At 47.1% G+C, this 142,536-nt stretch overlaps 1 protein-coding gene across 2 annotated transcripts; it reads left to right on the top strand.

Moving 5' to 3' along the window:
* Window positions 1-3,150: 3,150 nt before the first annotated feature.
* Window positions 3,151-104,772, top strand: SKI (SKI proto-oncogene). 2 transcript variants are annotated; one of them, XM_063177183.1, is made up of 8 exons: window positions 3,151-4,016; window positions 4,126-5,047; window positions 92,887-93,012; window positions 93,493-93,608; window positions 95,097-95,368; window positions 95,746-96,047; window positions 97,806-98,036; window positions 100,013-104,772. In XM_063177183.1, the coding sequence occupies exons 2-8, from the start codon at window positions 4,136-4,138 to the stop codon at window positions 100,199-100,201; spliced, it is 2,148 nt and encodes a 715-aa protein (XP_063033253.1). In that variant the 5' UTR covers window positions 3,151-4,016; window positions 4,126-4,135; the 3' UTR covers window positions 100,202-104,772. The 2 variants fall into 2 exon arrangements, with proteins under 2 accessions (XP_063033253.1, XP_063033252.1); XM_063177182.1 differs by having other exon boundaries at window positions 3,151-5,047.
* Window positions 104,773-142,536: the final 37,764 nt, after the last annotated feature.

The following is a 142,536-nucleotide window of genomic DNA, read 5'->3' on the forward strand; positions in this document are numbered from 1 at the left end:
CGTCATGGCTTTCGGTTTGGAAGCTGCCACTCCAATTGCTCACTGTCTGAGTATTGCAGATACAGAAACTGAGGCACAGAGAGACTGAGCAATTTGCCCAAGGCAACAGGAAATCTGTGGGAGATCTGGAATAGACCCCAGATGTCCTGAGTTTTCTGTCTTAACCACAAGACCATCCTTCCTGTCTTTTTGGTAGTCCCCTCTGCTTCAGGAATTCCATTTACGAATTCCACCCAGAAACAATCTGCTGCATGATCCAGTGATTTACTTGCATTAAAAAGTCATTTGGAAGAGAAAATGGCACCTCTCTGAAAATGAACTGCAGCTACTGCTTGCTGTCCTTTCTTTCTAGGGGATAAAGGAGAGGGAGTGAAAAAAACAACCCAGCTTCCAGAGCTGAGAAGCTTTTCCATTGCTATCCAAACTTCCTGCAGGCATTAGTTTGGTTCTTTAAAAGAAGCAGGAACTCCATATGTGATGTTTGAGTTTATCTGGCCATTTATATTTTAGTGGATTATAAAAAGGCCTGAAACTGCACTAAATCCATGTAGGGAGTGATCCTGCTGCTGGTCCCCATTGTATCCGCGTGTCTCTGGTGACAGTCTGGTCAAGTGCCACAGCCCTGGGGGAATTCACTGTGTGTCTGCTGCTTCTCCCTTGTCACAGGCACAGCCAGAGCTTCTCTAGGAGGAGGCTGAATGCTGGGAGGGGTTTTCATTCTACCAAAGCACACCCTTCAGTTTGGAAACAATGCTGTGGATGGGTGTCCCTCATATTAACAAAAGGTACCATATTCCTCATGTACCTTCTGAGGAATATAATTTAAAAATTATTCTTAATTAAGACCTTTGATTATCCTGTTACTCAGTGAGGAATATGCCTAGCTCTGCTTTCTCTTAGCTTAAGGAATCAACAAGGACTGTATGGCCTAGATTGTTAAACCCCATCTTTAGACCTTGGTATTGTGATAATATCTGAAAATTCCACTCATGGATCAGCAAATCCTCCTGTGATGGATTGTATAGGCAGAAACTTCAAGGGTCCTTCTTGCCACCAGTGCCTTTCTATTAAAGCAATTTGGTGGAGATCCTCCAAGGGTCTTCTCTGAGCAGATGAAGACACAGCTGCTGACCTGGACCAATGTGTTTGGTTCCTGCCTCTTCTGAAGGCATTTAGCACTTTGAGGGTTGATGTCCAAGGTGTGTATGTGAGAGTGGGTTCCTCTCTGGGGAAATGCTGACTTAGGGGCAAGGTCAAAGCTCTTATACAACTCTTACACCTTTTCCCTTTATTCTGAATAGGATTTCAGAATACAAAATTACAAATAAAACACAAGAGCTTGGTGTGTGTCCTGCCCCATTACAATGAGTCTGAGTAAATCACAGCGGGTTTGTTTTCCAATTGCTCTTTTAAGCACTGTTTGGATATTTGTCTGTTTGCTCCTCCTCTTTTGTCCCAATGTGTTTTTTCTGCTGTTCCACTGCCGTGAACTCTTCCAGAGGAGACTGTCCAAAATTCAGTGTCTGTGTCCCTCAGTCACACTCTATGGATGAGCAGGGCTTAAAGGCCTTGTTGCATTACAAACACTATTAACAATTGTGCTGGTGTGAAAGTGCTCCCCAGCCCTTTTTGGCACACAGTTGACAGAGCTCTGACATAACAGTGGAAACCTTTTCAGCTTGTTCCTTAATGGTGATGCTAAGTGGTGATTGAAATGTTTGTTAGAATTCTGGGTGTGCAGTTCATGGAAAATGGGAGAAGACACAGGTTTTTTGCTTTGAAATTTGATATTAATAGAAAGTATGATCATCTCACTCCTGACCTGAATAATAAATCCATAATGGAGTTGGCAGTGCTGCTGGGCAGTGGGTGCCCATGACCTGGGCAGTGGCTGTCTGTGCCATGGTCGGTGATGTCCATGCCATGGTCAGTGACTGTCGATACCCTGGTCAGTGGTCAGTGATTCCCGTGCCCTGGTCAGTGGTGTCCGTGCCCTGGTCAGCAGTCAGTGATGCCCGTGTCCTGGTCAGTGGTCAGTGGTGTCCTGGTCAGTGATGCCCGTGTCCTGGTCAGTGGCCAGTGGTGTCCATGCCCTGGTCAGCGGTGTCCGTGCCCCGGCCGCGGTGGTGCGGGGCGGTCACGGTGATCTCTCATCGGTCGGTAGAGGGCGCCCGTCCCCGCCGTGCGGGGGGCGCTCCGTGCCCCGGACACTCCGGACAGCCCCGGACAGAAGGACAGCCCCGGACACACCGGACACACCGGACAGCCCCGGCCCGCGGGTGGGAGCCCAGGAGCCGACCCGCCTGTGTGCCAGCAGCGTGGCCTTAGAGCTGCCTCTGCCTTCCTGCTCCAGCGAGGGCTCGGACAGCCCCAGCCCCTGCCCCTGCCCACCCGCGCTGCGGTTGCCCCTCTCGCTCCTTCCACGCGTTGAGCGTCGCCTGTGGGTGGAAGGAACGTGTGACGTGTGCGGGAGCGGGGAACATGTGTGTGTAGGGAGAGGGGAGCACACGTGTAGCGCTCGGTGGGTTGGGGGCTCCGGTGTTCCGTGGCGCCCCGAGGATGCGCTCCCGTCCCGCGCGGTTGTCGCCCTCAGTTGCGCTCTCACGCCTGTGATTGCCGTCGGCGCGGGGCGTGTGCCCGCAGTTGACGCCAGGCAGGGCGCCGTGAGTGCTCGCACACGCTCCGTGCCCGTGCGAGCGCGACCAGCGCCGCTCCCCGCGCCTGTTCCATTTCAGCGCTGCCAGAAATCCAGCGGCGAGAGGGAAAAAGCCCTCGCCCTACCGCCCCTCCTTGGCGGCGCGGCGGTCCGTGAACCCAGCAGTTTATCCTCCCCCCGCTCCCTCCCTCCCTCCCTCGCCGGCGCTGCCGCCGGGGCCGCGCCGCGCGCCCGCCCGTGCAGCGGCTCGGCTCGGCTCGGTTCGGCCGAGCTCGGCACGGTTCGGCTTGGCTCGGTTCGGCACCGCTCAGCACAGCTCGGCTCGGTTCGGTTCGGCTCGGCTGGACTCAGCACATCCCAGCTCGGTTCGGCTCGGCGCGGCCGGGCTTGGATCAGCTCGGTTGTGCTCGGCGCGGCCGGGCTCGGTTGGACCGGCTCGGCTCAGCTCGGCTCGGCTGATCCCGACACATCCCGGCCGGTCTGGGCGCAGCGCGAAGGGGGAGGCGGGCGCTGTTCCTGGAAGAGCCCGGCCCGGGGAGTTGGTCACATTCTTGGCCGGGATTCAATGACTGAGGCAGACACCAACAAACAGAGGGGGGGAGGCGGAGGGCGGGAGGCTGAGCCCGCCTGCATTAGCTCAGCTCTCAGGCACTCTCAGTCACTGCTGGAAAGAGGAGCTGGGAGGATGTGCGCGCTCTCACCGCGGCTCCCCACGGCACAACGAGAGCACCGGCAGAAATAAGGGAAGGAAGGCGAACCGCGAGCCGAGGAGCCCTCCCAGGCCGAGCAGAGGGAGCCCGAGGGGCAGCGGAGCCGCTCTTTGCCCGTGCGGAGCCCCCGCGCCGCTTTGGCACTGCCGGAGATCTGGGCCTTTTCTCCTGCGTTGTTCCTTCCACAGAGCGAGCGTGCTGCCTCCTCCTGCTTTTTACTTTCCTCCCCCGCGCCTTCCCTCGGTGGATATGGACAGAAGGGGGATCACTGCAGAGAAGCAGCAGCCGCCAGAACATATTTGAGCCCCGGGTGCTCGGAGCGTGGCACAGACTTTTTGTGTTTCTGTGGGTGGTGTGTGTGTGTGTGTGTGTATGTGTGTGTGTGTGTGAGTGAGTGTGTGTGTGTGTGTGTGTTGGAGGTGTGGGAGGAGGGATTGGTTTGCCTGGGGGTTGGCTGAGGGGGTGAGTGCTCGGATGAAGACCTCTTTTTGCCGTGATTCTGTGCTCCATCGGGGCAGCTTGGAGACTTGGAGGGATTGAAATTGTAACGCGAAGCAAGAGGAAAGAAAGAAGAGAGAGACACGCATACAAAAGGATTTATTTCCTCTCCGTTAGTGGATTGCTGAGTGAGAAGGAGGAAAAACACAAGGGTGGGTTGTTTTATTTTGTTAATATTTTTTCCTTAAAAAAAATCCCTTAAGTGGATTTGCACCAGGGTGGAAGATAATTGGGGATTTTTGCTGTTTGTTTTGGGAATAGAAACTAAAAAATGGAGACTGTAAGTAGAAGCAGCTTCCAGCCTCATCCAGGACTGCAGAAGACCTTGGAACAGTTTCATCTGAGCTCTATGAGCTCCCTGGGTGGCCCTGCTGCTTTCTCAGCACGATGGGCACAGGAGATGTACAAGAAAGACAATGGCAAAGACCCAGCGGAACCTGTACTGCATCTGCCCCCGATCCAGCCTCCTCCGGTCATGCCTGGTCCCTTCTTCATGCCCTCGGACAGATCCACGGAGAGGTGCGAGACCATCCTGGAAGGGGAAACCATCTCCTGCTTCGTGGTGGGCGGAGAGAAGCGGCTTTGCTTGCCCCAGATCCTGAACTCGGTGCTCAGGGACTTCTCCCTGCAGCAGATTAATTCGGTGTGTGATGAGCTACATATTTACTGTTCCAGATGCACTGCTGACCAGCTGGAAATCCTCAAAGTCATGGGCATCCTGCCCTTCTCCGCTCCTTCCTGCGGGCTCATCACGAAAACTGATGCTGAGAGGCTTTGTAACGCCTTGCTTTATGGTGGCACCTATCCTCCCCACTGCAAGAAGGAATTCTCTAGCACAATTGAGCTGGAGCTCACGGAGAAGAGCTTCAAGGTGTATCATGAGTGCTTTGGGAAGTGTAAGGGACTCCTGGTGCCAGAGCTTTACAGTAACCCCAGCGCAGCCTGCATCCAGTGCTTGGACTGCAGGCTCATGTACCCGCCTCACAAATTTGTGGTCCACTCTCACAAATCGCTGGAAAACAGGACTTGCCACTGGGGCTTTGACTCTGCAAACTGGAGATCCTATATCCTCCTCAGCCAGGATTATACTGGGAAAGAGGAGAAAGCTAGACTGGGCCAGCTCTTAGATGAAATGAAAGAAAAATTTGACTATAACAACAAATACAAGAGGAAAGCCCCCCGGGTAAGTGGTGCCTGTAATTTTAAAGGGGGCGGGGGGAATTTCGGTAACGTTCATCGTTATACCCAAATTGTTACCAGCTGCTTTTCCTTGGAGTCATTTTGCAATTTTAATCGTGTTCTCCATTCTCCCCGCGTGTGTGGAGGAGCAGTGCTCGAGATGGCACCTCTGTTTCTCTGCTTGTGTTCTGACCGCGGTGGTTGGAGTTTGTTTAAATTACGTACGTGTATTTGTATATTTTACTATGTGTGGACCTTGATCTTTGAAGCCCATCACGCTGCCCCAGACTTTATCTGGCAGTGCCTGATTTCGGGTCTGTAAGGGCTTCTTCACTCTGGGGTCGAGGCAAGGAAGAAGGCAGAAAAAGGGAGCAGGTACCGATGGCTCCAGACACAAGTCCGTGCACTTTTCTGGTCGATGGAGTGTGGCCAGGGATGGACGTGCGGGCTGAGTGCTCTCGATGCTTGTATGGAAATAAAATGTGCCTGTTAAGAAAAAAAAAAATGTGCCGGTAGTGCAGGTTACTGATTTATAGATGAAGTGTTCAGAACGTGAATGGAGAAGTTCCTGCTTTTAAAGTATCCCTGCGGAGCCTAAATTTCCCCAGCAGACAGGCTTTTGTATATTGGATTATGTATACATCCAGCAAATGACTCTGTCTAGGGCCAGCTGCAGCAGCTCCTTGAGGTGTTCCGTGCCGTGCCGTGCTGAGCCAGACAGCTCAAGCACATTTTTTTTTTTTTTTAGGTGCCACTTGTTTTTCTTTCAGTCTGAGCTGCCTGTAGATCCCAGAATCCCCGGTGTGTGGGTGGGAGCTGCCTTGGCATCTGGCAGCGGTCCTGCTCCATGGGCAGCGGTGCCGCAGGGCCGCGGGGACTCACAGACACCGGCGTGTCTGTCTGGCTCCTGCCCCGCTGCCACTGGCTGGGGATGAGCAATTGTGCTTCCTGCTCCTTCCCCCGGTGCGAGGGCAAAACAAACTCCTGATCCCGAGTTCTCCCCTGCAGGTTTGTTATTCGGGCTCTGCCTCGCTGTCAGAGATTGCCAAACTTTGGGGGTTTGTGTCTGGAGTGCAAGGGCAATGCACAAGCCTGGAAAAGAGAAGATGTGTAAAGGCCACTGTGAAAATTTTGATTTAACTTACCAAATTCCTGTTTAAAGGGGTAGACACACGCTCTGACTAAGGTAGAGTTGTACTCTATCTTTTTTTTATTTATAAAAAACGTGCTACAAAAATATCCAAGCAAACCCCAGATTTTTTAAAAAATATGCTATGCAAACAGTACAATAATTCCACAACCAGTATAGGAGGCCTAGCAGCCCATCTGACCGGGCTGCACACTTCTGGATTAAGGAGCAGAGTCTGACTCTTCCAGTTTCTCTCCTGGCCCCCGGCTCAGTCCTTGTCCTCACCCCTCCTCTTCCTCCCCGGCGTGTCAGGACGCTGTGACAAAGCTGGGCTGTAATGAGGCACATTATCCCCGTGGTTGGAGGTGGATGTGTTTTTAATGGCTTGTCTATTCTCCGTCAGTCATGTGCCGAGATGGAATGGTGGGGTAGATCTACATGGATGTGAGAGGAGAATATGGCTCTCAAACTGGAGACATTTTCATGCTAGGAAAGGAATTGAATTTTCTAGGGCATGCTTCGTTTGGGAAGTAAAATGAAGAAATCTCCACGTTGTTGTTGTGGAAAGGTCCTGTTCACCTGACTTGGTCATTTCCAGAGTTTAAAATGAGTGTTAGTGGAGAAGTGCTTTCCTTTTCTTGCAAGGCTTTTTCAGTGTTCTCTTCAGCTGCATCCTTTATCCAACACCTCAGGCGAGGCTGCAGAAGGAGAACAAGCAAAGGTTACTAAACCTTGGCTGTGCCTCGTTTTTTTTGGGGACCCTTTCATAGGTCCTAGTTCAGAACATGAGAAACACTTCCCTCACCCTGCAAAATCTGCCTGGAATGCAAAGCGAATTGAAGATACCTAATAGTGAATGCCAAAAATTGTGTGAGGAAATGGTGGCCATCTATTTTCTGGAAAATTTTGCCAGAAATCCATCATGAAATGCTAAAGTCTCCTGTATAAATTCATTTGGAAGGTGGCAAGGAGTGAGGTGGGGAAGAATGGTGTGTGCTCAGACCATGGGGTAGGGAAAACAGAATGTTTTACCTCTTATTAAGTTCCAAGGCCTTCAGGACTGTTGGGTTAAAGCAGTGCAGTCCTGAGGAGACCCTGACGGTGCTGGCAGAGTTCTGTACTCTTATCCTTCCTTTTCCTGAAGTCTTTTTCCATTGGGCTCAGCCAACGGATATCATATGCTAAGGTCATTTGTGTTGTAGCAGTGTGTGTGGATAATTACGGAGAGATTTAATCAGGCTCTAAGATTGGTAGGCTGTGGCCAGGGGCAAGTAACATTGGAGTAAAGTTTAGATGCCTGGTGAGGAAGTGACAGGATGGTCCCATTCCGTGTCTGTCAGATCCTGTGTGGGTTTTGTGTGTCTGTGAGGCTCTGGCTGTCTGGGGATGAAAGGGTGAAGCACATGTGTCTTTGTGGTGGGCTTCCTTTTTGATGTAGATCTCAGCTTTGCTTTGTTCTGTTTCATACAGAGGTGTTCATGTGCCATAAGCTGCTGTGTCAGATATTGGGTTTTCTGCTTTCAGGAGTGACCTTTTTTGCAGTTTCTCAATTTATTTATTTCTCTGTGTGTGTACACACACATTGCTTTGTGTGGTGTGTTTCCCCTGGGGCTCTGGTAGTATGTTGGTAGCATGGGATGCATATGACCAATTTTATGGCTGTTTAGGCAGCAGTGAGTGTTTTGACCTTTTCATGTTTCTCCATGAGGTTTCTGTGATGAGGTCTGGAGATTTTTGCCAGCACAGCTCTGCCTTTTAAGGGTCTGACTTAAATGGAGGAGCTGGGTTGGCACAAGCCCCTGGTGCAGATTCAGCATAGTGGCAGAACTGCCTTTTTTTCTCTCTTTTTTTTTTTTTTCCTTTTCATTTTTTTCCTTGGCGTGGTTTTAAAGCTGTGCTAAAGGCGTAGCTTTTCCTAGATATTTCATTCCCAGTGCATATTTCTCTCTACATCAAGTATCTGTAGTGATATCCATCCTTCTGTAGGAGATGGATGTGTGGATGCTGAGATCTCCTCTCTCTGTCGGCCCTGTTGGTTGAACAAGACTCCAGTTGCCTGGTCTTGCCACTTGCAGAGGAACCCTTTGTCCAGACCTGTGTGAAGTCAGCAAAGGGTCCTAACCAAAAGCTGGAGGGAGTTGTGACAGCTGGGGCTCCCCACTAGAGGAGAGACCAAAAAGGCCTCAGTCACATTCCTTACTCTGTTCTAAAATTTTGGTTTTTATATCCTCTTGTTCATGCTTGGATGAGTAACTGACCTCCCATAGGGTCTGTCACCTTGATGCCACTTCCCAAAGCTCTTTCTTCTCTTGAGCTGTGTAACTTCTCCATTTTACTGACTTTGTGTCCTTCTCTGGGTGTTCCACCTTCCCATGCAGGGTTTGTTGTGCTTTGCTTTCTCTGCACCAGCACAGCGTTTCCCTGCCTGTCTAATCTCATCCACCATTACTGCTGTGGAGCACAACCAAGAGAAATTCTGGGGTATTTCTAGAAATTCAAAATGTGAATAACCTGATGGGGTTGCAAAACAGGGTCCTAGAAATCCAGCATGAGTGCCAAAGCCTTTTCTTGGGCTCAGCCCCTGGTGCGTGCTCTCCTGTGGCACCGAGGTGGCCTCGGTGTGTCTGTGGCACTGCTCTCCAGTCACTCTGTGTGACAGCCAGCTCCCTGCTTGCCTCACATAGGGATGCTGCACTCACACAGAATGAGTTCAGACGCAGCCCTGAAGGCTTTGTTGGTTGCTATTTCCAGAAGAGCAGGGTGGGTTCAGCTCTGTCTATTTTGAACCCTTTTTCTCCAATACTGAACCGAGCAACGTTTGAGGGCACTTTGAGATTCCCCACCCGTGTGCCAGACGTGCACCCTGGGCAGGAGTGGCTGTGAGCAGGGCCCAGGAGAGGCAGAGCTGTCCTTGCACACGTGTGAGCACACCCACACACCCAGCGCTGCCGTGTTCCCACGGTTCAAGTCCCAGCAGCACTTCTATGAAGTAGCTGGAAGCCAGGAGCAGCATTCTGGGTACTGACACACAAATGAGCACACGAGGCCTCCCACTTTATTTCACAATGCCTCCCAACCCAGCGCTGCCACAACATGCAGCTCGCTCAGCTGGAGGAAGGTTTAGCCAGGTCAAGTGTGCAGCAGAATCAAAGAACCCAAATTGCTGCGAGCGGGGCGGCCGCGGGTGGAGGGAGGACGTGGGCTTTTAGGTGCTGCCCAGGGCTTGCTGTGCTGTGCTTTATGGCCACCTGAAAGGCTGCAGGAGTGGAGCTGGAATTTGTGTCTTATCCTAAAGTCCTGCCTTCTGGCAGTAGGAACCTTTATTTGTTAGTGGGTTTGTCCTGTGGTGGGTGCAGCAGAGCGATTCTGAGTTGTGATGTTCAGACTGCAGGATGGATTTATTCCTCTTGGTAGAAACTGATGGGAAAAATACTGTTGCAAAATTTTGTCCTGACAACTGGGAGTTCAGTTGTTTGCCCATGGAATGTTGAAGTTGTGTGTAAAAACTTAGAAGTCTCTAAAACAAAAACATTGCTGTCTTAGGGCAGTAGTTTAGTTCAGAAGTCTTTCACAGCTTAAAAGTTGAACTTCAAAAGTGACACCAGCTTGAATGAAATCCCGTGTACCCAGGGAGAGGACGGTGTTTAGCAAACATCAGCAGTTTTTTCCCAGGCGTGCAAACAGTCTTACAGATGTTGTAGATCGAGAACAAAGCAGCAGGTACGTGCATGTGTGTTGGACAAAGAGTTTGCTGCCAGTGATCTCATGGTGTTGAGTCAACCACGGCTCTCTCTTGCTCCAGAAGAGTTCCTAAGTTCCTCAAGTCAGTTCTCTTGAATTAGGGTGGGAATTATATGCAATCTCTGCTTTTGAAAAAATATTTAAACCTCTGCCTCTCCCTCCATTGTCTGGGCTGTCTCACTTGCCTCTCCATTTCTGTGGTTTCAGGCTTGGGCGTGTGTCCTGCCCAAACAGTAGCACGCTTTGAAGATGCGTGTAAACACGGCTTCATTTTTGGATGTGCTGGGAGCCTGACACCTGGTCCCTGGCAGGCTGGGAGCCTGGTTATCGCTGGCTGGGGCTGCCTGACCCGGCAGGGTGTGTTTGCACTTGCTGAGAGGCGCCTTTGCATCGGTGTTGTAAAAGCATCTGGAGGCGGCTGCGCCAGGCTGCTCCCAGCGTGTCCGGGCAGCGCAGCAGGGCTGCAGCCTCTCCTTGCTTATCTGCACCCCAGGCACCAGCTCTGCCAGGGCAGGGGCTCCAGGGCACAGCCACGGCCTCTGGCTGTCTGCAGTGTCCAGTCTGACCAAAACTCACTTTGTGTTCATCTCCTGATTTCACACAAGTGAAGGGTTTGACTGGCCCCAGTGAAGGGCTGGCTCTCACTGGGGAGCACTGGTGATTGAACTCACATCGCTGGCTCAGCTGGCCAGACTGCTTTGCCATCACATGAGGAGCTGTGTCTCCATGTGTGCAGTACTAAGGCACAGATTATGTTTTTCATGTTTGGCTTGGTTTGGTTGTTTTGGTTTAATTTTAAAGCACACTTTGGACTTGACTCTAATTCTTGTTTAAGAGGGAACCGTCATGGAAGAGTTACACCAAATCCAATAGGGGATCTTGGGAAAAAAGTAGACAAAAATGACTTATACTGGATTGTTGAGAATCTATTGATAGAATCCCTCAATTACTAGGCTGCTGATCTGTTTTAGCTGAGTGGCCATTGAGCACTTAATTCAAATTGATCTTCACATACAGGAAGCTTTACTTTAAAATGTAGGAATATTGCATGTTTTTGTTTGAAATCTGTCAATTAGAGCATGTGTGTTAATGATACGTTTTATCAGATAATATCTACTTTGTGTATGTTTTGTGTATCTGGGTAATGTGTATTATGTATTAATGAATCAGCACCAATTTTTTAATGCTACTCCACTCTGTCTCTAATACAAGCAGTGTATATTCTTGGAAAATAATTTCAGAAAAAATGTTCAGTGGTCCCTTCCCTTCTTCTTTACACCCTGTGCATTCTTGTATGCCTTAAATTTCATTGTCAGCATAGAGAATCAGACTCAGATCATCCCTGAAATCACCTGCTCTGGATCTTGTGGAACAGAGCAGGTTAATCTGAAGGTTTGGGGCTTTGGGGCCGGTTCTGCAGCTCCCACTCAAGAAATCAGCCCACAGTAATTGGAACCAGTTCACCCACAAACCACAGCAGACTCGTGTGTATCAGGCTCCTTCCTGTGTGTTGGCTGGCAGAGAGCAGGGGCAGATCTGAACCAGAATGTCCCAGTGCTCAGGCACAGTGGCTGCACTAAGTTTAGCTGGATTTACAGGACTGTGCTGAGATCCTGTAGTTCTGCTATTGCAGTGTTTTCATTTTGCTCATTAATGAGGATTTGGTGTAGAAGACATTTGGTGCTCTGATCCTGGTGAATCTCCTGAATGGGGCAGCTGGGAGCTGGCTTCAGACTGAAGGAGTCCTGTCCTGTTGGTCACTACATGCAAGATCTGGTTTTAAGGTTGTGCTAGAGATCTACCATAGAGATCTTCTCTTCCTGTATTTAGGATTTGTCAGTTATTGTTTTTTATTTTATTTTTTATTAATGAAGAAATATATCTAAGGTTAGCATAAGGAGCAGCCTTTTCTGCTGGTGCAAATTCCAGGACCACGAGCTTGGCCTCAGAGTCACATCAGGAGCAGGGATTGAGTGTGCAGCTTTCCTTGGCTGTGGGGAGTCCTGCTGCCTGATAGAGGCTGGCCCCTCTGCACTGAGATAACGATTTTGCTTTGACTTTTGGTTGGATGAGGTGACGAAAACACTGATACTAATTTGAGCTCTGATCCTGTCAGTGTGTGATGGACAGAGCTCTTGTGGGAGCCAATGGGAATTCCCATGTGTGGAGCTGTTATCATCGCCTCCATCTATGGCTTGGTTGCTATCCTGTAAAATTAGGCTTCTCCAAGCACTGGCTGCATATTAACACAGCCTGATAAGCTGCACAGACATATGTTCTGGGAAATAAGGCAGGTCCTGCCATCCCAACTCAGGCAGCCTTGTTCTAACAGTCCTGTTTAAAGTGTCAGGGAAAACGTGCACGAGGCTGGAGATTCTGTGTGTGTGTGTAAAAATTGCAGCATCATTCTGTACGCTGGAGGTAAACAGCAAAGGAGCTAATCAATAACCTGGGCTCTGGCTTTGTTGTTTATTGATTTATGTACAGTTACCTTTGCACATGCTTTGTAGAAAATGGGACTTGTATGTTTGGGTTTCTGTAGTTTTTTCTTTAAAAAAACAATGGAAGCTGTTTGTGTTTTGGTATGAGAATCAGTGCCACTGGAAGCACAAGGGCTGCTCAGCCTTTAAGGGTTAAAAGACAGCAGCAATATCCGCAAGATAAGGTAGAGGCTGGTGCTTTTCTTTTCCTGGGGAGGACTGCAGTGATGGATTCAGGGGCTGTGGTGCCCTGTGCTTTGTTCCTCGCCCGCTGTTCACTCACTGGTATCGTTTTATAGAATAAGGTCATTGACTTGGATTGCTTCTTGGTTTCTCAACCCTTTTCACCAGCCAGTTTGTGTAATGTCTGTCTGAAGCATTGAGTAAGGGCATTGAAATAGCAGACAGGATATCAAGTGTTCGGAAGTCTGGGTTAAGTATAACAGACAGTTCTGGCTGCGAGAGGGGAGCAGCCCCTGGAGCTGCCTCACTCAGGCTCTGTGCAAACACCAGCACAGGGATCTGCAGCCCTGCTCCAGCTCTCCCCCTGCTCCCTCCACACCCATATCATTAATGCTGTGTGGGTGCTCCTCTTTTCTAGATATGCCTTCCTTGTTCCTTAGTGGCGCAGAATTGTATGTAATAATGTCTCTTTCTAAGGATTACATAAGTTGAAGATGATTTCTCCACTGGGAGAATTATGCAAGTTTAAACTGAAATGTATTTAGAAAGCTTTCATGTGTGTGTTTTCTGACTCGCAATGCAGAGGGTGATTTATTTGCATCCTTAATTGAACAACATCTGTTGGGCTTGGAAGAAAAACCATTTCATATCTTTTCACTGTCACATCCTGCATTTTTATGAAGCCCTCTACCCCCTCCACTTCTCACATTACCTGTGTTCCAGGTGCTGGTTTCCAGGTAGATCTCTCATGTGGTGTGGGATGTTCTGGGCTCTGCAGCATTCCTGATGCATGTCTGCTGCAGTGTTTGCTTTCACTTGTTGGATTTCAGACTCACACAATCACCGAGCCTGGAAAAAACCTCTGAGATCCTGAGTCCAGCCCCTGATCAGCACCTGAACGCTGTGTAATGCTGCTCTTGGTGTGCCCTGACCATTTAGTGAGGAAGTTCCTGCTGCCCTTGAGCAAAATCAAGGTTTGGTCCCAGGAGAAGAAATCACTGCAGTCAAGAGCATCTATTGAACTTGAAGAGAGGGAAACAGCTCCTTGATGAGTTTCTGTGTGAGGCTCTTGTGGCCCCTGTCCCCTGCCAGAGGGTGCCCAGGCCAGCAGAGCTGTTCCTGCAGCTCCAGTGCCTTTGGGAGAGGCACTTTGTGTCCCTCCCTGTGAGTTCTGGAGTGCTGCACTCCTGGTGCTGGGAGCTGCTGTTTCCAGGGTCACAACATTAATTCTGCTGAGTAATAAAACATACAAGTTGCACAGGAATCCTGCTGCTTACCCACACAGAGGTTGCAATAGTACCAATTAGAAGCGGTGAATTACGTTAAATAGTTAAAAAACTAAGTATTCAATTTTTCTAGGTTCTGTATTTTTTCACCCTACAAAAATTTTCAAGATTGTTCAGGTTTACCTGTTCATAGCAGTAAAATAAGTTTTATAGCTTTTACACAGAGTAGTGGGCTAAAAAAGGCAAAAAATACACAATATTAAGGATAAAATATGGTTTGATTTCAGTAACCATCACTGAGGTAATGAATTTCAGACTTACACTTTTGTTAGTGAGAATTATATGTTAAACAGGCTTTTCTGAAGCACCATCATTCCACAATTGGAAAAATCATCTAAGTTGAAAGATAACAGTGTCATCAAAAAAAAAAAAAAAAACCAACAAAAAAATTGCCATTTTTAACTCCCCACTGGCAGTTCCAGTTTATTCAGTGGATTATCTCACCTGTGCTGGTATAATTTAGAAATATTCCTTTGAAATAACTGTGTTTAGATGGTGCAGAGCTGCTGGGAGAAGTAAATCAACCTGAGAGCAGCCCAGACTGCAGCATCAGGTCCATCATTGATATTTCTTTGTGTCCATTCAGTCACTAATAAGAAACATGGCATGCAATGAGTCCTTGTCCTTAAATAGCCAAAGATTTCGTTTTATTTGGCTTTTTGCCCTTTTTTGCCACAACAGTGTAGTTTTTTGTAAAACCAGTGGAGCCAAATAACCTTTGGGCCATTTGCAGTGGCAAACAGTGATAGAAGTGGAGTAAAGTGCTCTATTTTACTATCAGTGAATATGCAGAGCTACTACTCAAAGGCCTTGGCCCTCACAGCCTGCAAATTAGGTGCTCTTGTGCTAAAACCTTAATTTCTAAAAACATTTCTGTGAAAATCTTTTTTTATAATGGATTCATTGATCATTCTTTTGCCCTGCTGATTCTAGAGCAAAGGTTATGTAGGGGACTACTGAGTTCTGAAGGAAAAAATTAATTATATTTTTATTATTGTGTAGTTTTATACTTTTATTATATAAATTTTTGATTACACAATGAAACGAAATCAGTTATTTAGGGGATAACATTTATTTTGAGGGGAAGAAGAGGTAGAGGGAGTTGTCAGTGCCTTAGCTACTATTTACATGTATTTGTTGTATGACTTGCTTCATTATTTATAGCATTAACTTATTATTGTGTCTTTTAAGTAAATTTGGTCTTTTTGCAGTTTTTGAGCAATTAACCTAGCTGTGATGGGGCTTGAAAGAATATCATCTGCACACCTGTTTAATGTTAAAGATGGGGCATTCAGTGCTTTGTGGCTTTAGCTTGAAATTCAAGTTGCTTTGAGTCATCCCTTTAGTCTTTTGTTTGGGTGGAAAAAAGGAGTGGCAGCAAAGGGCCTGCAGCTAAGAAATGAAAGAGTTGAATTAGGTTTTAGAAATGTTAGTCTTGGCATTTGGGCCATTTGCATTTGTAGAGATGCTTGCCTTTAGTTGGGCTTGAGCAGTTGGGGATGGAGAATGTTGCACATCTCAGTCCCTGTTCCTCCTCAGGGGCACTCGGAGGAGCTGGGGGCTCTGGGCTCACCTTTCCACCACCTTTCCACCACCTTTCCACCACCATCCTCCTGGGGATCATTGTTCCACCTGGATTTCCATGCTGAGCTGCTCAACTGCCTCGGTTTTTTCTAATTCTCAGAGAGCTCTGCACTCTTAAATCACCAACTGAGTCACAAACATGGGACAGAGCTGCTACCAGACAATCACAGCACTCTCTGTTTCCCTTATTTTGGGTTATTTTATTTGGGTCCTTTGGGAATGATGGGAATGACAGATAATTACACCTTTTCCTTGGCTGTGATTGATCTTAAAGAGTCAAAGTGTTTCCTTGTTGCTGCAGTCTGGAAGTTTGCTCAAACCTTCCATAAATTCACAGAGTTTAGTGGTGAAGAGGGACAGACATTGATATTTTTTCTCCTGTGGTTGTTGAAATGAAGGAATTGGGGTTTTCCAAGTAGAAATGGATTCTCTTGGAGGCAAACTCATTTTTTGTATAGATGAGCAGAGAGTGATGATGGGTTCAATAGGGGGATGGAACAGATCTAAAACATTTGCTGTACTTCTGAATATCACTACAGGAGTAGTGACTGAGTTCTGTGACTCAGTTCTGCACTGAGTAGTGCAGTGAGTTCTGTCCTCATGTTCCTCACAGATCTCTGGGAATTGTGTGAGCAGCCCGGGCTGCTGTGCCACCCCTGCACTGTTGGTCCATGCACTCACACTTGTGAGAGAAAAGAGAAAATTCTGAATGTCCCTTTGGTCCAGACCTTGAGGGTCTTTGCTCAGTTCTTTTTCTGAGATGCAGCCAGGATAATCTGTGTGATATCAGTGCTGTCAGGGAAACCCTGAAAGGGTCTGAAAGGGAAGAAATTGGAGCTTCCCTGCCCCAGGCCCTGCCATGGATTCCCCCCAGCCCCAGTGCCTCACTCCATCCTCTCTGGTTTGACTCCACTGAGGTCACTGCACTTATTCAGATTTATGAAAATGTAAAAATCACTCCCAAGTGTGCCCAGGTTTTCCTCACTGGCAATGATTTGAGGGCCACATTCTGCTGAGATGTTACAAGTGAAAATTTCACTAGAGCTCTTCCTTTCAGATGTCTATTTGAATTCTGCTCTTACAGATTTACATGCAAATTTATAATTGAGGTTTGTAAAAAATTTTATCAAATTTGCCCTTGTTAGCTGGACTAATTTATTGGTGCAGTTTTCTCGTATTATAACATCATTTGATTTCAGTAGAGTCACACATAACTCCATATATCCCTTTGTTTCTAAGAGGGATGCTCATTCATGTGCTTGTAAAAGAGCAGCTGGATCCCATCTTGGCAGATGTGACACCCTTACATTGAAATTGCTGTATTTTTTGTAGGTTTTTTCCCTTGAAAAAAAACTCTTATTAATTAGATCCCCCTCGCTTTTAAACTTTTTTGCTCCCTCAGCCAAAATCTGAATCTTCTGTGACATCAGAATTAACTGCTGCACACAATTGTGATGTCACAAATCTCAGGGAGGAGAAATGTGGAGACACACAGGTCCTGCTCAAACCAATTCCTTAACTAAGAAAAGATTGCTGGGTTTTTGTTTCATTTTTAAAGCCAGAAACAAATTTACCTTAGATTATCACAACAAAGTAACAATTGGATTGATCCAAATTCACTCTCAGCCATCGTGGAAAGGCTTCTCCAGGCTGTGATTCCAGCTTGGGCAGAGGGAACTGCAGCTCTGGGCTGGGTCACTGCAGGGCCAAAGCAGAATTGCAGCCCTGAAAGATTTGCTAAAGACCAGCAGGGCAGAGCCATGTCCCAAAGGAGGAGTTTGCAGAAGTAAATTCATAATTACCAGCTCTGTTGCTCCTCTTCCTGCTGCTCTGGACACACTTGGTAGCTCTTCTTTTTCTTTTTTTTATTTTTTTTTTTGGGGGAGTGTGCTGGTGTGTTTGTTGTTGGGTTTGTTGGTTTGGGTTTTTTCTCCAGGCTCTGTGCCCGAGTGCATCTCGGGATTTCCCTTCTGCTGAATGAGCTGCTTGTTCGAGAGGGAGGAAGTGAGGTCCCTTCTGGATTAGGAGGGAATGGGGGTGGAGGGTGGGGAAATGTCCTGTTTCATATGCAAAGCACACTGAACTGAAAAAACCCCACATGAAAACCTTTGAACAAAACCATCCATGTCACAGGCTGGCAGAGCAGCTGCTGGCTTTTTAGGGAGAATATTAATGTTTCAAAGACTTACAGAAGCTTTTAAAAAATGAGATAAAGATTTGATTTTATTTATTTTAAGATACAAGCTGAGGCAAAAAAAAAAATTTTCTTATCAATATCTGTGAATAGAATGTGCAATCAGCTGATGTGACACCAACTTCCACACAACGTGGTGAGATGTTATGATCCATACTCTTCTTTTGGAGGCTGGAATGGCCCTGATTCTCCAGGCGTAAGAGCTGTCACTTGGAAAGCAGATTATTGAAAGGAACTCCTAGAACTGTTTTTTACCATGTGGGGAAGTTGTGCTCCTGACTCTGAGTCTTTACCCACTGTGAAAAACATCATCTGACCTCCTTGGAGCAGGGATTCTGCCAGCCTGGGTTCATCCTGCACACTTTGGGAAGGATGGGAAAGACAGATAATTACACATTTTCCTTGGCTGTGATTGATCTTAAAGAGTCAAAGTGTTTCCTTGTTGCTCCAGTCTGGAAGTTTGCTCAGACCTTCCATAAATTCACACAGAGTTTAGTGGTAGGGAGGGACAGACATTGATATTTTTTCTCCTGTGGTTGTTGAAATGAAGGAATTGGGGTTTTCCAAGTAGAAATGGATTCTCTTGGAGGCAAACTCATTTTTTGTATGGATGAGCAGACAGTGATGATGGGTTCAATAGGGGGAATGGAACAGATCTAAAACATTTGCTGTACTTCTGAATATCACTACAGGAGTAGTGACTGATTGCAGTGAGTTCTGTCCTCATGTTCCTCACAAAACCATGTTGAAAATCTCTCCTGAAAATTTCTATTTCATTCAGAACTGGCATTGTTTTTGTCTTATAACTTAGTTTATGTTACTGAGCTGCCTTCCTGTACAAGGAAGTGCTTGTGTAATGCCCAAGCCATTCCCATTCCTCACTGAATGATATGCAAATCTAGTCAATTAAGCAGGGGGGATTTAATTAGCAGTTTAAGTTCATGTGTGAAGTGTCTTGCCTTAATTACTTAACAGTTTTGTTGCAAATTTGCTAAGGTTTTTTTTTTTTTTCCCACAGAACTATCAAAACTGTGATTATATTTATTTATTTATTTTATTTTTTTGGTAATATTTTCCAATCCTGAGCATTGTCCAGTGCCTTTAACCTTTGTGTGCATGTGTCCCCCTCCTTCTGCAGCTCTTTTCAAACCTGGGGGGACAAAGCAGAACTATGGTTATTGTCTCAGAGCAGAACAACACATACAGAAAATCCTCAGGAATTCTGGAGTGAAAAGCCATTTATTGGTTGGTTTTTTTGCAGCTAGGTGACACCATTCCAGTAGTATCAGTAGCAGCCTCATGTGGTTGTCATGATTCTGTTAAATGGTGGCTTTTATTCCATGTTCTGCCTGGCCAAGGTGCTTTTCTGCAGCCCTGCAGAGCCCAGGCTGTGGCTGGGTCAGGGGCTGCAGTGCTGCAGGTCACTCAGTACTGATACAAACAAGATTTTTGTGCTGATATCAGGCCTGGTGAGGTTTTATTTCACATATATTCCATCTATTGTATTTCACAGATATTCCTGTGGAGTACCTGGGTGGGAGAGGCTGGCTGGGGGATGTGCAGGTCCCTGCTCAGAAGCCCTGACACAGAGCCCAAAACACCTGTGGGTTTGTTATGACCCATGGAGCAAATTACCAACCTTCTATGAAGAACAAGCCACAACAGTTTAGGTGGAATAATAGTGAAGTTATCACAGGGTGAAAAAGTCAATTTTGGGGTTTTTAGAACGGGGGTTCAGGGGGCAAGATGGAGGAATCTGGGCATGTCCAACCTTTCTTCGTCTTTTTCTTGGCCTCCATCTTCTGGGTGATGTTGGCACTTTGGGATTGGTTTAGAGTAGAAGCTCACTGTCTGACACAGGTGATGGGTATTGGGAAGGAATTGTAAATATTGTACACATAGATTTTAGTATAAAAAGATAACACCAGAGTGCCTCTGTCTGACCTGCTGAATGGACCTTGGCAGGACAGGAGAAAGAATTTTATAGATAAGAAACAATAAACAACCTTGAGACTGAGAAATGAAGAGTTCTGGCTCCTCCTTCAAGTGCCAGGCTGGGAAAAGAGGCTTTATGATTCCTCATCAGTACCTTGTGAAATTTTGTTTTCCTCAATGCACAAGCTGCCTTTAACTCTGTGTTGTAGTAGTGACATCCTGGGTTTAGAACTTTCAGACTTGAAATGGGATTTCTACCAAGCAGGAGTTTGAGACTCACGGGTAGGAAAGTGCTGCATTAGTTCTAGTGACTAATTCTCACATCTGGGCATCGTGGAGAGAACAGATTTTAAATAATTCAGTGCACAGATTGAATTGTCTGCAGTAGGAGGGTTGTTAGAATCACTTCACTCAGCAGACATCCAGTCTGGGCAAAAGGCTGGGGTGCTCATGTTACTTTCAGGTCCTTGGGTTAAAGGATTCTGTTTAAAGATTTACTGTAGCACCCTATGATGGGAAATTCACCCTATTAATAATTCTCTTTATGGAGACAGGAGTCCTCATTTCATGTAACTGCTCTTTGTAAATTGTTCTGTGAAACAAAGCCATCAAAAAGAAGGAATGAAACCACTTCACTTCTTACAAGCAGAGACTGAATCCTGAGTTATCTCCACCAGCCCAACCCCCAACATTAGGAAATGTCAGAGAATCCTGTAATACAAAGCACTTCTCCCTCTCCACAGACTTGCAGCACATTTCAGATTGGCCTGTTCAGGTCTTCCTAAGCACAGCATAAGGGGCTCAAGAAAGCAAAAGTTACCAAAAAACATGGAGTGACCCAACCTATATGATTTCCAAACAGAGGTGTAAATGCTGTGATTCAGAGTTTTCATTTTGCTTTGAAATTTCATACCACTTCTAAAAATAGAATAATATAAAATACTCACTTTTAATTGCATCTGTTCATTCCTTGATTTTTTTCCTGTGCTTTCCCAAGCCACATTCTGGAGTCATTTTCTGCAAATTTATTATTATTACTAATCTTAGTAAGACCCTGCCTTGGTGCCAGGATATTTTTAAAGAAATTTCTTTCCAGTTCAGCCAGGGCAACCCCTTTGTTGAACCTTCCTTTGGATGGTGTTCCCATGTGCTGCAAAGGCGCTGACACATGACCTCGTTACACACAGAAAATCCTAAATGTCCTGCCCCTTGCCAAACCTATCACAAAACTACCCATCACCCCCTTTTCAGGATCCCAGATGGTAAATAGCAGCAGGAGGTGAAAGGGGAGCTTTGTCTCCATTCTGAGGCCTGTTTTAAGTATTCTGTGTCTGTCTGTATCCCTCTGCTTTTCCCACTCTGCCCATAAATTAGCAAGCCAGCTTTTCTGACGAGGGAAGACAAAATGTCCATAAGCTGCAGTAACATCACCTACCCAAGAGAATGTTTTTGAACAGTTCCATTTATTTGATTGTGATCTCTCTTGGTTTTGGTAGAACCTCTGCCTGCCCTCCTCACTGCAGCACTGAGGGAAAGGCTTTCCCCAAATACCAGGCTGCAGTTTATAATCTCTGTGCCACTTTGGGAGTTTACCTACAAAAACAAAAAACCCAAACCCAGAAAAGAAAAACCCTACAGAGATCTGCTTGTCTGGCTGCAGTGTTTTTCTAAAGCCAGAGTGGCAGGAGGAGCAGCAGTTCCTGCTGGATGGGGAGTGCTGGGAGCAGCTGGGGGCTGAGTTGGGAGGGGATTTCTGGGCAGGGGATTCAGCAGCAAATCTGGGACCATTTTGAGAAGCTGTGGGGATGCACCAAGCAGGATATTGTCTCTGCACACTTCCCATGGAGTTCCCCTCGCTGGCTACAATTTCCTGTCCTCAGTGCAGGAAAGATGATGTTGGCTTTTGTGCAGGGGATGGCGTGGTGAGAGCTGGGCTGGCCTTGGGGCAATAGCTGGGTGCCCACCTGGGTTTGGGCTGGCAGGGGTGAAGGATCTGTGGGGTTCACACTTTGAGCATCTCTCCAGCATCAAACTGACCTAAACACGCAGGGATAGGAGGCTCAGAGGTTTCTGTGCAGGTTTCACTCAGTGGCTCCTGCTCAGTAGCACTGATTTATGCTGCCCCAGCCCATGTCCTTGTTTGTTGGCACAGGTTGTTTGTTTTTCCTTAATTAAGATACTGCATTCTACTTATTCTCCCTTATAATTCCCCAAGCACCCTGCATTCATCTGAACCTGGAATCTGGCAGCTTTGTCAGGCTCAGATTAGTCTTTCCTCTGGCCTGGGCTGCAGCTGAAGTAATGACTTTCCAGTTTCAGCTGACTGGAAATCAGAGGCTGGTGAACTGAAATACTGAAGGCTTAATGAATTCCCTGGATTCCCTGGTGGTTTTTTGGTACATCTTTATTTTAAACTGTTGAATATTAATAAGGAAAGGGGAGTGGGAGTGCAAGGCCTGTTTACTGTCTAGTACTTGAAAGGGATATTCTTTTTTATTTGTTTGTTTCATTTTATGTTGCAAATATTGTTGTAGAAATGCTGTATGTTTGCCAAGTTCCTACCTAGCCTTTGGATGCCAAGTTGTTGTCAGCTGGGAAGCTGCTGGAAGGGATTTAAAGCAATATTCCCTCTTTTGCAAATGTGGCTCTCAAACCAAGAGTGAGTCCACCTTTGACCATTTTTAATGAGACTTCATTTTTAAGTTATGAGGAGAATTATGAAGAAGAGAGAGAAGAGCTCAGGTGTCATTTGCTCCTTTTTTCTGGGTAAGATTACTCTGCTTTCCACACTGAAGGTTGATTAGCAAAGTTTTTTTTTCCTCCTCTGAGATCTCCTATGTTTCTCCTGACCTGTAATTTTATGTATAGTCATCAAGTAAACTAGATCTGATGGGCTCAGTTCTGACATGTTGTGTTTTGACAGCACATTTTGTTCATACTGACTCAATACTTTTGAAGCTGTAGTTGCTTGGTCACTTTAATTTGACATATACTTAGCTGCTGCCAAAACTCCTTTTGGCTTCTCCCCTAACACCAGCCTACTGTTCCTGTCACCTTCTTTGACTGTCACTGGTGCTTTTATGGCTGCACAATGTGCAACAACTCACCAGGGAATCAATCTGCCTGAAAATTAGTTGTTATATAAGGGAGAGTCACAAAAATTAACTGAACAAATGTGCTGTTGAGTGCCCAGCAAAAGCACTTTGGGGTTGTGTGTTGCTGTTTGGGATTGCCAAAGGTGTCAGAGTTTCACTTAAAAGTGGGGTGTGTTCATGGTTTATCCTTTATCCTAAACCCCAAAAAGATAAATAACAGATGAACAATGGTGGGAGTGTGGGTTAGAATCAAACAGTGCTTCTGTAAGTAATCTGTAATTTGTTGAACTTCTGTGTAGTAGATATGGCTGCTAGAGCTTGGGTCAATGTCTTAAACACCTTATTAGGCTCTTGCTCTAAACCAGGAGCTTCTGGAAATGCATTTTTCAATTTTTTTAGAAAGGCTTTTGATGGATGAAGCTGTAAAATGAATAGAAATAGTGTCTCCCTCTTCCTTTTTCCTCCTACTCAACGCTCACACACAGTCAGCCCTGGGGTCTTTTCTTTCTGTGTGGTTGGCAGAATAGAGGAAAAGAGAGAGAGCAGGAGACTGTCTGGGCCCCTGGTGCTGTCAGGAGAAGAATAGCCGTGCTGTTAGTGCTAAATCCAAAGGGACAGCCTGGGAGCTGTGTGCTGCAGCAGCCAGGGGCTGAATTAGTGCCATTTAGGCACTGCTAAGAGGCTAATTGAGTCACTGGTACTTGCTGATTAAACCAGCAAATCCAATCATGTATGGATGTGCATGTTTGGGTTTGGTTCTGGGATCCCTGGAAAATAGGCAAGCTGGGTTTGTAACTCCTTTCACTTTGGGCAGGTTACTCAGGAGCTTAAGGAATATCGAAATTATTGTTTTGGGGAGAGCTGCCTGTATTCCATTCTTCTCCTCCTCCTCTTTGCAGTAGGATTGGATGAGAAGGCATTAAAACAGTTCCATTACCAATGGCTGAACTCCACCAGTTTGAAAAACACTGCCTTAAGTGAGCCCTGGGTTTAATGTGGGATAATCCAAACTGGGAGGTGACAGAAGGTAAAGAACTGAAGCCATCCTTGGTGGGTGATAGATCCGAGCCACGTGGGGATGACAAACAAAGCCTGTGTTGGAATTTTGGTTGGCAACCATCTCCAAGCACCCCACCTTCTCAGAGGTGTGTTAGTAATGCACAGGTGGTGCTGACACTGTGTAATAATGAGGATTAGAATGTGGGCAAAGAGAATTCTTGGTTTCAGTGGGTGAGAAGGGGAGTTCATCGAGAGTCTTTTAAGCTGACCTAAACTTTATTACACCCTTGCCATGTATTTTCTAATCCATTTTCACTCCTGAAATGTGCCCACAGGCAGGCCCTGCTTCACTTCTGCTCGCAGTGGTTGTTATAATGATTGTGGCTTGATTGACTTCAGCAGAATTATTCCTAATTTGCAGCACTCTGACTGGAGAGCAGAATTAGATTCTGGTGTTTTTCTTTGAAGTATGCAGAGCTCTCAGGGAGGCTGTTGTGCTGAGGGCATATTGCTTTCAGTGATTCTTTTTAATTTCGTTTTTAACATTTAAGAAGAATAAGACGCCTCTCAATCTAAACCAGAAGGACTTGTATGAAAAAATAGTGAGACTCAGAGGCGAATGGTGGGTTCAGAACCTTGTGAGTCACTGCGGGGAGATTGACAGTTTGGGAACATGAACGCGGAGGAGTGACGATGGGATGCTCAGGGGCTGATGAGATAAGGGAGTCTATGGAGTGGCAGCACAGGGGTCAGCAGCAGCGTGCATCTCATTCCAGAGTTAAACTCAGGCATTGGGAAATGGCATTCCTTGATGGCAAACACAATCTGACAGTTCTCAGCTAGCTACAGTATTCACCTCCTCCTCCTCCCCCCAGTGCGGAGCAGTGGGTGCCTGGGAGATCGTGTCTGTTCTTGCCTTCAAAGCAGCAACAAGAAAATATTTAAAGCCACAAGCACACCTTGGAGGCTGAGCAGGGTAAGTCAGGTTAGAGAGACATTTCTGCACTGTAAAAACTGTGTCCCTGTTGAGGCAGCTCTGTCCTTGGGGCAGTCAGTCTGGTTTAGCTCCTGCTCAGGGATTACGAACCCTTCACTTGATGTGGAGCACTTCACTTCTGTCTTTCTTCTTTGTCTTTCTTTCTTCTTTCTGTGTATGTGAAAGAATTTCCCTCTGTTCATGGGCAGGCCTGAACTGGATCAGCTCCTGGAATTAACTACATAGGAGTTCATTCATCCCTCCTCTGGAATTACTTGGTGTTTGCTAGGTATAACTTGTTCATGGGTGGTGTTATTGTTATTACCATAGGTGCAGGGAGGTAATGCTGCCTCAGTGGGTAGGGCAGAGCATTGAGGCAAGAGCAGGTTTTTATAGTCCCAGCTCCTGACACCACTTAACTGGGTGACCTTGGGCAAGTTACTTCCCTGGCAAGTCACCTCACCTCTCTGTGAGCAGGACTAACAATATTTACCTCCCTGCCCAACAAGGCTCTTAAGAGGAATTTTGTGAAGCGTTTTACATATAGACAGGAGTGTGTTAGTGCTGAGAGTTGTTGTTTCTTGATGAATATGTATGAAAGGTGCCAAGACGTTACCTCACCTTGGCCTTCACACGTTACTCATTACAGGCTTGTGGTTGCTCTGAATTTAGGCAGTGGCAGAGACAGGGAGTGTTGTCCTCAGAAGCTGGTGACGTACTCAGAAGAGAAAGTGCCAAACAATTTCTCCTCTAATTAGCACTGTGTTAAAAGAAAAATGTATTTATTGTGAATATGCAGTCCTTCTGGTGACATTTTAGGGATGGGGCCTAGGAAGGCTCCTGTCAAACTAAGTCTGTACTATTTTTCTGCAGAGCTTTTTATGAGATCCTACGATGGAACTCATACTGCTGAGGGAGGAGAAATAATGGTGAAACATTGTGCTGTAGTTTTATTTTTGATTCCTGACAACTGAGCTTTGACAGGGGAATCAAGAGCACAGCCCCACGAGGAGGTTGCACAAGCGCCGTCTCCAGGGTGTCACTCCCCTGGTGCCAAGGAAAACTTCCTCTTTTCATCAATTCTGCACTGCAGCTGCTCTGAAAGGGTGCTCAGGGCTGGGAGGGTTTCCAGTTTGTAAAGGAGAGACGTGATCCTCATCCCATTGGATCTTTTGGGCAGAGTGGGAAAAGGGCAGGAGCGCTGTGAGGGAGATCATCACAGATCGGGGATGGGGAGGAGAATGTTCTTAGGCAGAACTCAGGAACACGGCCTTGTGCAGGGCTGCTGCTGCCCATACAGCCAAACCCTGCTCATTTTATCATAAATGTGTGTTCCCAGATGTCACATGAAGAACTTGTGAATTCATTTTGAAGATTTTATGGATGTTATTCTTGAGCTCTGCCAGTGTTTCGTTCCGTTTCTCTTGTGCTGTCTATGAAAAAAAAAAAAAGGAAGGAAAAATTTTTGATGGTGTTGCCACAGGACTTCATGTTTGGGTTGCAGCTGTTGAAAGGCAGACAGACCTGAGTACCAAGTGCTTTGTAATAACATCCCAGCCCTGCAGTCCAGAGGTCTTCTCAGGTGATGTGACTCAGTGGTGTAATGACAGCTCTCAGATAACATCTGTCCCTGCTCAGAGCCAGCAATCAGCCTCAGTCTGCTGTGTTGGCAAGGCAGGTTCAGGTCAAAGAGAAACCTGTCAAAGCTCTGATCTGAATGGAGCACTGGGCTCCTCCTCTGCTGACATCTTTGGGTTCTGCTTTTGGCCAGGGCATTAACACTCATCTCTGGAAGCCCATGGTGTTCACTGCACATGGAGATAAAGAATTAAAAAGTGAATGTGTGACACAAAGAAATATGAAAGGCTGTAGAGTCAGCCAAGCATAGCTGTTGTTCTTAGCAGTCTGTAAGAAATTTCTGGAGTGCTACAGTCCACTCTTCACAAGTTCTGTCAAGCTGAATGGTTCAAGAGATGCAGTGGATTTTCACACATTTTAGGGGAGGTCTGTGATAAATTAATTGGGTTTATTCACTAGTAACACATTTGGTGGCCAGTTTTCCCCCAGAAGACTCCCCAGTCCTTCCATGGGTGGATTTCTGTGCTGGCTGAGAGCACACACAGCTCACTTTTGTGGGGTTCACACTTGCAGATGCAGCTTTTATAAGTATATGTGTGTTCTTATAAAATTCTGTATTGTTGGTTAAAATGAAAATACTTTACCTGCTAGTGAATGAACATGTAGGGTCAACTGTTTGTGAAGTGGAAAACATTCTAAATCATTATGTGCAGTTTTGACCCCATGTTCAGGTTATTGTTTGGAGTAAGAAAAGTTACTTTCAGTGGCAGAAGATGGAATGAAATTCAAACGTTTTGTTAAATGTTGGGTTTTGTTAATAGAGGACAGAACAAACCTTTCCCAGATTGCAAGCTGGGTGCTACAAAGTCTGGTTGATTTTCACTAGAGGCAGGAATTGCTGGCTGGATTCTGTTCATTTTAAGGTTTGGGAGGTTTTGTTGTTTGCCATGGTTCTTCTACCCCTGACACACCTCTGATCCTGGAGGGGCTTTGTGAGCACATTGGGGTGGCCTCTACTAAACAGCCAGGTGTTTTGGGACTGTTGGAAGGTTAAAAAAATTTGCTGTGACCTGTTCCTTTGTCCTCCCCCTCCTTCCATCCTGACTTGTTAATAGTTTGAAAATAATAGGTTTGAAAATTTTTATTTTTATCATTTTAAAATCACATTCTCAGTAGGTGTCAGGTAGAGGACCGATGTAAATCAGAACATTCCACAGTAGCAAAAAAGGTTCCCATAAAGAAATACTTTGTTTCGTGGTTTGAAACACGAGTGCACTGATTGGCACTTCCTCCCCGTGCTTGTGGCTGACTTCACCTTGTCACACTGGGGACATCTGTGACACTCAGCACCTGGCTCTGCTGTGCAAAGGTCAGGCAGCTTTCACAGATGATCTTTTTGGGATGTACCAGAGATACTTTCCAATTTGCTTACACTCATTTCAGGGCACCTGTGCATTCCCTTCTACTCAGCTGACAAAGGGAGTTGGGTGGAAGTGAGAAATAGTTTGTACATTTACTAGGAGTAGTATTGCCTGGAAAGCACCAGTGGAACAGTGCAGATGCTTACTGGAAAGGTCACCTGGTTTGAGGTTGGAATTCTTACCTCTGAAAGCAAGATGGGAATTTAAATGTGGGCAATTACTTTATATTAAATGTGCTTTCTTAATTTGTAAAATGCTTGAAGATGTACTGACACGAATGGCCTGTGAAAGGGTGAGTCCATGGCAATAAAAAAGGAATTTTGCAGAGTGCTGATTTGACTGGATTGGATTTGTTTAGTTGAAATGGTTCTTGTTTGAGAAAATTAGAAGGGCTTCATTCCTGTCATAACAGAATTGGGTCACTGTATTTAACTGGGTCATAGGAGTTTCCAGCATGGGAGGCCTCTCACCATGTTTGATGAGGGTAAAGTATTAAGCAGCCCAGTCCTGTTAACTCTTGGAAGGTGCTGAGTTTGCTGCCTAAAGTACTGAGGGAAACCACGTGCCCTGTGAAATGCCAGCTACTGCTTCAGCCCAGGTTTGGTGACTGAGCTGGGAGCTGGGGTTTGGCTTCTGCTGTGGCCTGAGGCTCTCCTGTATTTCACTGGGGGAGAGGGAAAATGCAAATGTAGGGAGCTGTGTGTGACCTGAGTGCTGTGGGCTCAGCTATTCCAAAGAACCCTGCTCTGAAATCACTGTTGTGAAGCACTGGGTGAGTGTGGGAAGGCTCTAGGAGCAAACCCCCTCTCATTAGGGAGACTCTCCCCGTTTGTCTGCGTGCTGTGAAAAGAGGCAGTGTCTGGAAACCCAAACAAAACCCCCGGAGCACAACAACTGGCCCTGTTCCATGGGCAGCCCTGCTCCCAGGCTGTCCCTGCTCCAGGAGCCAGCCCTGCTCCCAGCACAGGGCACGGGCTGCCAGGCAGGCCCAGCGTGCCCATCAAACCCTGGGATTTGTGCTGAGGCTCCTCGGGCTCGGCCTGGCTGGAACACAACGTTCAAGACTATGCTGTGGGATCCAGCTGGAGCTCCAGCGTTAGTGCAGCGTCAGCCAGATGGAAATGAGGTGGAGAGGGCTGCACAGCGCTGGGGGATGGGGAATCCCTTCCCTTTCCAGGGAGGGGAAAACAATAGTGACTCTGAAATCCATATTCACATGTGTCACAGAGTTCAGTGCGAGCTCCGATGGGCATGCTGGCAGCCAGCTCGTGCCAGAGATGTCACTTGTGCTTTGTGTGGGACTGAGGAAACAGGGCACAGAGGAGAGGCTGTGCCACTGCACCAGGGCTGGATGGGCACCACAGGACCAGGGCACGCTCTGCCCTTTGCTCTGAGCTCCAGCAGCCCCAGTGAGTTGGTGTGTGCAGCTGGACGTGCCCAGTGTTGAGCTCCTTTCCAAAAAGTCCCAGATGTGCACATTCTAAAATTGCCAGTATTGAAAGGTACAAGCACCTCTTTGGAAACTTTCATTTCTCAATGTGCCACACAGCTGGTAAGCGGCGATTGCCCAAATTTGTCCTTTCTGCCACTTTTATTTCTGCTGATGTGAAGGGATGTGCTGAAGGAGCACAGAGCAAGGTCCATCAAGACTTTCCTCCTCCATTCACAGCACTGCTTTGTGCTTTGCAGTGGCTGGGATGGGGTAAGGCATCATCTGTTTGGGTAAAATGATAGTGAAACAAAGCTCCCATCTCCTATTTGTGCACATCGATGGAGTTGAGGTTTTAGATCTCTCTTTACACTTGATGCCAAAATTTGATATGATGAAAGTAATTTCACATTAGTAGTTGCTTTGAAGAAAAATCTGTTCTGTTTCATCTCTCACTTGATGTACAAGATTGGAAATTGTGAGCTCTGCTGAGCCTCTGGAAAATCTGTGTGACTATGGAGAAACTGGGAGCGTTGGGTTCATGTTTTCATGGAGAAGACAAGGTAACTTTTTACTACTCCCTGTTCCTCAGTCACACCACCTTGTGCTGCTCTCCTGAGAGAAAACATGAAATTCTGCAACCTCCTGTTCTTCATATCTTGCTTCAAATGAACCAAAATCCATTGAGTTCACCTAAGGATGGTTGAAGGAGCTTGATAGGTGGCTTTCCACTGGAGCCATGGAAGTTCTTCACATGGTTTGTCTCTCCGTTTCCCATTTGAACTGAGCAAAAGCAGAGCTACCTGCATGCAGACTGAAAGAGCCACTTCTGTTTTTACAGAGATAGGAAGAAGGAAGGAAGGATTCCTCCTTTACAAGAAGGAACCTCTCCTCTCCCTCTTTCGTTGGTTCATTTTTCCTCTTCAAGGGTGGAGGTCAGCGGGTTCTAGTGAACTCTACTTGAAAAGATTGAGAAACAGCTCGTGGTGCATTCCTGTGAGCAGGCTTGGTTCAGCAATGACTCTTAGAACATCTCTGAAAGTGCCCTGAGGCTCTAAACCATGGTTCAGGGCCCTCCTGAGTAACACCAAGCATTAATTTAACATCACAGAGCCTGGATGGGCAGTGGGGCAGCCTGGATTTTGGTCCTTTGAGGGACATCTCTGGGGAGAAAACATCTCCTTCATGTAATAAAGGAAACACTTCAGGAGTAAGAAGAAGAACAAAGAGAGGAATCTCAGAGATGTTGCATTTATTGGCCTCAGCAGGCAGGAGGAGATGCATTCTCTGTCCTGGAATGTTCCTGGGTTGTTCTCCAAGGGGCTGAAGACTTGCAGTATCAGAGTTGGCTGCAGTCATGTGTTGGATGCTGAACTGTTAATTAAATTATCCACAGCACAGGTCCCTGGCTAAAGCCTTTAGAAGTGTTCAGCACTCTTTGATCTGTGCCCGGGTATCTTCTGGGAGCAGCTTGCAATTACAGTGAGATGCGGATGAGAGCTGGGCAGTGTTAGTGGTGGTGAAAAGGCAGCAAAGTCAGTGATTTACTGGTGCCAGGTCAGTGCTGGGAAAGCCCCTGCCCCTTCTTTAGAAGTCTCTTTTAAAGTTCTCCCAGACCTGCTGTTCCCAGGCTCCCATTCACGACTCGGAGAGTGAATTTGTCTCTCTCCTCCTCTGCTGTGTGTTCCTGTGGTCCTGCAATCATAAGTTGTGTTGCTGTGCTCCATTTTCCCCTGCCTGTGGCTTCTGGGCTTTTGTGTGACTTCTTTAGAATTTCACAAGTACATCACAAGATGCTATTTTGGGTCTCTACAGGATAAAGAGTGTTTAAGATCTTCAGGATGCCCTTTGCCACTCCCCATTAAGACTGTGGAGATACTCAGAAAATGAAATTAATAAACCAAAACTTCTGGTAAATCTTGGTTCAGCCTGTTCACTTCTCCTTGCATAGATAAGTTCAAAAGGTGTTACTTTTTAATTTTTTTTTCCCCCTGGGTTTATTTTGATCCTGGCACACAGTTTTCCAAATGCCTGAGTCAGAAGCATATGCTTAATGAGCCACAGAACTGGAGCGTGTCCCTCAGCCCCTCCAACACTTCTTACGCACTGTCCTTGCACAAAGGAGCAGGAACAAACACGCCTCAGGTATTTCTGTTCTGCCTGGGCCTTCTCACCCCTCACCTGAGGGACCCTGGGATGTGTCTGAGCACCCACCAGGCTGTATTTCCTTCAGGTGTAACTCAGCTCTCATACAGGAGAGGCTTCGCTTTTTCCATCCAATGTGTCCCTTCTTACATTTGTGGTGTTCCTGGGGACAGAGTGCCCTGTGGGTGCTGTGTTGGTGCCAAGGACAGAGTGCCTGCCCTGCAGGGGTGCTGGGGCAGCGCCCGCCTGGGATCAGCTGCAGGAGCCCCTCCTGTGCCGCGTTCCTGGCGGCTCCCCCTCGCCCTTATGTAACTGTCTCCGAGGCACGGAGGTCACTCCAGGTGCCTGTTTTGATCCAGCAGTGTCTCCTCTGCTGTCCTCTCCTCTCTAATGCTGTCTGGAAGGATTTGTTCGAGTCTGTTTTCAGCCGGAGAGGCCGGCCGTGCTCTTTGGCACACGCACACGGAGCCGCCGCGCTGGGATTTCAGGGCGAATGGAAGCCGGGGCTGTGACAGGAGGCGTGATTAGGAACACAATCCTTTCACAGCGCTCTGCTTTTGCATTTAAAGAGACCTGGGTGTGCTCAGCCTTCAGATGGCTGCCCCAGTGACACGGGACCCACTTCCAGCAGCACCCCCAGCAGTGCTTTCCTTCCCTGCTTTCCTTCCCTGCTCGGTTTGCTGGAGACTGTTGGAACATTTACACATGTTAAACAGCCATGGTGTGACCCCGTGACAAAGAGTTTTATTTTATCCGCTCCTCGAGGAGCGAGCTGAGATAGAGAACACCCCATGGCTTGTCTGTGGCCACACAAGAAGTTTCCTGGTGGACCTGCAGTTAGAACCCTCCTGCCCAGGCTCTGCTGTGTCCTGATGACCTGATGAGCTTTTCCTCCTGGCACGCAGCCTTTGCCTCCAGTGGGGATGTCCTGACCTCCCTGTTGTGTCTCCAGACCCGGATGAAAGCTGGGTGTCACAATTGCAGCCCTGTGGTCCATGAGGATGATGTCCTGGCAGCTCCCAGGGATCCCATCTAGCCTGGGATTAACTGAGGGGACACTGGGAGCTGCCCAATGGAGGAAATCCCTGTGCTGCCTTTAGCCTGGTGAGCTCTTGGAAACATTTATTGTTGCCCTTTGTACACAGAAAAAAACTAAGCAGGATCCTGTTTGGTAACATGGTGCCTCTTTGAAGAAGTAGAAAATCCAGAAACCAACCTCAGTGCTGGAAAGATGAAAGTTTGGATGAAAGTCAAAACGCCCTGAGCTGAATTCAAAGTAGAGTTTCTGAGGAGTGTAAATAACGGGGGGGGATTGCACAGCACCAGATTGACACATCTCAGTGTCCTTCCCATAAAATGCTGCCTTGTAAAATGGAAATCATGTTTAGCTCTGGTTTTCCCCTAAACTGTATTCCAATTTTCTGTGGGAAAAGTTTCTGGATGGCAGTGCATGTTGGGAGAGCTTTCTGCAGAAACATGCTGTCCAAACCAGCACTGAATTCAGTGAAAAGTGAGATGTTGCTGTATAGAGAAGATGCTGAAGGAGACACTGAACTATTTACCTAAACCTCTTAATGGGAACAAGAATTGACTGTAAATCAACTCAGACTTTACATATCTTGCTTTATAGTGAGCCCTGAATTCCTGTCCCTTTCCTCTGGTTCCGCTGTCCATAGTTGGACTGGCTCATGTCCCTTCTGGCTTGGGCTGCTTTTGGGATGACTTGTCCCTTTGCTAAAGAAAAATAAGGGTTATATGGGTAAATTCCTAATTTTTTAAGACTTCCAGTTGTATTCAGGTGCCACTATAAAAGGTATCCACATTCCACATTCCCCTTTCTCAAAATGTTTCCCAGCCTGAGTTAATTAATAAAAAAACTCTCTTTTTTTCCCCCTGGTGTTAACTCATTTATAGGCGAAGTGCATGTTAAATTCAGTAAATAACTTCCTGCATTTTTGTAAGAATTTTAAGAGTATCAGCCTCTCTGGCAGTGCTGGAAGGATTCATGTGGTCTGTATTTAGTGTTGGGATGTGAGTTACATGCATGCAGTAAAGAAGAAGGATGGATCAGCCCTTCTGCTGACCAGATGTTACATGAAAGGAAAAACAGAATACAAAATCCTAAACCAAAAATGGCAGAAAGAAAGGTGTGCAAAGAATTTACTTCTCAGTTTGGTGTAGGGGACTCAGTATGGCCAAAATAATTTATCCTTTGTCACAGGACTGAGTAAGGAAAATCCATTTTGGGAACAGAATTAGAAACCCTTCCATTGATCTGGAAGTAGGGAAAGGGGAAGAGTCAACAAGGATGAAGCTGAATTTCCCAAAGAAATTCTCCCTTCCAGAACAATGTGTACTTCTAAAATCAGAGATGAAGTAAATTCAGCCCCAAGTGGGACAGTTGGGAAACTGTGCTCATATTTTTAGGTTCTGTTCATTGTGGAATACTGGACTACACTGACCATTATATTAATTATTTTTGGGCCTCATTAGTGAGTTATTTACATTTTTAATTCTGTTGTATCAAATGTGTTTGAAGTTGTCTGGTGTAACATACACTGCACCTCTGTGGGTTGGGTTTTGCTCTGTGATGGGTTACCTGAGGATCCCTGCAAGCATTTGGCCTTGTTGTTTAGAAGGAGTCACAGAGGATCACAGGGAAAAGAAAAATAATGAGCATTGCAAATTCTTCTAGGTTTGTGTCTTTTCAGAAAATTTTATCAGAGCAGGATGAATCTGCACAAGAAAAATAATACTTAAGTGGTGACTGAGCCTGAACATTCCACATGTAAATAAGAAATTCTCCCTGAAACAACCTGAAGTCCTCATTTTGCATGTGTGACTGTGGCTTCCCCCCAGGACTGGTGATTCCGTGCTGCTGTGGTGAGATCCTGCTCTGAACCACACTAAAGACAACACCTAAGGGAGAAGAGGGAGCAGTAAAATCCAACTGAACTATGTGAGAGCAGAATCAATCCCCTAATTAAATCTAGGTGATAAAAATTAAGATACCTTTTGAGTTCCTGCCTGTGCATATTCTAGTAAAGTTCAGCAGAAGTTAAAGTTGTTTGTAATTGAGAAGCACAGAGTTGAGGCTTTCTCTGGGTTTGAAAGGCTGAATTCTTTTCTTTTTCACTTTCTTTCTTTCTTTCTCCCCCTTCTCTGCTCATTAAAAAGGTGCTATTTGTGGTCATTAGGAGGCACCCAGAGCAATTAGGTCCAAGTGACCTTCGTGATAGCTATTCAAGACAGAAGCTGAAGTGGGATTGAATTGTAAACAATCCCAGAAAGGGGCTCACACTAAACTTTATGGCTTGTTGGTATGTCGGGGGGAGATTAGAGGATGATGCAGTCACCATCCCTGTAAATCTTATTTATCACTGATGTGGGGGAGGATGCCATATCTGAGGGGAATCCTAGGACAGTGAGGTTGTGAACTTTGGGGTTTTAGCAGTTAAAATGGCAGAGGGAGGAATGGGAGGAGGGAATGAAAACAGAATAAGGCCAAGCGACTCAGCTCTGAGTGTGAACTGCTTGAGGGCTGGAGTTAGAAGGAAAAGAATGCTTTATCAGGAAAAAATGCTTTATCGGCTGTGTTGTGTGAGAGTGACCATCCTAGCCTATTGCCCTGACTTGGAAAGTGGGCAACAGTGGACAACTGAAAGAAGGGGACTAAGCTGAGCATGCAGAGATGCTTTTCCCAGTGCATATTCCCACCAGTCATGGGTGGCTTAAGGGTTTTGCTGGTTTGGGAAGTTGTGTTTAAGAGCCTTAAGGGACTTCCCTCCCCTGAGTTTGTCAGCTCTCCATTTTGCCAGTGCTGTCTCCAGTGAGAAGCTAATTCTGATTGAGTACTGGAAAAGGGAAGTTACAGGCAAGCAGTGCCTGGCATTTGATCAGCAGGTGGGTGTGCACACTCAGCCTGGGAGGATGGCATCCTAAAGCATATTTGCTTTTATGGCCCTCGTGGCATTTGCAGTGGGACAGCAGAGAGCCCAGTGCAGGTTCACTGGGGACAGGAGTGCCTTTAGCCTCATAATCCCATGAGGAGAACCTTTGGTGCCCAGATTATTTAAGCAATAAAAATCTTTGCAGCTGAGTGTAAAAGAAGGGGGTTTACACCAGCCCTTAAAGCAGACACTGCTGAGGTGAGGAAATGGCCAGAGGAACGTGGTTGGGGTGTATCAATAACCAGATTTGCTACCATGGAGTCTTGGGTGGATCCACTGCCTCCCCAGTGGCAATTCCTACTTCTTTGGAAGATGAATCCATGAGATTTATTTTAGGTTTTGGTGGGAGGTTTTCTGGTTTCTTTGGTGTCCACTTGGGAGAGATGAAAAGGGTCTTTGTAGTGCATTCACAAGTTGGATGGTTCTGGTAATGGGGTAGAGCAAGAGGGAAAAAGGATTCAGGGAAAAGAATCTGGACAGTTAAGGACAAACAGGAGAGAGCTGCCTGCAGTTGAAGTAGAAATGGGAACTGAATGGAATGGGAATGAAGTAGAAATGTTCCCTCCCTGCTCTGGGCTCTGTGGTGTTGCTCAGTCTTGGCCCAAGCAGGGGATGTTGGAAATCCAGATCTTGTCCATCTGGGGAAACTGAGGACAATGGGCAAAAAAATAAGAGGTCAGTCTTCCACAGCAGCTCCTTGCCTGGGATTCTGGTCTGTAATAAATGTTGACTGTATTCCATAGCTCTGTCTGCAAACTCCCTGGGCACTATGGCATAAAATGTCTTTGATTTGGAGCAGTGTATGCACACAGGCCATTCTGGAATAGGTATTGGGATATTTGTGTGATATTTTAACAAGCCAGTAATGTTAAAATAGAATTTCTGCTTTCCTTGTGTGTGATTGTATTCACTCATTGCACAGCAGTCAAGAGAAATGGTTGTGAAATGCTCATCCCTAAAACCACCTCTACCCCTTGGGTACGAGGTTTAAATCCCCTTCGAGGTTTAAATCCCCTTCTGGTGTTGCCCTCCTGTGCACTTTGGTGCAGTGTAATGTTTTAGGAATGGCTGACCTGCTGCTGGCTCTAAACCCGGGTGTGAATTCCTTACACAGAATTGGAAACAACGTCGGTACAAATGGGGTCGGCTTCTTTAAGGTTTGGAGGTCTCGGCATCCTCTGTGTGGGATGCTAGGGAAAGGCTTGGCCCCTTCCAGTTTTATGTGGGGTCAGGCAGTCACGGGGATGAAGAAGGCTCTCAGTAGAGTCCACCATCTGGCAATCATAAAACGAGTAATCAACATTTTTCTGAGGAGGATGGTGAGGAAACAAGCTGCAGACGATTGTCGTGAGCTGCCGGCCCTGCACAGACACCTTTATGGCTCTGCTCTGCTCTGGTTGGGTGTCTGCGCTGCAGGTCAAAAGTTCAGCCTGTCCTCTCCCCCTTCTTTTTTCTTCCAAAGATGGGAATTAGGCAGCGGGCTGGAATGCCGAGAGACTGTAAAATGGCCTGTCCCTGAGCCCCTCCTAGCCCTTTCTCCTGGTGCTGGGAGGAGGCTGGGCAGGGCAGGAGGCAAACTCAGCCTCAGCTGGGTCAGGGAATACTGGAGTTAAACACAGCCTGAACTGTGTCAGGGAATACAGGAATTAAACATGGCTTCAGCTATGTCAGGGAATACTGGAGTTAAACACAGCCTGAACTGTGTCAGGGAATACTGGAGTTAAACACAGCCTGAACTGTGTCAGGGAATACTGGAGTTAAACTCAGCCTGAACTGTGTCAGGGAATACTGGAGTTAAACTCAGCCTCGACTTGGTCAGGGAATACAGGAATTAAACATGGCTTCAGCTGTGTCAGGAATACAGGAATTAAACACAACTTAAATTTAGAGAATACAGGAATTAAACACAGCTTCAACCGTGTCAAGGAGTACAGGAATTAGACGCAGCTCGACTTGGTCAGGGAATACAGGAATTAAACACCCTCAGCTTTGTCAGGGAATGCAGGAATCAAACAACCTCAACTCTGCCAGGCTGTGCTCAGATGGAGCGGGCAGGCAGCTCCCAAACAATGAGCTGGCAAGGGCAGGCTGGCTCGTTACTCTCCCTTTTTTTTTCTTTTTTTTTTCTTTTTTTTTTTTTCCTGAACACAATTAGTAGCTTATAAAAGTTGTTCTGCTGCAGCAGCAGACCTTGGAGGAAAACATGAACACGAAGATTTTGGGGTTTGCTGTTCAGAACATGGCATGAAATCTTTCTCAAAGAGATGAGGTGTCTGTGGAGCAGTTCTGGGCAGTGCTGACCCAGGAGCACATGACATGAAGGGGGTCAACACCTCAGTGATTCAGCAGATCTGATACTTCTCTGAATTACACCAAAGAAAAGTAAAACTTGCAATAACTATATAAGGCTTCCTCTTTGCTGACTTGCACGCTGTGTACAGTCCCAGCTCCTCCCACCGAGCTCTGTGGCCATCCCTGTGGCAGGGTGGAAGTTCCAGCTGCCCAGATGTGACAGGAGTAACATCTGACAGAGGCACTCTGTGCATTGCCCAAATGCCACGGTGGTTTCATACTGGAACAGAGCAGGAGGCACTGCTGGGCTGCCAGCTCCATCCAGGGCAGGGCAGGAGGGGCTCAAGGTGTTCAAACAACTCCAGCACAAGTCAGAGAGCAGTGTCTGAAAGCAGCAGCAAGAATTAAATACAAGGAAGGTTCAGCTGTGAACATGGAATGTTTTTAAAGTGATGGATGATAAAAGACCCATCTCTTTTTTCTAAAGAAGAGAAGCTGATTAATTTCTGTTTCTGAATAGTAAAGAGCGTTTTAAAACAGCCATACCTGGTTAATATGAATCATTCTATAAACTGTTTTTTCCTCCCACACAGCACAGAACCTCCAGATTAACAAATATGCTGGAATGCAAGAGGCACATCTGGTCTGCATTACTGCAGGCCCGGCTGTAATCACATGAGAAAGCTACCTTGGGTTTTTATGTAGAAATGTTTGTATTATACAAACCCCTGTTGCCAAGCAATTTTTATTAAAACAGCCAGTTTATGCTCAATATAGTGTCCTGCTGAGGAGCTCGGAATGCCATGAAAATCTACTCCCAGCTTCACTCCCAGTGCTCGAGTTCCAGGGGCCGAGCGTCACCAGAGGAGGAGGTGATGGCTCTGAGCTTTGTCTGAAATTCCAATTTCCCTTTGGAATCTCCAATTGTTGCTGCCATCCCCACAGCCTTGCCTTGTCACAGTCACAGTGGATTGCTAAGAAAGGAATTGCAGCCACCATTTTGGCTGTAATGACATGGAAATTAAAATATCACTACCTAGACTAAGCTAGTACCACCATTTTTGCCTGGCTATAATGACATGGAAATTAAAATATCACTACCTAGGCTAAGCTAGTACTCCAGGTGGGCCTGGATTCCAAAAGTGGGGAATTAAACCAAACCAGATTGTAGCCAAGGGGAGCATGGCAGGGTTGGTTTTGAGGGCCTGAGGGTTTCTAATGATGCATGGAAGATTAGAAATGCTTACTTTGAAATCCCAATTCTCAGGACATAATTTTAGAAGTTGCTTAGGATAATTCTCTTAGGGACTTAAAATGATTAAGATTTACCATGTGCTTTAAAGATGCTTCACATTAGAATACTGATCTGACCTGACTAGCAATGCTTCCCAGAACTGGAGTCTAAAAGTGTAACTGTAAATCCAGAAGTTTGGCTGAGTGAAATTTAGGTAAATAAGTGTCTGTGAAACTTCTCACACTCAAGGCATGTTCATCTAGACATACTGGGGAGGTGTCTAGTAGTAGAAAGATGGAAATAAATGCTACAAAATTATTTTTCTCTTAATCCTGCAAGAGTTAGAACAGTTGGTACTTGTGGTAGATTAGGAAAACTTCCCCAGCATTTTTCAAGACCTGACACTTCTGAGTTAAGAATGTTTTTTTTTTTTTCTTTTTTTGCCTTTCCAACTCAGAATGTGCTTCAGCAATGGTTACACACAGCAAACCTGAACAAGTGGCACTAAAGGTCATGAGACAGGAAGGGGAAGAGGGAGGTTTTTTTGGTTGTGTCAGTCACAACTGTCTGCAGGAAACCACAGAAACCTGCCCCAGTCTGGGGGATGTCCAGTCACAACACACGTTGTTGGCCAAGTGGTTCCTTCCTGTCCTCCAATTCTGCATGTCCTCAAACTGGGAACTTTCCTTTCTTCCCCCCCTGGTCCAGGGAGAGAGCTGGGAGCTCTCACAGAGTGTGTGCAAGTTTATATCCTGCCCTGGCATGGACTGTCTGGCTTTAATTTGGTTTAAAATGCTGTTGATGAACAAGCAAAGAGGGGCTGCAGGTGCCCCATCCCCTTCCAGTGAGTGCCCTTTCCTGCATCCACAGCAGGGACACGGCTCTTCCTTAGAAATTGAACGTGCTCTTTCAAATAAATGTGACAATCCTCGATGGTTTCTGCCTCCACAAAGTGGTGAGCAGTTTGTAGAATGAGGCCCTAAGATTTTACACATCTGGGATCCACTACATGCTGCGTCCACATGGAAAATCTGCATAATATTTAACCTAATGGGTGAATTTCAACTCCTGCAGCTAAGTCAGAGCAGCTGTACTTGGAATGTGTGCAAACAGCTCTGATAAGAATGGTCTTTTTGTTTAGATTTGTCAGTTAGGAACATCTTAATTTTAAGTACAACACACAAAAAAATACGAGTCTGTTGCTGTTGACACCAGTTTAGTTAGAAACGGGTGCAGCTCTTCAGTGCAGGAATGATGTTGGTGCTCCTTTCCTCATGAACAGTTTAATTGCTCTCCTTTAAAGAGAAGTTTAAATCTCCAAGGGAGTGTGTGCCAGACTCCTGACACGCATGACAATTGAACTGTGTCTTTTCCTGCCTGCTATTTAACAACACTATTGGCATATAAAATCACTTAACTTGAATGACTTGGCCTAGCTGAAAGTGCTGGTAGGTGCAGAGATAAAACTGAGGTAATGAAGTAGTGTTGGTAACATAAAACTGAATTTTGCCTTGATGCTCTTACTACAGCAATGATTTAAAAAAACCCCAAACCACCCTGCCTGTCCTGTACAGAACTTGTACAGCTTAATAAATCCATATACAGTCATGCACTGAGGTGCCACTTTCCTTTATTTATACTGAACATGCTCATTATATTTAATTTTTGAGTGCAGGAGCCCTGTTAGAGCTATAGATGTACCACCTTTTTTGAACACATTTTCTTGGCACAAATTGGTGTGTTTTGTTGGTCTGTCACATCAAGCAATATCCTTGTCAGTGCCAACTAATTGCTATCAATCATCTGCTGAGCATGAAAGGCTGGTCTGAACGTTTATTAAAGCACGTTAGGAAGCACAGGACACACGATTCCTCCCCACAGAGGAGCCTGGGAGGGAGGCTCTGGAGGAAACAGGCTGACACATCCCCGAGCTGGGTGCTGGGTGGGTGGGTGGATGGAGCAGGCGTGAGTGATTTATGGAAGGATTCAGTGCCTGTCACTTGAGAGCGAGTGTGAAAGTGGTCAGGAGGAAACCATTCCCCCCTGATTGCTGCAGGGACCATCAGGGACCATCTGCCTGCTCACACCCGGCTGCCAGAGCTGCTGCTGCTGCTGCTGTGGGCTGGGGATGCAGGGCAGCAGCAGTGCAGGTGATGCTGCAGGAGCAGAAATAATCCACAGCATCCACTCTGGTCATTAGGGCATCATTGACTCGAGCCTGAAGTTCTCCCTCTTGTTAAATCATCTCTTTATTCAGTGTGTGCTGCCTCTTGGCATCCAACCTGATGTTTAAATTGTGTATAATTTATTAAGATAACAGTAGGTTATCCAGAGCTGTTCTTTTCCTGCCTCCCTTGTTCTGGGTCCAGCCCCAGGATCCTCCAAAGCTTTGCAAGGGGTTGAGGAGCTGTCCCTGCATTTCCAGGTGTGTTCACAAAGCTTTGCAAGGGGTGAGGAGCTGTCCCTGCATTACCCAGGTGTGCTCCAAAGCTTTGCAAGGGGTTGAGGAGCTGTCCCTGCATTTCCAGGTGTGTTCACAAAGCTTTGCAAAGGGTGAGGAGCTGTCCCTGCATTTCCAGGTGTGTTCCAGAGCTTTGCAAAGGGTGAGGAGCTGCTCCTGCATTGCCCAAGATCCTCCAAAGCTTTGCAAAGGGTGAGGAGCTGTCCCTGCATTTCCAGGTGTGTTCACAAAGCTTTACAAGGGGTGAGGAGCTGTCCCTGCATTTCCAGGTGTGCTCCAAAGCTTTACAAGGGGTGAGGAGCTGCTCCTGCATTTCCAGGTGTGCTCCAAAGCTTTGCAAAGGGTGAGGAGCTGTCCCTGCATTTCCAGGTGTGTTCCAAAGCTTTTCAAAGGGTGAGGAGCTGCCCCTGCATTTCCAGGTGTGTTCCAAAGCTTTGCAAAGGGTGAGGAGCTGTCCCTGCATTTCCCAGGTGTGCTCCCCGGGCACAGCCGTGTCCAGCAGCTCCATGTGCATCCAAGGCCCCAAAGGTCAGAGCTCTTGTGGCTGTGAGTGTTTATTACCTTCCCTTGGCTTCTCAGGAGTCCCATTTCAGTCCCATCATCAGTCCAGGTCAGGGCTGTTGTCTCTTTTTTTATGGCTCTTGATGTTTTTTTTAGGGGAAGCAGTCATTCCTTCTCTTTCTCACAAGCTCAACTGAAAGTTCTAGAAGTGGCTATCAAGGTTTGAAACATTTTTATTCTTTTAGAGAAGATGAGTGTTCACCTTAATTTTAAAACAAGACATAAACTTCAAAACCCAAAGCAATTGCAAGTCTTCCCAGCTGTCTGGAATAACAGCCTGAATGGAGGAAAACGAGCAGGGTTGGAAATAAGGGAGAAACAGCTGTGCCTCATTTTGGCCTCTCTTTCCTAACAGCAGGAACCCTTTTCCCACTGAAGGACTTGGAGGCTGCAGTTTACTGGTGCCCAGTACACTCATAAACCATTTTGAGGGCCCTTAGGAGTTTTTTTTTTTCTCTTGAAAATGTGAAACATAATTCTGGAAAATGTGACTTGCTATGACAGCAGGCACAAAAAAAAAAAAATCCCCCCAAAAACCCCACCTAAATTCTGAGGAGAAGAGAACAGGTTTGGGGAGAAGGAGGAAGAATCACACCCCTCCTCCCCCCCTTTTTAATCTGGTGGAGTTGGGTAAGTAACACACATTTTGTGTCTTGTAATTAAATTGTGGTGATGGGTTTGGAGAAATTTTCCCGGATAAAAAAATCTTGTTTTCTGACTGGAAGATGTGTTTTGTTCCTACAGTTCTATTCTGGAATTCTGTTACCTATCTTCTGTTGTTTCCCAAAGGATTCCTTGTGCTTTGGGAATTTATTATTTAGTAGTAGTTTAGTTCTCTCTCTCTCCCCTTATTTATTTAAAATAAACTAACAAAAAGTGGACAAATTATCATTAAAACACTTGAACACCAGAGCAATGTATTATTCCTTCTTGTTAGAAGTCATTTATCTTACCATTCATACTCATTGTCATTAAATTACATTTTAATTTCCTTGTGAATGCTATAGGAAAATATTTTCCAAATGGATTTCTCGAGAGCTTTGCTGATAACAGGCAGTAATGGGGCATTTTTGTGCAAAAGCACAGCAGAGCTGCTGTTCCATATCACAGAATTTGAATGTATCTTTGGAGAAATATCCAAGAGCCCTGATTGCTGTGCCCAGGTGGACTGTTAGAGGAGTGCACGTTCCCCAGCTGCAGATCAGCTTTCATCATTCACTGGGATCTCTCCTAATCCATCACAGGCGCCTCCAGAGAAAGCCCCAGAGAGGTCTGCAGGAGAGCTGGGCCTTTGTGGGGTAGCCTAAGTAACAGAACACAGTCAAAATATAGAAACAGGGCTTTCCATTTCCTATGCTGCTTTACAAACAGGCTAATGTTTCAGGATAGTGTTGTATTTTTGAGTTTTTTTCCCTTAAAATTAAGCAATACAAGGCCCAAAAAGAACCATTTGCTCATTAAAAATGAAGGCTGTGAACAGGTAAAAAAATGAAGATGTGTTTAATTAAGATAAGGATCTGCATAGGAAAAGAAGAGGGATTATAATGCACTTAAGGTCTTAATTTTTGTGTCCTCGTGCTTCCAGGGGAGCCTCAGTTGTCTTGACTGGGAGCCCTGGGTTTGTTGTCCAGTGGGGCTGGGCTTTGCAGTGGTGTTGGGCTGGAGGCTTTGCTGAGCTGCTCTGGGGAGAGGCTCAGCTGTGCCAGTGCAGGGGCACTGTGGAGTGCTTGGGTTTGGCTTTGGAACCCATTTCCTTTGCTGGGGTTTGCCAGGTGAAGCTTTGGTTGCTGCAAGCTTAAATTACATTTTCAAGACATTAATTCAGAAGTATTTGAAATATGCATTTTCCCCTTTCCCCCCCAGTTAAAATAAGATCAACCTGAATTTTGTCAGCTCTTGACTTCTCTCCTGAAGCCCAAGCTGGACCTGTCCTGGAAGTTCCCAGCTGCAGCTTGGTGGTGTTTCAGTGCAAGGAGTTGTTCACAATCAAAGTTCAGCACCTTGGCTTCTATTGAACTTTTCCCTTTTTGTCACAAAATATTGAAAGTGAGGAAGTGAGTGTTTGTTTTTGGTTGTCCAAACCAAAACCACCTCTAAAGGGTTCAGGTTCTGGGAAGCAGTGAGGCTTGTGTTGGTTTGCAGGTTTGTCATAGAGCGTTCCACAAAGTGTTATTCAGTCGCTGCCTGTATTTTTAGTCACAGTTTATTTGTGTTATGGTAGAAATCAGAGGTAATAAAAACACAATAGAGGTTCCCACTGCTGGGAAGTTCAGTACATAATCCCAGAGAAAACTGAAAAGTGGAGGAAGAAAACCCAACCCCGCAATGTGCATTGGTAGATGTGTCCTAAAACCAACCCCAAATCCTGCCAGCTTCCATTGGCTTGGTTATCAGGCCAGAGCAATTTCTGAACTGCAGAAAGCAGGAATGCCATTGTGTCCCAGGAAATAATGATCCTGCACCATTTACATCACACCAGATCTGCCTGTCACTGTTTGAATTGTGGGACAGATCTCATTCCCAGCTGCATTTCCAGAGGGAATCTGAAAAAGGCAGGGTCACAGGGAGGTGTCCCTGTTGGCTGTGGAACTGGTTACAAGAATATTTGCTTTTTTTCTGGTGTGTGCAGTGACAAGAGCCTGCTCTGTATTTGTACACAACTTGAAAGCAGGATGATTTGCATTGATGGCACAGACACAAGAACGGACATATGGATTGTTTAGAAGGAATTGAAAGTTGTTTTGTTTCTGCAAACTGGAGCAGTTAAAAATACATTGTCAAAAAAAATTTATAAACCCGCTTTTCCTTCAGGCAATTCAGTGAGAGCTTGTTTAGGGGTTAATATCGCATGCTTGAGTGACTTGAAGTTGTAAGAACCCTTGGAATGTGTAAAGAGGGGAAGGATTCTGGAGATAAGGCTGAACTCTGAACTCGGGGCACAATCCAGTTTACTGTTAATCTCCCCCATAAAAGCAGCATCAGCTGTCAGGCCCAGCCAGGACTGCACTCCTCCTCTTCATCCTGTCCAAACACAGAAAGGAGGCTATTGCACCTGAGAGCAGGGCAGGGAAGGTGCAGTCTGTGATTCCTGGGCTGTGAGGCACACGGAGCTGGAGTGGGAAAGAAGGAAAAGAAGGAAAAGAGAAAGTCTTGGTCTGAAGTGGTTCAGTCTCATGGAAACGGAGTCCTCTCACAGGGGAGTTGGTGTTTGTGGGTTCATTTGGTTGTTTTAATCCCAAACCCATTGCTCTGACTGCCCATGATCCCCCAAGCCCATTTCCATTCCTGGGTGTCATTGGGAGCTCTCAGGGACTGCATTGTGCAGCCCTAGAACAGCAAATTCAGAGTTACCTGTGAGTGTGCAAGCAGGGAACAGGGGGAGGAGAGACACCCACTGCAGCTGTGCTGGCATTCCCAAAGGTTTCAGTTTCAGAATGGTGAAATCTGGCATGGACATGACTCCAGGTCAAATTTTTCATCAGTAGAGGCCTGTTACTTAGTTTGCATCTCAATGTCCTTTCCTTTTTGGGATTGTTGTGGTTCCCTCCTAATTCCACAGTGAAGTTCAGAAGTAGTTGCCCATGTAGGAAAAGATGGGAGTGAGCAGATTTGTGTGAATCTTATTTTCTTACTTTGGTTCTGTGGCAATCAGTCCTGTTCATGTGTTTAATCTTAGGTATTTTATGGGAAGTTAAACCTCTTTGGGTTGATTCTAGAACACACAAAAACAGTTTGTGATTATAAACAGAAGTAGGACGAGATTAGTGTTGGATCATACCTGCATCTTGATGATAATGGTCAGCTTGAGGGTATTTGAAATGTGGACTTAGCAGCTGTTGGAAAATCTGCAAGGGGAAAAAAGCACATAAACTTTAAATCCAGGAATTTGCATTCTTTGGCAAAAGCTGATTGTGAATTTGCATTGACTGCCCAAGCAATGACTGGGCAGCTGGTGACAATTAGATCTCTTTATCTTGATTTTAGCACCTGATGTGCATTGACCTTCTCTCTTGCTCCTCCAGAAATGAAGGGATGTAAAATCATAATTTGTTTCCAAAATCTTAAACCACTCCCACAGGCAGAACAAACTCATATTTGCTCATCCTATCTGGAGCAACAATTTGTGACATTACTAAAACCAGGAGGATGCTGTGTCATCCTCACTTTCATTTCCTCAATATTTTCCCTTTTTACATCATTCCAGCTGATTTTCTGACCTAGGACATCATTAATTTTCTTACAATCAGGGTGTATGGGGGTATTAAGAACTGGGCATGGGTGTGAAGGTCAGGGAGTTGGTTTCTATTTTTGCTGCTGAGTGATGGGCTTGAAATCCTTGTCTCTGTTAACCTGCCTGCAAAAATGGAGATAATGCTGCTTATAGACTTATATGAAGCACTTAGAGGGTTATCTTTTTTGATAGGCTGCTTGTTAGGGAAGGATAAAACGGCTTGAGAGCTTGTGCCAAAACTAGACTGCACTGAACATTTGGAGAAATTGATTTTAATTTAAATTTTCACTCTCGCTGCTGGTGGAAGCCAGAAGGGAAGGAGCACTTCAAAAAGCAAGACTCACTGGCTTTTTTTTTTTTTCATTTTGGGCTCTTTTTGGAAGGTAGGAGTGAAGCAGCTCCCACAGAAGAGGTGCAACCCATGTTTTTAATGACTGAGGCTGGGGGATCACTGATGAGGCTGAGTTCTTATTTAAACCAAGTTTCAAACCCAGCCACTTGTGCTGAAGGACACAGTGCTGTGAGGTGCAAACAATGCCCTGTTCTGCCATTCCTTTTCAAACAGGGCCCTGCTAATGTGTGCAGAGGCTCTTGTTTAGGAGATTGCTAAGGAAAGGAAATTTGAAATAGAGACAATAGCAGAAAAAACACCCACAGGACTCTAAATGGGACCTCCAAAGTGTGCAGGGCTGGGATGGCAGAGCCTTGGGAAAGTCATTATTAACAGATCATTATTGGGAGTGCCAGCTTCTTTCCAGTGCCAGACTTGGTGGTGGGGTTAAGGATTCACTATTCCCAGTTTGAATTACATATTTGAGAGAAGCCTTCTGTGTCCCAGTGGGATTGCTGGGATTCCTGTGTCCCAATGGGATTGTAATTCCTGTGTGTGTCCCCCTGGGATTGCCAGGATTCCTGTGTCCCCCTGGGATTGCCATTCCTGTGTCCCTCTGGGATTGCCATTCCTGTATCCCACTGGGATTGCCATTCCTGTGTCCCCCTGGGATTGCCATTCCCGTGTCCCCCTGGGATTGCCATTCCTGTATCCCACTGGGATTGCCATTCCCGTGTCCCCCTGGGATTGCCATTCCCGTGTCCCCCTGGGATTGCCATTCCCATGTCCCCCTGGGATTGCCATTCCTGTGTCCCACTGGGATTGCCAGGATTCCTGTGTCCCACTGGGATTGCCATTCCTGTGTCCCACTGGAATTACAATTCCTGTGTCCCCCTGGGATTGCTGGTGTTCCAAGAGGCTCTTTGGCTCTTCCTGTGCCCTTTGGAGCTGCTGCAGCCACCTGGGCTTGGAGAGGGACACGGGAGGTGAGGGAGTGTCTGCCTGGCTGGCCCTTATCAGCCGCCACCACTTCTTCAAAGGTTGCTCAAGGTTTAAAGTTCTGGCTCTGAGTAATCGGCCCGGGAGGACCTTCCAGAGGGAAACAAAGGCTGAATACAGAGCTGTAAATGCTGTCACCAAGGAAGTGACTGGGTTTGTCTGAATTTACGGCCTTCTGAGAGAACCCAAAATGCTCTGCTTACATTCTGCCTTTGAAAGAAAAGTGTCCTTTTGGCTGTATTTTTCAGCCCACTTTCTCTCCCCCTCCCCCTTATTTTTTGAAGCCACCATTTTCTTCCTATGCTTGTTCTCTAGGGTTTTTTTTTTTTTTTTGTCATTATATCATGTTTCTCAGTGGAGATGCTTTTTTTTCTTAAAAAAAAAAAAAAGGAAAGAAAAGCAGCCTCTCATCAGAGGAATGTGCAAGCAGAGTACATTTAAGAGCCACATTCTGTGCTGCCATGGCAACCAGAGTTTTAAAAATGATACCGTCGGTGTTCCAAAATGATGCAACCTACAATGAACATCAGGAATAATTAAGAAAAGTCGTGTGTGCTCTATGCTCAGGAGAAGAAATGATGAGGGGACCATTTCTGTGTTGATTTTTCCCCCCTCCAAGTGACGTGTGCTGCTGTTTGGGGTGGGATTTTGCATCAGCAATACTCTCACAGGGGTCACTGGCAGGGTTGTGAGGAACCTCCTCGTTCTTTCCTGAGGGGTTTTCTAAGGTTTTTCCCCTGCTGAATTCCTGAAATTTATTGATTTCAGTAACTGCAGAGCTGGGGTGTAGCTTTGGGATATAGCTCCTGCTCCAGTTCCCCATATTTGCCTTTTCCAGGGATTTCCAGCCCTTGCTGGTATCCACAGCCAGGAATTCTTGTCCCAACACACAGCCTGTGGCATAATAGAAAAGGCCTGCATTTATTATTGTCCCTCCTTCAGCTTCATTTCCATCTCTGATTCTCCTGCCAGTGCTGGAGAGGGAGCAGTAAAACCTGCAGGTCCCAGGGGTGGATGCTGGTGCATGGGGGAGTCAGGAGGGCTTGGAAATGGCAAAGGTCACAGGTTAAGACCCTGCAGTGAGGAGCACAGGAGTCTGAACTTGTTAATGAAATGACTGGGATTTTTAGCTGGGTCGGGAAAGGGAGGAGGTTGGGAAGGAGGAGCAGCCCCAGCTTTTGGGAAGCCTCATGAGTTAATTGTGAATATTGCTGCTAATCCCATGAACTGGATACCTTCTCCTCCCTCATTTTTTTCTAAACAAAAATTAGCTTTTTTCCAAATTAACTGTTCAGTCTATTTAGGAGAATAAGACTGAATCCTGCTGTTTGCCAGACATCTAAGTAGAAATTATATCTGCTAATTAAATTAGTACAATCCAAATAGCCATGCAAGTTCCAAACAGGATTGCTGTGCTGGGGGAACTCAGTGCATTTCCAGTTGGAGGAGAAACATTTCTTTAGTGGACAGGGAAGTTTCTGCTCTTTTGCTGATTCCTCAGATCTTCCTTACCAGCCAAACAAAATATTTCAGACATAGGCTTGTGCATGAAGATAGTGTAAAACACCAAAATTGCTTCTGAACTCCACCTCCTGAAAAGCTGTTAAGTTTGTCTTTCCTTTTCCTGCTCTGCATGTGTGTGTTTTTTGTGCCCAAACACAGACAAGCCTCGAGAAACAGGTTCTGTGTCCCTTCAAGGCTGTTTCACGAGGACCTTAAACAACAAGGATAATAAAAGAGAAAACCCAAACCAATAGCCAGAGCAGCGAATGGTCCAAGGCCAGCTCACTGCCATCTGTTCCAGCAGGGTGAGATTGCACATCCCAGCAGTGTAATTGCCACCCACAGCTGCACCTCCACACCCCACGCTGCCTTCCCCTCCTCCCAGCATCCCCGCCCGGCCAGCGGCACACAAACAGCTCTGTGCCAACGTGGGGTTTCTTCTCCTTAATTGCTGAGGGTGAATCCGTGCAGGAACACGGAGTTCATGCCCCAACCACTTCCCTAGAGTCTGGTATTATAACAATCTGATTTCTTTCCTCTTTTGCTGATGAGACAGATTGAAAGTGTGTTTTACGGGCACACCCTTTCAGGTTTCTCTATCTCCTCTCTTGCATTAATTTTTAATCACTTCCTCCAGTTGACATGCAACAACACCTCTGAGGACTGGCTGGATTTATTCTCAGGCAGGCACTGCTCAGCCTTTATCAAAAAATCTGAGGTGACATGACCTTAAAGAAGGGATTCTAATTTCAGACAGGCTGGTGTGCATTGGCTTCAGGGGAGCAACACGAGGCTCCTGGAGATGGGAACCACAAAAACCCCCCTTGCACTGGAGAGCAAATTTCCTGGGCTATCACGTGTGCCTGCTAGCAGAGGATTCCTTGTGCAATTATGGAATTATGGAAGTGCTGCCCAGTTTTCAGGCCAGAGAGAAAGGTCCTGCTGGTTCATTAACCCTCTTGTTCTGAAGTTTTAAACTCAACAAGGGAAGTGAATACTTGGGATGTGAATGTCTGTGTATGGATATGCATTCAAAGGGTCTGTATGAAATACTCCATAGATGGTTAAAGATGCAGTTTCACTTCCCAGGTGATGTGCCAAATTCATTTCAATTAACTAGAAAACCAACATGGGGGGAGGAGGATTTATATATTTAGTGTGAGTAACCTTCTCATATTTTTAGAAGCGTCCAGCACTGCATCTATGGGACGCATTGTTCGTACTCAGTTCCCAGGCACTATTGGGGCAGATTTTAGTGCTGAACCCTTGCTGTCTGTCTGGCAGCCTTTGCTGCTCGTTCCTGGGCTGAGAATTCGGGTCAGAAACCCGCAAGGAGCCGCGGGTGTGTTCGGGGAGGAGCCCTGGCACCTGCGCAGCCCGCAGTGGAGCAGAGCAGCAGCTCAGCCCGTGCAGGTGCTGCTTTAAGCCCCTGCTCAGGGCCGCCTGTCCTGCAGGCACGGGAGGAAGTCATGCGGTGCTGCTGAATGGATTTGCCTTGGACACAGTCCCAGCCGGGGAAATTGTGTGACAATTTTAGGGCAAAGGTTCCCCTTGGGTGACATTCGACAGTATTTCAAATATCCCGTGTGCGTTCCCCGGCCCTGCCCTCCTCCGCCTCGAGACAAACCAGGCCACGGAGAATTAATGAGCTGCTGGCTGGGGCTGCCCCGCGCCTCCCGGGGCGACAAAGGGTGACAGAAGGTGACGGAGGGTGACAAAGCAGCGCTGGGTGCGGGCCGGGCCGGGCAGGCGGCTCTGCGGAACGGAGCCGAACGCTGGGACAGGCCGGGGCACATCCCCCAAGGGATGGCGTGAGGGAAACAGCCAGGGATGAAGGAGCGGGAGCTGGCAGGGAGACCGGGCTCCTCCAGGGCAGAGCCCAGGCTGCTCCGGCTCCTCCAGGGCTATAGAGGCCGGCAGGGAACCCAGGCTGCTCCGGCTTCTCCAGGGCTGCAGAGGCCGGCAGGGAACCCAGGCTCCTCCAGGGTTGCAGAGCCCGGGATGCAGAGCCCAGGTTCCCCCGGCTCCTCCAGGGCCGCAGAGGCCGGCAGGGAGCCCAGGCTGGCCCGGCTCCTCCCGGGATGCAGAGCCCGGGCTCCCCAGGCTGCCCCGGCTCCCCCAGGGATGCAGAGGCCGGGATGCAGAGCCCGGGCTCCCCAGGCTGCCCCGGCTCCCCCAGGGATGCAGAGGCCGGGATGCAGAGCCCGGGCTCCCCAGGCTGCCCCGGCTCCTCCAGGGATGCAGAGCCCGGGATGCAGAGCCCGGGCTCCCCAGGCTGCCCCGGCTCCCCCAGGGATGCAGAGCCCGGGCTCCCCGGGCTGCCCCGGCTCCTCCAGGGATGCAGAGCCCGGGCTCCCCAGGCTGCCCCGGCTCCTCCAGGGCTACAGAGGCCGGCAGGGAACCCAGGCTCCCCCAGGGATGCAGAGGCCGGGAGGCAGAGCCCGGGCTCCCCAGGCTGCCCCGGCTCCCCCAGGGATGCAGAGCCCGGGCTCCCCAGGCTGCCCCGGCTCCTCCAGGGATGCAGAGCCCGGGCTCCCCAGGCTGCCCCGGCTCCCCCAGGGATGCAGAGCCCGGGCTCCCCAGGCTGCCCCGGCTCCCCCAGGGATGCAGAGCCCGGGCTCCCCAGGCTGCCCCGGCTCCTCCAGGGATGCAGAGCCCGGGCTCCCCAGGCTGCCCCGGCTCCTCCCGGGATGCAGAGCCCGGGCTCCCCAGGCTGCCCCGGCTCCCCCAGGGATGCAGAGCCCGGGCTCCCCAGGCTGCCCCGGCTCCCCCAGGGATGCAGAGCCCGGGCTCCCCAGGCTGCCCCGGCTCCCCCAGGGATGCAGAGCCCGGGCTCCCCAGGCTGCCCCGGCTCCCCCAGGGATGCAGAGGCCGGGATGCAGAGCCCGGGCTCCCCAGGCTGCCCCGGCTCCCCCAGGGATGCCTGCGGGATGCGTCAGCGGCGGCAGCCGGGGCGGGCGGGCGCGGGGCGGAACAGCCGCAGTCTGGGCTCCAGCCTCCTGGCTAGACTGGAGAAACTTCTAATTGAGTTCCTGAGCCTGCCCTCCCCTCCCTGCAGCTCAGCTGAAAAACACCCTGGCTCCCAGCCATGCCCTTTCGCAGTGACCTTGCCTGCAAATAGCGCGCAGGAATTTTTACAGGCGCTGTGCACTTGGAAAAAGGGCTGGGGGGGGTAACAGCAGGGAGCTGGGGAGGGGGTGCTGGTCCCTCGGCTTTAAAAGCCAAATCCATCAGCTTCCCTTGTCAGCCTCCTCCCCCTTCCCCCCCCCCAAAAAAACCCACTGAGCCCATGAATTGCAAATTTCGATTCATTGTGCTTTCTCCTTTTTTACAATGCTATAGATTAATTTCTGTCTCTGATGGTATGACAAATTTTAAGACTCTAAAGATTGATGTAACTGATTGGTTTAAACAGAGTTGTTTTGTGTAGTGGCAGGATGATACACTCCTTGCACATAGATTTATCCTTCGACATATATGTAAAAAACATGTACTTAAAATGTAGGGAGAGTGTGTGTGTATGGACCTATAAAAATGTTCCTACATCCAGTAATGCATGAACATAATGTAAAACGATCCTGGTAATGGCCGTCTCCTTAGTGTATATACATAAAAAGCAGCAGCAACCACTGGCTAAAAATAACCCCAAATTCTTCTCTCAGATTACATCAATTAAACTTAGAACATTTGATGCAAAAAGTTGGGCTGGTAAATTCTGGTTAAGAATCCCTGGTTCTGGGATACTGGGATGTGGAAATCCCCGGGGCAGGGGACACAGGAGCCACCCGTGGCTGCGGCTGTGCCTCCTCCTGTCAGCAGCACTAAGTCAAATAATGAGCTTTTCTGGAGGGACGATATGACCCGTGTCAGCAGAGGTGTCAGAAGGGATATTCCTGCTGGAGCTGCGTGGTGCAGCCTCTTGGAGCTGGGGATGTTCAGCACTTTGCAGGATCCGACTGTTCACACGTTGCCACCTCGTTCCCAGGGCCCGAATCGCCTTGTGTAACGTGTCATTGGTATCACACTCCTCAGGCGTGTGTGTGTTCAAACTTCACGGTACAAAAGGGAAAATTGATAATCTAGAAGTGGCTTTAATTAAAACTTGTTTTTCTTGTTCCTTCTGCCGTGTTTGTCTGGGGCAGCCCCACTCCCTGCAGTCAGCAAGCTGCTTTTCCCTGCTCTCAGAAGTTCAACTGTTGCAATCAAAGGTAATTTTGTTTGTGCAAGATACTCATCTCCAAAGGAAGGGCCAAGAATAGGGGTGAAAGAGAGGACAGCAGGCTGATGACTTAAGTGTTCCTGTCAGGCCTTTCTGACAACCCCAATAATTCTTTAATGGCTTCCTAATAAAGGGTAACATCATTATGTCTGAGAGGTTTTTTGGATCGCTTTTCTACTCATTTGCTAAAGGGAATGAATAAGAAGTGGTCAAAACCAGCAGACTTCTGTGCCTCCATGCTGTGTTGAGAAGATGCTTCAACGGTGTCCAAGTTCTTTTTAGCTTTTATACAAAAAAAGGAGTAATAGACTAAATTTTGTTGCACGTAAATTCAACTGCAAGATTCACCAGTACACATTTTGCTCCTGGCACTTTTTGTGTAAGCACCCCAGAGTCTCCCCAGAGGGTTCTGATACCTGAGGGATCCAAAAGGGGAAAAAAAAAAATATATTCTTCTGTTACAAGATAGAATTTGCTTAGTGTGACTTTCTCTGAGACATATGGTGCAGCAGCACCTGTTTTGTAAGTATGATCTCAGTGCAGAGAGAGCAGATCCTCGAGAATAGAGGAAATTTCTGCTCTCCTTCCCATAATTCCACCTGGCTGCCACCTGCTCCCACATTTAATTGGCCTTAGTCCCTTGGCTTCCCACTCCGACCGCAGGGTAGGCAGGAGGAAGCGGAGACAGACAGTGAGTGTGCAAAGTGTTGTGGGGAAACAAAAGGGACTTGGAAAGAGCAGCTCAGGGAGAAGCTGGGCTGCTTTGTGTGAGCCTCACATCCCTGGGGACACAGCACAGCTTCTTGGCAACCTGGGCCAAAAAACCTCTGCACTTCTGCACCATCCACTGCTCCTGGTGCTTCTGGAGCTCCCACCTTTCAGGTTTGGAGCTAAGATAGTGGTGATAACAGCTGGGAGGATCCAAGTGGAGCTGGCAGTGATGGAGCCACACACCAGGGATAAACATCCTGACAAAATTGAAGTGTTTATTTGCATGTGGATGTCACTGCTTGGTAAATCCCAACACATCTGGTTGCCACCACTGAGATTTGCCAGTAAAAAGGAGGGTGTTTTGCCTCGTTTTTCCCAGAACAAAGTGAGCGTGGTTGCTCATGGAGAGGAGCTTTGAGAAGCTGATACGTAACAGATTTCATTCCTCCTTGGCCGTGTTCACCCCACCCCTGCGGAGCTCAACCACCTTTTTTCACTCACTTACTATGACCACAGATATTTAACCACGGATTCTTAACTCAGTCTAACCACACTGGTAGCCGTGGTGAAGACGAGCAGCTTCGGAAGGAAAAGGTGGTAGTGACACACAAACCTGTGGGGATCTGTCTGCAGAGCTGAGCACTGCTTGAAACCCTTCTTGTGTCTCTGTCTCTCTATGACATGTGTTCCCTGGACAGCAAGCTGGAGTTAGGGGCTCAGAGCACTTGAAATGAGCACTTTTGTATGAGGTGGGCCCTGAGTTACAGGCAGAGCTGGGATGGATCATCAGAGCAGTTCTTGGTAAAGCCAGGATTTCTATCAGTGTTGTGCTGTAAAGTCAGCGAGCTTTCCCATTCTTGGTGAGGCCTGCAGTTGCTTACAGTCTTACAGCACATTCTGAAGTGTTCTCCATCCATTTTCTGCTGCTGAAAATACTCAGGTCTGAACTATTCTGAGTTCCTGAAGCCCAGAATTTCACTGACACGTGTTAGGAGATGCTTCTCAAATAGCTCTGGGAAGCCTTTTTCCATCCTAAGGTTTTGCTTTTGCTGTGCAGTGGAGCTGGGGATTTCATTTCAGCACCTGGCTTGGGGGTCAGTGCATGGACAGCTTCTCCCTCCCTCTGAGCAGGCAGGAAGAGGGAGGAGAAGGACATCCGGAGGAACCAAGGGGCTTAGGAGGTGTCCAGACTGTCTGCAGAGTGTGCTGGATAATCTGGGGCCACGAGACACTCCCAGGCACTGTGAGGTGGCTCTTGCTGATCTGCAGCATTAATTTAAGGTTCTTTCTATGTTAGTGCACTTTCACTTCCTTTTCTAGAAAAACAGCAAACTGTAGCTGAACACTCCTGTTACTGTAGGGCCCTTGTGCAGCAGTGGGGAGAGTCTGTGGAGGGAGGAGATAAGAAAACCACCTCACTTGAATGAGAATTAATTGCTTTTGCCTTGGTTCTGGAACATTCCTAAGCATAAGACTGTAATGGTTACTTTAATATGTGGAGCAATATATGAAATTGTCTTTTTTTCTGCAGGAGCCTTTGAGTTTTCTTTAACTGCTGCCTACATGAGAGGTCAGCAAGTGCAGGAAGCAGAGCTGACTGAGCTTTCACTGCTTACATGGAGGAATATGTGCACTGTTCTTCTGTCCAGTGCCCAGTTTTCAGTGTTTGGGACACTGTTGGATTCAGCAGAGGAAGGAAGAGACCAGGATGACCCTTGTTTAGCTCTCCCTCAGTGATCTGGCTTATAGCTTTTGCCTCTCACCCCTCAGCTCTTAATGGATTTTAAAAGAGTTTAAATAGTTGGACAGTGATGGATGTGGGGGCTCACATGTCTGCACGTGTGGAGAAGTGGGCATCCACAGGCAGTGTCCATAGCAGACATTCCAAGGTGAGCTGTCTTTTTTTGGTCAATTAGAACTTGAGAACAGCCTCAGTCCTGCTCTGTCTCACAGTTCCTGGCTGTAGACGTGCTAGGGAGGCTGCAAACACACACACACACCATGCATTGTTACACCTGTGCTGGGGCTGAAACAGAACTTGCACCATTACAGAAACCATTTCTATAAAATCTGTTCTTACAGGGCATTTTGCTTTAGCTTGAGGCTGCTTTATGCTGCAGTAAAGAGAGCTTAGTGCAGTTCAGTCCATCCCCAGCCTCCAGGCACACAAATGGGAACATTCCCAGCTGTTTCCCAGTGAAGCTGATGTGCCCAGGCCCACCTCTGGCCCTGTCACAGAGCACAGAGGTGAGAGTGAAATGCAGTAGCAGAGCAGCAGGAGCTGCCCCTAAATCATCTGGCAGTCAGGCAGCAGAGCAGCGCCGGTGCCAAGTGCGCCTTATCGGCGGGGCTGATAAGGGAAGGTCAGTGCCCTCAGAGCTGTGTTTGCAGAGGTGTCTGCACAGTCAACACTGCATCTGCTTCTCTGCCTCTCCTTCAGATTTCAGGTAGAACATCTCTGGCTGCTCAGAGGAGCCAGGCAGTGCTGAGCATCTCAAGCTCCATGTGCTCCGTGGAATAGCGTAGTGAGGAGTCTCGCAGCCAGCTCCAGTGGAAGCTGAGACTAAGGATATGTAAATTTAATTCCTTTGCCACATAAATCCTCTGTAAGTATGATCTAAATCGTGTTAATCCAGATCTGCAAAAAGGGGCCTTTCTTTTCCTTTTCTTTGGGTTTAAACTCTTTGGAATAGGAATTGCTTGTAAATGCATGCGCTCGCCGCACTGTGCTCTTGTCACAGGTCTGTACAAACTTCTGCAGGGTCCCTGCTGAAAGAATGGGATCCATTGGAAGTTTTTGGAGAGAGTGCAAGGTCTTACTGAGCTGAGAATTCTTCCGTCTGCCAAGGAGGAAGCGAGGGCAGAGATAGCCTGGTGCTGTTTGATTGCAGAACAAAGAAGGAAGTCATTAGGCCACACCCTTTATGTGTTCCCTTCCCCTGCACGGATGTGAATTTCGGACTGAGACTTAAAGAATCCTAAAGGTAGGGGTGTGTTTGTGCCCTAGAAAAACCAGACTGGATGGTACAGAGTCCTCACGAGCTGCTGTGCACCCACTGAATCTGGGTTTGCTGCCAGCTGAAACAAGAAGTTACGTATGATTCTGTTTTTCTCCTTTCCATATTTCTTTTTTCCATTAGCTTTAGAGTCAGTTAATGTTTATACAGACTGAGTCACTCATCCCTACCCAGCCACCAAAGAATGCATTTAATTCACAGCTCAAGAAGCAAACTGAATGTTTAAATTGACTCAACCTTTGTGGAGGCTTTGATCCATTCTGGAGCAGAGTGACTAAGTGAAACCAGGGGAAGTCAGATTGCAGTACCCAGCTCACGACTGTTGCTGTGGGATCATTTTCACAAAGAACCCTGAATGTTACAGCACTTTGGGAGTGGCACTGGGGGTTCTGGGCTGGGACAATGGCTGCTTTCTGCAGGGCACCACAGTGCAAAATGACTGGGCAGCAGCCAGGTCCTGCAGACCTTTGGGGCTCTGCTTTTAGAAATGCCAGCCCCTTCCAGGGCTTGGATTTGGATACCTTGGAGGGATTTAATTTTCACAAAGTGCTGAACACACACGCTCTGAAAAACAGAGGTGCTGGAAACTTGTCCTGTGCAAAGCCTTGCTTGGTGCCTTTTTCAGAGTGTGCTGTTAAAAAAGTCAGTCAGATGTGGCCAAAGACCAAAGCATTAAAAGAAACCTTTTCTCTGTCGTCCCCATCTCATCTTCTGTCCTCAGTCCCTCTCCCCCATTATTCCTTCCACTTCTGGAGCACTGAAAGATTTGAATGCAGCTGGATTTGAGGTGTAAATAACCAAGCTGTGTGTGGCTGGCTGTGGGAAGTGTCAGGATCTCTCCTCCAGGGACTCTGCAGGATCTGGAACGTGTCCTGGCCAGGCTGCAGTGCTCCCGTCTCTGACCACCATTCCATACTGAACCAAGGGCTCCAGAGCCTTGCAGAAAGGGGGTAAATTGTCTCTTTTTGAGCCCTGCAATTCCTGTTGTACGTTTTCTGGGGAGCAGCCAGAAATCCCTGCACACTGCCTCTCTCTTCTCCCTCTTATGCACACTTTGTCTCTCTAGCTTTTCCCTTGCCTTTTGTGCCAAGAATGTGGTGGGGGAAGGGGAACCGCACAGGAAATGCCTCTTCTTTTCTCTAACGACATTTCCAGCTGCATTTGGATGGGAGAATTCGAGGAGGGGGAAAGCATCAAATCAGTGGAAAGTTGTTCAGCTGCCAAGTCAAACTGGTACATTTTAGCTCTGGAGACAGTAGAGCCTTTTCTCCTGAATTTTGGCCCATTTTTAAAGTTCCGTTTTTGGAAAAGCAGGGGGGAAAGAAGTTAGTGACATCAGTGCTCCTGGTTTTTATTTATATACGTATTTTTTTCAGCAAAAATGAAGCTAAATTGCAGCTTTACTTCTAAAGGTTGAAAGTGCAGTGGGCTTTAGGAAGGCTTGAGCAGGGTGATGCCTTTTTCTTTCATAGCAAGGAGTGCCTGCCTGCCTCTCCATCTTTTATCATCTTTTATTATCTTTTATTATCTTTTATCCATCCAGCCACCCACGTGCAGAGCCAGAACCTCCTGCTCTCATCTCCTCCTCGGTGTTGTTGTTGTTCAGTAACTCTCCTGTCACACCTGGGGCATGGGCTGAAGCAACAGCCTGCAATGCAGGCTCAGCCCTTTCCCAGAGCTGGGGATGGATCCTGCAGGGGTGGCCTGGCAATTCATGAGGTGCCAAGGACGCAGAGGGGGCAGCTGCAAAGTGGAGATGGAGATAGGACAGGAGATGAAAGGTGTTCCAGCCAGACAACAGCATTTCTTCTCTTCATCTCGGTCCAACGAGGAGGAGGAGTTCTCCCAGAGTTGTCTGAAGTGTTGCAGGAGATGGGCTTTGCCTGTGGCAGGCTAAATTTGGAGTTTATCTCTCTGCTTGGTTTGGTGCCCAGCATCCTGAAATCTTTTGTTCCACTCATGTTCAAACAATATTCTTTTTGTGGCCTGTGAGAGTAGAACTTGTGGTGGACCTGACTGAAGTGGCAGGCAAGCACCAGGATCATTCCAGTGGTGCCTGTTACAGCTTTAACAGCTCGAGTGCTGTGGATTTTGCAATTGTTTGCCATATAAACTCTGTTTCTTTGAGTAAGGTGCAGTGAGACATCAAAGCTCTGCAGCAGTTTTACCTTGTGAAAATAATATATGAAAGGAGGAGGAAAGAAAAAGGGGGGGAAAAAAGCAGCTTGTTATTAGCAGCCTGGTTGTCTGCATTTAGAAAACCTATTAAAAATGCATCATGCTGAGGAGACAGTCTGCACAGTGTGTAAAGAAGATGGGTTGCAATAATTCTGTCTCGGTGTTTTGAACCACAGCCTCAGACAACACACACAGGATGGGGAGGGGGGGTTGGGAATAGAATTCTAAGAAAAGTTGTTTATTGCAGTGCAGTCGTGTCCTGGCCTGGAACCAAATGCGTGACTGTGCCAGGGTCAGGAGGAGCTGCAGCAGGGGAGGAAAGGGCAGCAGGGTGGTGGGGGGCAGAGCAGAGCTCCCCTGAGCTGGGAGCGTCCTCTGGGGAAGGTGCAGCAGAGCTCAGCTGGATTGAGCCCAGTCTCTCTTGAGCTGGGGTAAATCAAAGCTGCATTTCTGGAAGTCACATGGCTCCACATTGATGGGAATCTCCAACATGACTTCACTGAAACACAGCAGTTGTTTGATTCTTCTTCTCTCTGCATTTGCTCAGGTTAACAGGGGAGCACAGAGGGAGCAGAATGTCTGGAGGAAGTGGGGGAGAGCAGAATGTCCAGTGTGTGAATTCTCTGTGTTTGAGTGTGCTCTGAATGCCCTGCTCAGCGTTTCAGGTCACCACCAGCAGGGAAGGTGAATCACTCACCTGCCTGAGCATCATCTCTGTGCCCAGGAGGGCTCTGATGCTGCCAGGGTCACACATGGTGTGCTCAGAGTGTGCCACAGGCCTGGGCTCAGTGATCTGGAAGGTCTTTTCCAAGCCCAGCCCATGACTGTGGGATTCTGGTGGGGTCACAGGCAGGGTGTGCAGCACCCACACAGCCCAGCTGCTGGCCCAGGGCTTTTCCCCCCAAACCTGCAGTTGCTGATAAGTTTATTCTTTCCCTGGCAGCTCAGAGGAGCAGATGGGTGTAGTGCAGTGCCAGCTTCTCTGGAGATGCTCTGCAGCCTCCTGTCTCTGTACTTGGAGAGGGGAGAGGGGAGGGAGCGTTGGATCTTCATCCTTTCCAGGGGTGAATCCCCATTTGCCCACAAAGGCCAGAGTCACTGAATTTCCCCGTTTCCACAGCCTTGGGGAGGGTGGTGTCCTCACTGGGAGCAGGCTCTGCTCTTTTCCCTCTCCCCTCTGACAATTCTGGGCTCCTTTATCTCCCTGCTCCCAAGCCCTGTTGTCCCCTTCTGCTTTCCAGAGGCACAGGGGAGGTCACTGAGTGCCCAGGGTGGGCTGGGCTGGTGTTTCCTGCAGATTGGGAGGGAAGGAGCAGCGAGGGAGCTTGGAGCCTGCCCCTGCTGATAGCAGGAATTGTTTTCACTTGGCATTTCCATACTGAGCTGTGCTGTTCTTACCTAACATTGCAGCAGAATAATTGTAATATAGCAGGGCTGGGAGTTCACTTTCTCTGGTGTTTTTGAAGTCTTTTTATTCAAAGGTTTGAAGCTTCTTGTGTTGAAAGGCAACAGAAATACTGCAGAAATCCCTAAATTGTGATAAATAATTTCTTCCATTTATTATTTTGTCGCTCTCTCTTTGCTTCAGTTTTTTGTACTAAGATCTTTATGAAAATGCACTAAAGGAGCAAAACAGTGTCCAGCAAGGTATTTTCTCATTTAAAACTTCACTTTAACATTGGGAACAGTCTCCTGGTCTTGCAAGCATAAATTCCTTTGGCTTAGATAATTGAGAGTTGTCTGATGGGCACACGTGGCCTTGGACACACAACTGAGCAGTTCTGCTCCTGCAGGACAGATTAGGGCTCAGATCTGAATTGCAGAAAAACTGGGGTTTGTTCTTGTATTTGCTTTTTGTGGCAGATTATTGTGCCCTCTGTGTGTGTTTCCCCAGCTGCAGAAGGTCAGTTATAAACCTGTTTAATTTGTGTGCATTTTGGTGTCTGCAGAGTCCCACACCAGCGAGGTGTGGGGTGATACTGAACCCTGCTGTGACAAACTGCTGCTCCTCCAGTGCCATTCTGGGCACTTTATTCCTTCTCTCTGCTTGATCCATTATGTGATGGGTGCTGTTTCACACTGTCATTATTTGGTATATGCTGGGGGAGGTGGTTGTGCTGCCTCCCTGGACAGACCTCACTGGACAGACGGACTGTGCCGTCCTCCTGAGCAGTACCTTGAAGGATCAGATGTGCTTGGCAGCCTGAGGGTATCCTGGACATTTCTTTCCATGTCTCTGTGTTTCTCTTGAGTCTGCCCTGGGCCAGGCTGTGTTTGTGGAGCTGGAGCCTGGCTCAAACTCGCTGTTATGTCGGTTTCTATGGAGGGAAAAAAAACACACGGGCTGCCAGACCTGGAAGAGTATTAAAAAAGGAGAAGAAGGAAGTGGAGGGAGGGCGGTGAGGGGAGTGTGGGGTGGAGAAGAAATGTGATCCTCTTGTGCTCTGAAAGTAGAATCTTGATTTCACTACTCACTCCCCATTTTTGAGTTGTGAGGGGTGGGTTTTGCAGCCTGAAATCTGCGTGTCTTTAACTGAGGGCTGTTTCCAGCAGGGAGGAATCCTGACCATGAAGTGAATTCAGTCAGTGGCTGAACCCAGCTGGGGTGGGAAACACATTGGGGTTCACCAGCACAGAGGTGATTTCTGCAGAATTCTGGGTTCATGGAGTGTTTCATGCACGTGCTTCAAACCCTCCCTGGCCTTTCTCAGGTTTTTCAGGCAGTCTCGACAAAGCTCTGCTTTTTTAGGAGAAGTTTCAAACTGTTTTTTTAGGAGAAGTTTAAACTGCTCCCTTCCCATCCACACCATGGTTCCATTTCTGTAGGTGAGTTTTCAAGTGGCTCAGCAGCCACCTCTGGCACCAGATAAAAGCCCCTGCACCCTTGCTGCTAATGGCAGTGAGTGAGTTTATCATCTCCTCTCCCTCTCTGAGAACCCTGACTGCAGGGAGTTCTGGAGGTTCTGTAAAGCAGCAAGGTGTGACGTGTGCTGGGCTGCAGGGGAAGCACAGCCCAGCAATGAGGAATCACCTGCCCCACACTCATCCCTGGCCTCCTGACACGTGGCCACTCTGAAATCTCTTCAGAGCCGTGTTTGGGATGATGCCTGGAATTGGTTTGGATGGCTTTGTAGCTTTGTGTTGCTGCGTCCCTAAAGGAGAGACCCCCAACCTCATTTCACTCATCCAAAGAGCCCTAAAGGAGACCTGGTTCTGTCTGCAGGCTCCCAGACCTCAGGCTAGAAGGAAATCCTGGGGTCTCCAGGTGTCATTATAATAATTCAGGCTTGGACTGAGGTGGTTGAGGGCTGGAAGCTTGACCAGGCTTGGAGCTGCTTCCAGGGAAGCTGGGAGCAATTTATGGTTTTGTGCACAAACCAAACAGAATTTCTGTGGGTTTTTTTCCCCCTGAGTTTTGGTTTTATTGGCTTCAGAAACAGTCACAGGACATATACAGGCATCTATAGCTGAAGTGAAAAACCCCTCAGTGCAGTTTCTCACGGTTGCCTATTCAGTTGTTCCTCATTACAGGGAATATTCCCTCCTTTAAGACTTTAAGGTACATCTCTCAGAAATGCTGACTCATAAAACTTTGGTATCTTTGCCTCTAAAAGAAATCCCCAGCTCTGGTTTGTGTAAACTTTCAGATGCTCATAAAAGTGTGTCACATTTGAGGCTCTTCTTACTTCCCTGTTTTATATTCAAAATCAAGACAATCAAGGAACAACTCCTATTCTCTATGGGCATAATTATTTGCACCTTAGGGCTCAGTATAATTGCTTTTACAGGTAGATCATATTCTCAGAAATATTCAAAAAGCATGCTCTGTTGCCTTTACAGAGAGAAGATTCTTTTTTTAAAAAAATAAAGAATCCATCAGAATTTTGCACATTAGTGATAAGATAAATGTATATTTGCTCCAAGCAGCCCAGTGTGTCTGTTCCTTTTCATTAAAGAGAGGTAATTTTATTTCCAAACATTGTTGGACCTGCTTGTTGAACGTTGTGTATTTTTTTGAATGTTGAATGTATTTTTACCTGGGAAAAGAAGGTGAAAGCCCAGGACAAGGCACAGCCACAGCCAGGGAGGGGATCCTCACCTGCCTGGCAGTGGGAGGGAGTTCTGTGCTAAGAAAAAAGTGGATGAGCTCACCTGGGATTTTATTGGTGGTGTTGTTTGAGGGGCCCACACATCTCATTTAGAATCTTGGGTGGCCTGCAGGACGTGCTGACATTTCTGAGCAGTGTCACTGTGAGCAGCACTGGGAAGATCCTGGGAAATGTGCAGCTCCTCCATATAATAGTTGGTTTCAGAACAAAGCCTGGAACACTTAACCACATTTCCCCTTTTATTTTGACAGTTCAGACACTGACCACAGGAAAGGCAGTTCCAAACATCTTTAATTGCAGCCTGGGCTGGAGGAAGAGGCATTTCTGTTTAAATCCTCCTCATTGCAGCAGTCCTGGACTGGTGGGGGAAGGTGTGGTGGGATGTTTGGAGCTGAGGTGGGACCCAAACAGAGTCCAGAGGCTGCTCAATGCACCCCTGTGTGTGAGCACAGAGAATATGACATTTGTACAAACTCTGCTGTAGCTGGAACAGTTTGATAAGGAAGGGAAAAGCAGCAGTGGGTTCAATTTGCCTGCTCAGAAATGGTTTGTGGGGCAGGGGGGCACAGCCTGGGAGGCTCCTGGAACTCCTCCACCTGAAAATCTCTGTGGTTCTGAGCATTCCCCTCAGCAAACATTGGCCTCAGCTGGCAGCAGAAGCAGGGCAAGAGTTTATTTTTATTTCTTGGAATTCGGTAGACCTGAAATCTCTGTTAAATGTTAACTTTCAAAAGGCACATGCATCAGCATTCTGAGCCACCGCTGGTAGGAAAAAAGAGCAGATTATAGAGAACATAAATTAAGTCAGATTTTGGCCTTTCTCAGCCTGCTGTCTTCCTTCTCCTCTCTCTCCATACTCGTCTGCATGACCTGAAGAACAACCTGCAGACAACTGCTCACATCTAATAACCACTATGGTTTGCTTTTAATTTGATCACAGAAGAAACTGTGCTGGCAAGGATCTAACCCCATCCCCTCTCTTCTTTTTTTTTTTTTTCAGAATGTTTTCATTTAAGTGAGTATGGTGGTTGCCATAGGAAAAACTCAGCAGTTCAGAGTCAGTTGTTGGAGTGTTGACTCATAGATCGAGTGCTAAAGAGGTGTTTGAGTCTGAGGAGCTGTTATCAGAAATGGCACAAAATGTCTCTCTTGACTCAGTTTGTAAACTGCATGTGCATATATAATGAACAAAGGGACCTTGTTAAATAGACAGTTTTGACCTCAGAAAGGGAAAAAACCCCAAAAAACTATCTGGAATTTTAGCTTAAGTTAAAGCAGTTTCTCATTCAGTTTAAGCTTCATTCTGTAAAGACCCCAGAGAAGAAATGTCTCCCTCCTGCATTAATTTGGTACTTTTAGGAATTTCATCTGGTAATATTAAGGATTTTTAAAGTTTTTCTTCCCAATAACAATTTGGAATTATTCCAGATTTATGTCAAGCTGGATGACAATTGAAAGAATTGTATATATAATGAATCTTCTCCCACTTCTGAGTATTTGTGGCTAAGGACAGTAATCTGTGCAAGGGAATGGTCTGAATTATTCAGGTTTTATTTTCTACGACAGTTGTGCAAATGTGGACTGATTCCAATTGACATCATCTTGGCATTCATTTGTTGACTTTTGTTTCTCTCTATGCTAATAGTAGTACGTCCCTCTCTGATCTCACGCTGTGATTACAGGCTCCATTTCACTGTAACACCACCAGCAGATTCATTATTATTCCTGCTGTAGTAGAGGCTGGAAACCAGAGTCATGACCTTCTGTGCTTCATGCTCTGTAAATGCATCGAGAGGCACTGACTTCCTTCTTGAAATCTAATTTAGCAGAAAATGAAGCAAATGAATGAGAGTGTTGAGAGGAGGACAAAGGTAATGAGTAGGTGTAGCAGAGTCGAGGTGGCTGTTGTGCAACCTGATTGTTTTATCATAATACTAAATATATGGATATAAATGTAATCCACACCAACTCCCTTCACCCAGCACAGCCTTTCAGTGTGCTTGAAATCAGAATAGGAATGAGAGCAGGGAAGTGTTCTAAATAGAGCAGTGTAGGGGTTTCAGGGGTAAACTCCTGCAGCAAAGATGGCACGTGCCAGTCCCTCAGCTTCTGCAAAGGGCCTGCCACAGACTGGGAGAATAACCAGGAATAACTTTATTTCACAAAATACCTGTGCTGTAATTTGTGAAATAAAATTATTCCTATTTGGGACAGAAGTGAGGGAGAATCTGAGTTTTTGGAGTTTGGGTTTTTTGGCTGCTGGTTGTTTTAAGGATGAATTCCAAAGCACCTCAGCTATGTCGTAAAAATAATAATATCTACTTTGCCCTCTCTCAGTTCCACGTGAGCTGTGCACTCCTTCCTTCCAGCTGCTCACATTGAACTGGGGCAGAAACATTTGCTTCTCCCAAAGCTTGTTTAGACTAAAGGCATTTGCTACCTTACTGCAATTGTGAAAGGAGACGGGAAACCATTGACAGAACCTAACTGGTCCCAGCTGTGTGGGGTGAGCAGCTCTCTGGGGCTCTGCTGGGATGTTTATAGTGCATCCTGGAATCTCAAGTGAGCCTCCTCTGGCTCCAAGTATCCTTTTAATTTACACAGATGTTTCTTCATCATCTATTCTTTTCGGGCTGTTGGAATGATCAACAATTTAGTCTAATTGTGCTGGCTGTTTGGGTTGTGGGGCTGTTTATTTTGTCTGTGTGTCTGGAACAGTCACTCTTTCAAGGACTCTGCTCCCCAGACCGCACATGATTTACAGAGGAATGGGTTGTGTTGGCTAAAACCTGGGAGATGATTTGCCCAAGCCTGCTCCAGGTTCTGTCCTGGCCCTGCTCCATGGCATTCACTCCTCTTTGTGTGCAGGTGGGAAAGGGCAGTGCTGGCCATGATCCCCTGGCAGTGCTGGCCATGATCCCCTGGCATTGCTGGCCATGGTTCCCTGGCACTGATGGCCATGGTTCCCTGACTGGTCCTGATCCCCTGGCAGTGCTGGCCATGGTTCCCTGGCACTGATGGCCATGGTTCCCTGGCACTGCTGGTCACAATTCCCTGGCAGTGCTGGTCACAATTCCCTGGCAGTGCTGGCCATGGTTCCCTGGCACTGCTGGCCACAATTCCCTGGCACTGCTGGTCACAATTCCCTGGCACTGCTGGTCACAATTCCCTGGCATTGCTGGCCATGGTTCCCTGGCACTGCTGGTCACAATTCCCTGGCACTGCTGGTCACAATTCCCTGGCACTGCTGGCCATGGTTCCCTGGCACTGCTGGTCACAATTCCCTGGCACTGCTGGCCATGGTTCCCTGGCACTGCTGGTCACAATTCCCTGGCACTGCTGGTCACAATTCCCTGGCACTGCTGGTCACAATTCCCTGGCAGTGATGGCCATGGTCCCCTGCCTTGGGAATCAAGGGATAGAAAAGGGCTGTTCTGCTCACACAGAATCATTTCCCTTTTCTGGAGATGCCTGTAGTCAGTCCCTCCACTGCTGTGTCTGATTCCAGCATCTGGAATTACCTGGCAAAGATGATGTGGCAGAGCACCCAGCGCCCCCAGTCTGTGCCAGCCTGGGCTCCAGGGCCATTCCAGTTCTGGGAGATCCCTCCCAGTGCAGTGGCTGCAGTTTCTCATTGAGTTTGTATTGTCTGATAAATAACAGGGCTGGTTTGTCTTTTAAAACAATAAACTTTACATTATTGCTACTGTGTTTTCTCTGGAATTAAGGTATTGATTGTAAGTTAACATTTATGACAGGTCCCAAAGCTGGATGTTTCTTTTTGGAGAATTCATCCCAGCACACCTTAGTGACTGGAGTGAGTGCAGGAGATGCTGTGATCCCTGATAAAAATGAATGTTCTTGTAACTGAGGGAGATGAAGAGAAACTAGAAAAGCAATAGAGTAATTGTTCCCTTTTTAACAAATCTGATGGATCTTTAATAGCTGTAGTCAAACAACCTTTCCTCACCTCCCCTGATCATGATAGATAATCAATTGTCTGGGACAATTGATGTGTAATAAAACACCAGTTAGTGCAAGAAAACCCAATGTGTGGAGAAAGCAAGAGCCTTTAATGACTATAAGACTATTATTTAATCCCAGGATGTTCCTTGGAGAGTTCTTGAGTTTATAGAGGTGTCCCGGCCTACAGTACATTAGGTTTGCAATTAATAGCTGGTTTTCACTGATGAAAAGTATTTATAAAGTGATTTAAGTATTGCTTTTTAACACAGGCAGTAAATTTAGATGTGTGTGGATCAGGTGTTCTTGCCATGGAGTTGTTGGTGTCTGGAGTGTGCACTCATTTACTCTGGGGGAGGTGAGCAAAATGTACTTTGTCTTTTTTAGTCTTGAACTTCTCCCTTAGACACTGTGACTTTATTCAGAAAGTGTTCATTTTCCTTATTCCCAAGAATATTAATTTGAAATCCTGCAGACCACCCGATGGAGGCCATTTATTAAGTAACATTTGAAATACATAAAGTTGGTGGCTTGGTTTGTCACTTACTGCATTTTTCCACAGCCAGCTGTGGGACCTGGGGAGTTTTTGGGAAGACTGGGAATGTGTCTGTGTGTCTGTGTGTGTCTGTGCTTTCCTCCCCACAGCTGGTCAGTGCTTGCATGTTTTCCAAGTTATTTTCAGTATGAATGCATTAGTTTGGTTTATGTTTTAGTCCTGAGCAGCACTTAGATGGAATTTTCCTGGTAATTTTGTGGTTGTGATTGCTGGTTCTGCAGGTGTCACTCAGCTCTGGTGGCTGGAGCACAAGGGCAGTTTATTTTATATTTTATATTTTATATTTTATATTTTACATTTTACATTTTACATTTTACATTTTATATTTTACATTTTATATTTTATATTTTATATTTTATATTTTATATTTTATATTTTATATTTTATATTTTCTCTTGGAACCTGGGGGGCTCAGAGCCAAGGTAAGCAGGGAACATCAAGAGTGACCAGAAATGAGACCTGGTTTTTTCAGGACTAAACATTAGAGCCAAAAATTCCAAGATTTGCAGCTCAGGGCTGTGGGTCCCTGGAGATGGGAGTGTGTGTCCCCATTTCTGGGCAGTAGTAGCCAATAATCCCAGTGTTAGCAATGCTGTTGTGGCATTGCAGTGTCAGCTGTGGATTTTGGGAACTGGCAGCTGCTGGTTTTTCCCACTTTGTGAACTGTTCCATGAATTGATCTGGTTTTAGGTAAAACTCCATTGAACAAAATCATGAAACCATTTTGAAGACAAGCTGTACAAATGAGGTTTGCCCCCTCACTGGTGCATTTTGTTCTTTCCTGGGGGTGAAGTGGATAAGACAAATCTTCACTGGAGTATCAGAGCTGCCTTCTCAAAGTTCCTCTGGTTGGGTTAATGGCCCACCTTAGTGACCATGGTGACATTAATCTCTTCTTGCATGGATTTACCAAAATTCCCATAGCTGGGGCATTCCTTTGTTTCAGGAGCATTTTACAGCAGGCAGGTCCTGTGGAAGAGGAGAGAATGGGTACTGAAATTGGGGTTTTTGTCTCATACTGTGGGTAACTTCACTTTGCAAATTGTGGTTTGGTCAGGAAGTCACTCAGGGGCTTCCCCAGCGGTCCCAAACCATCAGGATGGGATTTCTCCTGTCTCCTTGTCAGTAACTTGCAGTGTGAGCAAGGCCTGGGGTGAGTTGTGATGTCCTAACTGGGGGCTGGTATTGTACCTCTGAAATATTCAATTCCCTGTTCTCCTTTATTTTGTTTTTCCCCAAAACTGTGAGCAGTGGCACTTTTGAAAAGTTCCTTGAGTTCCCTTCCCTTTTCTTGTTGCTTTACCTGATGTTTTCTTCCTTCAATTCATCATTCTGTGCCAAACCAGGAATCTTTTGCATGGGGAGAGAGGAGAAAGAAATTAGAGGAAATAAAAGGTTTTATTTTGCAGGGAAACTTGGCAGAGTTTGATGCCAGCTCCCAGACACAACCATACACAGGCCTACCTTGCTCAGGGGGTGATTTTTAAAAATCCCTTCTTGCTAGACATCCTAGAACTTGTTTTCTTCTTGCTTTGTCACCTTGGAAATGCTGTGCTTTGCACCAGATTGCTTTTCCTGACATTCCTCTCCCAAGCCTTTAAGGCTAATAGCTGCTGGAAAGAGCTCTTTCCTGTCTGCAAATAGTGACAGTGCTTTGCAATTCTGTCCCTGGCTCTGGCGACACTTGGCAAAGATGTGGTAATGACAGGCTCCCCCTGGGTGCCTTTCAGTGCTGCAGGGAGCTGAGAAATTCATGGCTGGGTTTAAACCCTGTCCCCTGTGCTGGGACCCTCACACTGAGGGGCTGGAGCCCCAGGGGAGGCTGAGGATGCTCAAGTTTTCAGAGTTATTTCCAGTGTGAATGCGTTGGTTTGTGTTTGAGTCCCGAGCAGCACTTAGATGGAATTTTCCTGGTAATATTGTGATGGTTCTGCAGATGTCAGGGAAAGGGGCTCAGACTGGAGAAATGGAGGCTCAGGGGGGACCTTGTGGCTCTGTACAATTCCCTGACATGAGGGGACAGCCCCGGGTCGGGCTGTGCTCCAGGGAACAGGGACAGGAGCAGAGGGAATGGGAATTTCCCCATGGAAAGGGGGGTCAGGCCTTGGAACTGCCCAGGGAGGTTTGGAGTGCCCAAGGAAATCCTGGGCATGGCTCTGCGTGACAAGGTGGGCACTGGGCACAGCCTGGCCTCTGATTTCCACCCTCAATGATTCCATCATTCTGTGATTCATATCCAGGGCTATTCAGTACCCAGAATTTGCCCTCTTGCTGTGGTGAGCTGCTGCTGAAGTCAGAATTGAACTGGTACCTCTGCATGGAGCCTGTCAGTGTCAGCATTCCATGGAAATGTGGCCAGCTGTCCTGAGGCACTGCCAGCCCTCGGGAGGAATGGTGTTTAACATGCATAATGTCACTTTTCTGATTCTTGAGATGCTCTAGTAGAAAATCAGCAAACTGGGGATTTGCACATTTCTAATTTTCTCTGTTGGTCTCCCAGAACTCTGAACTGGCTTGGGTTAAAAATGTTTCGTAGGCCCCTTATGTATTTCATTTCATTGAAGGTGGGAAAATGTCCAGCCAGTGATTGATGGGGTTTTGGAACTTGTTCAGACTTTTACTTTAGGGTTCTTACCCTGGAATCAGATCCAGCCTTCCCTGAGCTGCAAGGCTCCTCCTGGCTTCCCACTGACTTTTTGCTCTTCAATTTATAAAGAAAAGAGAGAGGGGAAAAGCAGCAAAAAGTAGAGCAAGCCTGAAGTATTTCAGTTGGTTCTGTGTTGAGGATGAAATTTAAAATTTCAGAACAGACAGGTCTGTACTTCCTGCTTCCTTTTTTCCTCATCTTGTTGCCCTGCCAGGGCTCCTGTGTTTGCTGAGATTTTCATCTGGAGCCAAAATCCAGCAGATGAGGTGAATTCAATTCGAGCAGCCAGCATTAGAGGACTGTTCCTTCTGTGAAGTTTTCAGTGAAAGTTAAAAACTTCCCAAGTTCAGGATTTTTGAGGACCCTGATGAGTGTTGAAAGCTGAGCCTGAGCTGGGGCCTCACTGCAGGAGAAGGAGATGTGAGCATCCCTGAGGGAGCTGGGACAGGTGTGTCCCACAAGGAGCAGATTTTCAACAGCACAGCAAAAATTATACCAAAACCCCTCCTGATCTCTGTGCAGAAAGGGTTTGGAGAACTGAAATCTGACTTAGAAGGCAGGCCTGGTGCATCCTTAACGCTGGAGCAGCTTTCAGGCAGCTCTGTAATTTGGAATGTGAGTGACGTCAGTTCTTCTGGCCATCTGCTTAGAAAATCTAGTTGTAACTGAAAATATCCAGCCCTTTTTTCTCCATTGCTAGGTGGTGACTACACACTTATGTAATTTAACAGCTCAAATTCTTTTCCATTCTGGTGATCTCTTCATGAAGCTGGGAAGGGGAGGATGCTGCAGGGAGGGATCAGGGATTCTTCAGGTCCCTGCCCCGGGGGGAAACCCAGGGCTGGGGGCTGGAAAATGGGATCCTGCTCCTTCTGGGGCTGTTTGCTCCGTGACCTTGGACAAGAACGTTCTCTTTTTTCCCTACCTCAGTTTCCCTTATTAAGCAGTGATAATGACACTTCCTATCTCGCAGGCATTGTTAGGATCTAATGAGTCATGCTATGGAACACTCAGCAAGGCACAAGGTATTGTTATAATTACTGCCTGTGCTCTTCTGCTCAGTCCCTGCCTCTCCCCCCCTCCTTTTTCCTGCTTGGCACATCCAAACATCCCATTTTAATGCTGTTCTTTAAATACCTGTTTGGCTGCACTGCTCCTCCTGCTCAGGTGGTAACTGGATTATAAAATTGTATTGATGGAAAATATATATATGAAAATGCACCCTGTGATAGTGCCTGGAAAATAAAGGGAGCAGAGCTGTCGGCCATTTCCTAAAGCATTTTAATGACAAAACTTTTAAGAGCACAAGAACAGGTTGTAAACCTAGGAACTGCAGGCATTGCCATGCAACCTAATGCTCAGATAAAACATTTCTTTTTTTAATTATTTACTCATTCCTAGTAAATAAATTTTCCAAGCAGGATAACGACAATGCTCTGTGATTCATTTTTGTTGAGAATTTCATCTAATTCTTGGTGGAAAACGGAAATCTTTCTGTATTACTGATCTTTAATGCCAGCAGAGTTCTGGATCAAGCATCCCTTCAGGTCCCTCCCTTTCACCAGTGACCATGACAAAGAGCTGATATCACTGGGGACAGGAATGAGACAGAATTTACCAAGGATGAGCTGAAGTTTTAGGAGGAAAAAAAAGACTTTCTGCATATTCTTTATAGCTGCTCAGGTCATGCATATTAAAATTAACTTGGAACAGGAGGAACTACTTCAGTTTATTATTCCAAAGGAGAAAAACTAATGACAAATAAAGTAGAAACCAACTTGCTCAGTGCAGGTAGGAAGTGATGCCAGTGTTGTGCCCCCTCCCCTTTTTTAAAAGCAAACATATTACTGCAGGTAAAATGGGCTTTGGGTTTGCCTCACAGGAGCTACTTTGATAAAAGACTTTCAGCTCCTGTAAATACATAAATAGTGGTGAAGGGGAAGCTGAATCACTGAATGCAGAGCTGCCCTGGCCTTACAGGAATATATGTCTGGGCTGTATATTTGCTCCCTGACATATTTGCTTATGTGCCACCACTCCTGTGCTCTTAGGAAATAAATTAGGAAATAAATCAGTTGTCAGTGAATAAATAACAGTGAAAAAATCCCCCAGCCTAAAGGAAGGCTGTGATAGGCAGGAAATGCTCTCATTTGTATAATATCAGAACCAGTCACTATACAATAATTTATTTTTTTTCCCTGAAAGCTTTTCCACCTGTCATGCATAGCTGCAAAGTTTAAATGACTGTTCAGCTGGCTCCAGCAGCAGCTCTGGGAAACAGTAAATCTTTGTGTTGCATCTCCTGTTACAATGCAGCATTTTGGTACATTAATACTGACTTGCAGCTCTAGAGCTTACATTTATTTTCCTAAAGCACTAGAAAGAATGATTTCATATTAGAGGGGGGGGGGGAAAAGAGGAGTGGGAATTACTCAGTAGTTAGGTTTAATTGTTCTGAATCCTTCCAGTGCTTCATGAGAAAATGTACTGAGGAGATGTGCAGTATAGTGGGAAATGTGATGGAAAGGTATAATTTGACCACCTACCAGTAGCAGCTGAAAAGCAATTCCATGTCTATCAGGATTAATCACTGGCTCATTATTGAGAATCCCTTCGTGCTCACTCCTGAATCCTCCCTCAGGACAGCTCCAGCCCAGCCCTGTGCTGCCATTGCTCAGGAACACCTTTTGTTTGGTCACTTTTGGGGCTTTCTGCTGTGGAAACTGCGTGGCTGGAAGGGCTGGCAGGGCAGGGCAGGGCAGCCCCCCAGGCCAGCAGCATCTCCAGACACTTTATGGCCCCCCTGTCTGGTCATTTACCTCCAGCTGAACTCTGCCGGTGGACGTGGCCAAGTATTTCATTTGGACAAGGAAAAAAAGAGCATTATTGAAAGGGACTGACCTTTCCATCACCCTGCTCTGTCGTCATGGTGCTTTTATAGCATTTCTCTCGACCAACCCCTTCCCTTTTCTCAACCACAATCATTCCCCTCCTCCTCTCCCGTCCATCCTCCCTGGGGACTCGGTGGTTTCTGTGTTTCCTCAGACACCTGCCCTCATCCCTGCAGCTCCTGGGGCTCCTGGCACAGGCTGAAATGCTCATTTGGTCCAGCACAGAGCTGGGAGATGCTGGATTTCCCTCTGGGCTGGCTGTCCATTCCCAGCACAGGAGCCCTGGGAATGGATTTCCTCTGAGGGATTTCATGGCACTCCTGGAGCGTTTATTTTATAGGGAGAGTGGCTGTTCCTTTGTGGAGCAGGGAGTTCAGTGCCTCTCCTGAGCTGAAATCCATGTGGGAGTGGGAAATAATGCCCTGGAGCCCAGGGCTGGGGCACTGAGGGGACAACTCAGGCACAGAGATCCCTACTGAGGGATGGGGACAGAACCTGTGCCCATGGAAATGTGTGTCGTGCTCAGGGAGAATCCAGCCTGAAAATGGGATTACTGGTTTTCCCTGAGCACACAGGAAACACCAACATCTGTGTCAGTGCAGTGGGAACAGTGAAAATGGCAATTTATTATAGTGCATTTTTATTTTCCTTACAGAACTTCCTGGCCAATCTAGAATTAAAATTACAGATTTACAAAATATTGGCAAAGGTATGGTGTTTCCATGAATTTGTTTTGGTAAACACAAAGTACCAAACTGCTCAAAGCCATTTTCAGGGGAAGCTGAGATGCTTTTGGGGTGATAATTTACACTGAAGAGTTTTGGTTGCCACTGCATTCCTGGAATTATTTGATATTCTACATGGAAAAATTCCACCTGTGTATTACACAAAATTCCACCTCAGTGCATTACACACAATTTTGGGACCTTTTGTTCTGACTGTTGAGGTCACCTGGACTGTACCTACAGGAATCTGTGCATAATTCCAGGTGATCCCTTCTATTGCTGCTGTTATTATTGGACATTCAGTGTTCACTATGGGCATAACTTTAGGAGATTTTTTTTCCTAGAAAAATCTTTTTAAATGTAAACATTTTAATGTTTACATTTCATTTACCTAAAGCCATTCAAATGCAGCTCCCTTCCACTGATTCTTAAATCTCACATGATTTTAGGGTGGCATCCAAACTTTACATTTCCCACAAGCTTCAAGTCAATCCCAGTGTCAGAGATGTGGATGTTTAAATACTGATCACATATTTCTGCTTCAAAACATGGCAGAATATCTGTGGTATTTCAATAAAAGCTTCAAAACATGGCAGAATATCTGTGGTATTTCAGTGGTAGCATTGCACTTGTGCATTCCTTAACCAAAGACTCATCTCTGTGAGCTTGGACTGGTAAAACCTGGATTTTTATCCAATTTCTAATGAACATTTCAATTCAGTAATATTGAATATTACTGACAGTGCACTTGGGCTGGAATGAACTCACAGTTCTGTACAGGCTCTGTTTGGGCATTTGGAACACTTTTATTGAAATCCAAATGTGATGCTGGAATCCTGAGGAGGGGTTAATGTGAGACCTGGACAGGTGACACAGCCAAGGCCTCACCCAGGTTGTGTTCCTGCTATTTTTGTTTGGCACCTCTGCAAATCTGAATCTTTGTAGTGCTCCAGAATTAATGATGCTGTCTATAAACCCATCAGAAAGGGTAAAATCACAGTCCAGTGATTCAGGAGTGTGGTTGGAGTGGTAAAAACCTTCCCAACAATGTAACCTGAGCATGATGGCTCAGCCACCTTTACACAGGGATAACTTGCTGTATTTGTAATCTGCTTTTTGGGTGCACTTCCAGGCATTTGCAAGTAAAACATCTTTGCCCACAAGAAGGGAGTTGCCTTTCACTTTCTTCTTTCTACCCTAGGTTTTCTGTATATGGGGACAAATGTACCTTGGACCAGATCACTTTTGTTCTGCTGAAAAATGTAATCTTTAAAGCAGAGCCATTCATTAAAATAATTCTTTAGGCTTGTTGTTTCATGTGGAGGAGAAAACACCACAAAAATAAATCTGACTTATGCATGAGGCATAAAAGTGTTGTCTAAGATGTTAACAGAGCTCAGTCAGCTGACGTGAGGGAGCTGGGAGAAAAGATCCTTAAATATTGCCCCTTCACAGAGGGACCAGTGTTGTTGCAGGGGTTTTGAGAGGTCTTTGAGGATATTTAAACATCCATTTCTCTGTGCAGAGTGTTGTCCATGAACCTGGATAAACCCAGGACTAAGTTATTGGTTGGCTCCAGCCTAGGTGTCTAAGCTAACTGCAGGTTTTAAAGCATCTCCTCCAGGGTGAATTATTGTCCAAAAGTGCCTTTCTGATGCCTGCAAGGGAATCTGGACAGCCCCATGTAAATGTCTGTAAGCACAGGGTACCTGTGGGGAACCCAGTTCTAAATAATCCTATTTTACATATCAGAGCTTGGGTTTGAACTCAGTGATGGAGATGAGCAGCAATTCACAGGGAATTCACTTCTTTTTGCAAAAAAAGAGCAACTCTAGTGGAGTGTCCAGTTTTGGAGGATTTCATCGTAGACTAACTTAAATCTTCTTTTCTGTTGAACTCCATGCTTGTATTTAGAAAGGTGAACTGAGCCCTTTTGAGTTGTTGGAGGTTTCCACAACTGGTCCTGCAACAGTTCTCTGCAGCTATTGGCAAAGTGCAGTCAGGTTTGAAAACTGAATGTTCAACATGTACAGGACAAAACTCATGAGCTGCACCTTGAGTTGTTTCCCAGCTGGAATTAATGGTGTTTAACCCTATTAAAGAATTAGGAAAAGGAGGTTCTTTGGGATTTGTAGTGTTTCTGTAGTGCCTTCTGCTGGAAAACACCAAACTTCTGCAGAAACTGGGATGCTGTTTACATTTTTTGTTTACATTTTATTTACCTAAAGCCATTTAAATAATGTCAGTGGCAGAGCCAGGAATAAAACCCAGTGCTGCTTCAGGCCTGTGTAACTCTCAGTCCTGCCCTAAAGCTGATGGACAGATCATTCTTCACATGCCACAAAGGATTTTAATATTTTTTATGGAAAAACAGTGAAGAGTTATTGGAAATATCCATGAGAAGGGCATTAAAGTGGGTAGAACCAGTGAGTTTTGCACAAACCCCAAGTCTGTGACCCCAGATTTAAAGCACATGTGTCTGCTTTGGGCTGTTGGCATTTATTTGTTCTGTGTCCTCACTCCCAGCACTGCTTGAGGATTTCATCTCCCCTTGTTTAGGGTTTAGACTGATATGCAAATTAAAGAAATTGGCTCCAGAGGAGTGAGGTTGAGTTTTAGGGGTTTTGATGGGATTTTTGTCCAGCTTTAATTCTAATTAAAAAGGAGAAAGAAGCACAAACTGTGAGTGCTTTCCCACCATCTGAAGCTGCCTCAACTTGCATTCCACGTGGGTCCTGCTGGCTCTACAATGTCTGCTGCTGACAGCACATGATTTTAGTATCTAATTCTATTAGTCATGACCCAAATCAGCTTCAAAATGGTTAAACACATAGAAGAGGAGTAGGAGTAGAGTGTCAAGAATAGCTTGGAAGAAGATGTTATCCCACATACCAGGAGCTGGTATCTCAAAGGTGTCACAGTGATGGAAGTGAGGAGAGGGCTGAGCTGCCAAGTTGGTGTAACAAATAAATATTGACTCCCAATGGAACGTGCACTTCTCCAGCAATTCAGGATATCCCTGGAGCAGAGCTGCCACAGAGTTCAGCTCCTTGTGCTGCACCTTTGGGAACAATTCCCATCCAGCCTGGTGGGGAACGGGAGCAGGAGCCAGAAGCAGCAGCCCTCATGCTCAGCTTTTGAGTGAGTCACTTGGCCTGTTTTTGTTGTGCAGGAGGAGCTGGGATGGGGCTCCTGGATCTGGTGGCACAGCTCCTTGGCTCTTCATGCAGGTCATGATGTAAAATTAGGCCTCATTTCTGAACTAATTGTCACTAAAAAGGCGTTTTTGGCCTTAATGTTTGGGTTGCTCTGGTTTACTCTGCGTAGAGCTGTGGAAATGCTGCTCCATTTACATTTTTTATAATCCTATTTCTCACCACTCCCAACATGCTATCGTGCTGTCTTTGGATGGATGAAAGGAACCACAGAGCCACAAAGCAGCAAGTGGAAAAGTGTAGGAAAGAATGTCAGGAGCACTGACAGGGTCTGAGGGAGCTGTGCTGGAAGTTTACAGTGGATGTGTTGGAGTGAAGGGAGTGTCAGCAAATCCACCTTCCAGGGTGCCTTGGTGGTGTTAATGCATTCACATTAACTGCAGCCCTTAATTCATTTGCATTTCTTCATTTCTTGCTTCTTGCCAGGAGCTTCACACCCTATCGAGAGGAAAGGTGACCCAGAAGGAGCAGAAATCCAGGATTTTTAAAAAGCATACATTTGCCAGAGATAGATATTGCTGCTTCTTGGATTTTAAAGGGGGAGAACTCACTTGGAGCTCAGTGTTGGAGCTCTCCCTTTAAGGCTTGTGGTTATAGTCCATGTTTTAATCACTACTTTGATCTGATTAAATCCTCAGCCACAGAGAAATCAGCTTAGAGAAACATGTCTCCTGTTGAACCTGAGAGCAGCAGCAGTTCAGAAAACCAAGCCAAACATCATTTGGAAAACAATGGAAGTTTTAGGTGTCACCAAGAGTCTGTGGGATGGTGAATCACTGGCACTGCTTCCAGCCTGCTCCTGGGGATGTCCAAACTCCCCTGTGCCTTCCTCTCCTGTGCAACACATCAAACCTGGCCCAGAAAGAAAACCTGCAATTGGTTGGGTTTTTATTCTTGTGCCTTCTGCCTCTTAGCAGTGCTGGGATCAGGTGTGAGTAGGATGGACAGGGAGGAAACAAACCTCACTCACTGTGCTTTGCTGGGGAGTTGGGGATCACATGAGTTTTAATCTTCTTTCAATCTGTCTGCCACCTTATTCCTCTCAATCTCCTTTCAAGATGTTATTCAAATCCACATGTGGGTCTCTTTACCAAGATTATAACACAAGAAGTATCCCATTAAACAATTCCGGTGGCACCCTACCACAATCCTTAGCCTGTGGATCAATATTAAAGTTGTGTGGAGAAAAAAAGAGGGGAAACACCACTTAAAACAAGAAATGTGTTTTCTCTGATCTCAGATTTACCCTATTATTTCTCACAGTGCAGCTTTCAGCAGGTTCTGTGTCCATCCTTACTGGTGCAGACAAGGAATGTCTAACACTGCTAATCTAAAATTAAATGCTTTATGTTTCACCTGATGTTTTGAGCCAGCAGGACCACAACAGTTCCATCCTAGAGTGAAAATCAAGACCTGTTTCTCTCCAAACTCACACAAAGTAGCAGTCAGGATATGGGAGCCTGAGAAAAGTCAGTCTCTTCTGTCCATGCCTTTATCTGAAATTCCAAGGAAGCAGAGAAGTCCTTGTTTACACTCTCACCTCAGCTCTACTAAACCTGACCAGCTGGACTCCACCATTGTGGAAGAATTGCCATTTTAAAGCTCTTCTGCAATGGGATCAGGTTTGCAGCATTGCTGGGGCACAGCAGCCCTGTGGATCAGGGTTCAATGCCTTGCCCAAGGTCAGGACAGGAATCATGTTTTATCTACTATGGTGGCCACAATCTTGGCAAACCAATTCTTTGGCCATTTTTTTTTTTCTCTCTGTGACCTGTTAACAGACCCTGTTTTAGCCCTCTGGGTGCTACAAGCTCTGTGTCAAACAACAGTGTCTGCACTCCCCTCTGGAGCAGCATTCCTGGCTCAGGAAAATCTGGGAATCAATCAATCAAATCCCAGGAAAATCTGAGATTCTGACAGGTTTGCCCCAGTGTCCTGCAGTATGGCATTAGCTTTGTGCTGGGAGAGAAATTCAGCTGAGCAGAGGGGTCAGACAAAACAAATTTCATGGGATTGAGTCTGTTTTGAGCTTTTTTCCACCCCTTGCTAAAGCTGAAAGCTCCCCCTGGCTCCCTGGTCAGTGCTGGGGAGCCAGGCACACAAATGGGGGGATGGAGGTGTCACTTTTCCTTTTAAATGGAGGAGCTGCAGGGGAGAAAAGGCCTGTCCAGAGGCAGCCCCTGAGCTGCCCTGAGTGCAGCCAGCTATTCTGGGAAGGCAGCAGCTCACAAAAGGCACGAGAAAGGCAAGAAGACACAGGGCCCCAAGCTATTGTTCCCCCTGTTCATTCCAAATAATCGTGACTGCCGTGACCTCCTGGCTCCTTCCCTGCAATGGGCATCTGGGGGCAGCTGCTGCCCCGAGCAGCTGAGCCCTGCATTATCTGCAGCTCCTTCCTCCCAGCCCCACAGCAGCAGTGGCAATGATCACCTCCCCTGCCACAAATTCATCTGTCCTCCCTAATGAGGGTTTGGGATTCTGTTTGGTGTTTCAGGGCTTGTTCTCTCCCTTCCCCTGAGCTTTGCTGCTTCAGCCCCATCCCTGTTCCACGTGCAGCTGTTGCTGTAGAGCTCAGCCTGTTTCTTAGGGAAGTTGCCTGAACTTGGCCTTGTTGAGAGCAGGATTGTGACTTTTGTCAGAGAGAATTCAATTCAATGTTTCAGTTCTTTTCCCTCCTAAGCAGAAGTTTTCTTCTCCTGCTTGGAGGAACCTGCCTGAATTTCTTGGACAATAATTCTCAAGCTGTGTATGAACAGCTTTGATGGTTGCAAAGGATTTTTGCCTTAATGTGTTTGAGGCCTTTGAAGCTTTTGGTTCTTGCACCACTTAAATTAGGTTTATATCTACCTAAAGGTGATAGTTTTTGTTTCCTTTAGTGGCTGGCAAAACTCTCCTTGAGGTGAGCTTTGATTTTCTCAGTCTCACTTGTGTTTAGGTGAAATGTCAGCTTCCCTGTGCTTCAGGCTACAGACACTGGGTTTGTACCAGCAGGTTGTTGGGTTTTTCCTTGGGGAGACAAAAATCCACCCTGGCTGGAGTCATCCCTCCATCAAACCCATCTTGTCCCCTTCTCCTTGGTCTGTGGGGTTCCTCACCTCCTCCATGCATGGAGAGAAAAGGGATTTTCAGGTCACACTTTGTCCCACTGGGAAAGGGAGCAGTGAGATCCTTCCCTGCTCTCTCCTTGCAGCCCCCAGGCTTCACCTGGCACAGGTATATTCTGTTAAACCTTCAAGTTAACCTGCTTGGGGTTTTTTAATACTCAATCTCAGAAAAATGGGACAGAGAGATCTGCAGTGTGAGGCAGGTAAATGTTTAGGGGCTGTTGGCACAGTGTCATGGGAAAGCAGGCAGTGAATTAAATACAAATGTTTGGTTGGAACATCTTACTCCTGATCTAACAGTAACATCCTTTAATTTGTCTGTCCAGGCTCTCCTTTTCTGTTGGGTTGCACTAGGGAACCAGGGGATCAGTCTAATTTCAGATTTTTCTTTCATGCTTGACTTGTGCACCTTTTTCCTTTGGTGTTTCTGTGAAGGAGACCCCTCAGTGAATGGTGATTTGCAGCTGTGTGAAATCTTTACAGCACTTTATTCTTGGAGTTTTGTGCTTCTTTAAAGCAAGGAAAGCTGTGGCAGTGTAAGAATGGTTAAATTATCCTTATGGAGAACTCCAGAGATCAAAGCAAACCTTGGGATTACCCATCTCCCAGCACTGCATTGTTGTTGGATTCTTCACTGGGATGTGACTGATTGTGCTGGCATGATGAGTGACACTGGCATGGAGGTTTTGCTGGTCCTTTTGGGAGGATGTCAGGGCATTTTTCCACACAGACATCTCCCTGGTGTTCACCCCTGTCTCTGTGGAATGTGTGGTGCACACAGATGGAGTGGCCCAGGAGTACCCAATGTCCTGCAGGACCTTGTGCCAAATCTGAACTCTGGAAATGGCTTAGAGTTCTGTTCTTCCTCCCAGGGGAAGGCACTTTGTGCCTGACTGCAGATCTCTGACATTTCTGTTGTCACCCCACAGATCTGAGCCCTTCACCCATTTTACCACAATTTCCTGCAAACTCAGCCTATGGTTACTGAGTCCCTTCTGTGCATGATCCACCCTCCCTTCAGCTCCTGGCATCAGACAGAGATTTCCTGTCCCTGTTCTAGATGGATACACACCACCCCCTTCCCTGATTTGTTATTTATTTATCATTCCTTGTGTGCTGGATGGATGAAAACAGCCCTGAAGTGCAGAGCTGTGAACCCTCAGTGTCCCAGAGCAGTGACACTGTGCAGCTCCCCTGATGTGACAGCAATGCTCTCGTGCACTCAGGGGCTGAGTCAGGCTTTGCCTTGACCTTAGACTTTCAGGTCAGGCTCTACTGCCAGTTTATATCACCCTGTGGGCAAAACACATCACAGCTGTGCTCTGCCCAGGGGATGGACAGCACAAACCTCTGCTGTGTAAGGTCTGGCTGCTCACCATGGTTTTAACCTCCAGTATTTCTTAAAGCCTTGTGTATATCAGTCACTGCATCAGAGGCTGCCTTAGAAAAGTTCAACCCAAATTGATTTGAGGCTTCCAAGTATCAGACACAAGCAGAAAATCAAATATGAGGCCTGGAGTTCAGCTGTGTGTTGGTCCCCATGCTGGGTTTGATGCAGTGTCAGTGTTGTGAGAGCAGAATTCCATGAGCAGAAACACAGAAAGAAGGGCCTTGGATTGATATTTTGGAAATCTTGCTTACTGTGCAGTTTGGAAGTTGGTTGTGTTGACAATAATCAAAGTTCACCCCATGGTTTAAGCAGAGGAAAGTGGGGAAGGATGTTGAGCTCCAAACTTTCCCTCACCCCTTTCTTTGTGTTCCTGCTCTCGGGCTGCAGTCCAGGCTCTGTGGTGGTTTGTAATTAAACCCAAAGCTTGAAGGTTCTGGGGAGTTCTCTCTGCCTACCAGGTCACACTGAATCTGGTTTCTATCATGGAATATTTCAGTTCAGTTACCCCTTGAGGAAGTCTGGGAACACACAGGCCATTCATATTGAACAGATGACCTAGGCTTAAAAAAACCCTTTTTGTCTCTTAAGCTTATGGCTAAGATATTATGAAAACTGCTTAATAATGTGCCCTAACATTTATACCACACTATTTTCTTACTTTAATTTTCCAGGCAATTAAAAATAATTGAAAGTTACTGCCAAACCCCCTGAAGATATACTTTTTCTTTCAAATAAGCTTATTTTCATAGTTGTGAGGTCACCAGATATTTATTTGACCATCTTTATGGGGGTCAGGCCCGTGGCACACACAGAAGGGGGATGTGGAATAGAACTTGCATTGTAGCAGCAAAGTGAGAAGTGAGAGCCAAGTGGGGAGGGGCCGTGTTTATTGCTGGGGCACCACAAACAGCACTTGTACACCCACCAAGCCAGGCCTAAATTCTGCACTTCAGCCCTAAAAATCTGTGTTTAAAGCCTGTTAATTCTGACCAGAGGCAAACAGAGCTTTGGGTGCTCGGTGAGGATGAGCTGGGGCCAGGCAGTGCCCTGGGGGCCCTCAGTGGATGGGTTTGGTTTGGGGGCACTGGAGCCCTTTGGGGGCTCTGGGCATTCTGAGCCCCACATTGTCACTGTGGCCATCAGGGGGATGCAGTGGGGAGGGAAAGGAGGGGTTTTGCTGGGGGCTGTGCACAGTGAAAGCTCCCTCTCTGCTCTCCTATTAATAGAGTTGTAGCAGACACAGCCCATGTGGCTGAGCAGTCACGCTGCTCTCAGCACTGCTCAGCCACTTCTCCCCTAAAGGCTCCAAATCTCTCCTGTTATACAAGAACTCAGAGCCTTCTTGGAGTGTCCCAGATTCCCCCTCCTGCCCATCCTATTCCCCTTCCATTTCTCCCTTCAAATTATCTTTTGCTGCCTCATCTGATGTTACACAAAGTAGGTTTTTTGAAATGTTGTGTCTTTCTCTCTCCATATTCACCCACATGGGGCATTTCCTCTTACCTGTAGTCAAAAGGTGAATTTATGTTGGGAAAAAGGAGAGAAACGGGTGGGATTTTTGTCAAAATTCTGTTTATTGGACAAGACAATGTGCTAAAGGCTTCTTCTGCAGTGATGGGGTTCATGTTGAACATCCCAGTGTAGGGATAATATTTTTACAGAATATCCTGAGCTGGAAGGGACCCAAAAAAATCATCCAAGTCCAACTGCTGGTCCTGCACAGGACACCCCAGCAATCCTACCAGGTGGTTTTGCTCAGTTATTTTAAATTTTTGGTGACTGTTGGAAGTGTTTCTCTTTTCTCAAGGTGACCAAAGGATAAAAATCCTTTTCTGAGTGCGTCACCCCAGTGTTGTGGCTGAAATTAATTCTGATTAGACAAATCACTCACTGGAACATGGAAGGTTCCTCCAAAGCAAACCCTTCCTGACACAGCAGAGCTGCTTTGGCAAAAAGAGCAAACTCAAAGAGCAAACTCAAGGGTTCTCTCCTCTCCTTCATTCATCCTCCTCCTCCTCCTCCTTCCTCCCCTCCTAAACCACCCCTAACCCTCCTTAACTCCCTGTCTGGTGGAAGGAGCATGTGATGCTTATTTCTAAAGGCAGCAAAATGAGCTTTGGAAGTCTAAGACTGTAATTGGTTGTCTGCCTTTATCCTGGGAGCTCTGGGAGGTTCAGGAGTAATAAATGTGCCTTAAAGTGGATGAGCTGCTTGTGCCTTTCCTGGAACTGCAGAGCACCGAGCTTGTCTGCTGCTCAGGGAAGCATCTGCCTGTCTGCAGCTCTCAAAACATTCTGGAAGCAGAGAATTTAGGTTTTCCCTCTCTTGTGAGTGTGGAGAAGTTGCTCAGTGTGTTCTTGCAGGGCTTGACTGAAAACTGAGTTCCTTTGGAGGATATTAAATTTGCTCAGGAACTTAAAGGGATTGGCTGAAATACCTATAACTTAAAAATAGTTATCTTAATTACCTAAAATATCTATAACTGTATGGTTGCTCCTCTTCTTGAGTCATCTTCTGATAGAAGGACTCAAGGTGTGAGGTTTTGGGATCTGAGGGCTTGCTCTGTTTCTTTTCCCACTGGGACTGGGGGTTTTCCATGGCTCTGCCTTGCAACCTTAATAGGATTTGTGACTATTAATCCATGGCCTATGTATTGACTTTCACTGATATTTATGTAAAGCAGGCTTGGGTTTAAAAACTGCATTGGGCGCTGGGTGGAGCAGAAAATTCAGATTCTGTGGTGATGTTACAGTGACTTGTGAAGGTGTTGGAGGTAATTGCAGGTGTTTCCCTCCACCTCACTGTGCTGGCTCTGTGTCTGTCATTGCACACAGAATGCTCTGAGCTTTCCCTGTGGTCATCTCAAATAAATGAAATTCAGTGAAAAATAAATGTAGGGCAGTGCTGCCTTTGTGCAGCCTGAGGATCCCAATTGTTTTGCACAGTTTTTATTCTGTATGACCCAGATGTGCTGCTAAAATGCTAAAATGGATTTTCCTGCAGTGGGATGCAGGAAATAATGTAAATACTGCAGGTGAGTGTGCCCAGGGCAGGCAGGGGTGCTGTGCTTGCTGTGCTCCAGTGGCTCCTCAGCCTCTGAGGTCATTCCTGGGGATGTTCTCAGGCTCCTGTCCCAGCTTAGGCTGGCAGGGTGCTGGCCCTGCCCTCAGCAGCAGTGTCACACACTCACACACGTGTGCCAGCCCAGGAGAGCCAGCCTGGCACCAACGCCACGTTAGGGTGAGGGCTGACAGTGAATTCTCCAGCTGGACTGGGAGAATTGTTCAAGGCTGGGCACTGACTTGGTTTTCTCTGTGCTGTTTGCTTTTCCTCCCAGAATTAAAAAGGTTGGGTGCTGGTGGCTCTGCAGGGCAGATTCTGTGCCCCAGGGGACTTGGGGACACCCAGATCAGCTTGGCAGCTCCATCCCCAGGTATCACCGAGAAGTTTGAGAAGTATCAAGAAGTACCATAGAGAAGAGAAGCATCAAAACCTCATCAGTTTTATCAGTTTTACAGCTCCCTCTCTCCTCTCTTGGCTTCCTAAACTGTGCTGGAGTTAGTGGAAGTCACAAGGGGAATGCTGCTCCTTTTATGTAACACTGGAGACCAAACTGAGGTTCTGGCTGGCAGAGTGGACTTGTCCCCACAGCCCAGGAGCAGATGGAGCTGGAACCTGAGTCAGTAACAGCAGCAGAGCCTGCCTGCATGGCAGAGAAAATGTGGGGAGAAAATTCTGTTCACAAAGGGCTTTTTAATTGCCAGCACTGTGAGCCCACAAACTGGGCACAGAGGGAATTCTGCTTTTCCTGGCTGACCCTGATGGCATCACTTGGTTCTTTCCCAGCTCCAGAAGTGTTCTGTGGGCCAGCCCTCCCTGTGTGTGCAGCACAGGTCCCTGGCCACATTCCCTCCCCTGGTCACTCTGCTTGCCCTGCTCCTGTCAGGGCACCCCTGGAGCTGCTGCCAGAAAGCACCAGAGGAAAAGGGGCCCTGCCCTGAGCTCAGCCCCCTGCCCTGCCCGGGGCAAGGCGATTTCAGCTGTTTTGTTCTGATTCCAGCCACAGGGCAGGGAATTCTTTTCAAGCTGTAACTTTTAGTTTCCACTAAAGGAAAGGCAAAACAGCCTCTTAGCCAGTGGAAAAGGCTTCCAGGTGCATCAGCCAAGAGGGAAAAGGCAAGGACATCGTGTAACAAATGATCAGCTCTTTGCAGAGGGATTTTAACCAGAAAAATCAACAAATCAGGGGTGCTTCATTGGAGGGATTTATTAACACTGAGGTACCCACATTCTCACATGGCTTTTCCTTTTTATTCTGGCTTATTTCAGCGTTCCCATCTGGGCTGAGGGTCTCACCCCACGATGGGGTTGTGCTCTGTGTTCTCTGGGATTTCTGCAGGAATCAGAATCACTCTGAATGGGAAATACTGATTTTGTGAGCAACTACTATAGAATTTTAGGACCAAGAGGATGGCTATTAAGAAGTCATTATTAGTAGAAGATTTGAAGAGTTGATTTATAGATCCATATTTATATCAAAGATGGATGTAGCAGGAGAACAATAAATTAAAAGCGTCATTGTAGAGATCAGGGGTTAAACAGCCAGGTGAGCTGGCTGAGCATTTTTTATCAGTGCAGGTTTCCAGGTAGAATCTTCATCATGTCCAAGCCTCATGGAACTTGGGGAAAAGTTCCTAAATTGCAGTGGCCCAAAGAATCCCAGCAGCTTCAGCAGGGGGTGAGGATTAGGAGGGATTTGCCTCTTCTGCCTCATCTGAGGCTGAAGTTTGTGGCTCTGGGTGTGCCTGGGAGGTGCTTGCAGGGTTTGCTGGAGCACAGCCTGCTAGCAATGCCTTGTGTTCAATCAGCAGATGTCATCTGGCCTAATTTTTGTGCTAAAGGAATAAAAGGAAAGAAATGTTGAGACAGGAGAGAAAAGGGGTTTTTTTCTTTCTTTTGTGCTAGCCAAGAAGCTTTGAAAATGGATGATGACTTATGCCAGGGGCTATGTAGAGTGTTCTAGAAAATAATTTAAATTTGCCTTTACACAATGAATTCATCAAAGGGTACTTGCAGGACTTTACACTGTCTGAAATAAAAGAGCCCAGTCCCTTTTCACTTGTGCTGTGGTAAATTCTGGAGATGTTTCCATAGAAATTAAAGATTTTTTGCACAGGTGTGAGAAAAACTCATTTCCCAGGTTTTTTTAGGTGAATCTCCCAATGCTGCCAACATGACCAAACCATCTCCTCTCCTATCCAGTTCTTCCAGCCCAGCTGGGGAGGTGTTTGCATGGAAAATCAGCCCTGTGCAGAGCCAGGGAGGACACAGAACCCTGGGACAGGGAGAGCAGGGGGCATTTTTGCACAGCTCCTTCCCCCCTGTGCCTGGCAGCTTTGGCTGGTGCAGATTCCCCCCAGGCCACCCCTGGGGGACACCCTGGGTGTGCTGGCAAGGCAGGAATAGAAAGCAAATACTTGCCATAATCACACATCCCAAAATGACAGGGGAAAAGGAGTCCTTGTGCTTCCACCAGAGCAGCAAAAAAAGGGAAGATGGAAAAAAGTCTGGATTCCTGCCCAATGAAACCAAAATTGTAAAAAAAAAAAAGAAAGAAAAATAAAACAAATGCTCCATACGCTCCCTGGAACTGACACTGCAGTGTGGTAGGTTTTTCTCTTTTAAATATCTCCAGTAGACAAGCAGTAAATCTTCTTAGAGCTCCGTGGCACAGCTTTATTTTTAGCTTTTTTTATTATGGAGACAACCCTCCCCAGCTTTCAATCTGTACCTGAATATATTTATTCCTCTAATCCACGTGAAAGTGCAGTCCTTACAAAGAGCTCTAATACCTTATTAATCACTTCTGGAGCACGTCACAAAGAGGCTTTAGCAAGAAGTGTTCTGGCCATGGGCAACGTGCTCCTGGAGGCTTAAAGGATGTGGATAAAGGGCCCTTTTCCCACATGGCAGAACCTCCAGTGGGCATTTTCAAATTTGAGTTTAACTGGAAATTTGAAAGAATCTGTCAGAGCCCTCTCCCTTCTCATGTGGCTCTTAGGGAGACTCAGGGCTGTGATTTGTGAGAGCAGCACGTGGAAAATTCCAAGTTCAGCTCACAGGTGTGGGAATTGTGGTCTCAGTAACCTCCAGAAGCAGATTTGAATCCTTGTCACTGGTCAAGGAGCATTCCTTCTGAAATGCCATTTACACAACTGGGAAACTTCTTAATCCCTGTGCCAGCAGGAGCCTGAAAAATGTCCTGGGAGGAGGAGTGGCCACTCAGAGCCAGCACTTCCCTGGGCTTAAAATAAAACTCTGCATCCTTCTGTTCCAAGGAAAAGCAGGAGATAAATGCCATGGCAGCCTTTCAAAATGGGTCAGTGGTGTTCCCATCCTGTGTCTGCTGCTCAGCTGGCTGTGACTGCTCTGTGCTCACCAAGTGACCCAGGAAAGCCACCCAGAACAGACCCTGGAAATTCTCTTTCTCACTTCCACTTGCATTTCTCACCGTGCCCTTTGTGGAGCAGGAACAGGCTCAGACACTGCTTGCTCAGATGTTTTCTGCAGTTCAGAGCACCACAAAATCCACAGATCTGTGCTGCTGGGGGCTCCCTGTTGGCCCAGGGCTGCTGTGCTGTGTTTCACCCGGGGCTGTTGGGCCCGTTCCCCCCGTTGGCCCAGGGCTGCTGGGCTGTGTTTCACCCGGGGCTGTCGGGCCTGTTCCCCCCTGTGGGCTCAGGGCTGCTGGGCTGTGTTTCACCCGGGGCTGTCGGGCCCGTTCCCCCCTGTGGGCTCAGGGCTGCTGGGCTGTGTTTCACCCGGGGCTGTCGGGCCTGTTCCCCCCTGTGGGCTCAGGGCTGCTGGGCTGTGTTTCACCCCGGGCTGTCGGGCCCGTTCCCCCCTGTGGGCTCAGGGCTGCTGTGCTGTTTCACCCGGAGCTGTCGGGCCCGTTCCCCCCGTTGGCCCAGGGCTGCTGGGCTGTGTTTCACCCGGGGCTGTCGGGCCTGTTTCCCCCTGTTGGCTCAGGGCTGCTGGGCTGTGTTTCACCCCGGGCTGTCGGGCCCGTTCCCTCAGCAGGGCCTGCCGGGCTCTCTCGGGGTTCGCAGCCCAGCCCGGGGGTTCTGCCCTGCTGGGAACGCGGCGGAGCCTCCGTGCCCAGGCAGGGACAGGAAGCCCCACCCGGGCTGGGCTGTGGCTGTCTGAGCCCGGGTGACAACGGCGCAGGGAGAGGACGCTGCACATTCACAGCCCATTTTTGTATTTTCTCTGCTTGTCCCTGCCTTTCCAGCTGGGTTTTGCAGTGCAATTGTTTCTGATCTCCACCTGCCTTAAGGATACGAAATGGAATTCTGCAGCCTTGCAGTATTTTGCCAATTAATTTTGCAGATTTCTCTGGGTTGAGATAGCTCAGTAGCTTTGGGGACATGAAATCTTTTATTTTTAAAGGAATAAAGGAAATTCAGGGCCCACATTTCCCAGCCCTGTTCTGAAGGAGGGGATGAGCCAAGGGATGGATTCCCCAGGGGACGCAGCACAAAGTGCAGCCACACCTGGCTGGGGAGGGCGACCAGCTCAGACAAACCTGTGCCACTGCCCTGCTTTACCACAGCTCTGTCTTTAACCAGGATTTGGGATTTATTGCCCAGCTCAGACCCAGTTTGGGGAGGTTTTATCAGCACAGGGTAGGGGAGGATTTGGAGCATGGGCTGATTTTTGCAGGTACATTTCCCAGCTAAAACTTCAGAGGTATGGAGGCCTCCTAAGTGTTTTCCATTTGTTGATGTTTTCATCCTTAACAAGGCAAAAGCAGCCCAGTTCTCAGTACCACATGTTGTGGGTTTGGGGCAGAGTAGCAAAGGATGAGGAGGGAGCAAAAGCCTTTGCTCAGTCCAGATGTGTGACACTGGGATACAGCAGGGGAAATAAAAGTGAATTATTCAGGAAATGTATTTTGGTAGACACTAGGACACCCAGAATCATACCTGTGAGCACTCCCACATCTTCAAATATAAGATTATTTCTGGGCTCATTTTCCATTGCATTTGTAGCAAAAGGTGTTGTTGAGGTGCCTGACCTGCAGCTGCTGGTTCTGCTCCTGGTGCTGAGCTCCAGGGAAGGTTTGTCTTCCTGAGAAGGAGAGGGTCAAAAATTCTTTCCACTGGTCTCGTGGTTTGTTACAGTAATATTTAATTGAAGTAGAAAATTTGATCTGACATGTCAAATGTGGCCCTGGCTGGCTGCAGGCCAAGCTGAGCCGCCTCATTTCGGTTTGCCTTAAAATGGCTGGCAAAGTTCACAGGCCCAAATTTCCCTTTGGAATGCACCTCTGAAAGCTTTTTTTAGTGACTGTATAAATCTTTCTGTATCTATTTTTCCCCTAAAATTTTCTTCAGAAACCAACAGTCCCACAGCTTAAGTAAATGCTTCATGTAAGCATTTCTGGGCCCACTTTGTATCCTGAAGTTTGTTCCATCTGTGGATTGGAGAAAATGTTTATTAACAAGTGGCTGTGTCCAGCACAAAGCCCATTTGACAGCAGATTATTAAATTGCCTCCAATGGAAATAAAAATGAATAGGAAATAAGGAAATATTTATTTCAGTCTTTTGGAGTTTTTGTTTGAGTGTTCCATAAATCGTTTATGAAGATGGCAAAAAAGCTAGATCAGATTTTTAGTATTTCTTTTGCAACTTGGTGTGTGTTTCATTATTTGGCACAGAGGAAGAAATGAAATCAAACCATCCCCATTTGAAGCGGTCCCAAGGTTTGTTGGCTGCTGTGGCTGGGCTGGAAGTGTCAGAGTGGGGTATTTGGTGCCTGGAATGTGTCCTGCAGTGGGATGTAATGGCTGAGTCACAGGGAGAGCAGATTTGGTGCTCAGTGTCTGCCTTGTTCCACTGAGTCTCTCCCTGTAGTAGAAACTGCTGGAATTGGTGCATTTTTACCTTGTTAAAGTGAAACCTAAATCCAAGGTGGGTTTTTTAAAGCATCTGCCAAGAGGCAATTCTGCCTCGAACATGGAATGATCCGTGGAATGCAGGTGGGACAGGGGTTGGAGCAGTGAGCACAGCAGCTCCAAACCCCGCTCACAGCACCCTGAGTGCCCGGGGTGCTGCTCCAGCTCTGGGCTCCCCGGAGTGCTGGGGTGGGAGATGATTCCAGGGCAGGAAAACCCCAGCACCTCCTCTGGGGGAGCACAGCCCTGGTTTCCCTGTGTGCACCCCTCCTTTGCTGCTTGTTTCCAGTGCACCCCATGTTTCCAGATCAGCTCCTGGACATGGAATTGGGGCAGCATTTCCCAGGGGTGCTCAGCCCCTCCTGTCCTGGGGTCAGCCCTGAAGGTGAAAGAAGGGGGACAGTGGAGAGAGATTGAGAGAATTCCTTAAAAAATGCAAACGAGATCATTCTGCTATGCCATCTCCCCAGCCCGTCTAGGACTGTCCCTGCTCCCCATTCCCAGAGCTGGGGGTGCTGGGGGGCTGCTCTGGGCCCAGCCCGGGGCCTGTCCTGCTCCTGCTCCTGCTCCTGCCTGGACAGAATGTTCAGGACGGACGGACAGACGGACGGACGGGGGGAGGGAGGGACGGGTTCCATGCTGAGTCTTGCCACCTGTTGCCTTTTCCATTCCAAGCCCCCCTTCCTCCCCAGCCTGCAGGCCGGGTCCCCTCCCCACACGGCTCCGCGTCCCCGGTGGATGGGCTGGGATCAGCAGGCCCTGCCAAATGCCTTTCCCATGCAGTCACTGACTCTGCACAGCAGCATCTCCCCAGCAAAACCAAATCTCTCCCAGTGCTTTGTGCTGTGTTTTCTAGAGAAGGGCCCAGGAATGCCCTTTCCTAGCTGGGTGTGAGGGGAGGGCCCGTGCCCTGGCTGGGCAGCCCTGGGGAAGCCTGAAGCTGTGCCCAGAGAATCTGCTGCAAATCCCATGGAGCTGGAATTTGGCACTGGCACGGGCTAATTTTGTCCTGGGGGTTGCACACACACCCCCACAGCCCTCCCATGTCATCCTCCCTCATCTGCTGTGCATGGAAAGCTGCCCCAGGCTCCCCGTGCCAGGGAATGCTGTGCTGAGCCCTGCTGGGCACTCTGGGCTGGCAGGGCACACAGGGCAATGCCAGATGGGCTGCCAGGGCACACAGGGCTCTGCCCTGCTCCCGTGGGATCAGCAGGCTCTGCATGGGCTGAGGGTGTCACTCCCTCCTGATCTGGGCACTGATGGGGTGCAGTCAGAGAGCTCTTGGGGAGCACTTGGACAATTCTGCAGGTGCTTTTCAGGTAAATCATTTAAATCACAGGGCTCAGGGCTCAGCGGCAGCTGGAGGAGCACTCTCTGAGTTCCCAGCTGAAGGTGCCTTGAGGGGACTGATTTTCAGAGCACAGGACATTGGCAAATGAGGTCCTTCCTGTCACTGGGCTGGAGCATTTCAGGCTCCCAGGTTATTGCCACCCCAGACACACCTGGATCAACACTTGTTTGCCCACAAAAATCACAGTGATGAGACAAATAAATGCAAATATGAGCAATTATTAATGACTGCAGGGTGGCTGTGCCACCCTTCTGGGAGCCAGGCTGAGTGGGAACGGGGAAAGGTGGAGAACTGCAAAAAAAACCAAAAAGGAACAGAAACAGGGCTGGGATGTTTCTTTTATTGTTTCTGGTCGTGATGCAGCACAAGGTCCAGAACCTTCTCCCTCCCTGCTGTGAGAGGTGTTTGTACTGGCAGCCCTTCAAGCTGGTATCCCCAGTGCACCAGTTAAACCAGTAGTTACCAATTTTTTTGCAAGCCACGCTGGGACTATAGGAATTTTATTCCTTCACAGTGTTGAAGGAAAGGGATTTTGCTTGCCAAAGGGCTTTCTTATGCTTGAGGATGATTTATGGGCCAAGCTGAGCCACTTGTGGAAAAGGCAAAGCAGCTCTTGGCAGCACCCCCAGAATCCACTGCAGCTGTGGGGTAGTGAAGTCATCGGCATAACAACCACTGCAAACAGAATAACAAAGTCTGTTCTGTTCTCGTTTAAAATAATCTTTCCAGTTCAGCAACCACATTAAACTTACCTTTCTGCATGCACAATTCATAAAAAGCTGATAGTTCTCCTCAGCTTGGAGCAGTGTCTCCCTTTGATCACTGCCCATCTCTGCTGTGCCATGCACACCTGACCCCAGTGTCTCCCATGGAGGAGTGGAGTGTGTTATGTCACAGTCTGTGTCTGCCCCTTGTTTGCACTCCTTTGTTTGGCCTTGCATTTGAGAAAAGAAGAAAAACACCCAGAGTTTCTTCCTTCTAAATGACAAAATTTGCTTTTGCTTTATAACTTGTTTCTAAGCTGATTGCAAAATGAGGAATCTGACTTTGATTTTTCCTGCTTTTGTTTCAGGTCTCTTCAGATCCCCCTGCTTCCAAAAAGCCCAAAATAGATGACTCTGCTTCCCAATCTCCAGCTTCTTCTGAGAAGGAAAAACAGTCCAGTTGGTTACGGTCCTTATCCAGTTCATCTAATAAGGTGATTGTTGAATATTTTGTCATCAAGAGAGATCAAATTGGCACAAAGCATCACTCTTCTGAGACCAGAGGAGAAAATGAGGGAAAGAACATGCCCAGGGTTTCTAAATTAGTAACATTTCCATCCTTTCCCTAGTCAGCATTGAGCTACACAGTCCCCCCAGATTCCTTGTCACCCTCCAGTGCTCATTGACCTGGATTGTGCCAGGGAAGTCAGGAATTCCCTTGTGCCTTTGAGGTACAGGAACTCTGCAAGGCTCAGGATTTGTTTGTGGCTCTTTGTGTGGGTTTGTAGCTCTTTGTGATCCCTCCAAACTGCACGGAGCTCGTTGGCCAGCAGAACCCCTGAGCAAGGAGGTCGTGGCCAGTGGGGAGCAGCTGTGGGGATGACTGAGGGTGGCCTGGGCAGCCCCAGGTCCCCTCTGGGGGGGTCGATGCTCTCAGAGGTTTTTGGGGTCACCGATGTCGTGTCTGTCCCCAGAGCATCGGCTGCGTGCACCCGCGGCAGCGCCTCTCCGCCTTCCGGCCCTGGTCCCCCGCGGTGTCAGCCAGCGAGAAGGAGCTCTCCAGCCACCTGCCCGCCCTCATCCGGGACAGGTAGGGACACAGGGACAGCACAGGGGGTGCCAGCTGCCCCTGGCTTTGTCCCCGTGCTCACTCAGGGCATTTGCAGCTGCAGGGTTTTGTTTGCAGAAAGGAAACGCAAAAAGCGTCGCTGGTTTGTGTGTGTGTGAAGGGTTAAAGGTGGCACCTGCCATGGAAGTGTCAGGTGGAGGCTGCTGAGATGGGGTGGACACTTGGGGTGCAGTCACTGAAGGTCCTGGGCAGAGTCAGGGAGGTGCAGCCACTGCCAGGCCCCTGTCCCTGGTACCAGCTCCTGTCCCAGCCCAGCTCCAGCCTCTCCCTCCCCACCGTGCCAGGGAGGCCAAAGGGCAGCAGAGATTTCCCCATCCCCTCTGTGTGCCCTGGCCCTGGGGGTTCCTGGCTCCTCAGAGGTTTCCCCATCCCCTCTGTGTGCCCTGGGGGTTCCTGGCTCTCAGAGGTTTCCCCATCCCCTCTGTGTGCCCTGGCCCTGGGGGTTCCTGGCTCCTCAGCCTGTCAGATCTATCCAGACACCGAGGCCAGCAGCAGCCCTGAGTGAGTCACCCCCAGCAGGTGGGACCTTGGTGTCACACTGAGAGCACAAAGTGTCAGGGCAGTTCAACATCCCTGTGCCAGACTGGAGCTGGGCAGTCTGAAAAGCTCCAAGCCAGGTTTCTGCCTGAGGGTGATGATTTCTTTGGAAAGTTTGACTTAAGTGACCAGGTGTTTTTAGGGAATATTATGGAGAACATATTGTGCTGCCCTTATGAATAAGTTTCTTAGAAGCTGTGGTTTAAAAAAAGGAAAGTAAAAGGGAAAAAGCCTATCAGCATATCCTAATTTTTAAACTAGGTAGGGAGAGAATTGGTGGAAGTGTCCTTGGTATCCCTATGAGAAACCTGGCTGATTTCAGTATTGGATAAAGCCCATCTACAACAGCTCCAGGAGAAATTTTAACTGATACCACATCAAGTTGTAGGTGCTAAATTGAAGTTGCAAAGTCTTTGCTTTGCTTTTTGCAAAATTCCCTGTATTTGATGTCATGTTAATGCTCCTGTTTAACACCAAGGTTTAACCAAAGGTTTGTTGGTTGTTGTACCTGTGGTTTTACACATGAACACTCAGGTGTGTGTCAGAATCAGAGGCACAAGAAGATGCTTTTCCACTCCATGGTTTTCCTTAAGGAAGTGCTGGTTTGAGTTTACAGAACATTTATGGATAGATGAAAGTCCAGCTGTGCAGTTGGTTGAAACAGCAGCACCATGAGGAGCAGAGGAAGCAGCTTTGGGGCTTTTAGGCTCTGGGAGGTCTCATCTCCTTGGTGCTCTTAGGATATGTGGGGTTTAATCCCTGGGTTTAACGAGGGACTAAAACACTGAGCAGTGCCACGGGCAGGTTCTCAGCTGGTGGAATCAGTGGGATTCACTGTGGGTGTTTGCAGTGTAACTCTGGATTGGGAAGCCCCCAAAGCCAGGACTGTGACCCTTTTCTCCCCCAACGCAGCTTTTACTCCTACAAGAGCTTTGAGAGCGCCGTGGCGCCCAACGTGGCGCTGGCCCCTCCAGCCCAGCAGAAGATGGTGAGCAACCCCCCCTGTGCCACGGTGGTGTCCCGGGGCAGCGAGGGGCCGGGGCAGCCCAGGAAGAGGAGACACGGCCCCGAGCACTCGGCCGGCCCCGAGGCCGCCGCCAGCGCCGCCAGCACCGCGGCCAGCACGGCCCCCGAGGAGGACAAGGAGTCGGAAGCAGAGATTGAAGTAGAAACCAGGGAAGAGTGTAAGTGACACCTGTGGCTGCCTTTGTTTGGGTTGGGTTTTTGCAGGGGTTCCTGTGCAGTTTCTGTGGGGTTTAAATGGAATTGTGGGAGCCCAGTGCCTCCATGGTACCTTTGTGATGTGAGTTGTGCAGTCACAGTTCAAACAAATTGAACTCAGTCCCTTAAGTCAAGTTTGCATTTTCATCATTTTTCAAGTATCAAAGTATAAAATGAGCAGGTTTTTAATTTCCTTTCCTATTTAAAATTGATTATCAAGTGTCTCTGTACAAAAGGGCCTCAGCACATTTGGAGCTGTATAATATATATACGAGCTGTATATAATTATGTCTTAATTATTGACATTTTAAAATTAATTTTCAATGTTCCTTTTTTCCAGTCACCTCCTCCTTATCCTCGCTCTCCTCCCCATCCTTCACCTCCTCCAGCTCTGCCAAGGACATGAGCTCCCCTGGGATGCAGCCCCCAGCCCCCGTCAACAGCTCCTACGAGGTGGCTGCACACCCTGACCCCCACAGCAGCGGGCTGGAGGCTGAGCTGGAGCACCTCAGGCAGGCCCTGGACAGTGGCCTGGACACCAAAGAAGCCAAAGAGAAGTTCCTGCACGAGGTGGTGAAGATGAGGGTGAAGCAGGAGGAGAAGCTGAACGCGGCCCTGCAGGCCAAGCGCAGCCTGCACCAGGTGAGGCTGCCCTGCCCTGCCCTGCCCTGCCAGGTACAGCCCAGCAGGCAGCTCTGAAAAAGGAATTGCCTCATTTTTCCCAAATAGCAACAGCCTTTGCTGGGGCTCTGTTTGTAAATCCAGCCGGGAATCCAAAGCACAGGAACCAATCTTATGTTTTTAAGCTTGCCACCTGTTTTTCCTTGGGTTATAAATCCATGGTTACCAAAATCAACATCTTTTCATTACTGAAAAAATCTTCTAGTCCAGCAGAGTTTATTTTGTTTTCATTTCACTGAACAGGAAACATTTCTGGAGGCTTTAGCTGGAGTTTTAAAGGCTCTGTGAGGGAGGGTGTTCCTGGGACACGGCCACAGCTGAAGTAAGGGCTTTGTCAGGCATCCCACTGCTGAGCTTCAGGCAGGGAAGCAGCTCCTTATTTCTGGAATTCCTGGATCCATCAGTGTGTCCATGGTCAGGCAGGGCTGCACAGGTCAGGGCTGAGCTCAGTGATGGGGGAACTGCCTTTTATTTGAGCTGGGGTGAAAAGAGTGCAGAGAAAAGAAGGGGGAGCCAGCTTAGATTTGTGTGTCCTCTTTGAATACTTGGTGTGGAGCTGTTCCCAAGCTGGGGCTGGAATCCATGGGATGGAGTAAATAAGGGCCTGGTTTGAGACACAAAACCTGCAGTGATGCTCTCTTTTTTAGTTACCCTGAGCAATATCTATGTTTTATGTATTTAAAAGTAAACATTTATGCATAATGTGTGTGTGTGTGTACTTCCAGGGGCTCTGTGTGTATTTCCAGAGGCATGGCCAAGCTAACTTCCAGCCTGGCTGGGAAGTGAGATTGTCAAAAGAGTGAATTTCCCATGACCCTGCAGTGCAACTTCACAGCAAGCAGGGCTGGAGGGTTTGACTCGGGCAGGGAGGAAATGCTGCTTCTGGGGGAAAAAATAGATCTTTAGTTTCTGATTTAACCCTTTAGGAAATGTGAGCCACATCTCTGTGCTTGCTGTGAACATGTATTTTAACAACTTAGGGGTTTCTTCCTTTGTTCCTTGAAGGTTCCTTATCATTATCCATGAAATTAATGGTTCCCTCATGGGTTTGAGATTCCAAGGCAGCAGCTTCTAGCCTGGACAGGGGGAGTAATAGTTCCCAGAGCAAAATATGGTTCCCATTCAGCTTCAGGTTTTAGCCTAGAGCTTCCCAGCTTTTGTGACAGAACAGTCCATGAGCTGGTTGTCAGGAGTCTTGGGGCTCACCCCAGTCACTTACAGCACCCCAGAGCTAGGAAAGACACAGTTTGTGTTCTGTCCTTCCCTTGAGTGGATTTTTGAGGGGAGCTTGATAAAATGGAGCTGATTTCTGATGTCCTGTTGAGCTTTTCCATACACAAAGGACACTCAGAACTGCACTTTCCACGTTGTGCATCTTCAGAGCCTTCAGCTCCAGCCCAGGCACTGCAGTCGGGTGCTTTGGAACGTGGAGCTGGTGCTGGAGCTCTCTCCAACTGCAGTTCATCTTTATTCAGGCCCAGATGGTCGCAGCTATTCTGCTTGACAAAGCAAAATGGGGCTGTAGCGCTGAGCTTTTTGTTATCCTGGGCTTCAGGGTAGCTGGAGTGCAGGAACTCCACAGGATTTAAAGGAGAAGGGCTCGTGCAGAGTTCAGAGCGGGGTTTAGCCCCGGGCTGCCTCGGTCACAGGCAGCAGGAGGTGGGAACGTGGCTTGGATGGCTTCCCTCACACTCACTGCTCACCTGCCTCTGTGTCCAGGAGCTGGAGTTCCTCAGAGTGGCCAAGAAGGAGAAGCTGAGGGAAGCGACGGAGGCCAAGCGCAACCTGCGGAAGGAGATCGAGCGCCTGCGGGCCGAGAACGAGAAGAAGATGAAGGAGGCGAACGAGTCGCGGATCCGGCTGAAGCGGGAGCTGGAGCAGGCGCGGCAGATCCGCGTGTGCGACAAGGGCTGCGAGGCCGGCCGGCTGCGGGCCAAGTACTCAGCACAGGTGAGGCCCTGAGGGCTGGGCCAGCTCCTGGGCTCCCTCCCCTGCCTGGGGCAGCTCCTCAGCTCCCTCCTGTCCACTGCAGGGCTGGGGCAGCTCCTCAGCTCCCTCCTGTCCCCTGTCTGGAGCAGCTCCTCAGCTCCCTCCCCTGTCTGGAGCAGCTCCTCAGCTCCCTCCTGCTGTCCCCTGCAGGGCTGGGGCAGATCCTCAGCTCCCTCCCCTGCCTGGAGCAGCTCCTCAGCTTCCCCTCCTGCTGTCCCTGCCTGGGGCAGCTCCTGGGCTCCCTCCCCTGCCTGGGGCAGCTCCTCAGCTCCCTCCTGTCCCCTGCAGGGCTGGGGCAGCTCCTCAGCTTCCCCTCCTGCTGTCCCTGCCTGGGGCAGCTCCTCAGCTCCCTCCCCTGCCTGGGGCAGCTCCTCAGCTCTCTCCCCTGCCTGGGGCAGATCCTCAGCTCCCTCCTGCTGCACCCACCCTGCTCCTGAGCTGGGACTGGCATAACAGAGGGCAGGAGGGCAAAAAATGGAGCCTGAATTTAACCTCATCCCATGCACCTGCCACAGAGGTGCCCCTTTAGCTCCCTCATAGTCCTCAAAAGCTTCTGTTTAACAAACTTTAATTTGTGTGTATTTATATGTACTTCAAATACTTTACATAGTTTAACTCAGCCCTGAAAAGCTCACGGCAGAGGGAGTTCCAGGAGTGCTGGAGCAGGCTGTGGTGAGACACAGGTGCTCCTGGAGGTGGGAGCTGCAGGTCCCTGGCGTGGTGGCTTTAAGGGACGAGGGAAGAGCAGAAGCCAAGCTCACAATCTCCAGGGCTCTGATAAGGGGAAGGGGAGTGGCCGCCTGCTCCCGCTGAGACAGTCTGGCCAGGAGCAGGAAATGATGTGGGGCTTCCTCTCAGCATCACAGGATGTCTCACTGATAAGGGGTGTCCAGACTAAACAGAGCCTCCCTGGGGCTGCTGCGCTGGGCGTTCCCCAGGGCCCTGGGGAGCAGCACCAGGGCAGCTGAACACGGCCTGGGCTGGCCTGGGGGCTCAGGGCTGTCAAGTTCTTAAGTCTTGAGAAATTTTAAAATAAAGCTTTACACACCCTTGTAGCTGCAGCTTGGGGTGCAAGAGGAAGTTGGTCACAAATTATTTTTGAGGAAACCGCAGTTCTCTAGACAGGCTCTGACAGAAACAGCATCAGGCCAGGGTGGAAATGCCTCTGGGCCTAAAGTATTAGATGCTTAATGCCCATTGAGGAGCTGTGGTTTATACCTTCCCTTTTCTTACCTTGATACTGAAATCCAAACATGGATGGGGGAGGTTTACCTGCATTTTAGCCCAAAACATGGGAGGTTTCCCTTCCCTGTTAAATGGCAATCTTTGCTGACTGCTGGCATTTCCTTTCTCACTGGGTGCTGTTTCTGGTACTTGCACCTTCCGGTCCTGGGGGTTTTCTCTGCCTTTTTTGTCAGAAAGTACCAAATAGGGAGGTCAGGGAGGCCAAGGGCAGCTGCAGGTGCTGCTGGGAGCAGAGTGGGGACACTGCAGGCTTTAATCCATAGCTGGGGAGGCCTGGCCCATCAGCAGCCAAGGCCCTTTCTGGTCACTTCCATTAACAATCGTTGTAAAAGAGCTGAAAGTGAATCCCCTGTGCCAGCACCTGGGGTTTGCTTTGCTGAGCTGCTGTCACTGCCTAAAGAAACAACAGCCATGCTTGAAGAAGTGACCAGGTTCTGCTGCACTAAAGAATTCTTGAAGTGTTTCTTAACTCTTCTGGTTTTTACCTTCCTTTCTGGAGCTGGAGTCAGTGGAGATGTTTAGGTTTCAAAGCTAAGCAGGCACTGTCCTGCAGCAGTATATGGAAAAAGGGAACAGGGAATTCCTTCCTTACCTCTATCTTGATAATCCTATGTGTGGAGTAGACATTGTTTGCTCCCCTGCCCGGTGCAAGGTGCGTGTCCCACAGCCCTGTCTGTCTGTCTGTCCCACAGATCGAGGACCTGCAGGTGAAGCTGCAGCACGCCGAGGCCGACCGGGAGCAGCTCCGCGCCGACCTCCTGCACGAGCGGGAGGCGCGGGAGCACCTGGAGAAGGTGGTCAAGGAACTTCAGGAACAGCTGTGGCCCAAAGCCAGCAGCCAGCCCAGCAGTGAGAGCACCTCGAGCCCCATGGAGAACTGACCCCTCATCCCCCAGCACAGGGAGGGAGAGAGTGGGACTGGGAGTGCACGTGTGAGTAGTGGTGTCCTGGCACACACTTTAGGAATATGGATTCTCAGTAGCTGGAAGGCAAATGTTGTTACTCTCTAGAACAGAAGCACTGAATTCCGCCTCTTTTTTTTCCCAATCCATATAGCACAACATCTTACTGTGCCTAGAAAACACAAAGTGTTTGTAAACAAAAATACTTTTAAGTCCACAGCAAATTTTCTACTGGCAAACTCTAAGCAAAGCAGTGTGGTCCAGCTGAACCCAGAGTCCCAGGTGAGCACGGCAGTGGCTTTGTGTTCTCCTGCCTGTTGGAACATTTTGGAATTTAAAAACAAACCGACTTTTCTTACAAGCTATTTAAAAGAATTCATTACACAGACTTGGTATTAAAAAAAATTAACAAGATTTTTATAATGAACCTTTAAAAGCAAAACAAAAAAAAAAAAAAAAGACAAAAAATAAAAAACCTTCGATGCACAATTTTTAATGACTTTATAGGCTTTGGGATTCTTTGTGCAGAAGCCCCTCTTGGTGATGATGCCATCCATGTCAGGAGCAGTTTTCCAGCCATCTCAGAAGCCATCGCGGTCCCATCCCGTCACGTGGGCGTAGGAGAAGTTCAGAGTGCTTTTCCAAGTTGATTTTTTTCCTTAGAATGAATGATGTCCATTTCCTGCCCTGGACACAGGAAGAAGGGAAGCTGCAGGAGTGTGCAGGGGATGAGGGGAGCAGCAGGGCTTGGGTTGAGAGCCCCAGCCCAGCCCCACAGACCCCCCTGTGTTCAGAGACTTCACCCAGGAGCACGTCAGCCTTGGGAAAAGAAAGAGAGAAAGAAGAAAGGAAGGAAATGGATGATCAGTTGGTAGAGGAACAAAGCAGAGACATCTGTGTGTTGAAGTCATTCTGAAATCTTCAGCTTTCAGTTTTCTGGAAAACTCATCTTGTTGCACCATCTTACCATGAATTCAGTATTTCCCTGCTTCCATTCCGAACTGTCAGTCAGGATTTCTGTGCCCAAGGAGAGTCCAACGTTGCAGTGTCGGATACTACAGAACAGAAAACCAACATTTTTGCTGCTGTGAATAAGCCTACATCTTTTTTTAAAAAACTTTTTTTTGTTTTTAAAAAGAGAAATTACTTTAATTTTGGGATCCAAGCCGCGGCCCCGGGATACAATGCAGCAAACCATCACTGCCTTGGGGGTGGTGCTGAGGTTTTTTATATATATATATATTTTTTTTTTTTTTTTTAAACCTGCACTTTGTCAGAATCTTACTCTACATTTTATTCCCTGTTTCTAAGATGTACATGTCAAGCATTTGAGATTCTGCCCTAACAGCTGTGCAAACCATGAACCCAATCTGCCACCACTGACACCTCCCATCAGCATCCCTGTAAGCAAAGGAGGATCCAGCAGGTCCAGAGTCCCCAGAGCAGGAATTCCCCCTGTGCTGCTGGTTCAGATAGAACCTGGTTTTGTGGCTGTGTATGACCCAAGCTGGGGAGCAGCAGAGATGCTCCCAAAAGTGCTTAACAAATAAAGCTGGTGCTTTACTGATCAGGAGAAAATTAATTTTCACCCATAAACACTCACCTCTGACACACTCAAGCAACTGAAAATGTGATCTGGGGCTGCAGATGTGCCTTCCAGCTCATTTTTCCTCTCAGCATCTTCTCTAGGCAATGCTGACACTTTTTTTACCTTAAAGAATAATAATAAAATTAAAAAAAAAAAAAGGAAAAAAAGGAGAACCCCCTATGCATCATCATACCCAGAGTTATTCTAAAAGAAGAAACATATTTCCAGTAATCTTTATTTGCTTTTGGACATTAATGCAAACTATGTAAGCTTCAAAATTATTTCCCAGTAGACAGAAAGCGGCTTCCAATCCTAAAATTATGGTATTTACTTACAGTACATTAGAGAGATTTTTTTTTTTTAAACAAGAGCTGTTTGCTTGAAACCATTATAGTAACCATTATAGTAACTGTGAGCATTAACAAAGAAGTTCATATATATGTTTTAGGTACAAAAAAGAAGAAATATGAAAGGAGTGGAATTTCTGAGACAATGTAAAACTGTTGGGAGCAAGAAACAGTCACACCAAGTCAATGACCTGAACCTGTCTGTGGATACAGGGGTTGGCCCTTGTGTGTTTGGGATACTGGAGACTGGCTCTAGGTGCAGCTCTCCTTCTAAAGTGCAATGCAAAAGGAATTTTGATTATGCTTGAGCAGGTTTTGTTTTTGTTTTGTTTTGTTTTTTTTAATGTGGGGTTTTATTTTCTTTGTATGTTTTTTTCTGCGATTATTAAATCATATGCATGGATTAAACTCTGCCATATAGTCATTAATGGGCATTATTACTGTCTTATGTAAAGGGGTTCTTTTGTTATGCAGTATGCAGAAAAATGTTCTCAGCCTTATGATTTCCAGATCTGTATTATCCACTTATTTCTTCAAGGGAAACTAAACAACTGTAGCTGTAGCTGATCATTTTTGTGCATTTCAAGTCTCTTGTGCTCTGCTTTACTGCCGTGTTGGGACCCACACAGAGAACAGACCCCGCTCCTGTGGTGGCTCATGGAAGCCTGGCTTTGGAAATTTTGCTTGTTTGGGTTTTTCCCCCTGATCTGTGATGGTTTCACTCCCTTTATAAACCCCAAAAAATAGCAACATGTCCATGTCCAGCTGTTGTCTGCCAGGAAAAGCCACTCACCTGAGCACAACGTGATTTTTCATTTGTGTCCAGGGAAATGCAGTCACTCACTGGGCATGAGGCTCCCACACTTCTGAAGGAGGAAATCTGCAGGAAAGAAGCAGAACAGTAAAATGTTCAATCAGCACCAAGCAGCCTCACTGTGCTGCACATGTGAAGGGTCCCAGGGCAGCACAGACTCCAAAGCAGAATTACAGTGGGGCTTTGCTCTGCCCCACTCCAGCACTCCATGCAGGGCCATACCTGCAGTGAGCCCACCCCAAAACTCCCCAGGATTTGCTCCTTGGGAGTGAAAAGCCATTTCTATCAATTAATATTTAAAATCATGACGAGAAACAAGGTGCAAGAAGAGCAGGAACAAACACTGTCCAGCAGCAGCCGCTGCCAGGAGGGGCTGGCAGGGCTGCCTTTAAGCGCTGGGCATTTCTGGCCGTGTTTAACAATCAGAGCTCACTCTGCAGAGCGGGTGAGTTGTTCCTGCAGAGTGAGGGATTGCTGTGGAATCCAGAGCCATCAGCAGGGCCTGTCCCAGCCCCAGGGGCCGATTCTCACCAGGGGCTCTGCAGAGCAGCCCCCCCTGTGAAGGTGCTCGGAGCTCTGGGGTCACTCCTGTGCCTGCAACACCTCAGTAAAGCTGGGAGAGCCTGGTCCGTGGAATTCCCTCCTTCCTTCCCTCCTTCCTGCAGCCCCCGCTCCCTGCTGCATCCCCAGGGACAGGGCTGCCCCTCCATCCCCCCATCCTCTGTGCTTTAGTTTCCTTTAAGAAGTTCCAAGGGAGAAGAGGTGTTTCATACAGGCTGTTGACTCTCCCTGTACCTACAAATATATTACTACTTGTATATTCAGTTTAATTACTCCTTGTTTCTATTACTGAACGAAGACTTAACGAAGGGAAAAAAAAAAACCAACAGCAATAACATTCATATCTATGGAGCAGCTAACTCTATACATAATATTCTGCTTTTCAAACAGAACTAGCCAATGTAAAAAAAACATTAAAAGTAAATTCAACTTGTAAATACTTTTTTTCATTTTACACTGTTGTATTATAAGTGTATATGGTGTTTACTTTTTCAAAACTCTTTCTTACCTGGTAGTTGTCTTGTTTTATGAGTTGTGTTTTTAACTGAGAAGAACCTTTGCTGTCTGTTAGGAAAAAAACAAAACAAAATCTTTTTGCAAGTTTTCAATGTGGGTTATAACCTTTTCTCCATCATTTGCATTTTATTTGTCCTTATTTTCACTGTAAAGTATTTTATTACCAAAAGGTTGGTTTTTGTTCCATTCTGCCCTCTCAGCAGTCCATGTGTTTTAGAGAGAAGTTTTTTTCTTGGCTTGGTTGTTGTTTTGTTTTTTTGGTTTTGGTTTTTTTTTTTTTTTTTAATTGAAAGAACTCACAGAAATGACATTTTTTCAATTGAAGAAAAATAAATCTTTACATTTATAATAGCCAATAGCATTTCAGCACATTTTTGTTATCCTGGTCTCTCCTATGCTGCTGCTAATGACAATATTATGACTTACTCTACTATTCTAGAACTATTTTTATGTAAGTAATGTATGCTTTCTTGTTTATAAATGCCTGATTTAAAAAAAAAATAAGAAAAAAGCTTGGCATATTTATCTATTTCGCTGTGTACCTTGATAGTCCTTTTCCACCCCCTTTTCCACATCCCCTCCCCCTGATGCAGATAATATTGTAAAATAAAGGACTTTATGAGATTATGTATGAAAATAGCTATGCTTATATACCACAGTGACTGAATGTACAGTGTATAGACGCATTACCGAAAATAAAATTGTTTGTCCAGAAAAAAATAAAGAGCTCTGGGATGTTTTTGGAGTTCTCTGTGCTTTGCTGAGGTGCTGCTCCCACAGCACCTGGTCCCTGATTTCCTGAGGGCCCAGGAGAAGGACCCTCCCTGAGGCATCATTTAGCACAAAACATTGCTAATAAATAATAATATATAATCATTTAAATAATAAATAAATAATGAAAACATTTAGCATGGACGCTGCTGGAAGGAGACTGGAATTTAACTGGGATCACAGCATTCCACTGCGTGGGGAAAATCCAACACTCCAGTGAAATTTCTTTGGAATAGTGAGAATTGTAAGCATGGAGAAGTTTGTTCTAGGTCAAAGAAAAAGAAACACAAGAGGGGAAAATGCAAAAAGCAGGAGATGGAAACATATGTCAGAATAATTCTCTCATGGTTTTCTGAGAAGTGGCTGCAGAATTTCCACAGCTCTGGGACATTTCTGAAATGCCTTTGTAAAGCAGTGGAAAAGCTGGAGAATGAGCAAAGAGCTTAAAAAAAATAAATCTCTTCTTATTTGAGACTCACCCAGCTTTCCAAGGGTGGGTTTGTGTCCCAAATGCAGCTGCACATCCTTGGGGAGGGATCCTGTGCCCCAGATCCCAACACATCCCTGTCCTCCCTCCTGCACAGCCTGGCTGGGGCTGGGGGTCCTGAAATGAAAAGTTCAGATAACATTCCTGCTGCTGTTCCTTCCCAGAGAGACCTGGCAGGGCATCCCTGTTCCAAACTAAACAGCAAACTAGATCTGGCTTGATAAGGCTTGGTACCAGAGGCTGAAAAATTCTATTTTCTGTCTCCAAGGACCTCTGAATGCAACAACACAGATTGGTAAAGCCCAGTCAAGCTGTCTTGTGTTTCTGGGTAAGGGGTAACTAACTGGGTTTGAAAATTCTGGTTCTGCTGGCAAAATAACTTCAGTTTACTAGGAATGAGACACACTAGGAATGAGTCACAGTAGGAATGAGACCTGAACCTGCTCAATAACCAAGAAAGCTGAACTGACTCAAGCTCAAAGTAGCTGAAAGAAATAGAAATAGAAATAAAAATCCAATTTCCTGAGGCCTGGAGTAAAAAAACTTTTCATGATTTACTCAAGAGCTAGTGTTACCCAGCCATCAGAAAACTCCACTAAAAACCCAAACATGGGGTGCATGTGGCAAATCCAAACCTTGTGTGGGGCACAGCTGAAAGGAACAGCCACAAAATCCCACAAATGGGGATGAACAGAGCTCCCCAGTGCCTCCCAGTGTCCTGTGAGCAGCCCCTGGTCCCAGGCTGGCAGATGGAGCTCAGGGAAGCTCAACACACACAGAGCAGGGGGAGGCCTGAGGGATTTTGGGGAGAAAGGAGGAAATTCCTCATTACTGCTCAAGGGATCCAAAGCAGAGCTTTTAGGTGTTCCCACCTTCAATTGCTGAAAAGCCATGAAAGAAACACATCCTGCAGGGAAGGGATCCAGCGTGGGGGAAGTGACAGGAGTCTGGGAAGCAGCAGCAGCCCAGGAATGGCAGAGTTAATGGAGATCTGAGCTCCCAGGCACTGTCAGGAGAAGAGCACAGCTCTAATAAAAGCCAGCTGTGTGACGTACACAGCACTGGAATTTTTATGAGATGGCTTATGTGCACTTTAAGTATTACCTGACTGCAATGCAAATTCCCACACACTTTTATTTGGGAGGGAAAAAGTTTCCACAGCTCTCTGGGCTGGACTGGTTGAGCCCAATTGTTCTGCACAGCATCTCTGGGGTTTCTGGCTCATCGTTTTGGATTTACCTTTGTATTTGTTTCTGTTGAGTCAGCTCAGCCTGGAACCTTGAGGATTTTATCCTTCTAAAACTGCCCCGGAGCCACCCTGGCCCAGCCATCCCAGTCCTGTGGCCCTTCCACCTCCCATCCCCATGCAGTTGAGGAAGACTCCAAGGAACAAGAGGACACCTGCACAGGTCAAAAGAAAAGGAGGTTTCACTGCTTCAAAGGTCAGATTTGCTCCAAAATCTCATTTCTGTAAACACCATAAACTTGAGTGACCATGATCTTGGGAAGGAAGTTTACAAAGAGCCCTTTATAAACCCTGTTTATAATACAATGTTTTGGGTTGCTGCATGTGCTCAGGTCCAGCCCTGGAACAACAAATTCCTTTATAGTGTGGTTGTCAGAAAAGGTCATTAAACCCTTCCCTTTATGTGGGCAAGGTGCATGAAGAGAGCATGAAGAGAGCATGAAGAGAGCATGAACACAGCCCACAGTGAAACACTTCAGGTAGCAGTGATGGATTCCCTGAGCAGCATCCCCAGTGCCCGTGCCCTGCAGCCCCACTCCTGCTGCTCCTGGTCCCAGCAGGAAGAACCCCCCAAACACCCCCAAACACCCCCAAACACCCCCAAACACACCCTGGCACTGCCAGCTGCAGGACAGCAGGGCACAGTGTCCCTTCCCAATTCCTGAATCCAGCTCCTGCATTTCCAGACCAGTCAGACACTGACAAGTCCAATTTCCCTCTGTTACCTTTCCATCCCACAAGGTGAGTGGAGAGCAGAGGAAGGCTCGGCACCAAACCTTCCACATTCCATTTCCTGGCATGTTAAACTCCCCACAAACCCTCTGCCCCAAACTGCAGCCCCTGTGCCTGGCAGCAGCTCCCAGCTCAGGATTACACTGCAGTGCCAAGGGATTCAACACACACAGCATTTTCCAGCAGCAGAGGTTTCCTAGGCCTGCAATTACTGCATCTTTGCTGATGTCAGCCCTGCTGCTTTCCCTCCAACGCTCTGCATGGAAAATCTGGGATGGGACTTTGGCTCCACCAAAAAAAGAACTCAGGATGGGATTGTGCATCAGGAGTGTGAACAGACACAAGGACCTGCTGCTGTGGGCTTGGAGTTCTGCATGGGAAGTTCTGACCTCCTTGGGATGCCCAGGGCAGCTGGCACCATCCCTGCCCAGCTCTGAGCACACCACACACAGCTCCCGTGCAGGGATCCCGTGCTGCTTAATTCAATTTGGCAGATAACACTGGGGAAGGCATTGATTTCCTCCCCTCGCTCCCTCCTTCCCTTCCATCAATTTTCCCAGATAAGCAGCCTGTGGCTCGGGTCCTGCTGGTGACGGATGCCTTGTAATTGCTCTGAATGGATTATCCCCAGACATGGAGCAGGCATTTACAGTGCACAGCTGTAATCAGAAACACTCGCACCCAGGAGAGGGGCTCTGAGGAGCAGACAGCTGCCTCTGGCCTCTGCCTTGTCTCTCTGCTCTTATATTAAGCCTAACTTTATGTATTTGTATTTTTAATACAGTAATAACCAGGACATCCACTGAAATCAGGGTCCAGATGGGCTCAGTGCCATCCTGACCTTCAGAACTGATCTCTGCTTCCCAGGTAGCCTGAGATGTCCACCCTGCTCCAATCTTTCTAAAGATCTTGCAAATTATTATTTGGCTAAATCAGAATCCACCCAGTTGAATGGATAACATCACCTCAAACTTAGGAAATCCATGCAGACATACTCTGTCCTGCAATTACTGGCTAAAGACATTGGATCAGACACTTCTCACCTCAGTTTATTGCTGCTTTTCTCCCTCTGCCCAGACTAAATTGTCAGCACTTTGTTTATCAAGATCCCAGTGACTTTCTAATTTGTATGTCTGGGGGGAGAAAAGCCATGAATAACTAAGTGTGAGACAGACTGTTACATGGGAACAAAACACAGCAATTGGAGCCACTGAATTTTAATTTTGTGCAATTAACCACAGCAGCCCAGCATCAAGGGGCACAGATCCACGACCAGGATGCTCAGGCTGAAAATCTGATCAACATCAAAGGGTTTTGCCCTGCAAACTTTCATTGAGGTCAATGAATGAATGCAGGAAAGCAGCAGAACAGCACCCAGCAAGAAAAGCTGATCCTGTTCTACATTCCCAGTTCCTGGAAGCTCTCTCACACTGGGGTTTCCTCCTGCAGCACTGGTTTTCCCCTAGGATCCCTACATTGAACAACAGATCCTGGATTGTGCTGGGGGAAGCAGGACTTGGGTGCTCTCATCCCCTTTGGTTTGGTGTTTGTGCCACCCTGGTTTTCACTCTCTGCTCCTGCAGCATCAGTTTGGTCACCCTGTGCAGGACATGGACAATGGCAGCTCCACAGGAAAGGTTTTGTGCTCAGTATGAACAGTACAAACTTCACTCCTCCAACCTTGAACCAAAACCCAATCCTACTGTGAAACAAAGTCCATCTAACCCCACGTTCCAGCTCCCTCTGCCATCCGGGAAAGCATCAGGAATTCTTTCCTGGAGCAGTTGATGCCTCGCTGCTGCTTTGGGGCTGGAATTGGGAATATTTCCCTGCACAGCCCACCCCTCCCTGGCCAGCACAGCCCTGCAGGGCCTGGCCTGAATGGGGCTGATTTCCCAGAACTCCAGGGAGTGACACCTTAGAATATTTCACATTTATTAAACATGCAGAAATCAACTACTCAGGAAAAAAAGCTTTGCTATAAAAAAGCTTTGTTAAAAGATCACCCAACACAAAGCCCTTTCTCATTTTTGCCCCCCAGAAGCTGCCTGCAGGCAGGGGCAGAGGGGACAGTGGCTTTGGGAGCACACGTGCTCAGCCTGGCTCGTGCAGCTGGCAGATAATGGGCTTTGCAGGTCACTGGCTCTGGAGCACTGTTATCTCTGTGTAACATACACCTTGTTGTGTCTTACTGCTTAATTACAGCTGATACACGGGCCATAATATTGCTTATCATTAGCCAGAGGATGACAATTACCATTTAAGATTAAACAGCTTGCTTTCTTCAGCCAAGTCTCCATGTGCCACTTCCTTGCCCAAGAAAAGATTTGCACATGCAGAACAAATCCCCAGACTAATTGGAGATGTGCCCCTCACAGGGAGGTGGAATTTTGGAAGCACAAGTTGCAGGTGAACATCACCAACAGTCACTGCAGGGTTTCACTGAACTTGAGGTGAAAACAGTGTTTAATAGAATTTCTGAAGTCTCTTGGCTTTATCAGGGCTCTTGTTTCTGCAATGGCCACAGTGAGCAGAGAGTTGGAAGCAGTTGGAAAGCCTGGGCTTTTAAAGGATCAGCAAAACTGCTGAGGCTGCACAAGCTGAGCTGTCATTAAGGAGCTTCACCCTTTCCACAAAACACAGATGTGTTCCTGTGCACAAACATGGTTTTGTCTCACTGTGCACAGACAACACCAAAACTGCTGGGAAATATTCTCCACTGAAACCCACCCAGGCCTGAGAGGAGATTTCACTACTGAACATCACAAAAAAAGCAGAAAGCCTGAGTGGGAACCACATCCCTGCACCTCTGCTGAGCATTTCTGAGATTCCCTGAGAGCAAAGCCTTTCCCTCCACAACACCAATGTGATAACGTGCAGTTGTGATGACTCCCAATGTCACAGGTCAAGGGTTTAAATCTCGTGTCCTGTATTTTGTCAACTCCCATTTATCCCATCCAGCACAGCACAAGGGTACCACACATAAATCCTCCAAAAATGTGTTCTGATCTTTCACCTACAGTAGATTAAAAATAGCCTGGAGCAAGAGCTTTTAGCATTTTGTCATAGCAATTTCTCCATCAAGTAAGATGGATGGCCAGCTCCACGGGGGAGGAATGAACCCACCCTGAGATCAGAGCATGCAGAAGGCTGAGTTCCACCTCCAAGGAGCAGGAGTTGTGCCCTGGGTGGAAATCCCTGCTGAGCTTCCCCTGCTGAGCCCTGTGGCAGCACAGAACATCCAGGGAGGCTTTTCTTCCCTCCCTGCACACTTTTCATTTCAGCCTCAAAACGGTTTGGAGAGCTCAGGCAAAAGTCTCAGGTCCTGGTTTGGATTTTGAAATCCTCCAGCATGACTTTGGGCACGACTCCCATTTCAGGTTTCATTTTTTAAAAGTATTATCTGAATACTTTTTGCTAATTTTGGCTATCTAATATAATTAATAGGGCTCCAGCCACTCAAATTTTCTGAACACCTAAAGTCCAGAAAGTGAATAGCCACAACAAAACATCTTCCTCTCATAATCCTGCTGAATTATTCTCTTATTAAGCCTTGTTATTTCTTAGGGTCTTGTGGTGACCTTGCAGCAGTGAGATGCACATCACCACCATTAAAGCACACAGCACCTTTTCAATACTTGCACAACCAAATCTTGACAAAATCCTCTCCTGATCCATTAATGTCTGCTGGGCTTTAATGGTTCCCTTTCAAAACTTCAAGACCCAACTGCCTGAAAGTGAATCCACCCTTCTGTTATCAGATGGTTTGATAAAGGTCCAGCCTACTGCAGCAACTGGGCTTTCCTTGTGTCTTTATCTCCCCACAGCCACAGTTGCCAAAGTGGAATAGATGTCCAGAGAATTTATTCAGGAAACTAAAGCTTGCAAAGCTGCAGCTGCTTCCACATGAATTCAGGGATGCAGAATTTCCCAGCAGCTCCCAGAGACTGCAACATCTGTTTACCAGACACCTTTATGACATTCTACCTCAGTGTGCTGAGATCTCCAGAGTTATCACGTTAAATCTTGCAGAGGTGCTAAATAAACTGCACTCAAAAAACCCCACAAAAAATAAAAACAGAAAACAAACAAACAAAAACTCCAAACAAAAACAAAACAGCACAGTCTTGCTAATAACACAGAAAAACCTGAGAAACTGAGAATTTGTACCCCCTGCCACAATTCAGGGCCCAACTTTCAGGTTTTCCAGAGAGGCTGCCCTTTTAATTCAGGCTGATTGCAGATCCCATTGTCTTAGACATATTATTGTGTATTTTATATATATATAAACAAGAAAACCAGCACCTGTAACAGAGATGTGCAGCTCTCAGTAGTTCAAGTTATCAATGAGCACTTTCAGCATCATGTGAGAGAAACTGGAGCATCACCTGTGAGTCAGAACTGGGTAAAACCTACAGAATTCACCCAGTATTTCCCATCGGTTCCCCTTTTCTAAAACACATTCTCAGTTTAATCAGATTTTACTTCTCCATCAGGGAAGGAGTCTCTGCTTTAGTCTCCAATGTTACAGCTGGAACAACCTCCCACATCAGAGATTTCCACACTTTTCTATTGGGATGCTCATCAAGAAAAGAGCCTTCACCTTCCCTCCTCTCAAACCCACACTGCAGCTCTTGGATTAGAGCACAAAACATGGGGAAAACACATTTAGGGTTTGGACTTGGTGATCTTTAAATCTCCTTTCCAACACAAACCATCCTGTGATTCTATGACACTTGTGGTATTTGTGTTTATGTTTTTCCATAGGTTTTTTTTTACAGACCTCAGGGAACCATTTGTGGGGCCAAAGTAATGTGGATTCACATGATCCCATCACATGTTCCCGTTGGTTTTGATGCCAGGATCAAGAGGAGAGATCCTGTGTTATTTTTATGCTTCTGTTACATTTATGTTATTTTAGCCTCATTAATGGGCCTGTGGAAGAGGAAGGGCCCATGAAAAACACACACAAATGCCAGGAGATTTGGTTAATTCAGATTTAAGTGAACATTAAAGGATCCTCAGAGCTCCCTTGGGGGTTTGGGGAGTGGGGCAGGGGAGCACTTCAGTGACAACAGGGCAGATTCCATCTCTTGGACACTGCAGCATTCTCTGGCTACTGAGTCATGTAGGAAGCTCTGACACACAAAAATCTGCAATTTCATATTCTGCAGCAGGGAGAGAAGACAGAAAACAAAGGTACAGCTGCTAAACTTCCCACCAGAAGCCAATCCAAATGGATGGAACGGGGTGAGTCAAGCAGTGCCAACAGCATCCTTAAAGGGAAGATAAAAAATGAAGGGAAACATGTTATACTGAAAGATATTTGTGATTTTATCACTCATCTTTCGGTGTCCTGTGGATTATTTACATTTGGAGGATGGAGGTGAGCATGAGATTCAGCCCCAGCCCAGGTGATTTGTGACACACAGATAAGGAAGGGCCTGACTCTCCCCACCCCAGACAGTGCTGGAAGGAAACATCTCCCAGAGCCAGGCAGTCCCCCCAGCCCTGAATCAGGCAGCATTTCCCTTTCCTCCCAGCTGCCACTCATCATAATTCCTTCTTATCTGCATCCTCCCCATAAACCCTGGGTGCATTAGAGCCCAGAGGGCTCTGACATTCCAGCTAAGGGACACTCAAAGGGACTTTTCCTTCTCTGCAGGGTCTCACATCCCTGCTGTGGCAGGAGGATCCTGGAGCTCAGCAACAGAGGCCCAACACTGCCCTCTCTGCCCGTGTCCTTGCTCCCACACCACGCTAATTTTCCATTTATAAGCAGTTTATATGGAGGCAATAAACTATTCTCAGGTGTTATAAACATTTTACAGGCTGGGGCACTGCACACGCTGGGGTGAACAATTATTTACTAAAGCAGCCACTAATCATTTACAAAAAGGGTATGAACTGAGCTTGGGTGTAATCCCCTGCTCTGTGCTGTGCCTCTTATCTTGGCTGCCCCACTGGGACTGGCCAAGGATCCCCAGAGTTCAAAGATTAACCAAACACCTCGGGGTAGGAGCAGCCAAGCTTCCCAACAGGGAGCTGTGACAGGCTCACACCTACCACAGGCTGGAGTAACAAACGTACAATAAATACAGGAAAGTTCACTAAACCTCCTTATCATATGACCCAAATTTCTCAGCCCTGATTTTTCCTTATCTACAGTTTCACCACCTGTTTGTAGGGATATAAAGGATTGTGCCAAAGTTCCTGGATATGGTGCTGCAATCTTTAACCCCCCCTGAATTTTGGGTTTCCTGATATGATGGGTGCTTTTCTTGACCACCTGGGAGTGTTCCCTGTCCACTCTGGAAGGATACAAAAGAATAACTTCATTTCTTTGGCATTTTTAGTGGGATGAGTCAGAGAGTCGTGAGCTCAAACTGCTGAACATACTGGTATTTTCAGACACCTCAAATGCTTCTATGACACAAGAACATTATGAAATATAAAACATTTCTTTACTGTCAAACCAACATTGCCTTGTCCTGCCAACAACCTGCCTGCTGATTGGGGTTTCTGTGGATTTCTTTCTCCTCAGCATGAGTTCAAACCCTGTGCACTTCTGCCATATTTCAGTTTTCCATTACATAAGCGATCTTCTTGCATTCAATCTGATTTAGGATGAGTTCACAATACAGGGCATGTGCACAACAGCACTCCCTTCAGCAAACCAGCAGGATTTTTCATCCTCCAAAAGTACCTGAGAACCAGCAGAGCTGAGAGTATCTCCTCCTGCAACAGGTGTGTGCTTTCCACATGGAATTATGCAGCTGAACCTATTTCCTCCCGGACCATTACAGTCTGATCCTGCTCTTAGGTGATAAATCAGCCAGCCCCAGGCTCTAATCTGAGGAAATGATAAAGCCAGAGCCAAAGGGAAGTGCACAGCCACTGAGGGGGACTGGTTGCTTGCTCGAGCACGTGCTTGAGCACTTTCCTGAATGGAAAAGCCAAGGGCAGCCCCAGTGTAACCCTGGAGATACAACAAGTGTCCAGGCTGCTCTGTGAGCCTGATAAGCTCTAATCTGATAAAGACTTCACCACCCCAGCTGCGTCAGAGCCACGCTGCAGCCAGGGGATATTGCAAGGGTGCTGCTTATCTGCCTGAGAACAAATGGAAACTCATTCAAAGAGCTCAGTGCCTTGGAGATAAAGCTGGGGAGGCCTTGTAGGGCGGGCACGAGGAGATGAGGTTATCACAGAGACAGACAGGCCTGAAAAAACCCCACCTCTTCATTACAGTGGCAATTAAAAGATAAAAGCCATAGACCTTCAAAAGCTGTAGAGGTGTCTCATTCCAATTTAAATCACTGGATGTGAAGCACTTATGAGCTTTGAAAATTTGGATCGTATTGGCACTGATTTTAAAGGGCAATCAAATTTATATTACATTTTTAAAAAAGACCTGTCTGTCCCCATTCATTCTTCACGAGTCATTGGAACAAATTAATCTGCAGATTTAGGTTCAAAAGGGAAGAATCCATAAAGAAAGCATATTCCATATTTCATATTGTCCCCTGTGATGGAATACCAGTTCCAAGGAGGATCTCAGCACTAAAAATGAGCCCTTCAGTTTGGGGCAGGACAACAATTAGACATTTTTGTATGATGAACACTTGTGTACCTCTCCAGTTGACTCAGTGACAGCTACAGGAACACAGTGCCTTCAAAAATAATGCTCAATAACTCCCTAAATTCAGCCACTGATGATTTGCACTGAGATTTCAAACACAAGTATTTCCCCTCTCAATACAGGCCAGGGCTAAAGGAAATGTAAATAACTCATAACTCTTTTTTTCTTCCTATATCTTGAAAACCACTGTAAGAAGGCCAAACCCTATGGCATGGGCTGTTTTCTCACCCAGTGAAACAGAGCACTGCCAGTTTCATTTCCCCAGCCCTGAAATGCTTAAATTCCCTGCTTTACTGAAGAATTGCAGCTCTGAGCTCCACTCCGTGCACTGTTTCAGTTCTCAGGAGGTTTGTTTCCCACAGCTGCTCTTCAGCCAAGCTGTGAATGAACCTGAAAATTCATTTGAAAACCCCTCTATGGTTTCTCATGCTTTCACAATTACAGTATAGCTTTCCTCAACATTTACACCACCCCCTGCAGGGAATTCCCCCGGCACAGGGCTAAAATGTACCAGGAAGGCTTGTAAACCCTGATAAGCGTTTCATCTCAAAGAAGGCAAAACCTCGGTATCAAGTGAGTCTGGGAAATGTTCTGCAGTGATTGTGCTGTGGGAGCTGGGCCTTTCAGAGCTCTGTGATGCGGCTCGGGAGGGCTCTCGTTGGTGGGAGCGCTCCAAGCGCTGCTGTCTGGCACTCGGGCTGTGACTCACGAGGGAAGTGCCCGAGCTGGGCTGGGGACAGCCCGAGCCGAGCTGGGCTGGGCTGACGTGGGGCACCTTGTGGGAAATGGCACCGGAGCCACTGCCCGGGGGCTGCGGCTCTGCCCTGCCAGCACACAACAGCAGGAGTGCGAGCATGGCAGTGTGCGAGGATCGGGGTGTGCAGAATAAGGGTGTGCAAGGATTGGGGTGTGCGAGGTCAGGGTGTGCAGAATAAGGGTGTGCAAGGATTGGGGCGTGCAAGGATTGGAGTGGGCAGAATAAGGATGTGCAAGGATCGAGGTGTGCCAGGGTCGGGGTGTGCAGAATAAGGGTGTGCATGGATCAGGGTGTGCAAGATTCAGGATCTGTGAGGATCAATGTGTGCAAGGATCGGGGTGTGCAAGGATTGGGGTGTGCAGAATCAGGGTGTGCAGATTCAGGGTATGCAAGGATTGGAGTGTGCAGAATAAGGTGGGCGAGGATTGGGGTGTGCAAGGGTCAGAGTGTGCAGAATAAGGGTGTGGAAGGATCAGGGTGTGCAAGATTTGGTGTGTGCGAGGATCAGGGTGTGGAAGGATTGGAATGTGAAGAATAAGGGTGTGCAAGATTTGGGGGGTGTGAGGATTGGAGTGTGCAGAATAAGGGTATGCAAGGATCAGGGTGTGCAAGGATTGGAGTGTGCAAAATCAGGGTATGCATGGATCAGGGTGTGCAAGGATCAGGATCTGCGAGGATTTACATGTGCAAGGATTGGGGTGTGCAAGGACTGGGGTGTGCAGAATAAGGGTGTGCAGAATCAGGGTTTGCAAGGATCAGGGTGTGCAAAAATTGGAGTGTGCAGAATAAGGCTGTGCAAAGATCAGGGTGTGCAAGATTCAGGATCTGTGAGGATCAATGTGTGCAAGGATCGGGGGACAGGTCAGGCCCAGCTCTTCACCAATTTCAGTTAGTGATCACTGAGGTCACAGTTCACACATCAGGGTGACAGTCACCATGGAAACCTCTGGAAACATCTGCCTGGTGTTGTGAAGATCTGGGAGCAGCTTGCCCTGCAGGAAAGGCTCCTGGCACAGAGCAGCTCCCAGCACTGATTTCCTCCATGGCTCAGTCACATCCCCACATCCCAGGCTCCAAACACACCAGAGTCAGTGTGTTAGGTGTGTGCCACAACCCAACAGAGTCAGTCCCCAAATTCACACCCCAGAACCCCAACAGAAGCTCTCATTTTAAATTCACACTGACAAATCAAACAAATTTCAAATTCTTCAGAATGTGTTTGCAAAACATTGATGGTCATCATCGTATTATAGCACGCTATATATAAATGTATCTTACCTATAATCTAGCTACTTAAAGTTATAATTAAACAGAGCCTTGTAAAATGAATGTCCATAGTATGGGTTAGTTACTGATAAGCCCATACCAAAAAAAGATGCTTTGATTTGATACATTAAGCCCATATCTATTTAATTTTTACAATTTATATGTGACTAGATTTTACACTGGCCACCACCCTGCTTTTCCTAGATCTTTAAATAAACAAAGAGGTGAACCTGGGACACTTGTTCTGTGGATCAGCCCTGGAAACTGTGGTAGGAACTTCCTACAATGTACGAGCATAGCTCTAGAGTAGCAAATCTTTGATCTTTCCTTTTAGCCAGCACATCACAAAACAATTAATACTGTTCAGTAGTGTCTTACATATTCAAAATATGCTCCTGCATAAAGTTCATGCCCGTGAACCCCATTTGAAATCAGTACTTGTGACTGATCAAAGGAAATCACTGACACAGAGTCAGCCACAATGACACTTGCTGGAGCATAATTTAAATAAACACCGTGTAAACAACCTCGTGAGACACGTTCACGTTCTCTCAGAAGCAAAGGTGACATGAAAGGCAGCAGGGGGAGGGGTTTAGGCAGATTTTCACTTCAAGCAGCAGATATTGGTACCAGCACATGAAATGTGCACAGGAATGGGCCCAAACATTGAGGGCAGCTGCCACAGAACAGCCCATGCTGGGATTGGAAACCTCTCAGCTCCCTGAACCCGGGTGACTGCATCAGAACCACTCCTAGGGAATGGTCCCCAGCTCCAAACCCTACCTGGGAACAGCTGAGACAAATACCAGCCTGCACAGGCCAAAATTCTGCCAAGCAGCATTCCAGCACTTCACTAGTACAGTATCATGTTCCACACTTGAGGAACATTCCTGGGAACATTCCCAGGCATCCTTGATTTTACTAGCATGGACACAGCCTAAGATTTCCAGATGCTCGCTTAGAATAAAGTTTTGTACTTGGACACTGTCATCTGAACAGAGAAACCAGGCAAACAAAAAATGAAAAGAGAATAAAAAAAAAGAAAAAAAAGAAAAAAAAAAAAAAAAGAAAAAAAAAAGAAAAAAAAAAAAAGGGAAAAAAAAAAAGGGAAAAAAAGGAAAAAAAGGAGGGTTTATTATGGTAGAGTGAGTATTAGAGTTAACATTTCCTAGGAGGGATTCCAGGTCCAGTGGAGCAGACTGGGCAATACATTTTCTATAGAAGTATTTTTAAATGGTTTAAAAATTTCAGGAATTACCTGAAACAAAATAAATTTCATTAGCTTACTTTGATTTCTAATTCCTGATGTTGTTGGATCACATTTTTTTGAGGTTTTCCCCCTCTAACTTCAAAACCCACAGAAACTCAGCTTTTTAAACACAAACCCAAGAGTCCTATGGCAGGAGTCCTGAGGTGGGCTTGACAAAACCTCCCAAGTATCACAATGTTAAAAACCAAAGAGTTGGCAAAATACCTCAAATTTGAGGAGGTGAAGAAATATGAGTGGCACTAGACGGACTTGAACAGCTGTACATATTTCAGCCCAAGATTTTAAAATTTCTGTCAAAATATTGCAGTGAAAAACCAACATTCTCCATGGAAAGCAGCTATTTTCAGTGAAAATGCTATTTTATCAAAACTCTATTTTCCATTAAACACAGTTTTGACAGAAATTTTTCAACTATCCTTATTCAGTGTTATGCTCTGTAGTTGGAAATGTTAGCAGTTTTTAGGCTGTCTCTACAACTGCAAAGATTTATAGGAACTTGGCAAAGATGGAAAACACACCAAAAAAATCTGATTTAAGACTCATCTCTGTCCTTCTATATTACACTCATCCCTGGAAATTATTTTACAGAAGTTTAATAAAATACAAGACAGTGACACAGCACAGCAAAACTTCAGAACTATTAATATTTTCCTGATTTTTGTTTTCCTCCAAAAATTATTGGCAAAGGTTTTTTCCTGTATTAGCTGTGGATAATTCCTTTTTGATTTAACAAACTCCAGGGGTATTTTTCCCCCAGGCAGGCCCTGGTGCCTCTGGTCAGTGTGTTGATTTCAGGGTCTGTAGGTGGAGCTGCCCCTTGTGGCCTTTGGGATTTGTGGGCTGTGCAGAATTCCCTGCTGGAATTACGCAGGGCTCCCAGGCTGGCTGCTGCTCCCTGGGTGTCTCACATTACAGCCTGAATAAAACTGGGGGGGAAACAGGGAATCCGAGGGTGAAAAACAGTATTTGGAAAATCAGAAACCCACTGCTATAGAGGAGAAAGAAGCCCAGAGAACTTCTGAGTATTGTGTGATGAGCAGAACTTTTTAAAAACTTTCCAAAATGTATTTACAGGGATTTGGGGCTCTGCAGCCTCCCCGCTGTGTGCTGAACTCTGGCCAAGCCAGCTAATCCTCGGGAACAGGATCCCACCAGTGAAAAGGGGAAAGAGAAACCACAGCCATGACCTTCACCCAGCCCAGCCCTGGCCTCTGCCTGAGCCTGCACAGGGACCAGGGGCTGCAGAGTCTGGAGCACCCTCACACTGTCCCACCCTTCCTGCTCATGGGGATGTCTGTCCCACAGGAACGTGCTGGGATATCAGCTGGAGGAAATCAGGGTCTCTCCACTCAGTCTGGACAGTGTTACTGAAAACAGGACCTGGATTTTGTTGCCACTGTTAAAAAGATGTTTCTCTTGTCCCTCCTTCCTTTTCACCTTGCTCAGAACTCACAGAGTCACTATCATCAGCCAAGGTGCCTGAGCTTGCAGTCAGGGATGAGGGGCACTCTGGAAGAGCTTTTTAACCCACAATTACACACACACCAGCCAAAGTCAGGCAGAACCCAGGCACAGAACACCTCACACCTAAAGGAAATGAAAGAGCAATAAAAACCAAGCCTAAAGCAGATCCAAGAGAAGGAATCTTCCATACAACATCCCCACCTGACTGATCAGAGAAGGATGCAGGGAACAACCGGCTGTTCCCAAATCACAGACATGTACACTCACAGAGTTTCTGCTAATTGTCTCTGTGGAACCCCTAAATATCCAAAATATCATTATAAATCCTTCCTTCCTGCAAGCCAGCATTCCCCAGCCCGTTCCATCTCTCACTTCCCCCACAAAAATGACAGACTGACTAAGCTCCCACCTGCATAAATCTCCTACAGACAACCACAAATATTTTAGCTATGCTGATTTATGGAAGCCCAAGGAAGACTAAACCAGGAGATCTATCCTCCATGCATGGTGACTGATGGCTCGCTGCAAATCTTTCCATTTAAAGCACTGTCACTTTTGCAGTTCCATAGAGAGAGAGAGAAAAGAGGAATAAAATAACCTGCAGTAATGCAACTGATGGCAGCTCCTGGGGAAAAAACCCCAAACATTTGTGCAACCAGATTTCTTCCAAGTTTTTCTGCAAAAGATCCTTGCTACTAATTGAAGAAATTCTCTTTGAGAGAGAATGTGCAAACAGCTGCAAGACCCCTCAAGTCCTCCTCCTCTCCCTATTCCATTTTCTAACTTTGACTACAGCAACCCTGATTTACAGCCAAAGGGAAGTTGGCTTTTTGACCAGTGTTTTGAGGCTGATGCTTTAGTATCTGTGGGTTGAAAGAATGAATGAAGATGGGGATTCCCTTTTCACATTTAACTCTACCAGTAAACAAAACCAGGCTGCAGCAGAGTTATCAGGAAAGGGTGGAAGAAGCCTTGGAGGCCACCAGGCCCAGGCAACTCCCCTCAACCTTGGAGAACACCCCCAGAGATGGGATCAGTGTGACAAGGAGACCAGCACTGCTGAGTTTGCTCATGGGAGATAAAGAAAGGAGACAAACTGTGCCCAACAAGAGCCCTGTCAGTGTCTGCCTTGGTGTCTCCACTCTGGGTAACAGCCCTGTGGAGGCAGGACCTTGCAGAGGACACTGAGCCCATTGAGCTGTTTGAAGACTTGTGTTTTGCACAAGGACATCAGCAGGGACAAGTAAATGCTGCTGTGGCAACACGTCACTGCTCCTCTGCTGAGCAGGTTCAAAGCTGGGCTGGGACCTGGAGTCACAGAGCAGATAAAGAGGATTCTGCATCCTGGCTCCACCAGCACCACATTCCCAGCACTGCTCCCTCCCTTGCTGAGTGGTGCTGAATGCCCCAGTGTCACCTGTTGCTCAATGTCCCAGTGTCACCTGTGAGTGGTGCTGAATGCCCCAGTGTCACCTGTGAGTGGTCCTGAATATCCCAGTGTCACCTGTGAGTGGTGCCCAAGGTCCCAGTGTCACCTGTGAGTGGTGCTGAATGCCCCAGTGTCACCTGTGAGTGGTCCTGAATATCCCAGTGTCACCTGTGAGTGGTGCCCAAGGTCCCAGTGTCACCTGTGAGTGGTGCTGAATGCCCCAGTGTCACCTGTGAGTGATCCTGAATATCCCAGTGTCACCTGTGAGTGGTGCTGAATGCCCCAGTGTCACCTGTGAGTGGTGCTGAATGCCCCAGTGTCACCTGTGAGTGATCCTGAATATCCCAGTGTCACCTGTGAGTGGTGCTGAATGCCCCAGTGTCACCTGTGAGTGGTGCTGAATGTCCCAGTGTCACCTGTGAGTGGTGCTGAATGCCCCAGTGTCACCTGTGAGTGGTGCTGAATGTCCCAGTGTCACCTGTGAGTGGTGCTGAATGCCCCAGTGTCACCTGTGAGTGGTGCTGAATGTCCCAGTGTCACCTGTGAGTGGTGCTGAATGCCCCAGTGTCACCTGTGAGTGGTGCCCACCTGTTGGCACAGCAGGCTGGTCCCTGCAGCAGCTGCTCTGCTGTCCCTGCGTGGTGGCACCATGGAGCACCTCTGGGGCAGCTCTGGAACTCACCAAACCTTGCTGTGTTTTCACATCCCAGCTCCAGGAAAGAAGGAGGGATAAAGAAAGAGAGCAGCAAGAGGTGTTTTATCTCTTAGGAATGTATTTTATCTCTTAGGAATGCAGAGCAGGACAGGCAGATCTGAACTGCAGTGGGTATTTCAGGGCACGTTACACTGTCTGCATGGTCATTAGACAGAACCTGGGCTCAGTTTCCTCTCCAGGGTCTCTAAATAAACACTTCCTTTCTCTAGACCTTAACTTCCTCAGTGAGTAAAAAGGGAAAATTTAATCTACACTTCTTAGAAATGCCTTTAATGACAAACCTTTGTGCAATACCTAATTGTGCAATATCATTAATAAAGAAGACCAGCTGACAAGTACCTTGGGACATTTCCTTCCATATCAGTGACAAAGTCAAACAAGCTTTTCTTTAAGTTTCTCATCCAATAGTCACTAGTGAAACTTGAGAACACCTGTACTAACAGAAAACTTTGCCTTTTCTTGCTATGATTAAAAAATGAAACAAAACAGTGGTAACCTTCAGTACTTTTTTTTTACCAACCTGTAAATCCAACTCAAAGATGGGAAAAGAAAATCCTGATTTGATAAGGAAATTAAAAAGCCACAGAATTCCAGTAAGACCCAGGTGACTCTCCTGGATCTGGGGGTGCACACTGAGACAGTCCTAAGTAAAAGCTGGACATGGTTATGCAACTTGCAGCACCTTCAAACAGACAGTACAAGAAAATATCAAAGAAAAGCCAGAGAACAGGGATGAAAAGAAGCACTGGTAAACAACTGGGTGGAAAGAACTCCTTTAAGAGTTTGTTTTTGCAGATTGTCCTCTCCAAGCTGCAGGAGGAGGCCAGGGAGAGCCTTTGTGATGAGGTCCCAGCCCACCCTCCCTGTGCTCTGTGCTCACTCTGGGGGCAGGAGGAGAGCTCTGCTCTGCATCCTGAGCAGGAATGGTGGAATAAACCAGGGGGCCACGGAGTCTTGGCAGTTCACAGCCTTGACCTACTTCAAAGGAGGACCAGGGAGGGCAGTGGCAGGTTCAAGCTGTGAAGAAATTGTTGCTGCTCCAACCCACCATGGCAGATTGCAGGATGCTGCTGTGAGGTCACCTGAACAGATTCACTACAGAATTCAAAGGCCCAGAGTGACCTATTTTAGGTCTGATAATGAAATAAGCTGCTGGGAATCATTTCCAGAGAAGTACCTGGTCAGTGACTGCAGAGAGATGTCAGTACAGTCAGCACAGCCCTCTCCAGCACTGCCTGACCTGCTCCAAGAAAAAAATTCCCCCATACTCACTTTTAACCCATTATTTGTTTGCTTTACCTTTACACGAGAGCCTTACAAAGGACATGCAGTCAGAGACAAACCACACAAAAATCAACAGAATCACTTTCTCATCTCAGACTCCGGCAAGCCAAAAGTAACTCCTCAATGAGAACAATTTAAACCAGAAATCAAGCCAGGGGTGTGTTTCTGCAGTTGAATAAGCAACGAATGGCCGCCTGAAAGAATTAAGAGGCAAGAATTTCAAACCTGAAGCAGTAATTTTTGTGCCAATGCTGTTCCTTCTGACTACCAACCCCTGCAAAAAATGCTGGTACTTATTCATAGTTCACTACCAAACATTAGGGCAGATTTTCCAAATGAGCTCAACTCCCAGCTTAGGTACTTAAATGATGGCTGAATTTCCAAGAACACACAGGACAAGGTCAAGGCTAAAATGGTGCTTTGCTTTCTTTTGGTCCACAGAAAATGGAATTTTGGCAAAATCCAGAGGTTTAACTCAACAGAAAAGGGGATCTTGTTTGCCACAAACCAGGCATCAGCACTCTCTGACTCTTTCTGCAGCTCCAAGGACTTGTTATTCATAAAAGCTTCCTACTTGGAAAGACAACAGAAGCCAGCAGCCTCAAAGGACAAGAAAGGGCCCCAGGAAAGGAACTGCTTGTCTCTGTCCCCTGACATTCCATGACAAACCCAACACAGACTGTCCCCTGCCCTGCTCTGAGAGCTTCAGAACCCAAAATTCAGAGCCCATGGATCACAGGATCCCCATCTCAGCTCTCCTTGCCTCCTCCCAGAGCTGCAGGACCTCACTGCTCAGGCACTGATCTGGATCTGTGCAGGGATGGCTGGGAAGTGGCTGGATCCTGGCTGGATCCTGCATGAGTTGTTAGCACATTGTGCTCATGCTGCACTTCTCCCAGCATCCAATACTTTTGGTTTTGCCTTGAACACCAGCACAGGGGACGAAGAGGCTGGGAATATTTTTTTGTACAGAGGAGAAGAAAATGCATTTCAAACTGAGCACAAAAGCTGCCTCTCCAAAAGCCAGGAGGGAAAGCTCAGGAAAGCAAGCACGTGCAGGATTCTGCACATATGAAAACATTCTCACAAAATGGGAGGATCTGTAACTTTGCAGCCTGGATTTTTCCCTCTGCACAGGGCCCAAGGGCAGTGCTGATGTGCTGCAGGTGCCTGGCATGCCAAGAGGGATGGATTTGTTGAGTGTGAGCTGAGGATGCTCTGCCAGCTCCTCTCGCCACAGGTTGCAGGATTGATGTTATAACAGGCAGATTTCAAAACTGCACAGAGCATTCCTTTAAACATGAGGGTCAGATGGTTCTGATCAAAAGAAAATAAATCAGAAAAGCAAACAAATGCATTTAGGAGGACAAGTTTCACCATGAAAGGCTAGAGGGACTTTTTTCTTTGGCTGCTATCACCTTTATCATCCTGAAAATAATGGTTTGGGAAGCAGATTTCAATATATGCCATAAAAAAATCAGTGGCCAACCTGGAGGGAAGGGTGAACGACTCTGGATGTTCTAACCAATGAAATGATTTAATAACATCAGCTAGTACAGCTCACTTATAACTTTCATAAGCTTTCACACTGTATTTTACTCACCTGAGAATTCTTGACAGCTGTTAAGATGCTTTCCAGGCACCCAATTAAGGCAGAGGAATGGTACAATTCCAAAAATTACTTTCAGAATTTGTCAGAAAATTAGAGTAAATGATCGTGACTTTTTTTTTTTTTCCTTTCAAAGAAAAAGGTATGATAGCTGACATTAAAATGTTTCTGGAGGAGCAAACACTAAGGAAGTATTTGCACGTGGCAAACAGGCTGAAATCTGGGTAGGAACAAATCCACACCAGCTCACAGGGCTGAGGAAATCACTTCTCCAGACAGTCACAGACCATCAGGAAGGTCTGTTGCAGGTTTTATTTTTGGCTTGGTTAAATGTGATATATAAGATTATCAGATACACTGCAGGGAGATAAACCAGCATAGAACAGAGGCAGATCTGGGCTATTTAATGAAACACCTTCTGGTAACAATTCAGCTACATCAGAGGTCTGGATCCTGCAAACCTTGCCAGGCTGAGCAGAGGGTCTCACAGCAAAGGGTTGTTTGTATTTTCTATTTTTTGAGGAGTTCATCTGAGTACAAACCTCCTCCCATCTCTGAATGAGCAGGAGGAAACACTTCACCAAAACCTGGACAAAGCAGAGCCCAGCTCTGTCCTGCTCCTCAAGCTGTGACTTGGCTCAAACCCAACTGTCCCCCAGACCTGCTCAGCACAACCAATACCTGGCCTGGGCTTAAAAACTATCAAAAATTAATAGTTGGGCAAAATGGGATGTGCCCAGCCTTGGACAGAAATTTGGAAGTATCCATGCTCCCCCCAGGACAAGGTAATGCTGTGTGATCTGTATTTCTCTTACTCATTTGGCTTCAGGATTTTTTGCAGGACAAGAACTTTGCACAAACTGGAGAAGAAAGCTGAGCTCAGTCTGTGGCTGACACCAGCTGTTTCTTGGAGAATTTGTCAGGTCCCCCGACTTTCTGCATATAAAGTAGGTTTAAACAATGGTTTCAGATGCACTGGGAGAGCAAGATGAGCACACACAGGTGAGCTGAAGTGTGTAAAATGCTTCAAAATCCCTCAGCTGCAGACACCAAAGCAAATATTCATCATGTTAGAACAATGCTGGTGTTCAGAAAGCTTACTTCCATTATAAGTGGGGAACTCACAGACCCAGAGCACACACTGCCCCTTTCCTTGAACCAAATTAATTTGGTACTACTGCAGTCCCAGAGCCTGACATGGTGCTTACATCCCAGTTCATCCCAGTTCCTGGAGTGTGTGTTGTGGCCCCCAGGACAAATGCAGGATTTCTGTGCAGGACAGGCCAAGTGCAGAGAGCTGTGAGTGCCAGAATGGCGAGGGAACAGGGGCTGGGAAATGGGAATGCATCACTGCCCTGTGCAGACACAGAGCTGCTGCAGCAGGGCAGGAGAGCCCAGCAAAGATCTCCCTGTGATCCCAGTGCCCAGATCCTCACCCCACTGAGGCTCATGGAGCTGGATGGTGGCAGCAGCTCATCCAGTGGAACTCAAGGCTGGAGCAAAAGGATCCCAGTTGCTGGTACAGTTTGTGGGGTGAACTCAAGCACTCTCTACCATCACAGCTGCTCTGCGTGGCCAAGACAGCGAGTGTCACAGTGAAAGGGGAAGAGGAGCACTCTGGAGGAAGGCTGAAGAGATCTGAAGCCCAGACAGACGTTTTCAAAGGCTGGGCAGAGTGGCAGATGCCTGTCCGGTAATTCCTCCTGCCTTCATCTTCTGAGCTGTGCAGTGGCTGTGACTAATATCAGTCCTCCCACTTCTCCAGCCTAGTCATTTCAGCTGATATTTTAGAGTGTACCACACTGTGCTGACATGCCTCCACCCTCTGCGAGCTTTCCTGTTCTAGAGAGAGACACAGAGAGAATGACTCATGCAGCTCTCCTACTATTTGAGCCTTTTAAGCAAATTCAAAGGAAAGTTTTAAAGGTGCTCTCTTGATTTGGGAATGCCTGGGTGGGGTTTTCTTTTTCTGCATGCACTTGTTTTGTCAAATTACATGTAATTTTCCAACCTTTATGATGCTGAGACGTTTTAATAATTCATGAACCTTCCTGACACCGTCAAATTGCAATTTGGAAATGTCAGAGGTACCCACTGGTACAGGCATTTGTGAATGCTACAGGAAAGGAAATGGAAAAGAAGAAGGATGGTAGAATTAGGTTGCTAAATGCCATGTCTGGCTTGTGCTCTGTTTGACAGCCATAATTAAGAGCTGAGGTGGTAGAAAGAGGAAAGTGAAAAACCTGAAAGGAAATGGTATAAAAAACCCTGATACTGATGCTAATTGGTAACTTTGGAACGGTCTGAGGAAAAAGAAATGCTGGGGATTGTTATTTAACTTGCAGAACATTTATGCCACTTTTAAATGTGAAGTATTTCATCACCAAACCTGGGAGCTTTGGGGTGACCTAATTGTGGTCTTTCAGTACCTGAAGGGGCCTGGAAGAAAGGTAGAGAGGGGCTATTTACAAGAGCCTGGAGTGACAGGGTGAGGTGGAATGGCTTCACATTGACAAAGAGTGGGCTTACATTGGATATTGGCAAGGAATTCCTGGCTGTGAGGGTGGTGGGGCCCTGGCACAGGGTGCCCAGAGGAGCTGTAGCTGCCCCTGGATCCCAGGCAGTGTCCAAGGCCAGGTTGGAAAGGGCTGGGAGCAGCCTGGGACAGTGGAAGGTGTCCCTGCCATGGAAGGGGTGGAACAGGTTCAGCTTGAAGGTCCCCTCCAACCCAAACCAGCCTGGGATCACAAAAGGTACAACAACAATTAATCCTGACTGCAACATGAGCAAAGAAACAATAAAACCACCATGAAATAAGGACTTAAAAGTACCTCTGTGAGCTTGACCAAACTTGAGCTGTTTTTGAGGATCGGGCTGTATTTCAAATCTTTATGAGGACACTGCAGATCCTGCTTGCAGCTTCACACAAACACAGCTGATGATGATGGCAACGGGATCATACAAAAGAGAACTGGATCACTCAAAGGCAAATCCTCATCCATGGGCAGCGCATGCAGCCAGCGACACACTATAGTTATGCCACCATGAGGGACACTTTCTCTGCCATGTAAAAGTGTAACACTATTAAACCAGTGAAGGACACTCCACTCTCTCTCTGGGCAGTCTGTTCCAGTGCTGGTGAAGAAGTTCTGCCTCATGTCCAGGTGGAGCTCTGTGGGCTCAGTCCCTGCCCGTGGCCCTGGGCCCTGCTCCGTCCCTCCCTGCACTCAGGGACACCAGGGCTGAGGCTCCTGCCCAGGCTGAACAGCCCCAGCTCCCTCAGCCTCTCCCGGGCACGGAGACGCTCCAGGCCCTTCCTCAGCCCCGCAGCTTTCTCTGGCCCCGCTCCAGGAGCTCCCTGTCCCTGCTGTGCTGAGGAGCCCAGAGCCGGACACAGCACTGCAGATGTGCCTGACAGGGCTGGCCAGAGGGGCAGGGTCGCTCCCTATCCCGCAGGAATGCCGTGCCCACAGCGCTGCCCGGGGCTGCCGCAATTCCCGGCCCGCTGTCCCCGGCCCCGCTGCGCTGAGGGGGCCCGCACCCGCCGGCGCCCCCTGGCGGCCGCTCCCCGCCCTGGCCCCCTCGGGGCTCCCGGGGCGCCGCGGCCGCAGACGGGGCGGGAGCTGCGGAGAACGGCCTGAGGGATGGAGCGGGCCCGGGAGTGTCCTGGGGAACGGCCCTAGAGCGGCTAGAGGGATGGAGCGGGTCCGGGAGTGTCCTGGGGAACGGCCCTGGAGCGGCCTGAGGGATGGAGCGGGTCCGGGAGTGTCCTGGGGAACGGCCCTAGAGCGGCTAGAGGGATGGAGCGGGTCCGGGAGTGTCCTGGGGAACGGCCCTGGAGCGCGCCGGGGCAGGGGCCGAGCAGCAGCTGCCGCCTCCCGCGGGGCCGCCCGGGAAGAGCCGCCGTCGGGAGCGCTCCCTCCCTCTGGCTGGAGTTCTCCATCCCTCCAGGCAGAGTCTCCATCCCTCCGGCCGGAAGCTCTCTACCCCTCCATCCCTCTGCCCGGGAGCCCTCCATCTCTCCAGGCCACAGGGATGCTCCTCCTCTGGGAGCTCCCCACTTTTCCCCTTCTGGTCGGGAGCTCTCCGTCCCTCAGCCCGCAGCTGCCGGGGTGGATCCCCCGGTATTTTTTTGCAGCCCACCTGCGGACTTTGCCTTATTCAATCCCCCCGAGCCCGCACCGCTCCCCTGCCAAGCGGGTGTGGCAAAGACGGGTCGGTGTGTCCAGGGTAAGGGCAAAACCCTGAGCAAAACCCTCGAGTCACGACTTGAGCACAGAAGTGGGGATGGAAGGTTTCTCTGGAGATGCAGAACATGACTCCCCCAAACCTCTCCGTAGTTAACACAGACAAAACACTGTGAAAGCCTTTCCAGTTAATTCACCTCCCCAGGCTCTTTGACGGGGTAAATTTTGCCATCCCACAGCCAGGCCAAGCCGTGAACACGCCTGTCCCCCGGTTCTGTGTCAGCAGCGCCCAGCAGCAGCGTCTGTCCCAGTGGGACTCCGAGCCGACATATGTCAGTGACTCACCCAGGCGCCTGCCGGATCATTAGACCATGAATACTTCTCAAAAAGACACTGAAAAGAAGAAAAAAAAAAAAAAAAAAAGGAAGAAGAAAAAAAAAAAAAAAAACGGCAGCCCAATAGCAGCTTCTGAAAAAAAAAATAAAAATAAAAATAAAGGGACACCAACAAACAGCATCAACACTCCCAGCCAGCTCAACCCCCCTCACAGCCGGACTGTTTGTCTGACCTGGGAGGCAGCATTTTATCACTTAGAGATTGCAAGTTCGATTGCAAAGCCTAGGCTGATGGCTGGCTGGATAATTTGTCTCTCAGCTCCGAAAGAAATGATGGAAGTCAATTTGACAGCTGCGAGGCTCCCTAAGGATTCCAGACCCAAAGTGCACGGAGCAGTGACAGACACGCCGATGCGCTGAATATCAATGAAGCTCTGCCTGGGAATAATGCTGAGGCAATACAAATTGCACATGTTCAGCTGGAAGGTTATCACTATCATTAGAGTTATTAATGATTGTTATTATTATTTCTATTATTAAGACGTAACAGGAGCCAAAAGCTCCTCGTGGTCTTGTAGAAAGTAGATGAGTCCCCCGCTCTGACTGACACGCTGCTCTCCGGGTCAAGCAGCACATGGATGGAATAATGGAATTACTGAGGTTGGAAAAGACCTCCAAGATCATTGAGACCAGGCTTTGATGGACCCCCACCTTGTCACCAGCCCAGAGCACTGAGTGCCATGTCCAGCCCTTTCTTGGACTCTTCAAGAGATGGGCACTCCAAACCTCCCTGAGCAGCCCCTGCCAAGGCCTGATCACCCTTTCCATAGAAAAATCCAACCTGAACCTCCCCTAGCACAGTTTAATGCTGTTTCCCCTTGTCCTGTCCTTTCTTCCTGGGAGCAGAGCCTGCACCCTCCTGCCAGGGAGTTGTGGAATGCAAGGAAGTGGAACCACAGAGGGTTAAGAAGATCCTGCACCAGAAACAGCCACAGAGCTTTTCACCAGGTGGAGAAGGGAAGAAATGGACTCATTTGGGCCCAACTTTCCTGAGAGTGGAAACTCCATTGTCTTCTCTTGTCACGGCGCAGGGAGCAGCCCCATGGATCTGGGAATGGTCAGGCAGGAAAGGCAGAACCAAAGGGTGAGGACAGAAGTGCTCATGGTTCTGGTGAATGTTAAACCAACAGCACAGACCTGCTGAGCTGGGAACTGCACAACTTGGCCATCAGGACCTGTCAGACTGCACTTTATAAGTTTAAAATAATAACACTCAAGACCCTATAGCTCAGTTTCTGGGATGGGTGGCAATAAAACTGAACATCCTTTGCTGTCACTTGCAAACACAGGTGTTCTCATGTGAAAGCCAACTTAGATTCTTTGCTTATTCTGACTTCTCTGGCTCCCTTGGCAAGCCTTGGGCAGTTGGCTTAAAGATCTTTAAATCTGAAGTCAAATGCAGCATAGAAAAAAAAAGAAGGAAAGGAAAAGAACCCCCACTTCTAAGCAAAATGACTTTTGTGCTCATATTCAAAACCATCCTTTTTTGCCATTTGGAGGAAGAGGGATCAATTAAAGCAATATACCATAACCTGCTTACATAGCAAATTTATTCCTGAAAAACAGATTTACAAGGGAAACTCAGCTCAGTGGCAACACCATCAATTCAGTCTGAAGCAGCACGATTGTTTGGCTAAAACTATGGCAACTGCACAGACACTAACATGCAATCCTGCTTTATTAAATCAAACCTCCAGTGAATCTGTTATCACCATAGTAACACTTAGTTATTACATGGAAACATGTGGAACTACAGTTGGATATTAGCATCTGGTTAGCATCTGCACAGTCTCTTATTCATATTACTAAAATTATAATCCAGGCAGTGAAAAACTTAAGTAAAACTGTAGCTTGAAAGCCAAGTCCTGGTCTCAGGTGCATTATATTTAATGTACAGGTCTATGGTACATTCCCTAGATCTGGGTTTATAATTAGGGGCTTGGGGTGGTATTTGGAGGTTAGTTTATGTATCTCCTAGGATGTAAATGTGCACAGTGTTGGTTGTAATAACATCCAGGCAAAAAAATTGCAAAACCATACGATAATTGTGAGTGACCTTCCCCTGAGTGCTCTCCCCAGCAGGTTTGCAGGGCCTGCTTGGAGCATTCCCGAGCTCTGAGCACTTCCAAGCAGAGCTTGTTTGAGTCTTATTTATTTTAAGCCACCTGCCACAACATTTTTCCTGTCTTCTTCCTCCCACAGAAAGTGTGGCACTTTGTATTCAGGCCAGTGCCATTTTGTGAATAAAGCTCAGAATTCTGCAGGGGTTGGTTGAAGGCCCAAATATCTACACACGGTCGGGATGAGAAGTGACTTGAGTTGTATCACTAGAAAGAGAAATTCCTGGGCTAAAAAAGATAGGAATAAAAAAGGAAAACTAGTGGTTTTCTTCTGGGCTAATAATAGATTGTGATATGCTTTTTTCCCCCTCTGCCACTGAAGCCCACATACTTCAACTCAGTAATCAAGGTTCTGGATTTATAGAGATGGAAACTAGTAAATATTCTCTGTTATTTAAACATAATTTCTCATTTTTCAGGCTATAGCAAGTAGAAAATATAAGCTGGAACAAAGTGTTGCACACTATTCAAAATATGCCTCTCCTTGTCTGAGCAAAGTTTGTCATGCCAAAGGAAGGAACAGTTTCAAGCACACTCAGATTTTAAGGAAGTCGGTAAATTGAGACATGCATATTCATGATGAGTCGCTAACTGCTACATGGAAAGTTTGATGGAGGTTTTGGGTGACAAAAAGACAGAAGAATGCTTGAATCCATGAAATACAGAACTTCCTGATCTTTCCAGGTGCTCACTTATGGACACAGCCCAAAGCGCTGTGGCAACTAAGGGAGCTCAAAGAGACCTGGTAGGTTCAAAGATGACCAACTCAAAGAGCCTCTTCAAAGGCATTTTCTCCTCAACCAACCAACTTAAAACTCTCTTCCAACCCAGTGATTCAACCCAGGTGGAGCAGCTCCCTCAGTCAATAATTAATTAGTGCCAATGGAGCAGAGACTCTCCCCAGCTGGTGAGAACCATATGGGGGAGGTCTAAACTGCAGCACTACCAGAGCAGGTGAACCATGCTGGCACTATTTGGGGATGAGATTAACGTTACTGGTGTTTTACATACACTTACTTTCTTCAGTCTGCAATAAAAAGCACTGTCTTGGCTCAAAGCATGGCCAGGAACAGGAATTCAGAGCAACAAAGCCTCCAAGAGCTTGGGACAGGCACAGAGCTGCACCCATTGCACCCTGCAACTGCATTTTGGTTAAATAAAAGTGCCAGCACACAATTCAACAGTAGCACAACACACACCACCACTAAGGGCAGACAACAGAAATAACAACGACCGAGACAGGGATTAAATTAAAATCTGCAGCTCTATTTGTGCTTTTAGTCACATGTCAGGTTCACAGATGCTTTTTGTCTTTTAATATAAGTTCTACAACTCCCTCCTGACTCCCACATAAAGCAACAGGCTGCAGACAGTACAAGACATGATCCTTCTCTGGCTAAGAAGCAGCTTCAAGATCCCCAAAGTTGCACCAGTCAGAAGCAGTGGAACCAGTCAGAACGGGCCATGAAAGTCAAACCCCACTGACCCAAAGCACACAAACACAAACTCCGTAGGGAGGGCTCAGGTGACCCCCAAGGCTGCTCCTGCCTCTGTGGCACAGCTCAGGTGCTGTGAGTTCCTTGGGTGTCCTCAACACAGCTCTCACACAAGCTCTCACACAATGGCCATTTGAAAGTCTCTTCTTGCTTGCCTTTTTTCTTTTTATTCCTCCCCTTTTTAAAGAGTGAAAGAAGCCCAACAAGGACCCACACTGAGCAACCCCAGGTCTAAAAGTAAAATCATAGTTGGTACATACCCTGCTAAAGCCAAAAGCAGCACCACAGCAGGACTGATCCTCCTTTGGCTCTGATCTTTGGTGCTCCCTTCCCCACTATTCAGTTCACCTTCCAGGAGAACCTGCTGCTTCCAAATGGCAATTTCGTAAGCACCTGTGAGAGAACTTAATTGGAACTAATTATCTGTTGGTTGTCTGGGACCTGAGGAGTCACAGCAATTACTTCAGTCAAGAAACAACCTGGGGGAGGTCGTTGCTTCTCTTCAGAAAAATGAACTGAGCTACTCCCTGAAGGAAAGTTCTTAAAGAGATGGAATCTGTCAAATGCAAGTTAAATACAAGTCAGTGAAATCACACCAACCAAAGATTTATGATTGCCATGAATAAACACATCCCTAACAGGAATCTGCATTTGCTCATCCAAGATAGGTTTATTCCTGCTAGTTTTGATGTGATTACAGAATTGTTTGTTATCAGGGCAGGCACTGCCATGAAGATACATAAACAAAGGGAAAAGGGTGATGAGCAACCTGGCATCTTTGGGCAGTGTCTATTTGGGACTTATTTATTTCTACAGAGAAAAAAAGGAAAGGCAGAAATGAGCAGTTAAAGAAGGAAGCTTAGCAGAAAAGGCTGTGAGTTGGAAGAAACAGTGGTGAGCCTAAAGCAGAAAGAATTCAATGAAAACTGCAGAAAACTCTCTGGTGATTTATAACTGTGCAGTTCTCATTCTATGAAATAATGATAAGTGAAATTAAGTCCTCTTTCAACACTACAGGACATTTCCTTTGTGATGGAGACGAGTCCCCTAAGAGCCCCAGTGAAATATTACATGTTGGCCAAGAGAGAGCACCAGCAACTCTGCAATATCTGTTTGCCTGTGTAGCACAGGTGCATTTTAACCAAGACTCCCAGGAGATTTGCCTAAGGCCAGACTGTTGCTGTAGAAAAAGACTAGAAAAGAAATATGTTTAAGTCAAAGCAAAGGTAAATTTGGCTGGACTGCTGCCTAATGGGAGGAAGAAGGAATAACACAACTCTTTAAAAGCAGCTCTCCAGTGGTTAGATTTCCCTGCAGCACATGTGCTTGGGAAGATGCAAGCCAGGTATTTACTTTCAATTCTGTTGAAATGCAAAAACAAAAAGAAGCTACCCCTCCTGGAAGCATAAATAACAAATTCAGGACAAAGCAAGAAAGTTTATAGGGTACCTGTTTTTAGGAGCAGCCAAGGTGGAGGCTGGAATGATATCAAGAAGGATTAATGCAGTATTTACACATTCTTAAAGCAATTTGGCTCTGACTTCAGTGACTGTGGAATCAAGCAGAAGGAGACAATGACGGTATTCTGTGATGGGAAAAACAATGCCAGTGAAAGGATTAAAACTGTGGTTACATTTTTAGGGCAAGAGTTTATGGTTACATTTTTAGGGCAAGAGTTGTTTTGGTGGAGCGTGCCTGTGTCAGTGTTGCTTATGGCTGGCAATGACAATAGGCAAGATTCTTTTAATGTCCAAAATATTATTAAATTTTCTCATTAATCAGCAGCCCTGGGCAGTTCATGGGCTCTTTCTCCCAGCACATTATGTGAGGAAAGCAGAGGGTCTCACCTTCCCTCTTCCTTCCTGGGGGAAGTCATTCTCCACCAGCCAACACTTCAGAAAATTTGGATTTTGCAGGTTGCTGGGAGAATCTTGCTGGATAAAACCCTACATGCTTGAAATCAAAAAGCAAGGCTGTGTTTCATGGTCGGCTGCATCCGTAAAATTTTTTATCATGTCTCTGTCTGTCGGGTAATCTCCATTAAACTCGATGAAAACTTTTGATAAAATCCACACTGAGAGCAAAGAACAATGAGGAGGAGGAGAAGAGGCCAATTTTAACAGCTTCTATATGACTTCCCATAAAACCCATGGTTTTCCTTTCTGCATAATTTACACAAGGACCTTGAAGATGATAAATCAGGGGAGAGGGAATAAAAGTTTATTTGCATAAAATGGAAACACAAAAACCAGAACTACACAGAATACATTATATTCTACTCCAAGGAAAGTCACAGACCTGTTTCTGTAAGGTTGGGAGGAAAGCCAAAAAGACTGGAAATACACAGAAAGCTTTAAACAATTGATCTTACTGGGAGGTTCCAGTGGTACCTTTTATCCTCCTGGTATCCAGATGTTTCAGAAAATACCCAAAAGTGAAACACTCGTCGGTTTCTGGGCAGTAAATTGGAGAATCATTCCCTTCTGCCCCTCCTGGGCTCTCCCTGGGTGGGTTCCCTGGGCTCTGCAGCCACCCCAGGGCTGTTTCTGCCCTTCCCAAAGGTTGGGATGGAGCTGGAAGGAGCATCCAAGGGAGAAATGGCACTTCTGGGGAGCTCAGGCTGCGGCAGGGGCTGCTGGGCACTGCTGGGAGTTCAGAGAAGGAGAACATTTCCCAACCTGCCCTGTTAATTCTGTGATATTCCCTTTAATACCTTGATACACCTTTCAATTCAGAGCTGCTGGAAATGGCTGGACTTCAGTGAGGGGCAGAGTGAAACCCCAGGATGGAATTCCATGCAGGACATCCCTGCTCCTGCTCTGCCCTGGGAAATGGACCTGCAGAGCCCCCAGTGCTGCAGCCCCCACCCTGAAGGGTTCACAGAACCCTCCAAGGTATCACTGAACCACAACTGCTGGGAGGGCAGGGGGGCTCTCCCCTGTTAGCCACAGCCTGGTGTGCCTTCCTGAGAGGGATTTCAAGGAAGAAAAATCCTCTGACAACCCCCACCCCCTGCCAACATGAAAACTGGAGCATGCCTCTTTAAAACTAGCCTATTTAGGCCACAGATGCTAAATGAATTCAGCAGACAGACGGAGTAATGGAATGTCAGTGTTCCAGTCTGCTGCCTTGAAGCAATAGGAGTTTTTTATTATTAATTTCTCCTCTCATTTTCCAATGCTGCCTCTGGGCTCCATGCTTTAGATGCAGTATTCTTGTCAGTCTCGCTAACCCAATTTGGATATAATTAAATTTTAAAATATTAAAGGGATTATAAATACTTCCCACCCCACTTCCCCCGCCCCATTCCCTTTTATGCTGTCCCTCTAAAACTGCTGAATTTTGCTTCAGGACTTAAAATGCTGTACTGCAGAATCTGATTTGTTACTGCAGTTTCCTTTGCAAAGGCTGGAGAATATCTGAAGGGAAAAAGCCCAGAGTTAATTCCAGTAAAAGGTGCCCAGGAGCTTTATGAGATAAAGAGCTTTCTGCTACCCTGACATCTTGGAATTTGATCTCACTCCCACTTAAATTAATGCTAAGGCTCCCAAATTCTTAAAATGGAAGAATTTTTGAGTCACATAGAAATTCTCATAATGACACAAAACAAGGATGGAGTTTGTCACAGAATCATTGAGGTTGGGATCTCCTGCTCAGGCAGGGTCAGGACTTTGCTGAGTGCCAGGTCCAGTTGGATTTTGGATGTACCCAAGGATGGAAACTCCACAGTCTGCCTGAGAATCTGGTTCCAGTGTTTGACCACCCTGCAGTAAAAAGCTGAATTTACCTAGGTGTGGTGAACTTTGGCATTTGGTGATGATGCCAACATTCTCAAGCTGTCTTAGGACCCCCACCATGAAGCAAAATCGAAACATTTTCTTTTTAACATCTCTGAGAAGCATCCAGATTTTCCAAAGTTCAAAACCAAGGATCTCTTTTTGAGAAATACATGTAATATCCCCTTCTTATACCCTGCTGTGAGAGTAACACCATTTCCCTGTTTCCCTCCTGCTAATGGGTGAAGGCTGGAGCTTCTGGTTGCTGAAATCTGGACACTTACAAAGGATTATTGATTTTTGTGACTAGGTAGAACAGTGTCTCTTTTGAAGCCCATCTCAGATATTAACACCAGCTATTTTCTTCTTTTTATGTGCCTCAGGAATAGATTATAAAGTCTTGTATTTATAAGTCCTGAAATGGCAGCTGAATTATTCTGGTAAGATGCCTCCAGCCCTGACTGTTTGGATCTTTGAAAGGCAATTTTCCAGGTTTAGGAAGACAAAATCCCACCATGAGTCTCAGAGTAGATGAAGGTTTCCTAGCTCTGAGCCCTGCCCTTGTGTGGGCCCAACATGCTGCTGTTATTTTAAAGCTCCATCTGGAATAGAGCCTACAAAAGAAAAGATGAGGCCATTACCAACTCATCTCTGCCATCTTTGTCCCACATTTCCATCTTGAAAGGATTCTGTTTCGCTTCAGATCTTTTGGGGTCACCAGAGCTTTGTTTCAACAACTGTACTCCAGACCTCAGGGAGACTCAAGCAGGCAGTTTTGTTTATGGCTTCCATTTCCTGTATATTCTTCCCACTGATTGTGTTTCCCAGTTCACTCCACGTCTCAGATGGAAAATCAAAAGTTGGAGGAAACAAAGGGAATCCAGTGTGTCACAGATATCATGTGTGACAAGCAGAGCTTAACCAGAGCACAAGATTGGCTGCTGAGGAGCTTGGATTTTGTTTTTCCTGGGAAGGAGTCAGAATCCAATCAAACCCAGGCTTGCCTTGTGATTTAGATGCAAAATCCTGATGCCATTGAGAAAAGAAACCCAAAAAACCAAGGTCACTAGACAACTGCAAAGACTCTGGGGACACATTAAAGAGGGCAGATTTGTGGGTTTTCATATCCAGAAAATGGAGTTATAGAACTTCGGGAAATAGAAGTTATGGAAATAATTCTATGTTGAACATGGACAGGGCATAGTGACCTGGGTGTTTTTGGGCAAGATCTCAGTCAAAATGTTCCTGGGAACTGATACATGGAAAGATGTGTACAGGATAATTTTATCTGACCCCAAATTACAGTGAATTACGGCTTGTATTTTATATTGGAGCAAGACCTATTTGACTTTTTTCTCTGTTTTACAATATTGAGGGAAGTAGTTTGTTCTGGGCACCAGAACTCAGGAGAAGATAGTTCTGAGCCTTATTCAGACAAAATCAGAAAGCACTGTTGGGCAAGTAACATCATCCTGCCCTGCTGGAAAAGCCAGGCAGTGGTTTCCATCCTTTGATAGCTGGAAATGTCAAACCAGAATTTCTGAAGATGCTGCCTCTATAAGCCCATTTATCAAATCCCTGGTGCTTTGTGAGAGGACACAGAGATACTTTCTTTAGATTACTAGAATTTCTCAGCTCCCATAGATTCAGTGTGGTGGTATGAAGCACTAGTGATGCTGAATATTTAGGTCAGACAAAAGCATGCAAAGTAGCAACATAATCAGGAAAAGTGGGGCCATTCTGCTGATTTCCCCATGGCAGGAGGATACTCCTCATCCTCATGGCATTGTACAGTTGTAAAAGCATGAGTGAGCCTGCCTTGAGCGCAGGAACTCCCAGCTCCCAGTCCCTGGTTGGGCGGGTGACAGGGACCCGATTTTCTGCATCAGGCAGAGAAGGGATCCATAACACACTGAGCTATACTTGGGCTGAAGAAAAAAGCTCTTAAAAGATAGCAAGTGATGCCATACGTTTTCATTATGGAGCATGCTATGCAAAGATCTGGGTAGTCAGCTCCCACCAACCATCTGGAGAGAGAAGTCACTCAAATCGAAGTGCTGAACCTGCTGTGGTAGACAATCGGTGCCAGTGAACCACTCACTACTCTCCCCCTGTCTGTTTTCCTGCCTTTTGCTGCAATAGAGCCTTAAAATAAAATAATCTGGCTACCACTTTCCAAACACCCGCTTCCAAACACCCCAGCTCCCATCTGCAGAGTGCACTTCATTCATTGGGCAAAGTGGGCCACTTCCACAGAAAGAGCTCTGCTGAAGGTCTGACCAAAAGGGAAATGCATGGAAGGGAAATAACACGTGAAGAAATTGCCTTTTCTTTGCTGAGCTCCCCACGGCCCCATGTTAAACCCTAATTTCTGTTTTATGTCTCCCTGATTCCTCCCCAGTGCTTAATGTCTCTTTTGACTCCTGTTAAAGGCTTCCTGGGGCTGAGATCTTGGGAACCCAGCAAGCTCACTGGGTTTGCCTTATGAAAAGTGACTTTAAGTGCCAAGGAGGGTTTAGCAGCTTTGAAATAAAAGGAACTTTCAAGCACGTTGCCATGAATTGCTTTGTTGCCTGTAGTCAGCAAGAATCAGTTTGAAGATTTCTGGAGCCTGAGGGTATCAATTGCTTTGTTTTTTGCCTCTATCAAATCTATCCTCCAGTGACTTGTGTTACGCTGCAGGCTGCTCCAGGACGTTCAGCAGATGCTAAATGGGGCACAAGAGACATATCAAGCCCCTTGGCATGTATATATTTTTAAATCAAATAGGCAGACATGGGCAAAAGAATCTGTGATGGTGAATCAAATGTTCCTGGCTTGCTGTGCTGTACACAGTCATCCCTCCTCCCTGTAGGACCAGACAGCAACGAGTGACTAAAGTCTAAATAGCTTGGGATCAAGTGCTCTGAGCCTTACTCATGCAAGCACCAGTTCCAGTGGGCTCACTGGGACAGCTGGTGTTATAGCAGGTCATTTCATGGTTGAAGACATATGAAGAATATTTGTGGGTGGGAATAATCTAATGAGAACACAGTACAGATTATCTCAACAACTTCCTGAAGGGTGGCTGTAGTGAGCTGGGGGTCGGCCTCTTTCTCCGGGCGACAACGGACAGAACAAGAGGACACAGTCTCAAGTTGCGTCAAGGTAGATGTAAGTTAGAAGTAAGAAGAAAATACTTCACAGAAAGAGTGGTCAGAAACTGGAATCATTTACCCAGTGAGGTGGTGGAGGCATCATCCCTTGAAGAATTTAAAAAAAGACTGGATGTGGCACTTGCTGCCATGATCTAGTTGAACAGTTAGAACATCGGCTGGACTTGATGATCTTATAGGTCTCTTCCAGTCTTGAAATTCTGTGATTCTGTGATTCTGTGATTCAATTACAGAAACAATTGAGTGCACGTCAGCTGTGAAGAGAAGACAAGTAGGATATGAAGTGTTCTTTCCACAATGGCAGCTCCTAAACAGAAGAAGGAATACTGAGCATTTTAATAACACTGCAGACAAATCATCTGCCTAGAACTCCTCTAAGTCTGAACAGCTTTAGGAAAAAGCTACGCTAAAAGACCAGTTCTTAGCACATAAATTCCTGCTTGGAACAACTTCATGACAGTTGTTCCTTGTTCACTTCCATCACATGCTCGTGGCAGGGCAGCGAGTGGCCCCTGGTAAATCAGTGCCTGACAGCAGCCAGGAGCCAGCCCCTGCAGTGTCTGCCTGGCTCCAGGGCTCAGGAACATGTGCAGCTCCTATTAATAAAGCAGTGTGCACTGGTGGAACCAGGCCAAATTGCTCCCATCTCCGTGCTTCCTAATTTCTCCCGTAGCCCTCGCCCTCCAAACAGGAACAAAGATCCCCCCTGTCTGGCGTTGTTGGCTGCTAATTACTCAGCATGTCCCTCTGATGAAGGCAGCATGTTGGGAAGCATCTTGCATGACTACAAACCCAGCCCTTCCTCTTCCTCCCTCTCCCTCTTCCCCCAGGCACACACAGGATGTTCCTGCAGGCAGTTCTCTGGCACTGGGAGCAGCCTTGGCTCTGGTGAGCACCAAGAATGAGCCAAGGTGACCCCACAGGTGCTGCTTTCCTGCAGACAGGTCTGGGGCAGCAGTTTCCCTGGCCCTGGGAGCGCAGGGCCAGACGGATGCTCAGGAAAAGGAGCTGCAGTTTGGCACTGGGGTCTGTGCTGCTGTCACGTACCCAGCTCTCAGGGCTGGACCTTGACTCTTTAGAACATGGAAAGTTGAAATGGAAAGAGACACTCTGAAAAGTTTACAGGAAATGGGAGCATGGGGATGTTTAGCGATTAGGGAGGAATGAGCTGGGAAAGTCCAGAAACTGCAAGTCATGGACAATTAAAACCCGATTTAGGCTCCCCTCACTGTTTGCTCAGGCGAATATCCCACGGAAGCCAAGGAATTCTGCCTTGGTAAAGAAGAAAAAACTGTACTTTTGACAAATGGTAACACTACCCTTTTGCAGGGACTTTTCCTAGAGGAGAAAAAATGGAACAACAGTCAAATCAGGCTTGCAGTTAATCTCATTCTAGTGCCAGCCTTGGTGGCTCTGTGCCTCCCACTCGCAGCAGTCGGACAGCAGACTCAATCGCAGTAACCTTCAGAGCCTTGGGGGCCATCCCTGGCAGTTCTGGGAGCAAAAAATGCACGGTGCAGCCGGTGTTCCAATCTCATTTCCCCTCCTTCTCTGACAGAAACATCAAGTGCACTTGTGCTCTGAGGTCTGTGCTATATAAATATCCCCAGGAAATAAATAAATGCCAGTGCACTCGTGCATTTCCCTCAGATATTCTTCTCCCCAGCTGCTGTGCTGACAGTACTTACTAGGAATCAGGCATTTCATTCTGGCTCGCTGTTCTGCTGGAGAGAGATGGGAACAAGATGCTCTGAGGCAGGGAAGAGGAGGGTACAATTCAGTTACCAGAATATTGGTCTGTTTATTTATAGATGCACACACACATAGACCTATGTAGGAAACTAATTTCTCACCCTGCAACTGAAGGGGAGAGCTGAAGACTGAAAGGGGAAGAACTGGAGAGGAGTAGAGGGGAGAGTTTGGGGCCTGGGTTTTAATTAGCACCCAAATGGGTGTTGAGACTGGATGGATGTGGTGAGGGGTGAAATAGAAGGGCTTTGCCTCAGTGATTGGGATTTCCAGCAGTTCTGGCCACAGGCCATCTGGCAGGGACTGGCTGGGGTCCCCCAGGACACTGCAGATGACAGAGTGTCCCCAGGACAGGTGCCAGCAGAAACAAGAGCTGGGGCATTGGGGAACTGACTGAATGCTGAGCAGGTTATGGACACGGGAGGTTCTTGTACTTGCTCAGGACTTGGTGGAACCAGCCCACACCTCCTGCATGGACCTTGTGCTGTCCCTTCCACTCATAACCCTTCACAAAGCATTCAGATGGAGCACCAGGGCCTCTTTGGATTCCTTCTCTTATGTTGCCTTAAGTGAATGAAAGATGTGGCATGAAGTGCTTGGGAAGATCCTCTGTGATGTGACACAAATCCCTACGAATTCCTTGACCTGATAGTAGGATTTTCACCAGACAGTCCCACTCCAGCACCTGAACTGCAGCCCAAGATTCCCTTCCCTTTTTTCCGTGATCCTTTCCCCCCTGTCCTTCTCACCTGAGAGCTGCCCCGGCTCAAGGGCTGAGTGCTGGAACGAGCAAAGCCCGGGGCTGCTGACCTCTCCCTGAGCCCGAGCCCGGCTTTGCACAGAGCTCTGTGTGTTTTGTCTGGTGCTAATGAGCCGGCCTGTGTTATCTCTAATGTCATTTTAAAATTAAATTAACCCCAGACTGAGGGGGTGTGTTTGCA

The sequence above is a fragment of the Melospiza melodia genome, chromosome 26, assembly GCF_035770615.1.
Source record: "Melospiza melodia melodia isolate bMelMel2 chromosome 26, bMelMel2.pri, whole genome shotgun sequence".
Lineage (NCBI taxonomy): Eukaryota > Metazoa > Chordata > Aves > Passeriformes > Passerellidae > Melospiza > Melospiza melodia.

Bases quoted from the DNA above. Each gene is read 5' to 3' on its own strand.
- SKI (XM_063177182.1), top strand. From the start codon at position 4,136: ATGGAGACTGTAAGTAGAAGCAGCTTCCAGCCTCATCCAGGACTGCAG. The intron at 93,013-93,492 runs GTGATTGTTGAA...GTCTGTCCCCAG, and splicing joins TATCCAGTTCATCTAATAAG to AGCATCGGCTGCGTGCACCC. The intron at 96,048-97,805 runs GTGAGGCTGCCC...CTCTGTGTCCAG, and splicing joins CCAAGCGCAGCCTGCACCAG to GAGCTGGAGTTCCTCAGAGT.